General features: G+C 42.3%; 1 protein-coding gene across 1 annotated transcript; it reads right to left on the reverse strand.

The window, feature by feature from the left end:
- Nucleotides 1–47,771: 47,771 nt before the first annotated feature.
- LOC118090177 (chloride channel protein C-like) lies at nucleotides 47,772–119,006 on the reverse strand. The gene is made up of 16 exons (XM_035125563.2): nucleotides 118,311–119,006; nucleotides 115,278–115,407; nucleotides 109,031–109,111; nucleotides 108,454–108,629; nucleotides 107,632–107,724; nucleotides 105,148–105,391; nucleotides 97,474–97,668; nucleotides 95,168–95,265; nucleotides 93,537–93,640; nucleotides 92,619–92,790; nucleotides 89,711–89,882; nucleotides 82,389–82,555; nucleotides 70,743–70,922; nucleotides 51,947–52,043; nucleotides 50,348–50,443; nucleotides 47,772–48,459 (listed from the first exon to the last, which is right to left on the reverse strand). Exons 1-16 carry the CDS (start codon nucleotides 118,562–118,564, stop codon nucleotides 48,229–48,231), a joined length of 2,490 nt encoding a protein of 829 aa, XP_034981454.2. The 5' UTR covers nucleotides 118,565–119,006; the 3' UTR covers nucleotides 47,772–48,228.
- Nucleotides 119,007–121,896: the final 2,890 nt, after the last annotated feature.

The following is a 121,896-nucleotide window of genomic DNA, read 5'->3' on the forward strand; positions in this document are numbered from 1 at the left end:
AGGCTTGGACTAAATAAGAGCTCTGTGGTCAATATATTCCACAAGACAGGGGCTGCCTAGGGTTGCCAGCTATCATGCATAATGGAGGATTGTCCCGTATTTCAATGTAAAATGCTATGTCCTGTATTGCTATCTCTGTGCCAAGTTAGGGATCTCAAAGTGCATGTGTTTGAAATGGTGTGTGAAAGGTCATGCATTTAAGCTCTGGGTAGCCAAGCACAGACAGATTTACAAATTCATGTGTGTTTGTGTGTGTGCCTTACCATTGATGACAGCCAGCAACATATGTTTTTCTTCTTTGTATTGGAAAATTTCAATAAATACTACAGTATTTCTAAAGAGAACGTACTTGGAAATTTAAAATTCTAAGCCCAGAAACTCCCAAAAACTGTAATGAGCTTACAGTCCTTAGACACAAAAAGCTACCTCAGGTTAAACACATGCAATAATCACACACAGCTTTCTTTGCTGCAACAGTATCATTTCGGGGTATTTTTTATTGTTGTTAAACAACAGAAATGTCAGAACATTTTGGTGATCTACTTCCATTACTGCCAGAAGATCCTGGTCTACCTTTTCTCCATCCCTCCCATAAGTGATTCGCCTGACACCAAATGGCAATTTTGCTGCAGTGACAGATTTAAGCTCTTGAGACCTTCTGTACACTTGTCAACAAATCCACTTCTTAGATCGAAAGCGTTTCTCAATAAATGTGCAGGTGTATTAGACTACACATTAATTCAGGAATGAGTTAAGGGGCCCAACAGAAAGATGTGTGTCTCTGTGTGTAATCTTTGCAAGCTTATGTATCTATGTCTCTAAACTCTACAAGCTTGGAAGGAGGGAGTTTCCACTGTAGGCTGACAAGAACAATGTACCATGCAGAACCAAGGTGGCACTGTGTGCTCGTAAGTGGACCCTCCCATTTAAGCCTTTCCTTTCCTAATAAAGGCTCTGAAGTCATGCTATTGTCATCGGAGTTTGGCATGCGCTCAGCCACCGATACCGTGGCAGCAAGAGTGTGCCTGGTGCCAGTCCTTATTGTCACAGCAGCCGTTGCACTGTATGAAGAAGGGCCCTCCAGGATGCAGGACAATACTGGGAAGGAAAAGGAGGGAATCCTCGACCTTGAGGCAGGGCCTGGTGGCAGACTATTGAACCTGGTGTCTCGACAAGCTGCTAGGAGTGAAAAATAAAATAAAATATTGGAAGCTGCAGAGGTTGCAGATGAAAACAAAGGATTCTATCATGTAGGAAATAGAACAAAACACTACAAAATTTGCTTTGTTTTCGGAGATAAAATAAGCACAGAGCATTCCAGGAGGGTCAGGAGAGATCGTCATCCTTCTGAGAAACTGATGAGCACAGGGGAGAAGGGGAAAAGGCATGTGTGCATTTGAGAGTTGATAGCAAATTCTCAAATAAAGAAGGGATTTATTTATTTTTTTAAAAAAAATCCTTACAAGCTCATTTTTCGAGGAGCACATAGTAGGAAGGGAAAATAGCAAGGCATTTCATCCGGAGTGAGAAGCGCTAAAAATCATAGTTGGGGAACCATCATTAATTTCTACTGTATATTGGCATCTGTACATATAAATTAGCATATGCAAATTATATGCATATCTCATGAGAAGAGAATACTCCCTGGAAAAGACCCTGGTATTGGGAAAGATTGAGGGCACAAGGAGAAGGGGACAACAGAGGACGAGATGGTTGGACAGTGTTCTCGAAGCTACCAGGACCCTGGAGTATATTTGCTATAGAATCTGCCAATGAGTTCTTTGAACAACTTTTGTTTCATTTCTCCACTAAGGCATGCACTGTGGACACTTGACTGACCATATTGAGCTCTCAACCTTATTTTGGATTAATCAGAGTTGTTGTGCAACCAGGTGATGTAACTGAGGCCAATGAAAGAGTGTCTGCTGCAGTTGCTTCATACCACAAATAATGCAACTCACTCCTAGATTTTCTTTTGTCTGAGAAGCTTTGTAGATTTTGAAATACATGTGAAGCACCTTTAAATTATGTCACTCAAAAACAGCCATTGAACTCAGATATATAGCACCAATTGTAGCTGTAGTCCAAACTGTCTGGAGGGCATGAAATTGGTGAAGGCTAGCCCACAAAAAGACAACAGCTGTATTAAAAGGAAGAGGCCCTTTCACTAGCCAAATCTAACAGTCAGTGGCTGGGTCTTTCCCCTTGACTACCTAGCTCAGACTAGAAGGGAATGTCAGTTGCTCCAAGACACCAATAAAACTTGTATTTCCTGCTTCAGGTGCAGTACCATTGATTGACTGCTGCAAGATAGACTTGTCCAAGGTCCTGGGTTGGCCATAACTGCCATTTGTTACAGAACTCTGTGCCTATTTATCTGGGCAGTACCCCATCATAGAGAAATACTTGCAATTTTATCTACCCTTAGTCCCATGTGTCCTCAACCAGTCAATCACACCAATGGTCTTGTTTAGCCAACACAAAGCAAAGAACAAAATAGTAGCTACTCTATCCGAAATATGACTGCAAACTTTTACCCACTTACCATGGGTTCATGAATTCAATGGTACTTACTTCTTAGGAGACATATATAGGTTCGTGCTGGGCCAAACAGTGTGAAATGATCACCTCAACCACTGATTCTATCATGAAAGGGCAGCCACTTGTTATTTAATGTATTACTATTGTATATATTATTGCTAGGAGAGGCCCTTGTAGAATTTTATGCCTCAGGCACCAAAGTAACTTGACCAGTCATGAGTTCTACCGTGTTTCTCATATTATAAGACATGTCTTATATTCATTTTTTCCTCAAAAAAACACACTATGGCTTATTTTCAAGGGATGTCTTATTTTTTTCCTCCTCCTCCTGCCGCGGCCGGCATTGCTGCTGCACCTATCACTATGTCTTATTTTCGGGGTATGGCTTATATTCCTTGAATGCTTAAAAATCCTGCTATGGCTTATTTTATGGGTATGTCTTAAAATATGAGAAACAGGGTATGAACCTTCACCTGAGGGTGAGAGATTCGGGGAATGGACACCACTTGCTGCTCTGCCTAAAGCAGGAAGATGTCTTGGACTAGCCCTACTTTAAGCTGAATAAGAGTACAATGACATATACATGTGATCCACATTCAAATAACTTTTGCACTTTGTGTGTGTGGCCCAGATTTTTCTCTCCATGCCTTCGGCAGAAGTTCATTCAACACATACAAAATGGCCTCCTGCTTCCATACTCTCACATCCTGTCCTGTCTCATGGGTGGCAAACTCCATTCTTTTTTTACCTCCTTGGTACTGAAATAAGAACAACTTATTTTCTTGACTACTCATCACATCTTCTGTTAACTTATTCTAGTCATTTTTTGAAAAGGCAATGAGGAGGGGGAATGGATGTGGCATTGGCTTTTCAACTGTGGTTTTCATTTCCATAAACCTTACAGCACAAGAATGCATGAGATATTTACACAAATCTTTCCACAATTCCTGTGGCCTTGAGGAGCATTGCATTTGCATGAGTTCACCACTGCGGCTCATTTGTGCTTTCTCAGCATCATTGCCTGAGACAAGGAGCCACCAGACCCATTCCTAAGAGTTTTCTCCCTCCCTCCCTTTCTCACTAAGCAGATGGCACAAAACACTTTAATGCTCCCAGAAGAAATTGTTCAAAAATTTTATTGGCCACCCTCAAAGAGTTAATTTGATATGTTTTGTTTATTTATCAGATTTCTGTAGCATCTCCAAGGTACACAGGGTGGTACACATGGGGGTTATCCCATTTTATTCTCACAATCTTCATGTGAAGTAAGTGAGACTGAGGGACTGACTGGCTCAAGGTTACCCCATGAGCTTCAGGGCTCTGCAGGGATTCTTAATCCTTGTAGTCATGCCTCCACTGATGTATATGTGGTGTTCTTAGTCCACCGCAGGAAGAACTTAAGAAAGAGTGACTTCCAGGTCAAAGGTCATGTCTACATCAAGCTCAAGATACTGGCAGGGTGTGTGCCTCTTCTTTAACACAACAGGATGAACATAATTCAGATAACATGCAAAGAATGTGTGTGGTTCTCAAAGGTCCATTGCTCTGAAATGCAAAACCTTCATCTTTTCAATTGTTCTCTCTTCTTCTATAAAATCTTATTGCTTTGCCCATTAAGAACCATTCACATTTTCCCAGTTTGCAATGTTGAGCATTTATCAATTTCCAGACTTGTTTAATCTCCAGACAGTGGTGAATTCTTTGTCAGATTTGAAAATCCTTTTCACACAAAGGATTAGTAACTGTTCTGATGAGGAAAGTTTACGTGCCTTTAAGAACTGAACATTCAGGAGTATCATTACTCTAGATGTCATATACTATTATAATATATTAATCATGTCTATAAAGCCGGTAATGTATTATGCGCTGTACCAGCCATGAGGCAGATGAGGTCGCTGCTTCAGGCGACAGGAACCCCCATGGCAGCATGCCCATAGGTGCCCTGCCTGCCCTGCCATGTCCACCAGCTGCCATCGGTGTTTATTTTGTGGCCATTTGGGGGGTGATCTCACATGATTTGGGTGTGATCTTGCCCAAAATTGGTACTGGTGGTGGTGGTGCTTCTCCACCAGTGGAGGATGGAGCAGGGCGCATGGCAGCAGCAGGAGCAGATAAGTTGTGCTAGGAGCAGGGGTGGCAGCAGGGCAAAGTAGCACTCCCCATTTCACTTCAAGCAGTGAAACAGGACACACCATCCCGGCTATACAGAACACAGAAGTGAAACATCCTCTGTCCATAGGGCTAATAACGAACATATAGCTGTATAATAGTGTTCTAAGAATAAAGTTTGCTCTTGTGCAATTCCCCTTCGTTTCCATTGGGGACTTGTGCAGGAGACATTTCTGGTCTGCCAGAACAATATTACATTTCTGAAAGCTTACCAAAATGAGCTGCTAAAATTATCCTGGAAAGTAGCACGGCTATGTCAAATCTGGCCTCAGCTAAATCAACAGCTCAGCTCATTCTATAGATACTTTTGCTAACCTCCTGAAAAAAGTGCATGAATGGTTTCCCGAAAGACTCTTTCACAGCCTTCCTCTTAAAGTGATTGTTGGTATGATCCTTGTGTGTGAGTCACAATTTGGAGACAACATAACAGAAGGGACTAAAACAGAAACTAACATCCAAGTGAAGGAAGATTCCAAAGAGAGTGTTAGTTAACACAGCCCTTGAGGGGAAAAAACAAAAACCCTTCAGCTAATCTGACCTTAACAGATTAGACAACTGGGCCAAAGCAAACAAGATGAATTTTAACAAGGAGAAATGTAAGGTACTACACTTGGGCAAAAAAAATGAAAAACACAAATACAGGATGGGTGACACCTGGCTTGAGAGCAGTACATGTGAAAAGGACCTAGGAGTCTTGGTAGACCACAGACTTGACATGAGTCAGCAGTGCGATGCAGCAGCTAAAAAAGCCAATGCAATTCTGGGCTGCATCAATAGGAGTATAGCATCTAGATCTAGGGAAGTAATAGTACCACTGTATTCTGCTCTGGTCAGACCTCACCTGGAGTACTGTGTCCAGTTCTGGGCACCACAGTTCAAGAAGGATACTGATAAGCTGGAACGTGTCCAGAAGAGGGCAATCAAAATGGTCAAAGGCCTGGAAACGATGCCTTATGAGGAACGGCTTAGGGAGCTGGGTATGTTTAGCCTGGAGAAGAGAAGGTTAAGGGGTGATATTAAGCCATGTTCAAATATATGAAAGGATGCCATATAGAGGAGGGAGAAAGGCTGTTTTCTGCTGCTCCAGAGAAGCGGACACAGAGCAATGGATTAAAACTTCAAGAAAGAAGATTCCACCTAAACATTAGGAAGAACTTCCTGACAGTAAGAGCTGTTCGGCAGTGGAATTTGCTACCAAGGAGTGTGGTGGAGTCTCCTTCTTTGGAGGTCTTTAAGCAGAGGCTTGACAGCCATATGTCAAGAATGCTTTGATGGTGTTTTCTGCTTGGCAGGGGGTTGGACTGGATGGCCCTCGTGGTCTCTTCCAACTCTATGATTCTATGATTCTATGATTCTATTGCTTTTATCCATGTCCCTTTTTTATTTTCACCAGGCTAAGGGCTCATCCACACTTCCTTTGATGCACTGATTTTCCTCAGGAAAACTGCTCTTTAGTGCTCAGTTGGAGCATTCAGGTTTTCTCCAGATTGACATTTGCTCCGATTTAGCACTAAAAGGCAGGTTTTCCCTGTGAAAGGAGTGAGACATGTGGAAAACAGTTGAGATCCATGCCTGGGAAGTGCAGGGCACAGGACAAACAGAAGTGTTGGTGAGCCCTGAATTTTGATACGCCTGCAGTAAAGCGGTCATTGGAATCTTTCACCATGGATGTCAAAAATGATTCAACAGACTTCCACTCCGGTGTCTGCAGCGAGATTGCAGTTTATGCCACTGCACCTTTGCAACAGGTGCAAAAGAAGCAGGGGGGAGTGGGATCAGCATTGACCAAAAAGAAATGGCTGGCTATCTACCATCATGCCTGGTCATTGGCCAAGCTGAATGGGACTGCCAGGAGTTACAACATCTGGAGGGCACCATGTGGCTACCCCTGATCTAAGAGCTACATGACAACTACATTCCCATCTTAGGGTGCATTCTGCAACTTCCCTGCTATACAACCTAGATTAAAGGGCTGGCATGCACTCAGCTCCCAGAATTCCTCAGAAATGAATAGCCTGAACCTTCTTACATTTGCCAGTCACATCCTATGCCAAAACCGACTGCATGTTGGACCAAATTCTATGTGTGGTATTACAAATCCATTCTAAGTGCTGCACCAACAGGTAGATCCCAAAATCCATTCCGTTCTGAATATTTCTATGAACAATTTAGCCCACAAGGCAAGGAGGAGGCATGAAAAGAATAATGTACTGCAACTAGAAACATCAGCATATTATATGTAAAGTGAAGCAAATAAATAACTTTAGCTGCTATAGAAAATAAAAAACAATTCACACATATCTGACACCATATTCATTTGTCTTGTGACCAATTTAAGAAAGCTGTTCTTAAGGGGCCATCTTAAGGGGTGTTTTATTGCAGATATATTTCGCAACACATTTTCTTAAGAAAATAACTAAGTAATAGTGCATTACTGGTAGATTTTTTTTCTGCTTTATTTTTCTGTAGTGATTCCCCAATGCTACCACATCATTGCTGTCCGGTAGGGCTATAGCACAACAAAAAACACAGAACATTGGTGGTATGGAAAGTTACATGATTTCAGCAGGAAGTTACACATTACATACTTTTGAAAAAAAAATGCCCTGAAATTTTTGCAATATTGAAAGCGAAATCACATATGGCTGTCCCCTCATAAGCACAAATAATTATGAATGCGCAATAAAAAGGCCATCTGGAAAGGCCCAGAGTCTGATTTTTAAAAAGAAAAAGACTAGCAACTTTGTCTAAACATACATTTGTTTTTAAATACTTAGTATTTTCTTTATGTGAATGTGTTCAGCAAGGCGCAGTTCATTATAGTTCATCTTGAAAGACTGTAGCGACTGCAAGAAAATGTCAAAATTACAGGCTTATGAGGTACAAAGTGTTGAAATACCATCCTAATGCAACATTTGGTATGACTTGACCTTGCTATTTCAACACCTCTGAGGTCTTTCAAAAAGCACCAGGATTGATTGGAATGAAAGCCAGTACCCTAGTGTACAAGAAGAATGTTGTGGATGATGGATTTCACTGTTTGGCATCATACAGTTGTACTTGACTTTATTGTTAATGTTAGATTAGTATTCTCAAAGGAAAGGTGAAAATATAGGTTGGATGTCAGATGAAGAGACAGAAATCTAAAGAGTCCAGGGGCAGGGTTTCCCCCTTAAATCTGTTCTTAGCATTGATCCCTTGTGATATGCCACAGGGAGAACAACAGGTTGGAAGGTTAATACTGTAGTTTCAATTGGCAATAGCCTGGAAAGAAGCTTAGATCTCCTATCTTAAAATGTAAGCTCCTTCCTACTGCTCATGCATATTGAGGAAAAGGCTACCAAAGAACAGAAGAACAGTCTGCAGGATCAGGCCAATGGCCCATCTAGTTCAGCATCCTGTTCTCATTATGACCAACCAAATGCCTGTGGGAAGCCTGCAAGGTGGACGTGAGTGCAACTCCTTCACTTGGAAGCAACCACTGTCCTCGGCTCCTGACTTTTAAACAGCTTAAGCTTCAACATTGCACATGCCTTTTTAGCAGAATATTTGTTTCTCTCCCAGGAGGCATTGGAAAAATTCCCTCTTTGTCCTGGAAAAAAATGGCTGCTATCCTAAAAGAACTGGGACAAAAGCAACACTGCAGTAGAACAGTCATTGATAAATCTGTTTCTTAGTACATATGATGATATTATTTGGCTCTGGTTAGATCCAATTCATTCTTTTAAAAACAAAAGGCTTTCACAAAGGAAGGTTTTCAGTTGCACTGTGGGGGGACTGATTTATGATTGTCTAGTTTTTGGTGATTGCTCCCCAGATGGCGGAGGGTGTGATCTTTATTGTGATCCCTTCTCCCTCCACTCTTGTTCAGACGTCAGAGGTTTTTATTGCAAATCCCTGCTGGTATTGACCTTCATGTTCCAAGTCTTGTTTCCCACTAAATTCCCCTCCTACGGCTGGCCACAATTTTAGCATCTGACTCTCACCCTCTTCGGCAAGGACATGTGGTGTTATCCATGACTGACATTAATGCCATTGTGTGAGTCATGAGTGCATGTAGCCCCATAATTCCCAAAGAACCAAATTATATGCTTTGCAAACCAGTTAGAGGTATGCCATTAATCATTCATGGGGAGGAATTAGTAATATTAGGGGAAGATCACTGGTTGAGACATAGGGAGTGTGGGGTTTATTGCTTAGCATCAACAGCAGGCCTTTGGCGGTTCTGCTGAAAGAATACCCCACATAACTTTCTTGTCATTTCCCCTCCAAAATTTCCCAACCAGCTTGTTAAGGTTATTTAGAAGCTTCTGGAATAGGTTCCTACCAAATATGGCAAAAGCACTGAAATACATTATTCTAAAATTTTCCACTAAAGTTGCATTCCTCCAATGAGACAAGGCAGATTTTGTAGTTCCTCAAAAGTGTATCATCAGCCTAGATTTCTTTGCTAGCAGTGAATATGTGAGAGATCAGTTCCACCACATGGCCAAATCACCGCCATTTTATCATATTGCTTTCTGAGCCAAAGCTCTTCAGTGGCCTGACACTATAATTTGATGTGCTGAGGTTCCTGAGGCTGGTATGAGGCAAGCAGTGCTGGAGCAATGAGACAATTTATACCTCCAAGGAATGTGATATTGGTGCTGTTGTTATCAATCCATCCTCAAGCATGGTAAACCTGTATTAGGTGATGGTATTTCGGGTACAGTATAGAGACGAGACAGGGATAGAGATATGCTGATGAAGTTCCCTTGTGTCAGAGAAGTGGTTAACCCATTGTTTTTTTAAGGTTGAGGGCCACAATAGTTATTGGCCAGCCCCCCAAATGCTGCATACCGGCAGAAGACATCTCCAAAGTGCTTGTTGCCATCCCATACTCTCTTAACACATACACACAGGATGCACATGCATTCACCACACACACACACACACACACACACACACACACACACACACACACAGACCACATACTCTCACACACTGTAGACAGGTCACATACAAACCATACAAATGGAGCACAGCAATGATGTTGGCAGGAATTTAAAGTGCTGCCCAAGCCAAGCTCTTATTCTTTCTGTTCAAAAAAGCAGAGCTAGAAGCACCACACACATATACATACTAACACTCCCATCAAAGGCTGGCTGTGTTCATTCAGTCTCCTCTTGGCTGAGAGTTTCAAACACTATCCAGTTTCAAACACAATGACAAAACGATACCATCTATCCCAGGCATCCCCAAACTGTGGCCCTCCAGATGTTTTGGCCTACAACTCCCATGATCCCTAGCTAACAGAACCAGTGGTTGGGGAAGATGGGAATTGTAGTCCAAAACATCTGGAGGGCCAAAGTTTGGGGATGTCTGATCTATCCCAACAGATGCCTAGAAGAGTCAAAGCAAAATGAAGGTTTCCTGAGTACTGCAGAAGCACTCATATGGCAGTTTATTCCATTTCCTCCTACCGTGTTTCTCATATTATAAGACACGTCTTATATTTATTTTTTCCTCAAAAAAACACACTATGGCTTATTTTCAAGGGATGTCTTATTTTTTTCCTCCTCCTCCTGCTGCGGCCGGCATTGCTGCTGCGCCTATCACTATGTCTTATTTTCGGGGTATGGCTTATATTCCTCGAATGCTTAAAAATCCTGCTATGGCTTATTTTATGGGGATGCCTTAAAATATGAGAAACAGGGTAAGTCAGGCATCCCCAAACTTCGGCCCTCCAGATGTTTTGGACTACAATTCCCATCATCCCTGACCACTGGTCCTGTTAACTAGGGATCATGGGAGTTGTAGGCCAAAACATCTGGAGGGCTGCAGTTTGGGGATGCCTGCCCTAAGTATTTATTTCCGCATTAAATTTGAGCTTTCACATGATGAGCACGAGCCTGGATAGCTCAGTTGGCTAGAGAGTGGTGCTGATAACACCAAGGTTGCAGGTTTGATCCCCATATGGGACAGCTGCATAGTCCTGCATTGCAGGGGGTTGGACTAGATCAGGCTTCCTCAAACTCAGCCTTCCAGATGTTTTGGCCTACAACTCCCATGATCCCTAGCTAGCAGGACCAGTGGTCAGGGATGATGGGAATTGTAGTCTCAAAACATCTGGAGGGCCAAGTTTGAGGAAGCCTGGACTAGATGATCCTCAAGGTCCCTTCCAATTCTATGAGTAAGTTTAGTGTTCGTTTCTGCGTTATTTGCTTCCATTAAAAAAATCACACAGAAATGAATGCTAAACTTACACTATATTCTGCTATATTTCTGGAAGTAGTTTTTATGTCATGTGAAATCTCAAATGTAATGCAGAAATTAAGTTAGGAAAACATCAGGAAACTATAATAAACTGCTGTGTGAATGCAGCCTGAGAAGGACAGCTGAGAATAAATAACAACATTTCTTTAAAAATCAACTGCTGCCATGAAATTTTGGGTGGATTTTGTGGGGTCCACATGAAACCATTTGAGGGGGCTATAAATCATCTCTGTACCGTCCATTTACAGCAGGTGTGGAGAAGCCCTGGCCCTCCAGATGTTGCTGAATTAAACTCCCATCCAGGGCCGGCTCTACATAGACCCCCGGTGGCGCAGTGCACCACGGGGGGGGGGGCTGGTAAGCTGGGTGCCGGCCTGGCAAGGAGGGCGCCGCGCGGCAAAGCCACGCGGAAACCAATTGCGCCCTGTGAGGGCGGGGTGGGCGGCGGAGCGATCTCCGCCCCTCAGCACCAGGGTGCGTGATCTGCTCAAGACGGCCCTGCTCCCATCACCCTTAGCTATTGACCATGCTTGCTGGAGCCAATAGGAGTTGCATGTGTAGACCTTTTAACCACCCCCAAATAAATTCAGACAAGACTCAAATTTTTGGTTTGGTTTTTGGCAGAATTTAGGCCACAACTTTATTGATTACAATCAAGTGAGTGGTTGCATAGGCTCTGGTTTGACTAGCTCCCTGCACCCTTGCAGGCAGCGCTAACCCAGGGCACACCATAGGTCAGCGTTGGGTGAACACCTGGCAAACTGGAAGGTGGTGTGTGACCAGTGCACCAGCCAGATGCCCCCCTGGACTCTGGCTCAGGGCACAACCCCTCTCAGGGTTGACCTACCAAAGAGTCCCATGATTCCTTTAATGTAATACCCATCACATAGGGATGGCCAGACCGCTCTGCCAACCCTATCACCTGAATCAGAACCTATCCGCAACCTTACAAATTGTGACAATTTGCTATGTGGCAGGGGAAACCCAAATGGCACCAGCCAATCAGCCAAGTGGGGAAAATTCCTGCTGTGCCCCTGTCCCAATGACAGACGACACATGATGGGATAGCAAGGTCATGCATGCAAGCCCTAAATATAGGGAGAGGTGAGCGGGTGTTCCGATGCACTGGCCCAAAAGAGGAAGCCCAGGAACACATGCATGGGCTTAAATAAAGGTCCCTTGATGGACTTTAGCTGGCATCCCATTGGTCTGATTGCTCCCAGCATCGAGGGACCTCCAATAGGGTGTTGTGGCAATCCAAACGTTCCTACCCACAACACAGGTTTGGTTGCCAGGTCGCACTGCAACACATGCCCTCTTGTTAGGAAGGACCCGATTTATAATACAGCAACATAATACAGCAACACCTGATTTACAGTATGGAACCAAAACTTACTCCATTGGATCAGGTTTCCCAACACAGGCTAAAAATCACTTGAAGCAATGGAGAAAAATGCAGTTTCTACCATTTTCTTCATTGAGATTTTTTTAAAAGAGAAAGAAAAGAGAAAAGAAAAAGAAGGAACCAATTCTAAGATTGGCAAGTGCAGTTTAAAATCAGACTGATTCACTATTCTGAACAATAGCAGGTTGAACTCACATTTCAATACTTCTTCATTTCAACATCTGGAAACAGAAATCGCACATAGCTTTTGAAGCTTGTTATGGTGTTTAAGCTGCTACCTTTCTCGTAACTCGGAGGGTCATGCCACTACTGATGCTGGATTTAGAATGTAAAGCTTTTTCTAAATTAAAAAAAGACAGACGAGATAAAAGGTTTCTTTTAACTTTATGGAAGTTTTTGGTTTGAAGTTTCTGGAACTTTATGTGGCTTACTCACAGACATTTTTTGAAGGGAACAGAATCTTTTAGGTGGCATAACAATAATTTATTTATTTTTTAATTTTAAAAGTCTAAAGAGACAAAGAAGACATGCCTATTTTGTGTTTAGAATTAAGATACTTTCAGATTAACTTGCAAAAATTCAACATCAGGTTAGGCTAACATAAAGAGGGATTTGCTTAGATCAAAAAATCAATGATTAAGAAATCCCTCTTTCTATCAGATTAGACCAGTCTCTTATCATTTTTTTCACCCCTTGCCCTTGGAAGCCTTATAAAAAGCTACTGCAGAGGGTGTTTCTAGCACAGGCATAGGCAAACTCGGCCTTCCAGATGTTTTGGGACTACAACTCCCATCCTCCCTAGCTAACAGGACCAGTGGTCAGGGATGATGGGAGTTGTAGTCCCAAAACATCTGGAGGGCCAAGTTTGCCTATGCCTGTTCTGCTCACTTTATTTCCAAACTGTCAGGACACAGACTGCATATAATGCCCAAGAATACTTCGGCTTGGAAGGTTCAATGCAGAAGAGCATCCCTAACAGAGCTGAGGGCAACTGACAGTCAAATTTTATGTTAACAGATATCAAGACCACTGATTCTTCTAGCTCAGTATTATCCACACTGACTGTCAACAGGTCTCCAGCTTCAAGATAGGGGACATTCCCACTCCTACCCGGAGATGCCAGAAGTTGAAACTGGGATCTTATCCATGCAAAACAGAGGCTCTACCACTGGGATATTACCCTTTCATTCTGGGTGCTGAAGCGCAATTTTCATGGGCACCACAGCATGTGGGGAGGGGAGGTTTAACCCTTCCCTCTCCAGCCATGATCCTGATTTTTTTTAATAAAAAAAAAACCTCATTCACCACTGAAATTAGCCTCAGGAAAAAGCTCCTATTGACACTTTTTAAAAAAATGTGAAAAGTTGACTGCATATACACTTATGGAATTGATTAGCGGGTTTCACATGCATGTATGAAGGTTATATTTTAATAATATTTAAACAAACAAACAAAAATCCTCAACATTCAATGTTATTGGTGTCATTTCTGAGAGAACGCCTCATTAAACCTGCCAAATGTTTCCCATTAAAAGCCCCTCCCTTCAGTTATTTTTAAGCTAGCCAAACATTAATTGTCAAGGCAGAATTCTCTGATGCTGGCTTACTAATTCCAAACGCCTTCTTTATATATTGTTCTGCCCCCACCCCAACAAAAAAGGATGTACTGTAGTGAATTTGCTGAAGCTGCTCCATCTTTTCTGCAGGATGAGGTTACTGGGGGTTGGGGGGGATTGATAACTTGTTTAACCGCAGTCCATTTCTTAAAGTTCTAGCATTTCTAACACTTTTGGTATGGGCCTAAAATTTGGCAGGGACTGAAACTGGATTTAGAAGGACCATTCTCTCTGCCGCAGGCTTAGCTTGGATCATAGTTACCACTTTGGCAGCAGTAGCTCCCTGGAAAAGAAATAAATAAGCAACACCTTTCTCACTTGTAGGGGAGAGATTCTTAGAGGCTTGCACACTCTACAGCACTGCCTTGACTGCGCAGACCAGGCCACTTGAGACTTTTTGATATGGTGTGCAGGACAGAGAAGGGGAAGTGGGAATAAACTGGAGTTGTGTTTTGTAAGTTTTTCAGAACAAAAGTAATAAAGCAGTTCTTCATTACCAGCTAGTACCACTTTAACAGTCAAAGAATCCAGAAAACTTCAGTTTGTTAAGGATGTTGGAAACTGTGAAGTTGTACCCTTGAGAAACTACAGTTCCCATGATTATTTGGGAAAGCCCTAACTGTTAATACAGTGGTACCTCTGGATGCGAACAGGATCCATTCCAGAGCCCCGTACGCATCCAGAGCAGTACTCAACCTGAAGCACCGAATCTGTGCATGCTCACCGCGCGATTCGGCACTTCTGCGCATGCACGTGACATCATTCAATGCGTCTACACATGCACAAATCACCGAACCCGGAAGTAACCCGTTCCGTTACTTCCGGGTTCGACACATACGTAACCTGTGTTGTACGCAACCCGCAGCACTCGTATGTAGAGGTATGACTGTGTGGTAGGCATCCCCAAACTGTGGCCCTCCAGATGTTTTGGCCTACAACTCCCATGATCCCTAGCTAGCAGGACCAGTGGTTGGGGAAGATGGGAATTGTAGTCCAAACATCTGGAGGGCCGAAGTTTGGGGATGCCTGCTGTATGGTATAAGGGTACATTAAATGTATGGTTTGGAGTGATGCAGTTGTTTTGAGCTATCAAGAGGAATATTTAGGTTAAACATTAAGAAGAACTCTGTGGATATAAGAACATGTTAGCAACTGAAGAAGCTGTTTATGGAAACTGTGGGGTTTCCTTATATGTGGGTGGTCAGGGTGGGAATGAGAGTAGTCATGCCCCCATCTGAACCTGGAAGTTTAGTTCTCTTGTTCAGTGTACCTAAAGTTAGTGCATAAAGCTAACAGATAAAACCTCATGTGCAGTAAGCAGCTGATACTGCTCTGTTGACAAGGCCCTTCTCCTAGCAGACAGATTTTCTAGAACATCTACATAGTCCTGCACTGTGGAAGCCTCTGACAAGCTAAGCTGGTCTGGTGGTTCAAAATGTTCAGTTGTTCAGGAAACAAAGCAGTGCACCTTCTGTGAGAGAGGGGGAGTTGTCAGTCTATGTGGGGTTAAAAATCTCATATCTGGGATGTTTGAGGACTGGGAAGAAGTCTCATGAGGTGGGGCGGGACAGAGAAAACTGTTGAGATGGTTGAAGAAAAGGGTTCAGAGCAGGCAGTGGGCAGAGCAACAGAAACTATTTTGTGTCATTAAGTTACGGCCATGTCTGAGCAGCAACAATGTCCATAGCAACAATGCACCTGATGGCAAGGTGAAAAGAAATCAAAATCCAGCAACAGACAATAAAAGGAAATGAACAAGCAAATGAAGAAAAAAACACTGCATTGCAAGCTGAGATGAAACAAATAACCAGGTGTAATAGTTATTTCAAGCCCTCTTGAATTAACTGGACATTTTTGCTTATTTTGATGCAACAAGGTCACATCAGGGCATATACAAAAAGAACATGAACAGACACAGAACAGTGGCTCTTGTTAACCAAAACAGAAGCCTTGGCAGTTGTAGGGATGTGAGCACTTTCCTTTGGATCCCTACAGAATAAGACTTATTCCAATCAGTGACCACAGACCACCAGATCCAGCAATCCAAATTCAAAAACACCAGCTATTAAGAAATGGAGACACTGTGTAACTCTATATCATCACCATGAAATACAAATCAAGCAAAGACAGTTCAGTTGAGTGAGTACTTGTGCTGTGCTGTGTAGCTAGCAAGACAAATCCACCATTACAAACTAAACAAGTCAGAAGTTTGTGTCAATATTCTTGTGACTGATGCGTCACCCAGATTTGTATCATTCGCTAAAGCAAAAGAAGAAGAATTGCACCAGAAGTAATCTTTCAGAAATAATTGAAGGTGGTAGACCATGGTAAACTACAGTAATTAGAATTGAAGGAACTATTTGCTAAGGAAGGAGGGGAAAAAAGATGCCCAACACCAACAATAGACAAAGAAAACCACACAATCAACACAAATGACAGCACCAGAGCCGTCTTTCCTATTGGGCTTAGTGGCGCGTTGTGCCAGGGCGCTGGCCTCTCAGGGGTGCCCCAGCAAGTGGGGGAGCTGCGAGGCTTTGCCGGCGGCCTCCCCTTTCCCTGCACGCCTACCAGCTGTGCCCCGTCAACCATATGGCTGGCGGGCTTGCAGCTTGCCTCCCAGGGAAGAGAGCGATCCCTGCAGAGGCTTAGGATGGAAGCTGTGTCCACCACGCCAACTATATGGCTGGTGGCAGCAGCAGCAGCAGCTAGGCATGCACTCGTAGGTGCACAAGCTCTCCTGTCCATCCATTGGCACCCGCAGGAGCCTCTGTGCGCTCACCATGGTGGACAGCATCTACTGGACCCGCTCGCTGGGCATGTCGGCTGAGAGGCTGCCGGACCAGTATGCCGACAGCCGCGTGGGGCGGGTCTGGCAGCTCTACATTGGCGACATGTGGAGCCGCACCGCTGAGTACAAGAACCGCTGGTGTCGCTGCTGTGCGCCCAGTGCTGCAACACGGTGCTCGACATGGCCTGCAGCACCAGGTGAGTCACATGGCAGGATCATGCTGGATCATGACCCAGCTTGAAGGCCTGGGCTCCCTTCTCCCCAGGGGGCAGGGGCGGAGCTTCATGCTCCGCCACCGGGGGTAAAGAGCAGGTACGCTCCCCCCAGGGACATGGTGTGCACTTTGGGGGCGGGGGCGCCGTGCACAGGGGCGTGTGTGCGTTTTGGGGTGGGGCGCGTATTTTGGGGGCAGGGCAGGCAGCCGCGATGGCTCCCCTGGGACCGCGCTGCCTGGGGCACCCCGTCCCCACCGCCCCTATCTTCCTACGCCCTTGCCAGGGAGGTGTGTGTCTCAGGGTGCTCTAATCCAGATCTTTTCTGTGTCTGCTTTTAAATGGTTTTAAGTATTTTCCCTGCTATTTTTAATAGGGTTACTTCTCTCTCTCTCCATATATATACCGTTGTGTGTTCATGTTTTAGTTGTATTAGTTTTAATTCATGGTGGGAGCTTCCTTGGGTTCTGTACTGGGAGAAAAGCAGGATATAAATAAACAAACAAATTAGCAATCCTATCATCATCCAAACGGTTTAATCTGAGAATACAATCATGCTGAGAGTGTGATTCCTCATTTCCGTGCTCAAATAATTCTGTTTCCCAAGGCTGAGCCATCTGAAAAAATCCAGGGTGGTGCTTGAGTGTTGTTAGTGCTTTTTTAAAATAAAAATAAAAATCTAGGAACACACCCTACAGCTATGGCATATATTGTTGTTCGAATCCTATTTCTGTAAAGCATGTGTTCTTTTCAAAGGGAAGCTTTTGGGTTGATTAGCTCTTTTGCGACCTTTGATAACTTTTGGCTTTGTTTTTTGTTCAGCTGCTTGGCTGATGCCAATGCCAAATATGGACTGAGCATTCCAGCTCTCGACTTAAGCAACTTGTTGGGGGTGGGGGTGGAATTAAATAAGTCAGTCAAAGGAGGAGAATGGGGGAGGAATAAAAACACACACCAAACACTCGCCGCACACAATAGCTGGAAAGTGGGAGTGGAGTGGCGTTTTCCTCTGTCAGTGGATCAATGTGTTCTCTAAGCACTTCCATCCTGTCAAGTCCCCTTGCACAGTCTCCACCTGCTAGCTGGCTGGCTCTGGAGGGAGCGTTGACCTGGCCACTCCCTCGTTCTGCTGGCGCCAGCGGCTTGATGGGCCTTGCACTTTGATTATTTGTGTTAACAGCTAATTTAGCACCGTGGACACGTGTGCCAGAGCTGCCTCCACTTCCTCCAGCCTTCCAACAAATGAGACTTTTATGAGATGCCTTTCACAGCTCTCCCGCCTCCTCTGGTTTGATTCCACTCCACCCCCATCCCCGCTCTGCCGCCACTGCCACCCCCACCCTCCCTTCAGTCGCGGCTGTAATCTTTTCTACATCTTGCAGGAAAAGAGCTATTTCTGGCAGCTCTCTCTCTCTTAACACTCACCCCGGTCAAACTGATTTAATGGAGATTTATAGATGTGGGGCTAACACAGCTCTGAGGCACTTTCCCAAAGGGTTGTGCCAACGTTATGTATGGAATGTATTTTTATGTTTGGTGTCGGAGTTACACCGTTGGCTTATTAGTGCAGCATGGTAGGGAGGTTTGTTTAGCTTTCTTTGCACAAGAATGCCAGCAAAGCCTTGTGACACCAGGCCATTCATAGTCTGGCTCATCCTTGCTGCTCAAGGCGAAAGACAAGATGGCACTTGCCCCACCCCTACCCCCACCCCTACCCCCATTCACATACAGAAGGCGGCCAGATTGGCAGTTGAATTTTACCTCAGCACAGACAACAGGGCAGTATTCTCCAGGGCAGCTGAGGCCATGGGCAGGGAACATTAGGCAGGGCAGGCAGGCATTGTGGCCCACACAGTTCTGCCCCTCTTCCAAAAAAAAACCAAACCTCATGGCTACTCCTCATGCCCAGCAAGCTACCTGAGGCCACTGCTTCACTCTATCTCCTGGTTGGGATGGCCCCGCATCCTGGCTGGCAGAATGGCAAAACTGATGCAGAAAAGCAGGCCTAGGTTCACAGAAACTAAGTCTGTTCAGTGCTCTGTGTTAAAACAACACTGGTCATCAGCAATGCAGGTTCTTTGCCTCAAATCTTCCCTTGGCTTGGAACTCCAGATGCAAACTCCACTCCAACAACTGGGGGCAACAGAACAAAGCATCCCATACAGCTAAGCAACTACGGCAACTGTCTCCCATACCTCCACGTCACCCCATTCACTATACATGGTATGTCTTATCTGAACTTGATTCCTCTAAAGCAGGCATAGGCAAACTCGGCCCTCCAGATGTTTTGGGACTACAACTCCCATCATCCCTAGCTAGCAGGACCAGTGGTCAGGGCTGATGGGAATTGTAGTCTCAAAACATCTGGAGGGCCGAGTTTGCCTATGACTGCTCTAAACCTCTTTCCCTCCCCACACCCCAACAGAGGGGATCATTGTGGGGGTATTTATCTCCGCAAGCAAGTAAACCCTCTGTTGGTAAAGGCCAGGCACTTGATTCCAGTCTTTGCTTACCAAACATTGATTTTATTTTACTTTTGCTTTGCAGGATCACAAGCACTTTTGGGGTGGGGTTGAGGTGAAAGCAGTGGCTCTGCAACCTGGTGGCACCCCTCTGCCTTCTTCCCCACAAACACCTATTGTGCAGCCAGGTTCAATTACCGGTAGCTATTGTGTGCCAGCTAATATCTATTGTTTGTTCTACTCTCCCCAGGTACAGGATGCATCCCACATGCTTTTCCATGCAGCCTAGAGGAGGCGGCCCAAGCCATGACCAGCAGCAGTGACCAAGATGTTCCTGGCAGTTCCTGCATGAATTTATTTATTACGGTATATTTAATATATTCCACCACTCCTCCAAGCAGCTCAAGACAGCATATACAGTTCTCCCCCTCCCCATTTTATCCTCACAACAATCCTGTGAGGTAGGTTAGGCTGAGAGATTATGAGTGCCCCGAGGTAGGTCACCCAGTAGGGACTCGAACCCTGTTCTCCCAGGTCCTACACTTTATCTCCAACACCACACTGGCTGTGAATCTACTTGGTCCAGGCCATCTGCTGTACCCTTTCATGCTATAGCAGGTTATTATTTTTTTAAGGTGTTCCTAGGATAGAGCTGGTGGAAGGCTGCTGCTCAGAGTGTGCGTCTGCGGTTGTACTTCCTCTTGGCTGCTTGTAAAAAGAGTATTTTCCTCTCTGGGTGGATCTTGAACCCTTCTTGCTATGTACTATTGTCAGGGACTGGTTGGATGCAGAGGAATGCTGGGAGGAACCAGCTAGGGAACCCCCAAGCAAAAAAGGCTCAAAACCCAGGGATGGGTGGTGGAATGAAAATGAGTGGTCAGAGGGAGAAGACTGGGAGGAGGTGTTGGAAGCGAAAGAGGTAACAGGGTTTAGTGAGCAGGGAGAGTCTGTGGCAGAGAGAAGTCCAGAATCAGAAGCTGAAGCAGGAAATGAGGGAGGTCAAGAGGCAGAGAGGAGTCCACCTGGTAAGGAGGCTTGGGTGTCTCCCCCTCCTGTTGTGATAAGGTCCCCTCCACCCAGGTCTCCCAGAACCAGAAGAGGCATGAAGAAGGAGGAGAAAAGACAAGCATGCAAGTGCAATCTCAGATTGCTTGGGAGAAACCCTGAAGAGGAGGGGACAGCTATAGGGAAGTAGTGACCTTCAGTCTCCACAACTCCTTCATAGGGGCAAGACCTACCAAAGAAGAGTTGCTAGGCTCATTAGGCCTGAGACTCCAGTGAAAATCCTGTTGTTGTTGTTGTTGTTGTTGTTGTTGTTGTTGTTGTTGTTGCTGCTGCTGCTGCTGTTTAATAATGAGTTAACTCCACTTATGTGTGCTTTACTGCTGGCTTGCTCACTCCTGAAAACTGTCTAGAATCCAGAGAGCCAGAGCCTTGTTTGATTTCTGCTGGAATCCAAGGCTGTGGCTGTGGGAGAAGCAAGACCTTCTTGGGGTGTTAATGCTGTGAGCACTTCCATTGTGGGCTCTGATGGATAAGCCATATATCATAAAGACACTTCAGTCTCCACTGTCCCTCATTCTGAGGAAACCAAACCCTGGGTAAGCACATGGAACCCTTGGAATCTCTCACTTCTCAGAGATTGTGGTGGTGTGCAACAGTATTTTCTGGTTGTATGTTGTTCCCCACTCAGCCACCCACCACCATGCTCCTTGGCTGAGGAAGATGCAACAGCTGTTCCACTCTGGGGAGGGTTGTAACATTCAGGACTTTTCTTTTTCGTGGTGATGCATTCAGAATTACACTGTTCTTTACCCTACAGCCTATGGCCTGAAGGGGTTCACCCTCAACATGGATGTAACAATCAGCTGTCAGGCATCAGCTCTGTGTAAGGTCCCTGGCAAGGTTGCTGCATAAGAAAAAGAGAATGAGGAGGATCCAGGAGGATCAGGAGGTGAGGAGAAGGAGCTGCCCCCCCCCCCGGTACCGGTCACCACAAGGCAAAATGTTAGGAATAAAGAAATCGGACTGAGTAAAGCAAGTAGCAAGCAGAAAAACTGCCTAATGCTTAGCTCAGCCCCCTTTGAGTGACTGTTCTGTGATGTGGAAGAGCCTTTGGAAGAAATAAGACACATGGCTGTGGGTAAAATGGGGGAGGAGGAGGAGGAATTAGAAACTGTAATTCAATCTAATATTTGAGCCTTGGCAAGTGCACCTAAGGGATTTCATGAAAAATCCTGAATCTTTTTCATTTTTGAGCAATTAACCAGATCCCCAGTATTGCTGGCTCCAGTGAGCCGCTTAGCTCTCTGTTTTATTACCCATTTCCTTTCCCCTTTTGCCAGCATGAGCTCCCATCCTCTAACTTGAAAAAGAAAAGGACAAATCCCAGGCTGCTAAGGTGCCACAAAGGGGCCACCACAGACAAGTGCCAGGCAAGTGCAGTGCAGAGCTAATGCAGAGCACACGTCAAGGAGGCTCACATTTGGATCCAAATGCTGTTGTGTGGAGCCATTTATGTGTGGCATAATTAAAAACATCCCACAGTAATTTAATAGATCCCACCAAGTACAGACATAAAGTCTAGCTTGCTTTCCCCCCTCCTGCTTTCCCCTTCTGCAGATTTAACTCTTAGAGAAAAAGAGCTGCAGAGAAAATAGAGGAAACTTGAGGTTCTTGCTGGAGATACAGACAACTCTTTTGTTCATGTTCTTTTTATTTCAGGAGAGAAAGAGAGAACAAATGGCTTTCGGAGAACGGGGTGTGTATAAATAGCGATCACATTTAAATTGCTCTTAAGCCCCCCAAGCAACAATGGTAGGAAATGATTCTTCAAGTTTGCACAGTGCATTGTTTGTGGTTACATGGAAAGATTAATGATCTGTGAAGATGCTGGGTTGTTTTTTTAAGCATGTGCTTGCCTAGTCAAAAGAAAATCCGTGCAGTGTGTTTCCTTTTCTGTCTTTCAGCATGCATGGATTGCTGTCCTTATTCATATTTTGTGAGAGTTGCTAGAGCTTACATGTCAAAAGCATATGCTACACTATAACTTTCAAGCACATTCAAACCACATTTTCCCCTTCCCTGGGAAGTGTCGTTTGTTAAGGGATGCTGGGAATTGAAACTCCATGAGGGGTAAACTACAGTGCCCAGGATTCTTGGAGAGGCATCTTTAAATGCACTTTAAAAGTAAAGGGCATATGCAGCCAAAGTCTCCTATTCAAAGCCCAGTTCATTGGGTGAACTTAAACATCTGCTCCCTAGTAGGCAATGTGAAAGAAAGAGACTCAGCCCGCCTTGCATGGTTGTTAAAGATTGCTGGCAACACAGTCTTTGAACACTTATGGAACATACAGTACAATTGGTAAACTTTGTTTAACACTTCATCCTGCCACTGAAGTAGCCCCCATTCATATCAGAAAAGCTACTCCAAGAACAAGAAATTGTCATTATTAATGCTATTATAATTCATTCATTCATTCTAAGGTCCCAGGGCAAGTCACAACATTAAAACACAATATTAAAAACAGTTTATAACAATTTGTATAGGAATCTTGCCCATTAATATGCTTCACTTCTAATGTTATTACAGTCTTAACCATGTGATGTAAAGCCCTGGTTTGTCTAAGGACTGACCACAATATGAGTTTCCCTGACTGAAAAGTGCTGAGTCAAGTCAACAAGAGCAGAAGCAAGAGATATGCCATTTTAAACAAAAATAAAACAACCAAATTTTCGACTGAATAAGAAATCCAGTCTTGGTCCCTTGAGCCTTGTCAGTTGCTTATATTCCATAGACTTTGGGCTCTGAGTTCAATACCCCCTCCTCTCTCACAGACCGGATTACCTGCCAGTTTACGAAATTGCCTTACTGCCTGTTATTGTTTTTTAAGAGTAAATGGTACTCTCCCCCACCAAGATCATGAGCAACCCACAGAGGGAGAGAGCTAAGAAAATAATAGCTAGAGGTTCCCCCGCCCCAATAAATTCACATTTCACTGCCATGGTTATGTGCCAGAACTGAATTTCATTATCTGTCTCTGTGAATGAAATGGAAAATGCTGCTGTGCAGAGATAGGGTCATAACCTCGGACATACAGTTCAGCCCCCTAGTGGCGTTGGCTACTTCTGGGCAACCTGTTTATTGAGCATTGATTTGGATTTGTTCGCAGGGAGGATATACAATGCTGCATCACGTGTTATCTCCACACCTTCCAGAGCATTTCCCCATCTTTTTCCTTATCACAAAAGTCTCCTGTTATAAGAATTCTGTTGTTGTTGTTTAGTCGTTTAGTCGTGTCCGACTCTTCGTGACCCCATGGACCATAGCACGCCAGGCACTCCTGTCTTGCACTGCCTCCCGTAGTTTGGTCAAACTCATGTTCGTAGCTTCGAGAACACTGTCCAACCATCTTGTCCTCTGTCGTCCCCTTCTCCTTGTGCCCTCCATCTTTCCCAACATCAGGGTCTTTTCCAAGGATTCTTCTCTTCTCATGAGGTGGCCAAAGTATTGGAGCCTCAGCTTCACGATCTGTCCTTCCAGGGAGCACTCAGGGCTGATTTCCTTAAGAATGGATAGGTTTGATCTTCTAGCAGTCCATGGGACTCTCAAGAGTCTCCTCCAGAATTCTAAGGTCCCAAATATAAAATAAATGTTCATAAATGTACAAGCCAAACACACACACACACACACACACAAGTATATAAACCACGTGTCTGAATAGTAAAGGAGAGCAATCCTGAAGTCATTTTGACTCTCCCAAACCACGGGTGTCAAACACAAGGCCCGGGGGCCTAATCCGGCCCGCCAGACCTCGTCATGTGGCCCACGTAGCCGCCACCGACAGTAGCCGCTGACAGTAGTTCTGGAGCCTGTGACTGGCCGAGGGTCAAAACTGGGGGCGGGGCTGCAGGCGGAGGCCGGGGCGCTGACGGCCTTGGCCAGGGAATTTCAATTTCGAATGAGGCTGAGGGAGGCGGTGGCACAGCGGCCAGACGGGGAAGTGAGATGCAGGAGGAGGAGGAGGAAGCCCGCCGAGGAGGTAGGAAAGCCCTACAGGCGCCGCCGGCAAAGTTGGTGCCGGGACGGAGCAGCGCTGGATTTTTTTTTTTTTGGCGGGCTTTGCTGTTGTCTCCGAGAGCGAGTGAGGTGGCACTGGGGAGCCGCCACCCGCCACTTCCCTTCCTCTCCTCGGCTGCATCCGGGAGGTGGGCGAGCGAGCGGGCGAAAGGGACGCGGAGTGAGCCTGAGGGGGAAGTAGGCGAAGTGCAACAGCCGCTCTCTTGATGGAGCCGGGTTTCTCTTCCCTCTTCCCCCGTTTTCTCCTCATAGACACTCGGGAGGGTGCCTGGCTTTTGCTCTGCCCCCCACCCTCGAGCCGCCCTTTGGCTTCTCAGTTCCGGCGGAGCTGCTCCCCGGGGGGCGGCCGGGAGGGAGGCGGCGACGATGGCACGGGTTCCTGCTCTTCCCGCTCTGCCGCCTCCTCCTCTCAGCCCCTCGTGATGTAGGGCTCCAGATGGAGTCGCCTCGCGGTTTGAGTAGGTGGGAGGGGGATTTTTTTGGTGGGGGGAGGTTTTCAAGCCTCCTCTGCCTGCAGTCCCAGTAGGGAGAGGCGGCGGCGAAGACGACAACAGCGCGGGTGGGGGGAAGAGCAGCTCTGAGGCGAAGATGCACGTCTGCTGGGGCTGCCGCCGCCTTCCTCCTCGGGAAATCTGCTGCCCTCCCTCAGCGCGAGGGGAAGGGACTCTGGCGCTGAGGAGGGAGGATGCAAAAGCAAAGCAGGGAGTTGGCGCTGCACCGCATGTTCCTGCCCCTCTCCAAAGCATGGGGTGGGTTGCAGCGTGTGGCATCCTGCCTAGCGGGGTTTGGGTGTGCACAGGGCGGGAGAGGGAAGCCCTCTTTCCATCTGCAGGTGGCTTTAATCCCAGCAGTGGCTTTCTCCTTCCTGCCGAAGGTTTAGTTGAGCCCCCCCCCCGGAAGCCGTCGATCCCCACCTTTTGTTCAAATTTCCCTCGTTTACATCCCCTCCCACACACGCGCCACGACGCAGGAATGTGATCCGCGTGGGGGCGGGAATGAGCTTACATTATTACAAAAAACAGTAATAATTGAATGCAGTGACAATAATTTATGATAATAAAGAGTGGACACATAGTCCTACAGACACAACCGGCCCTTTGAGGGTGACCAAACTGCTGATGCGGCCCCCGATGAATTTGAGTTTGACACCCCTGTCCCAAACCATTTTGACTCTCCCAAATTGACCTCAAATATTTATCTGCAAGGAGGGAGGAAATGGGGAAAGCCTTCCCTTTGTCTTTTTGCTTACAAATCCTGCCTTAAGGGCATATTTGTGTATCAATAGGGCGAGCCTGTCACCTGGATTCAGGAACTAAAAGTATTTACCATCACAAAAGAGTGGCCAGGTTGCCCAGGTAAGGCAATCAGAGACCATTAACAGATATCCTGGCCAACAGGATTTCTGTTGTAGACCGCCTGTATTTCTGCTGTAGACCGCCCCTTCTGTGATGTATGTACAATATGATGTTTTGGGGGATGATCTCGAGCTACTGGGTGGGCAATTTCAAAAGTTTATATAAGGGCTTGCACACCATTGTTTGGGGTTCCTCCTGCCTCCTGCGTGTGGTGAGTGAGCACCCTGTTGCAACAATTAATAAAAATCAGGCTTACTAGCTGCTATGCTTCTCAATATTCTCTGGGTGGCCTCTTGTATTTTCTCCCATCAATAGGGAAGCTACTTAAGGACTCTATACGGGCTCTTAGATACCCCATAAGGGAAAAGGAGCAGTTTTTCTTATAACATCTCCTTTTTTAGAGAGAGAGAGAAAGAAGTTTTTGCACAAGAGCTCCCAGACCCCCTCCATACAGCCTTTTTATTGCACATTCATGATTATATGTGTCCATGATGCTATCAAGGCAGTCACACCTGATCCCAATTTCCATACTGTTTGCACATGGAAACATTTTGGGGTGGTCATTTTGCCTCATTTACAACCAACACCCATAACTTCTGGTTAATTCTTGTCCTGCTTTTGTTGTGGTAGCACTAAGGAAGAACTACAGAACCAGCTAAAGCAGAATATATCCACAACAAATGCCTTTTTGTTGTGTTGAGATTCAAGAAGGGCTTGTATCAACTTTCCCCGTGCACCCTGAATTTGCTGGTATGCGATTGAATCTCACAGTCTGTTGTTCACGTAGGGTCTGTCTTGACAATTGGCACAATCTGGCAAACAGTTACAACCAAAGGGCTAGTCTGTGGAGCCAGCAGTGCTGTGTATTAGTTTCTCAGAGTGTGCAGGGCAGCACTGAGTCTCATGCACCTCACTCAGGATTGCATGGAAGAAGTGTCCAGAAGGGACCTTTACTGCAGGTATATGTAAGCAACTATTCACTGATGCAATTAAAGTGCATTTGTCATGAATTTGAAGCAGACTGTTTGTACCTCTTCCCACTTCATAAATGGCTTTCTTGCATCCTCACCAACTCACTAGCGGTTTTGGTAGTTGGAGTGCAGAGCAAATGAATGGTAGGAGGAGACAGGGAGAAAGGAAGGTGCCTAACTCTTCCCCTGCCTGTATTTCCACTAACAAAAAATGCAACACAGCAGGATTTTCCCTTTTCAGGTTCCAATCCATATTTGTAAAGGGAAAACAAATGTATGACATCCAGGATGGGCACTAGCAAGGGGTGATTGGAGGAGTGGTGGTGGGGACGTCACTTCCCTGGTCTAAATTCTTTTCCCCTCCCCTCCCAGCATTTATGCCTTAAAAATAAATAGTGTCAGAACGCTACAACATTGTTACCGTGAAATGAGCAGTTGCCCCAAAGTGAAGTTAGGCTTCTCTTAGTAGCTAGCTGGAATGTGTGTGCTATTTTATAGTACCTAATAGTTCACCTAGTTGTGTTATCATATACAGCCACAAAGGCAGCCACGTATCTGCCTCTATATTTGGTAGGGTATGTGACTGCCTACAAAAAATTACAAGGCATGTAGTCTACAAACTGTGCTTCTGCATGCACTAAAGTGAGATCATATCCCATAGATTTAACTTGGAGGCATTCCTTGATGCATGCATTAGAAATGGACCACACAGATGACATGCTTATTTAATTAGATAGCTCCAACCCTGATTTTACCTTCCTGTGGGTTCACGCAATCAGCATAGTTCATAAAGGGTGTTTAAACAAAGAACAGGGTGTTTCTTACTCTGAAACTCCACTTGCTGCTCTTCAGAACTGCAGCAACAGCAGCAATTATTTCATTTCAATTATTACTTTATTGCTGCTTTTATTGTTTCTTGCACAGAATCTGGAGCGAGAGCACGAGCACAAGCAGAAAAAGCAAGGCCTCCTTCAACTAGTGAAATTGTGGTTTTCTTCCAACTGGAATCCTGATAAAGATCTCTTCCATGTATAAATAAAAGCAGAGCACTTTTTGTACTGCAGTATTTCTGCAATGCTACAGTTTCTCGCCATGTCGTTTTAAAAGGGTGCTTGGCTGCAAACCTTCCCCCAGATGAAAATGATCTGTCTTCCCCAATGAACATACAACACTATGCACCATATAACCCTTTAGAAGTGGCATTAAGGAGAGATGGCACAAAACTGAAGACTACAGAATCAGACAGACAGGTCCTAACAGCATCTTGCCCAACCTCTTCTGGAGTACAGGATTCTCTATACATTCACACCACATACCAAACCTCCTGTTGATTAACCCACATAAGAGGGAACAGTGCACATTTTCACATCCCACAGCTATGTTACATCAGTGAAAAAATTTGATACCAAGCCCAGCACATGGCATCTTCAGCTACGTTAAAACAAACAATTTGCTGGCGGTGAAAGTCTGAGCCCCCTATTTCACATACACACTGAACCATTCCAGATACTTTAAATACTGTTTAGGAAGGTTACTTCTCTGTCCTGAAAGGTATGGTTCACTTTGAACTTATTGTTTCTTTCTCCATCTCTTGGAACAGATGGCATAGTTTTACTTGAGACAAGTTACACTCACATCAAGAGTGCCTGCAATTTACCAAAGCAACATTATTAACAGATAGATTAACTGTAAGTGAGAATCAGTGCAATACAGGTTCAGCTTCCAAGGCAGAGGTGGAGAATGTGTGTTCTCCAGATGTTGTTGAACTCCCAACTACCATCAGTCCCAGACAGTGGGGCCAATGGTCAAGGAGGAAGGGAGGATGGGAGCTGTAATGCAGCAACATCTGGGTGGCCACAGGTTCCCCACCTCCAAGGGCGTAGCCAGGATCAAAACTAGGGGGGGGCAAGCCATGATCATTAAGGGGCGGGGCCACAAAGTGGGAACGTGGGCGGGGCTACAGGGCCAGCTGGCCTGACGACATCGTGGTGGCGGCAGCGGCCACCTTGTGCTTCTGGGGCTGGCAACGGCGGCGGCTACCCTGCTTGGCTGGAGAGGACGGGAGGGTCGGGCAGGCAAGAGGGGGTGACAGGGTGGGCGAGGGCAAGGCAAGGCACGGCCGCAGTCACGACGGCTCCGAGGCGTTGCTGCATATCAGCATAATATTTCAACCATGTTGTGGGTTCAAGCCCCACCTTAGGAAAAAATTCCTGCATTGCAGGGGGTTGGACTAGATGACCCTTGTGGTCCCTTCCGACTACAATTCTATGATTCTATTGATATATTGCCATAGCATATGCATCATTCTGCTTTCTTGAATTGTCCTACTCCTAGGCATAGCAGCCAACTCCTAGAGGCCTAGGTGCCTCCCCCCCCCAATTACTAGTAAATACCGTATGTGAAAGAGTCATCCCCCCCATGTTGATGGGCTTTCTATGTGGGGCTTATCTGCCCCCCCCCCATATTTTATTAAGAATGGAAGAGGGAGGGAAGGAAGGAAGAAATAGAGAGAGGGATAACTCATATTTGTGGGTGCCTCTGGGTGACGCTGTGATGCTGGAACTCTGCAGCAAGAGGACGGGAGGGTCGGGCAGGCGAGAGGGGGTGGCAGGGCGGGTGAGGGCGAGGGAAGGCACGGCCGCAGTCACGACAGCTCCGAGGCGTTGCTGCATATCAGCATAATATTTCAACCATGTTGTGGGTTCAAGCCCCACCTTGGGGGAAAAATCCTGCATTGCAGGGGGTTGGACTAGATGACCCTTGTGATCCCTTCCGACTACAATTCTATGATTCCATTGATATATTACCATAGCATATGCATCATTCTGCTTTCTTGAATTGTCCTACTCCTAGGCATAGCAGCCAAATCCTAGAGGCCTAGGTGCCTCTCCCCCCCCCCCAATTACTGGTAAATACCGTATTTGAAAGAGTCACCCCCCCATTTTGATGGGCTTTCTATGTGGGGCTTATCTGCCCCCCCCCCCAGTATTTTATTAAGGATGGAAGAGGGAGGGAAGGAAGGAATAATAGAGAGAGGGATACCTCATATTTGTGGGTGCCTCTGGGTGATGCTGTGAAGCTGGAACTCTGCAGCAAGAGGATGGGAGGGTCGGGCAGGGGAGAGGGGGTGGCAGGGCAGGCGAGGGCGAGGCAAGACAGGGCCGCAGTCTCGATGGCTCCGAGGCGTTGCTGCATATCAGCATAATATTTCAACCATTTTGTGGGTTCAAGCCCCACATTGGGGAAAAATTCCTGCATTGCAGGGGGTTGGACTAGATGACCCTTGTGGTCCCTTCCGACTACAATTCCATGATTCTATTGATATATTACCATAGCATATGCATGATTCTGCTTTCTTGAATTGTCCTAGGCATAGCAGCCAACTCCTAGAGGCCTAGGTGCCTCCCCCCCCCAAAAGAAATTACTGGTAAATACTGTATTTTAAAGAGTCCTCCCCCCCCATGTTGATGGGCTTTCTATGTGGGGCTTATCTGCCCCCCCCCCAGTATTTTATTGAGGATGGAAGAGGGAGGAAAGGAAGGAAGTAGAGAGAGGGATAACTCACATTTGTGGGTGCCTCTGGGTGACGCTGTGATGCTAGAACTCTGCAGCAAGAGGAAGATACCGGTACACCTGTACAGGAGCCTTGTAAGCAGCTTTCTCTCTGCTTGATTTACAGCAGGCACGTCCAACAGGTAGATTGTGATCTACCAGTAGATCACTGGATGTCTGTGGTAGATCACTGCTAGATCACTGGCACCCCTAAAAAAAGCTCACCCAAATTTTTCCTCCTCCCTAAAAAAAGCTGAACTATGACCTGAAGCCCTAAACAAAAATGGGCCTCCCTCCCTCCTAAAAGAAGCTCAACAAGTTTGACCTAAACCCCCCAAAACAGGGCTCCCCTTCCTTAAAAAAACTCAACAGCTTTGACCTGAACCCCCCAAAAGGGGGTAGATCACTCCCAGTTTTAAACTCTGTGAGTAGATCAGAGTCTCTTGGGAGGTGGCCACCCCTGATTTACAGTATACAGATGCAGGAGGAGGGGCAGACTGGAACACCAATGCTTTTTATAAACATCACTCTGTCTATCAAAGCTACAGCCCCCCCCCCTTCTTATTCACTTCCTTTTAGCCTTGCAGGGCCACCTTAGTCAAATTGAATCCTCTGCACCCTCATTAAATCGCCAATAGAACTGTTAATGCGATCCCTGAATGCCCATTAACAACTCCCACTGAATAACAATAGGGTGAATAGGGTGGACCTTGCCTGAAGGGATATTCTGCTCCATTGTCTTAACTGCTTAAGTACTGGTAGCCACTTTGCTTTATTTATTTGATGTGTTTTTGTTACAGCTGTGTTACCGCCCCCAGCAAGTGGAGAGCTGCTCTTGCTAAAGCAAAGCCCTTTCCACTTCAGTTTTTGGAGGGGCAAAGTATTGGTTATGGTCTGTAAAATACAATAATTTTTTGCTTCTAGGGGGGGGCAGCTGCCCCCTCCTGCCCCCCCTGTCTACACCCATGCCCACCTCGGTGCTAGGATCTAGAAAGTCTCAGGCAGCATGCAGCTCCCATCAAGCCAAACTGAGTTTTTGCCAGAATGAAGACTGCTTCAGAGTTTGCTTTGGTGTAGAATGTTCAGGGTCTTGATGTAAATGAGGCTGAAATCCATGCAAGAGAAAGAAACAAATCTGTAAAATATGACAAGCAAACCTGAGTTTACTAGATAACCATATTCATTTACTTAGTGAGTGTTCGGTATGAAAAAAAGGTTGTTTTAAAGTCAACCATCTGTCTTCAGATTTGAGTCTATTATAATGAGCAATAATCAGGTTAAGCCTTAAAAATAATAATCAGTAAACTCAAGTTGTACTTCAGGGCACTACCGGTAATTACTGCTGCAAAGGGCAACTGATCTTGTTTTACTGCACCTATCAGCATTTGGTTATTATCGTTTGCTGTTCAGTCACAGTGGTGGAGCACTGTGTGGTGGCTAATGCAAAATTGCCTCTCCTTCACCAGGGCAACCCTCTCACAGAAATGGCCCTGCAGCTGATTTCCCCTCAGGGCATGGCCTGCAGTTTCTTTGAATCCTACCGTGTTTCCCCCTTTTTAAGACACCGTCTTACAACTTTTTTTTCTCAAAAACACACAGGGTGTCTTATTTTCGGTGGGGTGTCTTTTTTTTTAATTACCTGATGATGATACGATATAGTTTGCATTTCTGTACATTACATTTCTGTACATTAATTAATGGTGATGATAAGCTATAGTTTGCATTTCTGTACATTACAAAAAGGGAAGAAAAAAAGAAGAAAAACTGGCTTAGGTGGTCCGCCCAGCCTGGCAGGGCGCTCCAAGCGCTTGGCGCTGCGCCGGTTCTGGGCGGTGGGGAGGCAGGTCTCCTCGGCTGGGTCAGGCGGAGACCGCTGGCTCGGGCACTCCACCCGGCCGACAGAGTGCTCCAAGCGCTTGGTCTTGCGGAGCGCTCGACGCGCTCCACGCTGCAGCCGCCGTATCTGGGCGGCAGGGAGTCAGGTCTCCACGGCCGGGCCAGGCGGAGGCCGCTGGCTCAGGTGCTCCGCCCGGCGCGACAGAGCGCTCCAAGCGCTCGGTCCTGCGGAGCGCCCAACGCTGCAGCCGCCGGATCTAGGCGGTGGGGAGGGAGGTCTCAGCTGGCCAGGCGGAGGCCACTGGCTCAGGCGCTCCGCCCGGCCCGACAGAGCGCTCCAAGCGCTCGGTCTTGCAGAGCGCTCAATGCGCTCCATGCTGCAGCCGCCGGATCTGGGCGGTGGGGAGGCAGGTCTCCTTGGTCGGGCCAGGCGGAGGCCGCTGGCTCAGGCGCTCCGCCCAGCCCGACAGAGCGCTCAATGCGCTCCACGCTGCAGCCACCGGATCTGGGCGGTGGGGAGGCAGGTCTCCTCGGCCGGGCCAGGCGGAGGCCGCTGGCTCAGGCGTTCCGCCCGGCCCGACAGAGCGCTCCAAGCGCTCGGTCTTGCAGAGCGCTCGACGTGCTCCATGCTGCAGCCACTGGTTCTGGGAGGCGGGGAGGCAGGTCTCCTCGGTCGGGCCAGGCGGAGGCAAGACCGCTGGCTCGGGTGCTCTGCGCGGTCGTCGCTGCAGCAGCTGGCTCCAGGCACCGAGCCGGCAGGCTTCCTCCTGCTGCTGCTGCAGCCAGCGTTCTGAGTCCCGCTGGCTGGTTGGGGCGCTCGGCGGTCTCTCTCCACATGGCATGGAGGTATGTCTTATTTTCGGGGTATGTCTTATGTTTAGCAAATGTTTAAAAATCCTGCCATGGCTTACTTTATGGCTACGCCTTAAAAAAGGGGAAACACGGTACATCTGTCTCTATAGGTCTTGAGGAGCGTTGTGCATTTTTAGGATACATAGACACTTGTGTTGGCAAGCCCGGCAGGCCTAATGAGCCTATTATTCACACTTTCCCCCATCATCCTATCCCAACAGAGATTAACTGAAATGCTGAGTCATATACACTGTTCATATTTCTTTATTTCAAAACTGCCTGTCCATGGCTGTTTTATTTTATATTGCAATATTAATGTATTTTTTACTCTACTCCTGTGATTTCAAATGAAAGGCAGTATATAAATATTTTACATAAATAATTTGTTCTTAAGGGTCATAGACTATGCAATGCCATTAAATAAATGGCAACTTGTTTTTTATTTAAAAAAAAACAAATACAGTATTTCTTACCCTTTATGTATTTGCAACATTTCTATATCACCCATTAAAAATAAGGCTATCTGGGCAGTTCACAATGTGGCTGGGAGGCCATGATGGTTTAAAACTCACCTCCTCTGCTATCATCCATCAGTAATAGTTTTTAAAAACAAAGAAACACCCAGACAAGAATAGAGAGCCAGTCTTGATGTGCCCCATGCCATGGGGGTCAACATCCTTATGGTGTGAGTTTCCACCCATTCACACTGAAAACTGCCTTAGTCCAAGTCACAGTTGGTTTGCTGAGCTCCATATTTCCTGGAGGGTTTCAGACAGGGGTTTTTGGCCACATCTGCACAATTCAATTGAAGTATCATACTGTATCACTTGAATAGCCGTGGCTTCCCCCTAAGAATCCATAAACAAAGCACTGAAATAATCTACATACGGTAGACATCAAGCTCTGCAAATAATCTACAAGTCTACATCCAATAGCTACAAACTAGGAATTCTAATACAAAACTCTAAAAGTACCCAGCAGGGCCAAATCAAAACCTGGTCAAAGGCAACCAATTAATAGTCATATTTTAAAGGAGGAGAATACTGAGGCTAAGATAAAAGTGATTAGCACAAAGCTGGGTCATGGCAGATAGTTTGCTGGGATTTTATTTTTCAATTATTCTTCCTCACAATCCTATCCAGCAGTCCTAAGGCCTAACCCCTTTAAAAGCCTAGCTATCAGGGTCAGAATGTGGGCAGGTAGGTTGCGGGAGAGGACACAATCATAGCCAAAGCAAGAATAATGTCAAACATGACATTTTCCAAAGTTGGGGCGGGGGAGAAAAATCTGTGGTGATACTCTGCTGTGAGGAGTCTATCAATCTGGCAAACATCATCTTCTTGGTGTACACAGGAGGTCTACAGGTAGACAGGCTGGTTTGTATAAAGGAAATGGAGAAAAGTGGCCAGTCTATAGAAGTTGGTTTAATGCTATCATGGAAATTGCTTTAATAATACCTGCAATGTTTCAGCGAGAAACATATTCATAATCTTCAATGGGCTTGCCAGGTGCCAATGCCAACACTGCAATAATCTCTCTCTTTTCTTGATGAGTCAACAAATTCCACCAAAGTTCTTCTGTGGTGGTTGTTGGCAAAATATTAGCTCGAGACTGAGGGTCAAAATCAAAACCATATGGATGGCTGCTTTAATACTATTATTATGACCAATCATTTATGTGGTGCCCTTAAATGTATGGTGTATGTCTCCAGAGAAGTGTAAGGCACATTCCTCCTACTTCTGGATTGCTGCGTTAGACAAACGCCTGGCAAACAGACAAGCTGCCAAAAGAATAACAGAACAGAGTTCAGAACATCAAAAGAAAGGCATCTTGGTTAGAGACTCAAACTGGGCCACCTGTTTCCATGTGATGTGTGTGATGTGCCTTGTGTTCAGTGTCATGATTTACCCTGAGCCTAAAGGGATAATGTGAAGTAAAATCTATAAAATTTACTAATGCATACTTACTAAGGATCTGTTAATAGCTATACCAGTACACCGGTACATCACCAGCACCCCAAACATGCTGTTGCATCGACATTGGAGGGTCAGTAAGCCAGCACAATTATTAGGATTGTGTGTAAACAGTAGAGTCTCTTTAGGGGGCAGGAAAAAACCCATAATGCTGAAAGAGGGAAGTGCAGAACAGAAGATAAGTAATGGCCTAGTTCACACATAACTCTTGATGATGACTGGATTTCATGAGGTCCATGGTGACAAGTAGGGAAGGGCAGTCCTGGCAGGCTCTGTCAGAAGGAGAGTAGGAATAGGAGGAGATTGGTGAAACTGTTGGCAGGGAGAGTTTGAGTAGTCTGCTAGGAGACATCCATACCCAGCTGCTGCCAGCCATCCCAGCAGAGGAGGAAGAGTCATGTGAGCCAGCCATCACCCCACCTCCTGACAGCAAGGTTTCCCCCACAACCAAGGCAGTGTGTGAACCTGAATCAGACAATGAACCAGCTGAGCAGACCCAGGTTCTGTTTCCAAGGTTGGATGCACCAGTGGGGTCAGGCCCCAACTACCCCCTTGCTTGCCCAGTCACATTGCTTGGGACAAGAACCATGCAAATGACTGTGCCCTACTGCTTCACTTCAAGGAGAGCAAAGGAAGTGTTTCGGGTGTTGAGGCAATGTATTAGCTTGTGCTTAAGCATGCATCTTAAAGCCCTGATTCTGAAATAATGACTATAAAACCTGTATCTTGACCTATGTTTACTATGTCTGAGAGTAGGAGCCATGACAGTTCATGTTAATCATAGTTAAAGATGAGGTATCTGCAAGACAATCACCTAAACCAGGCATCCCCAAACTGCGGCCCTCCAGATGTTTTGGCCTACAACTCCCATGATCCCTAGCTAACAGGACCAGTGGTCAGGGATGATGGGAATTGTAGTCCAAAACCACTGGAGGGCCAAAGTTTGGGGATGCCTGACCTAAACCATAAGGTTGTTTTTTTACTGCACAGAAGAGTTAAAAAACACCAGCAAAAGCAGTTGAGCCTTGACAGCAGGTTGAATGTTTTTGGCCACTTTTCACTCACAAATCTGAAGCTTTGAGTACTGGTTACTCCTATCTTATCCATGGTTAAGGAGGTGGTCCAGGTTTGCACATATCACTAAGGCATGGTTAAAATTAACTACGGTTTATAAACTATATATAAACCTTTGTTAATGAGTAATCTCTAACCACAGTTATGCCGCTGAACTAGATTCACGGTTTAGCATGACATGAAAACCAGGCTGTTGTGTCAAGCACTGCAAGAAGGAAATGGGACATATTATACCACAAACTTATATTGGCAAACACTTGTGCAGCACAAACCTATGCACATTTATCCAGCTTTTTAAACACCATTGTATCCAATGAGACTTACTGTCCAGCAAATGTGTTTAGGATTGCATCCTAAATGTCATGACTTCCCCCAAAGAATCAAAAGAATTGTCATTTGCTGAGAACACAAGAGACACTCTCTAAAAGAATAAACTCATATCCATTTGTAATTGCAAAGACAAATCTAAATATTTGAAATCTATGGTCTAGTACAGGCATCCCCAAATTTCAGCCCTCCAGATGTTTTGGACTACAATTCCCATCTTCCCCGACCACTGGTCCTGTTAGCTAGGGATCATGGGAGTTGTAGGCCAAAACATCTGGAGGGCTGCAGCTTGGGGATCCCTGGTCTAGTAGTTCTTTGCTTTATAGAAACTGAAGGTAAGTTCAGAAACAAAACAAATTTAACACATGTACGAAATGGTAAGTCCCATTGAATTTAACAGGACCTCTGAGTAAACACACTTAGAACTCCCTAATCTGTGTTTATAATATAATCATAGTGTGCTGGGGCACAATAGATAACTTTAATGATATGTTATTCTCATGATCTGAAATTTCTGGTCAGCTTTAAAACATTAAGCACTACAAAGGCTATAAGTGAACTCCAGCACTTCAATTTTAGCAATGATCTAGATAATTTTAATGCACTTTAAAACAGAACTTGTAAAGGTTAAATTAATGCCCAGGTCCATTGAATTAAAACTCCAGAGTAAAAAATCTGCCTTTCATTAAAATGAGAAAGGTCACCTAGAAGTTTCTTTCTTTGCTCTCCAAATCCCTTACATTTTCTTAAAAGAAAAGAAAAGCAACGGGCTTTAAACAAAATGTGAAAGCACAGAGTTCTCAATACTATAGCTGCAAATGCATGTATGTCTTCAGTTCATTCCAGGAGATCACTGCAGGAACACTAGGAAGGAGTCTAACAGGGCCATCTCATATATGCCTGCACCATTGAACACAGTGGGACATACACCCAAGTAAACATGCTTGTCTTGGCTTTTAGAACAAGCAGTAATTGGCAGCTCTGGGACCTAAGCCCTTATCTCAGAAGAAAAGTCAGTGGTATAAAGTTTTGACACATTTTTTCCATAAGCTATTTCCACACTATATATTAAATGCTTAAGTTCATAGGATTTGTTTTAGTTTAATTGTTACCTCACACTCCAGGGGAAATACCAGCAAAGACCCTGAAGGAAATACGGTTTCTTTTTAGAGTAGGACCACATCAAATAGCTTGCAAAATATGGCTGCTTATTAGAAGGACTATAGCACAAACCTCTATACAGTACATCTTGAATGGGTAATATGGTGGAGATGGCTAAGAGATGCTTTGGACTACAACTCAGGCACGTAGCAAGGGAGGGGTGTAGGGGGTGGTCCGCCCCTAGCTCCATACTAGCTCCACTCTGGCGGGGGAGCGCCCCTGCCCGCCCCTCACCTCCTCCGCCCGAGCAGGAAGAAGCAGAGTGCACCAGGCGGCGGCAGCAAACTGCTCCGTAGCATGCTCTGCTTCAGAGCGCGCCAGCCACCTGGACGGACTGCGCATGTGCGGACATGCACAGTCTGTCCTGGCGCGCACGTCATGTGTCACAACGCATGCACGCTGCGGAGCGACGCCCCACCCCCAGGGGGTGCCGCCCCGAGCAGCTAAGCGGCACCATTCGCCACTGCTGCAACTCCCATCTTTGTTCATGCTGGCTGGGGCTGATGGGAGCTGTAGTCCAATAACAAAAGGAAGGCACCTTGTTGGCTATCTCTAAATGCAGCCAAACCAAAAGTTGCCTAGAACCTGGAGTGTGAGCTAAGAGGTAAACTACATACAAATGCATGGAACAAAGCCCAGATGTTTGATTTGCATACCAAAAGTAGCATCAAAAAGCCTATACAGTACTCCTCTGCACTACTGACTGAATCTCTGGGTGGCAACCCTGGACTTAATCTTAAGTGGTGCCCAAGATCTCGTCCAATACTTTGTTCTCACAGTGGCCAACCAGATACCTATGAGGACCCTTCAAGAAAGGATCAAGTACAACAGCAATCTCACCACTTGTGATTCCCAGCAACTGATATTCAGAGGCTGACTGCCTCCCACAGTGCCTCTGACTTAAGTTAGCCATCTGCCTGGCGACAATTGCTTCTTGATTCCTCTTGCTTAAGCCTGGTTATATGCGCAAACAATGTTCACAGTATGTCAGTGAGACACATAAATTAGTAACAGTCTTCTGGAGAATTATGCACTTAAGCAAGGGTTCTGGGTGCCAAATAACATAATTACCTTACCATTTATTTGTCACCTTTAACACACGGAAGAAACCATCAAATAAACAAATAACATTGCATGCATTTTCTCTGTCTAAAATTGATCTGTGCCAGCTATAGCATATGAGATAATGAAATACTTCATGTGCTGCTGGTAAAGTATACGAGCTGCTATGAAAGGGGATCTCATCCTTTTACAACAAAACCCTTGGCACAATTCAAATACATTTCATGATTTGGGTGGAAGTTCATTTTTCCTCACTTAATCAATGTCTCTTGAGGGACATTGCTTTCATTTTCAAGAGATATTGGAAAAGGAATCTCTCTATGCTCTCTTACATTTACCTTTAAACATATGCCACCTTGCCAAATTTAAACTGTTTTAAAGTGTGAGATTGGGAAAGCTATTTCTTACCATTAGTTTCAGTTTGGCTCGAATATTTCTGAATATCAGAAGTATAAATATTAGGCATATGTTGAAGGAAAATGAGAGAAGGTCACAATGACCTTATCTGTGCCAGGGAGATTTCATTGCTGGAAGCAAGTCTTTATGTTATACAGAACACAGCAGCCATTATCTAGCCCAGAATACTATAGACATCCTTGTGCTACAAATGCATAAGAAAGGTAAGCAAAGTCTACTGTTTCTCCCACATACAGTTGTCATTCATTCTCAAGTCCCACCCATAAAATAAGAATAGTCAGAGCCTAAGACCCTGCCAATGACTTGACACCATATTCCTCCTACCATAGGTAGGCTGTGCTTTTTCTCCTTCTCCCATTAGGGAAGGACAGGGAAGAATTTGTGAGGTGTTCATACTCTGATCTGCCTCAGAACTTTCTGCATGTGGCATAAGCAACATTGGAGATATAAAAACATTTACTATGGCCCCATAACTCCACAGTTTTAGTCTGAGAACTGTTAATAGTGATTTCCCATGGGACAACTCAGGAGAAATTAGGAATGCAACAGCCAATAGTTCTCCCTCCAGATGTAGCAAACTATGGCAGCTATGTAGTCAAACTAATTTCCATGACTTTCGCAATCTATTAAACCAAGGCCATCTCTACCATTAGGCAAAGTGAGGCAACAGAGCAGGGAGAAGATGTTAAGAATAGAGTTATACGTGCCACGAAGCTTGTCATATACCCTCTTAGCTGGCCCACTGGCCTCAAATATAGTGGAAGACATTTTCCCAGTGCCAGTATTGATGCAAGATGCAACTGACAGTCCAAGCAGCTTCTGAACATGGAATCATAGCTGCCAAGTTCTCCCTTTTTTTAAGGGAAATTCCCTTATGCTGAATAGGCTTCCTCGCGAGAAAAGGGAAAACTTGGCAGCTATGCATGGAATAGGAGTGAGCGCCTCAAGCAGCAAAAAGCTATGGGCCAACCTTGCTTAGGGCTGTTTCCTTCATTATATTTCCCTAAACGCATTAATAAACAATCTGCACCAGCTGCAATGAAGCATGTCTCTCCCGTATCAGTCCCTACAGCCACAGCAGGCGCTGTAACTCTCCAATGGTTTGATTTCACCCGCAAACAATTACTCCTCCATTGTAGCCCAAGACAGATAGATCCAACATCATTAACAAACATGGATAGAGAAGGAGCCATAAGATGGACGTTTGTGTAGCTACAGAGAATCAGGTGCCTGTCACAAAATGCCTTTAAAATAATATTTTTAAAAAACAAAACAAAACCCATTCTAGGTCTGTACCACTTTACATAATGCATGTCAAGTTTGCATTTCTCAATACTTTACTACATCACAAACTCCACAAACATAAAAGGCCCGTCTAGAACCTTTCTAGATGTGGAGAATATTGAGACATGCACACTCCACCTTCATTCCAAAGTGATAACTGTGCACCACATGCTTTTTTAAATGTTTGAATCGATGTCAGGCATTCATGAAATTTCCTGGAAGGTGGTTAGTTGCATGCATACATATGAGAAATGATCATGACTCTTCACAATGACAGCATCTTCAGGTCCTTGAAAACAAGGGGTTGGGTTCACCTTGTAGAGATTATTTTATTTACTACCAACCACTACTAACTCTGCTTAGTAGCTACTTCCAGCCATGGGAGCAAAGTCTGGATCCAACCCAAGTTCTGAATTTATTTCAGAAACCATATAAAAATTCCTCACAGAATTTTAACAGGGAGAAATGTAAAGTACTACACTTGGGCAAAAAAAATTGAAAGGCACAAATACAGGATGGGTGACACCTGGCTTGAGAGCAGTACATGTGAAAAGGATCTAGGAGTCTTGGTAGACCACAAACTTGACATGAGTCAACAGTGTGATGTAGCAGCTAAAAAAGCCAATGCAATTCTGGGCTGCATCAATGGGAGTATCTAGACCAGGGGTCAGCAAACTTTTTCAGCAGGGGACCGGTCCACTGTCCCTCAGACCTTGTGAGGGGCCGGACTATATTTTGAAAAAAAATATGAATGAATTCCTATGCCCCTCAAATAACCCAGAGATGCATTTTAAATAAAAGGACACATTCTACTCATTTAAAAACATGCTGATTCTCAGACCATCCGCGGGCCGGATTTAGAAGGCGATTGTGCTGCATCCGGCCCCTGGGCCTTAGTTTGGGGACCCCTGATCTAGATCAAGGGAAGTAATAGTACCACTGTATTTTGCTCTGGTCAGACCTCACCTGGAGCACTGTGTCCAGTTCTGGGCACCACAGTTCAAGAAGGATACTGACAAGCTGGAACGTGTCCAGAGGAGGGCAACCAAAATGGTCAAAGGCCTGGAAATGATGCCTTATGAGGAACAGCTTAGGGAGCTGGGCATGTTTAGCCTGGAGAAGAGAAGGTTAAGGGGTGATATGATAGCCATGTTCAAATATATTAAAGGATGCCATTTAGAGGAGGGGGAAAGGTTGTTTTCTCCTGCTCCAGAGAAGCGGATACGGAGCAATGGATTCAAACTACAAGAAAGAAGATTCCACCTAAACATTAGGAAGAACTTCCTGACAGTAAGAGCTGTTCAACAGTGGAATTTGCTGCCAAGGAGTGTGGTGGAGACTCCTTTTTGGAGGTCTTTAAGCAGAGGCTTGACAGCCATCTGTCAGGAATGCCTTGATGGTATTTCCTGCTTGGCAGGGAGTTGGACTGGATGGCCCTTGTGGTCTCTTCCAACTCTATGATTCTATTCACCACCTTCCTAGCTACTAGGGGCAAACCTGATATTCTGAGATGGCAGAGATTTTTTTTTTCTTGCTCAGCCATGGATTTTTAGGGACTATTCCACACTCATTTTCAACTTCAGGATACAGTAACAGTATTTTGAAAATGTATTGTTTTGAGTTAGCTTCAGTGCATGGATAATTATATAAAGAGGCCACAGCATACTCTTATTCAGTCCACCCATCCGATTTAATATTCTTGCACATGTGGCAAACATTCCTTTAATTCATTGTTATGCTATTTATTTTTATTGGGTGCATGGGCTTGAATTGCTGGAGTTCTAAATATTGGCCATGATTCAAGCACTCTGAGGCGAGCGTAAAACAAAATGCTACTCTGTGAACACCAAAATAAACATCTAGAATGATAAACAGAAGTGTAATTTACAAAGTACATGAGGATCACATACTGAATCGAGACATTCAGATAACTGAGTGTTGACTAATGATAGTCGATTATATCCATGAAACCTCAAATCAGCCACTTGATTTGCAATATTGCACTTGCTGGCCTTAGACCTGACATAGGCTGATGCAGAAGCAGCCATGAACCAAATTGCAACAAATGCTCAGCAGATGTGCTACTGGCTTGCAGTTCCAGTTCATTCAGAAAGGTTTCCCCCACCCCCCACCCCGCCAGGAATGGAACGACCAGTTGCTCCTTTAGCCTCTGTCAATAATGTTCTCTTCAGAGAACAGCATTTCAAGGGTTAAGCAAGTGGAGGTTTTCAAAATCATACCCTGGGACGTTCGTTCTACTTGTATCGTCTTTTACCTTGGCACAAAACCACTGAAAATGATCCAAAAACGATAAACATCTACTGAGGTCATTTCTGCAGTACTGTGGTGCTACAGTTCTATTCAAACACGGTGGGCTGTGTGCCTGTGACTCATTCAGTTCATTAAGCAAATCCAGCCGAGATTTGTGAAGATGTTGGAAAGAGTGGCATCTAGTGGTTCCTTCTGGCAGGTGGGTTCCATATAACAAATCAAACATCTTAGTAATGAAAAGGCAACTGAGGAAAAATCTGAGTGCTAATAAAACAGGGACACATTAGGTTCCTTTAAAATGCACACTCTGAATTTGGAAGAAACAAGGTCGAAGCAAGCAGAACATTCTGCTTCCTTCTTTGAGGGGCATTCTTGGTTTGGAATTTAATGCTGCATACCAGAATACCTGTTTATTAATGATATAATCCAGCAGCGTTAATGACAAACAGCAACCTTTTACCATTTTTCCATCAGGTAACTGTCAATCCCATTTATCTTAGCTATAAACTGAGAAAATATTTTCAAAATGTTCCATGGCTAGCAGTTTCTGTGCTAACTTGGGGTGATTCCAAGTGACACATTTATTGAGCATTTATTCTGAGTTCTTCATAGAGAAATTAAACAATGTTGTCTATCCATCTATTTATTTATTTATTTATTTATTTATTTATTTATTTATTTAATGTAGGCCATTGATTCTAACTTGTTTGCAAGGAGGTTAGATGGCGGGTTATCCCACACTTTTTCTGTGCATTTCCCCATCACCTTCATTACTGCAGAAGTCCAATTTTGGGAGGAAGCATATACGTTGCACAATACTTCCCAATCACTTATAATTGTGCAACCTGAATCTCCCAATACGTGACCGAATCCCACCCCCAAATAGACTATAATAAAGTGATTGGTTTCAAATTGTCTGTCTCTTGTTCTTTGCTTGCCTTCTTGCAACATAGTTGCTGGTACCACCTGACCACAGAAAGTTTATACATCATTTTCCATTGCCTCATCATTTCCAGTCTTCTGGTCTTTAAGGTAAGCAGTTCTGCATGTCATAGGTTTTTATTTTCTGGCATTGGTCTACATGCACAATTTAACCTGTAACTTCTGACATTTCCAATAATGCTTCCACACACAAAAAATTAGTTGCCTTATTGCCATAACCATAACAAATGGTAGAAAGACCCTTTACTCCCACATCCTCTCCAACATAATGACTTTACCTCCTGATCAATATGTGTCTTGAATCCCTGGCGACTGGTCCCGCTGGTGTATACAGTCCCAAGGGCACATGCTAGCAAGTAGTCCAGTAGTCCAATAGGTCAGGAAACACATGGTCAGGGAACCTGGAGTTGAGTTCCGAAAAGCACAGACCCATGGAACTTACGACCCCCAAGCTGTGGTCTATCAATATGGAAAGTTAAGCAGACACAGCACCTCAGCTCTGCTTACCCTCTCGCCCCTTGACTCTTAATTGCAGCATCTGGGCTTGGCAAGGCATGTGACCCTCACCTGTTCCAAGGCTACTCCAGCTGAGGAATCACATAGCTCCTACCAGAGCTAACGAGGCCACCAGGCCAGCTAGGGAGCTGAGCTGTGGGCCCTTGCTTGCCTCAGCTCCCTCCACCTCAGAGCCCACCATGTTCGTGGAGATGGGGGCCCCTCTGGCTCTGGTTATGGGTTGTTCTGGCTCTGGTTCCTGACCCCATCCTCTTGTCGTCCTCTGTCACCCCATGAGTACTTTCTATGCCCCCAACCTCTCCTCCTCCATCCCCAGCTTTGCCCTGGTGTGAACCAGTTGCGGCTACATCCCTCACTGAGATCCTCTTCTTCATGATTCAGGATTAGAATCATAGAGTTGGAAGAGACCACAAGGGTCATCCAGTCCAACCCCCTGCCAAGCAGGAAACACCATCAAAGCATTCTTGATTAGTAGAGGTGAAGTGCCATTTATGTACAACACTGAGGGAGATTTATTGTACATGTGCCAACACTTATTTGAATGGCTTTTCTGACCACGTTGCCTTCCATATTATAAGGGTCTATTTTTCTTTCTATATCTTCCTCCCATACTGAGTCTGTTTTCAGATTATCCACAGTTCCCGTGGACTTGCCATCCATAATCATGTATAGCCTACACTTAAGACTAAACATTCCAATTCATAATCAATGTGGTATGTGAAATTTACTAACGATATTCAGGCTCTGCTCACTTTATTCCTAATTATGGGTTGGTGCTAAGGTGTACCACCTAACACACCTGAAGTCAGTATGTCATTTTGTTTTGCATTTGCATGCACACCCTTTTGTTTGGCATCATCTCACATATTTGGATGCCAAAGGCAACAAACCTTACACTAAAGCAATTGACTGTATCATCGTCACAAACCTACTTGCTGACGGAGACTAACTTCGCAGGAATCAGATGTGATGTATCATGTCAGTAATCAATCATCAGATATATTTTTTTAAGTTCTGTTTGATATTTGAACATTGTCTCCTTCCTTGTTCAACTGAACAATACTGATTGTGGAAATGTCTAACAAAAAGAAGCTGCAGGCCTTTAACCAATACATTACATTCTGCATATGTGCACACACAAACATGTACAATTCACAGAGGAGCCTATGAAGGGTTGCAGACCAGGCTGCTGCCAAAAGCATTGAGGCATTCGCTTTTTAGCTCTAGAGCCTGTCTGCCTATTAGAGACGGCACAGCTGAGGATCTTCAGTGACATGTGGCGTCTCTGGCAAACATTTAAGAAAATAAGTTGGCAACCTTATGAAAGGAGCATGAATGAACGGACAGCCACAGTGCTGATCTGCTACAAAGCTCGTTAATAAATCAACGATTCTGAGAAACTGGAAAAATAAACTGCCACCCATAAATGGAAAACAGGACCAAGCCTAGATATTTGGACAGTGCATGTGCCCAAGACCTGCTTCTGCACTTCTCCATAGGCTACACTCCTTTCCCCCATTACTGCCATTTTTCTCCAAGGATTTATGTCTTCAATGCTCCCCTGCCCAAAATGAATTTGAGAATCAGGGTCCTGAAGAAACCATTTACCCCCCATTTTGAAATTCAAGGGTTTTTGTTGTTGTTGTTTTGTTTTGTTTTAAAGTGTAACAAGCGATTTATTTTCTCAGATTTTTCTTGAATTTTGCAACAAATTTCAGGGAAAGATCACAGCGATGGAAGACTTCATCCAGCAATGCTCATTAAAAACCTCATTATTTACCTACTACTAATTCTGTGTCTAGCATGAGATCACTGCCAGACTTGACACTCCTCCTATCTTTTGTCTGAATAATCTGTGCCCATCTACTTCTTGAGGAGTTTTTCCCCTTATTACTTTGCTTGCATAAAATCTAATAAAATTATTCATAGGATGAATCAGGTATTCCAGTAGTGTCATGGCAGAGAAGCTTTTGAATGATCTTCTGTGTTTGTACACTGGGATGTGATCAAACAGCTCTTATTCAGGTTTTTATTTACTAGTAAAATGGAAAAGATTCTAGTCATAAATGTTGCACAACAATGCTACAGGCTGAACCCATTTACCTAGGGAGAAAATTCCACCAACATCAAGGCTGGTACCATCTCAACCCGTCTGGAAAAAAATAGAGAAGTCCAAAATCTGGTGATGTAAATGATTTTGCCTCTGTTTTCTTAAGTTAAAATTTATCTTTCTGTTTGCTATACCATTTTTATTTTGCATAATACATTTCACAGTGCGTTTTCTATAAATTTGATAGAACAAGCAACAAATAGATGTATTTGTGTAGAACTGGCCCCAGACTGGCCCCACCATTTGAGTAAGTGTTCCACCCCAAAATAATCGAACTTATTTTAATAATGTCTATATAGCCATTACAGTCAAACAGATGCTTAAGAGGGCAAATGACAAATTGTAAGAGGGAAAACAGGGGGGGGGGGAATGAAGAAAAACAGCAGTAAGCAGAGAGACAGTTCTATCCAAAGGAATGTGTTCAAAAGCAAGGGAAATCTTTGGTTGGTGTCCAAAAGAATAGTGAAGAGGGTTTCAGAGTTGTAGCACTAGCAGGAAAGTTTCTGTTCTATGATAATGTATTTGCAACCCAATCAGCAGAAGTACTGTCTTAGCATAAAATGCCATCCTCACCAACCTTGCTTATTTTTTTAAAATGCAATATTTTTTTATCATTTATACTAATGAAAAGCCTTTAATAAACTTAGGGTAATGAATATACACATTTCTATCCTGTTCTTCTAGTGTCCATGTACCACTCAGTGGGATCACTCTTTATTTCTCATATGCGAGCGGCATCTTTATTCATTTATTGGTACAAATCAGATACCGGCAGTATAAAACATGAAAAGGAAGGGGAAATGAAAGAACCAGTGAACAGAGTTTTGGATGTACTACAGCCTGTGCCTTTTCAGACGTGGTACTTTTACCCATTGTGAAAGTTCATAATACACATTCATAGAATCTTGATATCATATTCATAGACTCATTGAATATATGAGTCGAATCGCTGAATTGGAAGGGACCACAAGGGTCATCTAGTCCAACCCCCTGTAATGCAGGAGGCCACTCCATGTCTGAGCATACCGGGGGTGGGGGTGGATAGCAGGGCCATCTTTAGCATATGCACCACCGGTGTGCAAAGATCCACCCAGCGCCCCCAAATTTAGTTGTGCAAACTCAAAGTTGTTGGTGTTTTTGGGGGAAGGAAAATCGCTCACCTCTAATAACGATTCAGCAGAAATAACTGCTTTTGTTTCCTGACTCATCAGGATTATTTGACGTTATGGAGTAACAGAGCAACAGAGGGGGGGGATGGGGACTTCCGAGAGGGACCGGTATACAGTAGGTATACAATTGACGCCCCCCAGAATACATTTGGTGCTCCCCAGAATTCGGCGCTGGAGTGCCCTGCACCCCTTGGACCCCCGGGTAAAGACAGCTGAGAGAGAGTTAAAGCTACTCAGTCACCTGGATTGGGAGGCCTGCAGTGGCTAGGGTGGGGAGAAACAGAGAGAGGGAGAGGGGGAGGGGAGGGGGAGGGTGGGAGAGAGAGAGAGAATGGAAGAAACCTGCACTTAAGAACAGGACTACAGTAAAGTTGCATCTTGTAAGGAAGAAATAGCACACTTATTATGATTTTAGGTAGAAATACTTAATTATTAACGATGGTTTATACCATTTAAGACACATCATCCCTATGTGATTTACACAAGATGTTAACATTGCAATATAAAAATTTCCACAAAATAAAGCAATAAAACAGTCAATACATAAATCAATAATAATGATTGCTGTTTGCACCTTATATGCTATTATTATATCCCATCTGAGATTGGAATGAGAAAGAACTGTGTGAGTTGGGAATGAGATCACAATTGTTATGAACGCAAATCTATTTGTCCCTATTTTTTGATTTGGTAACTGGGAGAATTAGGCAAGGCTTATCTATTTGATATGCAGAGGATACACTAATACACACACATCCAAATTCAAAGAAGAACATACATACTTGTTCATTATGAAATTAAACTGAGCATTCCCTGTTCAGATTGCTTCCTAGTCTAAAAGCTCATCATCAGAGTGAAGCTGATTCGACGACTGCTGGAGTCCCAGCTTCTCTTCCAGCTGGAAAGATATCAGATCTTTTCTGGTGATTATCCCAACAACCTGGTTCTGCAAATCAACAACTGTCAGGTGCCGAAGGCCCAGAGACCGAAATATGATGTATGTGCGTTGCAGTGAGAAATGGGCTTGAACCGACACTGCTGATTTGTTTATGTAGGGTTCCTGCAAGATAAAGTAAAGGACACACTAAGAGAAAACAGGGGTAACCTTATCATATCTTAATTCCCAAATGAAAGAAGAGCACAATGCAGTGGTTGTTGTTGTTTTATCTCACTTGTACATTCAAAATATTTCCTTTAAAATAAACATGTTATAATGGTGGTTTCATTTTTCACTAGAATTTCACATTGATACAGGAATATACACAGATCATACAGGGAAGGGCAGTTAAAGCTAAACTCCAGTAGTACGTTCAAGAGTTCTGCATGGCTTTGATAGGCATGTGGCAGTTTGTTAAACCAAATACATTTTATAGTGAGGTTTTGTTACATTGCTCTTAACAACATCCTACAGCATTCCACAGCAGATGCTTGCAGGAAGAAAGAACGAAAGAACAAAAAGGGGAAATAAAATTAATCTATTTCTAAGAAGGCAATTTCTGGCACTCTGAATACAAGGTAATTTGGCTGAAGAACCACTGCAGCCACCAGTTTTGCTACGAGCAAAGCAAAGAGTCACCTCACATAATTTTTCGTACATGGAGATGGGCTCCGTAAAGTGGGGTCAGGGTTTGTCTATAGCTGCCAAGTTATCCCTTTTTTAAGGGAAATTCCCTTATGCTGAATAGGCTTCCTCGTGAGAAAAGGGAAAACTTGGCAGCTATGGGTTTGACACATAAAGCTACGGAGATTATTTCTGGGTAGGAAAAGCTAGACGCACAGCACAAGTGTATTTTGCCACAACCATGCTAGTCAGAAAGCTGATGTGCAGAGAGGTGATCTCATGGTCAAGGAAACATCAGGTATGAAGTGGCCTTGAGGTTAAATCCATTGTTTCTACATTTACTGAATTGTCACAGCAGAAAGTTTAATGCAGATACACAATTCCTAAAACTAAAAACAAACACCCCAAGCCCAGAAACATTCTCACTTGGTGACAATCACTCACATTTTTATAGTTCCCAGGCTAGATTACTGCAAAACACTCTTGCTGGAGTTTCCCTGACAACTGTACAAAAGCTTCAACTCATGTTGATGGTTGCCCCTGATGAATTGCTCCACTGGAAATGTACACAGCACTGCTCAGTGTGATCTACATATTGGTTCTGGATGGTCCTCAAGACACAAACTGGAAAGCCCTCAACCATAAAGCCCCCAACCACTTGGATCCAACATACGTACCATCTGCTACTTCTCTTATATCACAACCACAAGGTTAACCAAAATCACCTTAATGGGGTTGCTGTGTGTGTGCCATAGGTAGGAGACAATGTTTGTACAAAGACATATGGCAGTCCTTAGGCTGTCCCAATGAAATATTGTCATGCACAGACCATACAGTGCTGCTGCTATTCTTCTAGTCACTTTATGAGAGATCCAAACAAAGCTGCCTCTCACTTTAGCTTCCCAACACAGCAGTGAAATATGAAAATATATATGGGAATACGGAGACAGGAAAATAAGTTTTTCATTGTTGTGCTGTTGGAGCGATGGTTTGAGAGCGGAAAAAACTCAAGAGCTTCACCATACATTGTGCCTTTGCAATTCCATAGGAGTCAAACACTGACATTTAAATGATTTGTTCCATTAACACTGGATCTTTGCGCCAATCTGGAACGTGTTTTAATCGCAAACCCCCTTGAAATGGTTGCCTTTGTTGTATTTTCTTGTTGGCTCATCGTATCAACATCTGTTATGTTTATATAATATGAATTAAAACTCAGGAATGCTGTTTGTACTCGGCTACTTTGTTGAGAGTGTAGCGTCCCGAGATTGGCAGTGTTTATGTAAATCAGTGTAGCTGACAGAGCCGTCATAAACAGAAGAGAAAATATAACAAACACATTGTTCGTGGAGGAAATGTTTGTTTTCAGAGCTGGCTCCGCTCTTACCAGATTGATGAAGCGTTGCTGATACTGAGGGTCCGTAGTGTAGCGACCCAACAACATGGTCATCTGTTGCTGATTAGGCGGTTTTTCAACTCTGATCTGCAATAGACAAGATACACCACTATTATTTTGTGCAGTGCAATGCAGCCAGGTTCAATTTCTAGCAAGGAAACCTATTAGCCAGAAAAATTCACTGAAGTTCTTTACCCGATGGGACAAAGGTCCTTGGGGGGAAAAAGACATCTGAATTCAGCAGATCAAGGTGATGGTTTCTGTACATGCTGTAGTGCAAGGTGAGAGCAGTTAGAGCTTCCCACCCCGGGAGGGTAGCCCATCTAGGAGAAGGAAAACTCTGGTCTTACACCTCTGCTGCCTTGTGGATCTTTGGGAGAAGACAAGACTAAGGAGTAAACCCTCTACACAAATATGGAGTGGAGCCCTTAAGATGGAGGATGGCACCTTGTATGCCTCCTTCCAGCAACTCCTGCAGCCAAACTGGTGCTAATTGTATTGCTCTGCTTTCCTTTGGACCACATCAGTGACACCAAGAAGGGGGGGGGTCTTGTTGTATAGGGCGGCAACCCAGGACCTCCATACACATTGGCCAGGCTTGCACCTTAGGGAAGTCAATTTGGGGCTGCTAATGCAGCGGTTTGACTTACAGAAGCATACTCCATTGTCTCTTGAGACAGACAGATGCTAACAAAAACAGGTGGTTTCGGCAGATTGAGATCTGGGAGAGGCAACTCATGGCGGATTGATTTATATTCCACTTTTCTGCAGTGCCCCAACTCAGCATGGATTCACAACAGGTACAAATACAACAATATATTCCATTACAGGTTGATTACAAAACTAGAAATTATCAAAATTACCAAGACCACAAAATAAACTATTTCAATCATCAATAATCATCAGCCCTACAAACTTCTATGTAATCATCTCCCTTGTAGGAACTGGATTTTCCTAGAATTATTGCTTGAAGCACTACTATAGTGCTCCACTACTTTGAAATTGTTACATCTGAACACATGAAAAACAGTCACTCACATTCTTACTAGCCTTTTGCAGCAAAAAAATTCCATTCTGGGAATAGAATAACCAATAAAGCTAGGCTGCTACAAGCAGGAAGCAGGGGGAGGGGGAGGGGAGGGGTTGTATAACATGCATGTAGTTTTTACCAACCACTTGTTTCAAAACTAGAAGTATGATCTCCAGCAGGGCCAGCGTCAGGTTTTGGCAGGGCCCTGGGCAAGATGCCCAGAGTGGGGTCCCTCTCTGAATAGACCCATGTGCTTCACATTCCTGTATCTACAGCCCTTTCATTTGCCCTCTTCCATTAGGCCTAATTCTTAGAGCCACTTAGCATGAGAGGATAAGGGAATTGAAAAGTGCTGTTCCTAGCTCACTTACTGAAAAGGAGCAAGTGAACAGACAGCAATAGGGAGGAGAAACAGCAAAATCTGGGGGGGGCACAGAGAAAATCAGTGGGTCCTTTGCTAGGGGGTAAGCCTCAGTAAATGCCCACCCTGGTCCCCAGATTCAAAAGTGTTCCCTGTTCCGTGTGTGTGTGTGTAAGATAAATAAAAGGGCATTTATTACCTTCTGATAGGAAAGAAGAGGTGTACAAGATTCAGAGTCTTCTGTAGTCTCCTTTTCAAAGACGGCTTCGTTTTCCAATAGCACACAGAGTTCAAGCCTAGTTTCATGAAGAATACATTCATCAGTAGACCAAATGACCACTCCAAAATAGCTATGAGATCAAGATTATTATTTTGACCAGAATTTTTCACCTATGTTGTTCCTCTGGGCATTAGCCTTCATGGCTCAATTCTGTACTCCCAGTGAACATTCAAATAAACATCAGACAGGGGATGAGCTCATACAACTATTAGCAACTAACAGAAGTGTTACACCAGTGCTCCCCAACCTTTTTATCGCCGTGGACCAGTCAACGTTTGGTAATTTTACTGCGGCCCACTGAGGGGGAGGGACGTTCCTTGGGCGGCCCGGTACCAATTGATCCACGGACCGGTACCGGTCCATGGCCCGGGGGTTGATGACCACTGTGTTACACCATAGTCTTCCATACTGCCTGGCCAAAATTCACAGGTAAGAACCAAATCCCTATTATTTTGTGTTCTCTACTTCCCTAAAAGGAGAGGAAGTCCAAAAGTTGTACTACCACTAGGTTTAGTTTCCTTTGGGGCACTGGAGACCTACAGTTTCTTTGGAACATATGACAAACATAAAGTCAGAGGCAGTTGGTTGGCCTACAGTGAATGTGATAGGCTGGATTAGGTGGACTTTCAGTCTGATCTAGCTAAGTTCTTATGCTTACAGCATGTATGTGTGGCGAACTGAACACTGTATATCTGGAACCTGATTCAATTTTCAAATAGCTATTATTATGGGTCTGTTTGAAAGAAATTGCCTCACAGAGAAACAGAATTGGTTTAACAGATATATCAAATGATACCTTGCGGAAGACTTGACATGCAATCCAAACACAAGCTGAACAAGGTTGTATTCAGTTACTCTCTAGTTCATTCAAGTGGAGTTTTAATAGGTAATAGACATTTTGTTAATGTAAACAGCAGGAGCCAATGCAAAATTATTATCTAGTTGTAAATGTGCAAAGAGCATTATGATATTTATACTCGTACAAATCCTGTGAGATAGCCCAGTACAATGTCAGTTTTACATTTGGAATCTTAGCCATTGGCCTCTTCCCATTTGGCCATCTGAGATCTCATTCATACCTACCATTCAATTCTGTTATGAGTTGACTTTTTCTAGACACTGTTAAATGTCATTAAAACTATGAGCCTGAAAAGAGTGACAGCTGTTCACACATTAGACAACTTTTTCAGTATACATGAGCCATTTACAGACATTAGATCCGAGTAGAATGAACATATTCATGTTGGATGGATTAATATTGCTCCCCTCACATTTGAGCAGTCTTTAAACCCAGATCAGGTGTCACTAAAGGCTTCTATGAGGCTGACTGCTCTAACTTATCCCGGACACAAGTCAATACTTCTACCTAACTTGACTTTGTTCCTACACCAGTTGAGGTTCATGTAAAGAGCCAGTAGAGTACAGCTTGCTATGCAATCAAAGCCACTGTAAAAGGTATCATGTAAGTGGAGGCCAGTGTGGGACTAGCAACATCATTCAGGCTACATGCAAAGGAAGCTTTGGAGTTAGGGTGTTTCAAAGGCAGTTTATGGAAATATGGCAAGTGTTCAATATATCTATCAATTCCAGCAGAAAGTCTTTGTGGCACTGTGCAGACTAACAAATCTATTATGGCATAGGCATTCACTGACTCATATCCAGGAAAGCTTATGCCATAATAAATGTGTTAGTCTTTAAGATGCCATGAAGACTTCATTGTTTTTGCTGCCGCAGACTCACACAGTTACCCTTCTGGAAACTATCCATGTTACTTTGTTTTCCTCTTCTGGCAATAAAGGGTTTAGGAATTCCCCAAGCATGAACATGCTTTATCTGGTATTCTTAAATAACAGCTCTGAATTGAACTGAATTGAACTGTGCTCCATACTCTGCTTCATAACATAAGAACATAAGAATCAGGCCAATGGCCTTTCTAGTCCAGCATCCTGTTTTCACGGTGGCTACCCAGATGCCTGTTAGATGGCCACGGCAAACATGACCTGAGCACAGCAACACTCTGCCCACCTGTGATTCCCAGCGACTGGTATTCAGAAGCCTATTGCCTCTGTTAGCAGAGGTACAACATAGCAGTAGCCATGATGTAACAAACCATTGTAGTTACGTATATTGTATGTGTGCCCTGACAAAAGCTGCCCAACTTCAAACATTTTCACACCTGAAGCAAAAGCTCCAAACAGGGCCCCTTGGACCACTGTACAATGCTCATTGTTCAGGATACAGAGAGATGGAGTCTGGGTGCAGGAAAATGACACCTTCCCTGCAGTTTGCTGCCTGAACTGTTACATCATAGTAAGGATGGCTGCTGGAAGCTTATAAAAAGTTGTGCTGTCAGGTGAATTGCATACATATGGTGCCAATTTCTGTGCATCTGCTGCTCCAAAGAGAATTATTTCACCTACTTTATTGAAAGGCAATTAAAGATTAGATATCTGATCACCATAAAAAGCTGTAAGAAACAAAAACAACAATAATGGTGGTTTGCCAAAAATGAAAATCACCCTGTTTTAGTTATGACCTGGAGTTTGTTATTTTCCTAATACAAGCCCATACTAGCTGTGTTTTTAGGAGTAAAACAAATGTCCCATTTAGCACAATGCTAAAGAAAAGGAACATTTGTTTGCCACCCGAATCTAGCTGGTAAGTTTGATCATATTCCAAATTATTCAGCTTTGGCCTGAACTAAACCAGCAGGGAATCACATAGGAGCTAGGCTTTGAGAAATGAAAGAAAAATCCGGATAATGAAAAAGGCACATGGACACGCAATATGTCTATGCTGCAACTACGATGAAGGAAAGTTTTGGAACACCTCTAATGAAAAACAATCCAAGGCTATTAACTTGCCACATTCAAGAGAAAAATGAGCACCCATTATTTCACTTGGACTTGCAGAAGTCATGCTTCAGAAGTATAACAAGATCATTCTTTGATGTTGCACATATCCTTCCTATCACATCATCAAGTCTCTAAAACAGCAGCCCAAGCATGTTTCTTGCACTATATTTTGGGCTTAACAGGAAGTTCTAGAGATCAGACGATGAACTGGCAATTGTTACTCTGCTCTTTATTTATTTAGAAAGGAAGAAACCCCTTTAGGAAAGAACCTCTTTTCAAAGATAGCCTGGCAAAGCCTTAGAGCATTTTTATTTTATGATATTAGCTATGAAACAGGCATCACAAAGACACACATTTAAGATTGCTCATTTGTACCCAAAGCTCCCACATTAGATACTATTCATTCCTGAGCACTATGCTGAAGCTATCAGAATGTACCCCACCCTTGCGCAAAAAAATTCTTTCTCTGTAGATATGGAAAATTCTACACATTAGGGAACTGGCAGACATATTATTATTATTATTATTATCCCTGACAAAATAGTTACAAAATGCACTCAATGTAGATTAAGCACTTGTTGTGGAGGTACATTTTAATAAAATAATAAATAAACAAACAAACAATAGTCCAAGGTGAGATAATCAAGACATCACATTTCATCCTGCATTTTACTGTCTACATTTGACTTTACAGAAATGTGTCTAAGAATATGGGGTATACAGTAGTACCTCTGGTTATGAACTTAATTCGTTCCGGAGGTCTGTTCTTAAGCTGAAACCGTTCTTATCCCAAGGCATGCTTTCGCTAATGGGGCCTCCAGTGTGCAATTTCCGTTTGCATCCTGGGGCAAAGTTCAGAACCAGCAGCAGCCACTTCCGGGTTAGCGGGGCTCGTAACCAAAAGCGTTCATAACCAGAGGTACCACTGTACATCCAATGAATAATGAAATTGAAGGGAGTCAGGCAGATCTTCTTGTGCAGAAGGTTCCACAAGCAGAAAAGTGTTATTTGTATGTACATACAGGCTGTTGCACAATTATTTCACAAGTCGACCTGTTGTGATGGAGTCTTCTGTTGCCCAACATTTATAAATGGACCTCTGTTAGCACAAGAGACACCCATAGACTGAAAGCACCGAATACAATCCTGTGAGTGGCAAAATTATACAACTTGATTATAAATATATTTCCAAGAAGAGTAACTGACTCCGTGCAGCTTCAACTTCCCCCCCCCAAATAATCTTTATTCCTTTTCTAAGAATAAAAAAAAAGATAAATACAAAAGATAAAAAATGACAAAAAGACAAAAACTACAAAAAAGAATAAACAATAAACAATAACTATAACAGCAGTATTTCTTAGTTGGTCTTTAAGGTGCTACTGAAGGAATTTTTTTATTTTGCTTCGACTCAGACCAACACGGCTACCTACCTGTAGCAGTATTTCTTGTTACTTAACATTGTGGACTTCCTCGATTCCCCCCTCACTGGGTCCATTTTCAATCCATCCTTAGCAATTTTCATATTATAATTTGAACCATTTTCTAGCACTTATACATTTTTATCTTCCTCTAATTCATAAACAATTTCCTCATTATCCCTCATATATTACTAATCTATTATCATCCATTATTCTTAATCTATAATATCAAATAGTCATTACCTTTTATTAATTTCTCAATATCCATCTTCAATTTCACCCCTTAACCTAAAACTAATTCCCAGAAATATCCATAATTTTAAACATTACTTCTTCTATCCATATAACCTTTATACATTTACATCTACCGGTAATTCTGCCCCCCCCCCCAATCTCGGAGTCTCCCAGACAGTTCAGCAAGTTCCATAGAGCAATCCAGTTTCGGTCCATCTTAACCAGTCAGAAAATATTATCCATTATTTCTTCTCACCCCACTCCCATTCTGTCACAATCTGACAGCCACTCATCTTTCTTTCCCCCCTACTGCTTCTCTAACTGCTACACGATGCCAACCATCAGAGTTACCACTTTTCAATCCTTTGAGAATTTTTATTCCCATTAAAGTCTGCCCCCAGTATGGGTCCTGCTCTCCATATCTCTCTCTGGGAGAACAATATTCCACACTGGTTCTTCTTCAAAAATCTTTTGTCCCAAGCATGGGTCTTGCTTCTCCCCTCTCACTGTGTGAGCAATGTTCCAAGCTGGATCTTGATAATTTTTTTCAACAATTTGGTCCATCCCTTCCTCTTCTTCTTTAAAATCATTTACAATGTCCAAAACAAATAAATGTTCATTTTTTCTCCTCTGGGCTCTCTGGTTTCTCCATTCTTTTTTCGGTTTCCAAGCATTTCTGGTTTATCTTTTCAATCTGCATTGTATTCTGTTGTACCTCACTTCTGATTTTCCATAACAATTTTAAAAGCTCCTCTTGGAAATCAGAAAAGTCAGGTGTTATTATGTCTACTGGCATCTTGCTCTCAAATTCCATGGGTTACAGCCAAGGTTACAAAACAGGAAATGGCGCAGTTTATATCTCCAAACTTCAGAAGCAGAAATTATATCCGAGCTGGTTGCAAACTAGCATTTTCAGTTCTTCTTCCTACCTTGATAGTCTTATAATCATTTACAGAAAGAGCAATTATCAAACTTCTTGTTCGCAGCCATATATTTTTCTCTCTCTTTGAAACTGACAGTTCATTACCTCAGAGAGGTAAACAAATTCATTACTTTTGTGATGTCATAATGGCGGCTCGCCGATCCCTCCAGGGCCCCGACTCCAGCTTACAATGGGACTTTCCCCAGTTCAAAATAATTTTTTTACAGGGATTTTACTAAATTCAGCCCTTCTCCCCTTAACCCTGTCTCAGGGGGAAGGATTTCAGCCCACAGCTACAACTTTTTCAACCAGAATAAGTTGCAAAGCCAATTGATTTAATTAGTCTAATTCAATGAGATTTACATTTGACTGAGTAGAGAAAGACAATGAGGCAGCCTTCAAACTGAGTTCTCGGACAATGCAATGGCTGCATTAAATTCTTCCTGCTCCACAGAATCACCATCCACAACTCTCAAGGCCCCAGACCACCTAATAAGGGGGCAATTTTCAACTAAAGATACTCCCTTGTCTTCAGTACTCTATAGCTACTGCTGGAGTTACATTATTTACCACTGCATCCAAGGAAGAATAGAAACATGTAGAACTATTACATGGGGGGCAAGTTATATTTATTTTTATTCATCCGATGTCATTCTACTACAGCCTTCCTCCTTTTTGGAAAACAGGGTGGAGTCACATACTAAATCATTCCATTGGGCACAAAACAAAAACACAAAATTACCCTGTTATAAAGAAAATGCAGCATTCTTGCATTCATTTATATATATATTTTTAAAAAAACATCAACAATGATCCTTCCTCTGGGTGGAGTACAAATTAGAAAGGGTGCAAACGAGTCCAAGATTATGACAATGTGGTTAAATGGTAGTCAACAAAAACCATAAAAGGCAGAAATAAATATTTTTACAACTAAGCAACTGGTGTAAACTGGGGTGAAGGAGAGCATACACTCTGACAAAGCCAGTGTAAATTGATAGTAAGACAAGTGAAGAAGGAATCCAAAGAAGCAATTACTGAAGAAATAAAATATAAAAATGCATTTAAATACATCCAAAGCAAAACCTAGCCAGGAGGTATCAGTGAAATTGTTAGATGATAAAGGTAGTAAGTTTTGTCAAATAAACAAATTATTTTGCTCTTTCAAAATAAACTTTAAACCTTTCCTTGTCACTTTTGCTCTTGCCGGGTGATCAGAAATAGAAAGTAGGAAGAGAAAACATGCACCTAAATGTTTAAGAGGATTTTAATTGCTGCGCCTGGTTCTGAGACTGAACAAAATTCCCTGAAGAGGTTCTTGCATCTCTTTTTCCAAGTTGTGGTATTGTGTAAAAAATAATAATGTTTATAATGAACCTAGCTAACTTTCAATTGCAGATGACTCCATCACATACTTGCACTATAGGACAAATATATGATCAGTCTTTCCATACATATTAACATTCCCATCATGACCATATTTGAATCTAGCTGTTAACATCATATACTTACCTCAAAGCCACCCACAGGCTGTAGTTTGGCTACATATGTTTTTCATTTGCCTTTCAGAATTATAATTCACACACTACATCACTCCAGCTCATTCTGAAAGAGCTTTGTACACCTGCACAGCTATCTGTGCAAAAAAAGCAAACCCTTTACTTTTTCAACAATGTGAAATGATGGCATTCTTTGGCATAGACATTTTACGCTATGCTCCAGACAGCTGCCTTAGAGTGATCTAGAAAAAACTGCACAAAGAAAAAAATAACTATATAGAAATTATTCATGTATAGACTAAGAGATTATTTGCATGTAGATACTGCTACAGTATTTAAATTATAATCTTATAACTTCCCAACATTATCATCTTTGTAGACTGCATATGTTCACATTTAGCAAGGTCAGATTACAATATAGGGTTGGAAGCTACACATCGTGTATCACGTCAGACATTTTTCCATTCCCATTTGCTCTGTTTCAAATTCCCTATTGGGCCTTACTACATTTTTAGCAGCAACGAATATCAACGCTACTGTGTTCAGTTATTTACTGCAGTTTTAACAGCACTGTCATAAAGGGCAGCATGTGATACTCAGAGTATACCTAGTGAAATTAATGGGTTTAAGTTAGTTGTTTTTTTAATGGGTCTTCTCTGACTATGCCACCCTCAATAAATAATATAATGATATAATCAGATGCCACCCTCAATAAATAATATATACACTCTGCTTTCAGGCAGTAGTTCGTACCTGCCTCATCTCTCATAGGCTCAGGAAGGAGCAAAGTTCCAAAGGCAAACTGAGGGAAAATGTTCAACATTTTGGTATTGCAACAGTGGTGTTTGGCCTTGATTTTCAGGGCAGTTTGTAACAAATCCATAGTTCTTATTTAAGAAATACAGAGTGCCTAATGTTGTTTATCCCAGTCTCACAAAATTTCTCCCATGGCTCTCATTCATTTGTTTTTATCCTAGACATATCAGGAGAGGTGATACTTCTGAGGACTGGGTTTCTCAAAGAAGGAGCCAGGAGATGGTGGGAAACAACCAGACAACAACAACAACAAAGCAAAAAATGATCATCAGCTAAAAATGATGTGCTGTCCTTGGTGCTAAAGGTCCATGGTCTAAAAGACAGACAGAAGCCTATTCATATATCTGGTAGACATGGATGCCAAACAAGAACACACAGGTTAGACCCATTCCCTGTATACCAACAAACACACCAGCCACAAACACACCGGCCACATTCCTGATGCTGCAGTTTCAGTGACATTCTATGGAGATGAGAATCCTGGAGAGTCGGTGTTCCCACCCTTATGGAATAGCCCTACATATATACATCTGTACCCATACTGGCTCCCTAGCAAATATGCAGCAGAAGTGAGTCATGGCTGAAACACAGCCTCCAAGGGTAAGGACTAGCCCACATGTTCTGACTTACACACAGACACTTCATGCACTTATTCAGGCACCAAACATCCGAGTATGGGAAGATAAATGTGTTCTGAATAAGTCACGAATGGAACAAAATATTCAGTTAAAAAAGTACCCCACTTACTGTATTAAGCACTCTTCCTAGAGAATAATATTGAAACAAATCACAATCAGGATTTGCCTCCACTGTTTCTCACTGATGAAACACATGTGTCCCCAAGCAAATGTTGGCTTAGCAAGTTTTTTATTTCGTTTGCCAAGCAGAGGAAAAAGTATACCTAATAAATATACAATAACACAGACGTAGTCCTTTGGATCAATTATTTATCTCTCAAAGGATATTACTGCATAATGCAGCTTTAAGTTTTCAACTTTGTCATATTTTCTAAACTATGATCTCTTCGATTTACTTTCAGTTATGTGACACTGCACTTTACTGGAGTGAAAGCATGCATTAGCTAAACAATGCAGTTTGGAGTTAGTGTTCCCATGAAAGTGTTTGTCTCATCGGGGGTGTCATTATTGTTACTGAGTACATCTGCTCTGCCATTGCTTTCTAACACAAGAGCCATCTCTTACCAGAGAAACTAACTCAAGACTATGGATGTTTTCGAACAATCTTCCAGATTATAGATTTGAGGAATTTTAACAAGTAACTGCCTCAAGGGCTCCCCCTTCCTCACCACTCCTCTCACATGCAGGGCTTAATTGATGAGTTCCTGTTATAAGCAAACCACAGTCGGCTATCACAGCAAAACTAAGGAAGGATTATACCGTAGCTCAGTAGCAGAAGCATCTGCTTTGAAAGTACGGTAGGTCTCAAGTTAGTGTTGCCATATTTCAAAAAGTGAAACAAAAGTTGGTGAGTTTTTTGGGCAAAGTTGTTGAGCTTTTTGGGCAAAATAGCAAAAGAAAAAAATAATGAATATTTTGGAGCTTTTTAAAAAGTAAAATCACACTCCAAACAGCACTGCTGACATATGTCCAGATTTTTCTGACATTTTCCCAATTTCCTCTTAGACACTGCTTCCAGCAACAGTATTCAAGGTATGTCTAGAAAATTCCAGATGTATGGCAACCCAATCTCAGATGCAATCCCTGGTAGAAATGTAGAAATGTCCTCTCCTGCCCGGAATCCTAGAGAGAGACTGTCAGCCAATGATAGACAATACTGCCCTAGATGGACCAAAGTTCTGATTCAGTATAAGGTGGCATGTTTATGTTCCTAACCAACAAGCTATGGGTTTGAGCAATCTCACTATGCAAATTAATATTAAATATAACTTATTATTCTTTTTGAAAACAGTGTCAAGAAAACTAAGAGGGTACATTGATATTTTTCCCTTACAGAGATGCTTTGCTACTACCTGTGTGGGTACTACCAGCACTTCACACTTTCACTTGCAGTATGAGAATTCATAGGAGAATTCATAGGAGAATTCATAGGAGTTCCGAGATAGCTGCTAGAGAACCATTCACACATTAGTATAATTCTAATGTGGAGTGTGGCAACATTTTCAAGTCATCTAATTACAGTGCCTTATTTCCCGGTGCACCAGAAACAAGCCTCAGTTTGCAAAAAGCTGAGCTTCAAATAACTCTGTTGTCAGAATGAATCCTGAGAAACTGCATCCACCAGTTTGGAAAGGCAGGAATGATGGATGGATGGATGGATGAATGAATGAATAAACTCACAGATTGCTAGCTAGTGGCAATTCATTGCCTAAGGTCATATTTTTTACCAGTAGAGGAAATGCTTAGGATGAACTCCTTCAATTTAAAATAAAAAAAAATCCATGAGCAACCAACACAGGGCACAAACTATGCTGGCTTATTAATGTCAGACTGTCCAAAAATGAGCAAAAAATATCTGCCACCCAAGTGAACTGGCAGAGTTTCCCTCCCCACTTTTATGTTGGCTTACTGTCAGTTTCAGGTTGAATACATTTCTGGTAATGCTCACTCTTTTGCAAAACAGTTTAGCCTGAAGATGACAAATTTCCAACAACCACTGAAATTTCAGTAAGCTCCAAGGATGGGAGGAGAAGGAGCTGCTTCAGTGATGAAATTACACAGAAAAGCAGGTAAACTGCCAGAAGTTTCACTTATTTGCTAAACTGGCAATACAAGTTTTTCACTAGTTTATCTTTACAGGTAAAGTGTTGGACATTTGTACACACACACAATACAGCATTATGGTTTCTGATTAATCACCTTTTTCCGTTTTGCTAAATAGATTGAAAATATTTGCTTTTGATTAAAGGCAGACAAGACAAACAAGCAACAACAGATTTACTGCATTGTCTGGAACAGAAGAAAAGCACTGCTCTCACAGTGACTGTTGCCATGATGATTAACCAGATGCCTGTGGGAAGCATGTAAGCGCTTGTGCTCCCACAGTATGCTGAAGGTAGTACACAGCCATTGTGGCAAGTAGCCTTACCCTCCATTAATTTGTCTAAAGCCTTTTTAAAGTCATCCAAGATGGTAGCCATCACACAAGGATGGGGGAGAAATTCACTTCTATTGGCATTTTAATGCGAAGCTACCCAATTTGTACTTTTCAAACCAACACGCAAACTGAAACACAGCTCCCCTTTGAAATTTGTTGTAGTGTTTCACCTCTAGGGGTCTAGAAAGAGTTAAGTTGCCAGGGAGGTAAACGGCCAATGGGAGCTCTCCAGGCAGAAGCAGGGGTATATAAGGGGAAGCAGGCAGGCAGGAGGGGGAGATAAAAGGAGTTGAGTTGAGGTGGATTTGATGAGAAATAGGGGGTTAGAGAAGCTAGTGAGGTGAGCAGTGGGGCAGAATCTATAAGAGTTAAGAAGAGAAATTTCAGTCAGAGAGAACAGGGGGAGAACTAAGACTGATGGTTAAGCTTAAAGTAAACATAACTGAGAAACCAATAAGAACTGATATGCTTGTAAGATCTGCACAATAAATAAACTTAATTGTTTTGTTCACTGTTCAACTGACTGAGTTCAAATCAATTGTGTACCAGTACACAGATATACTGGTTGGTGGCAGCAAAGGGAAGAAATAGGCGAGGGAGGTATTGGGTCAATAGACCGTCAAATGTCCGGGGACCCTTTACTGGTGTAACTCGCCACATTTGGTTTTTCTCCAAATTTTGCAATGCAGTTCTCCAATCAAATGACATGTACAAAATGCATACATTAGGGGAAAGTTTGCATCACATCAAAAGTCAAATATTAGTTAAAGTAATAATAATAATAATAATAATAATAATAATAATAATAATAATTTATTATTTATACCCCGCCCATCTGGCCGGGTTCCCCCAGCCACTCTGGGCGGCTTCCAAAAAAACAGAAATTCTAAAATACAGAAATCCATCAAACATTAAAAGCTTCCCTAAACAGGGCTGCCTTGAGATGCCTTCTAAAGGTCTGGTAATTGTTCTCTTTGACCTCTAGTGGGAGGGCATTCCACAGGGTGGGTGCCACTACCGAGAAGGCCCTCTGCCTGGTTCCCTGTAACTTGGCTTCTCGTAATGAGGGAACCGCCAGAAGGCCCTCGGAGCTGGACCTCAGTGTCCGGGCAGAACGATGGGGGTGGAGACGCTCCTTCAGGTATACCGGATGTGTTGCATTAGAGGGAATTGCTTGCAAAAATGTGAATATTTGTCAAAACTGCACAGAAGCATATTAATTAGGAGAAATTCACACTCAGACACTAAGACACTGACAAATTCCTGCAAGTGAATTTTATTCATGCACCCCTACCATCACTACAGCTTGCAGTAGTGAATTCTGTTATTTAACTACATGCTGTGTGAAGAAATGCCTCCTTCTGTCTGTCCTGAACCTCCCACTGTTCAGTTGATATGGAAACAGGAGGAAGTGAACTGAAAAAACAAGAAACGGAGAGAAACCAAAACTTGACAGATTTGTCCATCTTTGTGCCTGGTGAGTAACAGGTTCCTGTCTACATTACAAAGACTAAACAACAACTAAACGCAAAGAAAACAGAATAGTTCCTTGGTAATTACTTCTCATACTTTTCACAAATTGATACAAAAGCTTAACAAATGTGCTTATTATAGCAGGAGTCTTTGAACAGCAAAATTCAATGGCCCAAAGACTGAGCCACAATAAAAAAAAAAATACAATATGTGTTGTGAGAGAGCCAAACAAGATGTAAGAAATGCAGGGGCAGTGTGTCTATGGGGGAAATTTGTTCTTATTTTTACTGGAAAACAGTTTCTGTGCTTAAGAAGAGGGATCTGTCAACCCTTTCCTTTCCTGTTTTTTGTCCCCTCAAAATTACTTTCTTCTCCCTTTTCACAACCACAGAGGGAAAGAGAGAGAAGCAGGTTGGGGAGGACAGTTTTGAGCAGACCAATGGCAATCCCTTCCCTCCTGCCATTTAGCCATTTGAACTTGGACCCTCCAGTGCCCATATAATAACAATTCTCTCTCTTTATTTATAAGACACTTACCACAAAAGCCCCTAAGAGACTTACAAAAAAAGGTTAAAAGTCAACAGGCATAACATATAAAGCAATATTTTAATAAAACCATTCCAATAACCCACACACAAATCCAGCAAGGGGAAAACAAAAGCTCCTGCAGCAAGGACATTTCATTCAGTAGCCCATCAACCAGCCATCAAATGCCTGGGAGAAGAGATAGCTTTTAACCTGGCACTGAAATGATGTTCATCATGCTGCTAGGTGGGGCTCACTGGGGAGAGTGTTTCATAGATGGGAAACCACAGCTAAAAAGGCCTTCTCCCTTGTTACCTTCCAAACCTACCTCAGACGGGGGACCTGAAGAAAGGCTTCAGAAGAAGACTGAAGGGTTTGGTTAGGTTCATACAACAAGAGTTGCTGCAAAATATATTGCAAAAGATATTGGGGTCCTAAGCTATATAGGGCTTTAAAGGCTAAAGCCAGCGCTTTGAATTGGGCCCAGAAACTTGCAGGCAGCCTGCACAGCTGTGTCAAGATTAGTGTTATACGATCTGCTCATCTTGAACCTGTCAACAATTAGTTGTGCAGTAGCCAGGAAGATTGTATAGCCAACAGACCACAACTGAACTTCACAAAATCTAAAGTGCTTGTTTTCTCAAGATCTTGGAAGCCTCATAGGTGGGAGATCAGTGGAAACGCATTGGAACAGGTTATAAACTATAAATACTTAGGCATCCAATATAACGCTTCCTGGAAATACCATTGTAAGCTTGCACTTAAACGAGAAGATACTCTATGAAAATGAAATGAAAATAAGGTGGGTGAGAGACACTGGCTCCACAGAGAGAAAAGAGTTACGTCCTAACTACATTATCTTTAGGCCTGGTTAAGATGTAACAACCTCAGTTCAAAAACAGATCCTGGTTTCTTATCTTGATTGCTAAGTACCGGTAGCATGTTACCAGAGAACACAAGATTGTCTCCATTTTGTCCCCATATGACCCCTCTTGCCTGTTAACAGCTATCTGGCAAAAGCTGGCATGCCAGGACAAAGTGTGTTTGCAGCACTAGTCACCACGAACAAGAGAGCTTCCAGTTCCTCTGTGCCTTAGGCTAAGGAGTTCTTGGATGCACAAAAGGCAAAAGTTCCCCAGATTGTAACGCAATTAGGAAAACCCCTTACTACTTACCAAGTGACTATTCACAGCCCAGAGTTCTTCCAAATAGTACCGTACTGAAATGCACTCACCTAGCCTGAAGCATGAGTCTATTCAGTAAAGCACATGCCACCAACCTCCCTTTTTCATCTGGAAATCTTTATTTCTGTTGCTACCTGAGCCGCTGCCAGTTTCTGTCTTTTTAAGGCTATAACTGGTTTTGGCCCCCTGAACTCAGCTTGAATTAAAAAGAGCACTCTTGCAGGCACATATGCAGTATGACGGATTCATGGAACTCCCAGCTTTGGGGCCCATCTCTCACTCCATTGTCCTGCAATCCTTGTTGGTAAACCCTTGCCATGCCACACTAGCTCTTCCTGCTCTTCACCCCAATGTTGAGGACCCTTTGAAGTGTTTTCAGTCAGATCTATTGCAATATGACACATCCTCCCTTCCTTTGATTTCCCCCTCTTTCTAGCTTCCCAGCTTCCACGGCAACCCCCTTTCTTCCCCCTGCTCCCTAAACTGAAGCATCAGACCATGCAGCCACTCACAGCTCACTTCTGCCTAATCTTTCACTCCCCAACTTCTGGGACAAGCCTTCTGTAAATTAGCTTGCCATTCACCTTTTTCTGAAAAAAAAAATCTCTGGCCTTGCCTTCTCAGGTGCCTTAAGCAGGGCCAGCTCTAGGTAGAGCCCCGGTGGCGCGGTGTGCTAGGGTGCCGGGCTGGTAGGCAGGGCACTGTGCGGCGAAGCTGCACGTAAACCATGCTGCGCCCTGCGAGGGCAGGGGCACCGGAGCGATCTCCGCCCCTCAGCGCCAGGGTGCCCGACCTGCTCAACACTGCCCTGGTCTTAAGAACCACAAATGGTGATAATAAACGAATAATAATAGTTGCGAGGAATAATAGTTGTGAGGATACTCTAACCCAAACCTAGGCCAATACCCCTACAATTACACACACTGTGCTACTATATATTGTGGTTAAAAAAGAAATAAAGGTAGTTTTTGAATCAGCTCTATCAGACCTGAGAGAAACCTGTTAGAATATAGCCAGGTATACAGTCCTTAGGCTTCCTGCTTCTCAAACAAACAGTGCCTAGTACTCTTGGGTTCTCATCCCTTACTGATTCACGTGAAGATGTGGCAGACACCTTCACTTTCTATTCCCATTGTTTTGTGATTTAGTGCAGTATTTTACAACTATCAGACACTCTCCCACAACTGGCAAGTGATGGGAAGTTCAAAATGGTATGGGCAAGTTAACAAGGGAAAGAATGAGACAAGCATTTTGGCTTGATCATTTATTAGCATCAGTTCTGGTTTTATTGCAGTAGACAGCTGGGAAATAAATGAGTGGGTTATGTTTATTTAATGTAACATATTCAACCTGGCGGACACCATAGTTTGTGAGCCATGAGCAGGGTAGTTCTGTGGTTTCTCGTATGCTTTTTAATAACAATTAAAAGAAGCAGCAGGACAATGACGGTCTCTTCACACTTTGGGTTGGATCCAGACGTTCATTGAATTTAGGATCCATTGAAGTTAATGGGTCATGGCTTAAGTCCCAGTGGCCTGGTTCACATGACACAGTAAGCCAAACCATGGCTTATCATGGCCACACAAATGCACACACGCAGCTGATTTGCTCCTCCCTGGTGCTTTTTGCTCCTTCGTCACACACTGTGCTAAGCCAAACCAGGGCTTGTGGTTAAACCCTCTCCCTTTGCTAATCATACCTTTGTTACAGGTCATAGTTAGCAAGGACAGAGCTTACATCCAAGTTCAGACAACATGCTAAGCAAACCTTGCCTTAGCTCAGCATTGTGTGTGAGCAAAAAGGACCAGGCAGGAGCAAAGTGATTGCAAGCCTCTCTCCAGGAGCCCACGTATTCATGCAGTCACAATATGCCATATTTTAGTAATTTGTTCTAAACTATTTTAAATATTGTATTTAGGGATGGGGCCACAGATCACTTGATAGATTATCTACTTTGCATGCAGAAAGTATCAGATTCAATCCCCGAAATCCCCAGGAAGGGCTGGGAAGGACTCTTGTGTGGAAACATGCAGAGCTTCTGCCAGTCACTATAGGCAATATTGAGCTAGATGGTTTAATGGTTTGACATTGTATAAGGCAGGTTCTTATGTTGCTACATTGCTGCAACCCACCTTGGGACCATATGCTGCAGGCGAGTAAGAAACAACAACAACAACAACTTGTTAACTGAACCTGGATCCAACCTATTTTGTTTATAGACGAACAGTACAAATGTGACATTTTAAAGTATGAATGTTGCAAATATTCATATAGGCATCATATAGATGCACTTATCAAGAAGACTTGACTAGCTGATTCAATAGGAGAATCTCATTTGCCCTTCACAATATGTGAAACTGCCATGTGTGACAAGGAACATTGGGGGAAATTATCACTAAGATTCAAAATTTGATGAAACTGAAATGAAATACACATTACTTCACCCAAATATGCACATCATGGATTTCACTCTGATAACATGTATAGATTTTAAATCAAGTGACTCATCTTAAGGAACTATTTTTTTATTCTTCTGAAATGCCCAAATGATGTGAGTAAGTGGGTACTCATAGTCCATCATCTTCAGGTTTTCAGGTTTAACTGAGTAAAGAGGTGCCTGCTTACATTCCAACTATTTCTTTTCTTTCTTTCTTGGGAAAAATGCATTAATGGTTGGGGGTAAGCAAGGAAACACTTGTCTAGACAGCAAAAAAGGTAGGGTGTTCTGTTCTAAGTGTGTCCAATTTCTTATGTATGTCTTCCACCCACCCATGGAAGCACACATCTTCTTGTTGTTTGCTCATCAAAACTAAGCCAAAAGTTATAATGTTGGGATATTCCCCCAAGAACAGTTTGTTGTTGCTGCTTTCTTTTTTGATTGAAATACCATGATGGGATGGAGGCTATTTGTATGGTTTGCTTGTCTGTGAAATAATCTATTATAGATATCTGTAAGGGATGAGCGGAACAGCAATGTTTTGCACTGGGCCAAACAACAGGAAACAAGGGCTGCATAATTAACAATAGTTGGGTCAAACATGTGAATCTGACCATTTGCTTAATAACATGGCTTTCATGTTTTATTCTTCTTAAAATTATGTAAAAAATAAAAAAGCTCATTAAAATAGCTTATGGACAGAGTGGTACAACAGGAAAATGCAGTATCTTTGACTAGAAAGTTTTTCAAAGGAAGCTTGATTACACTTACTAACATTTGTATCCTCAGTATTTACCAATAGTTTCCAAACTGGCTTCCACCCAAACAGCAAGAGTGGGACAGCAAATGTTATGGTGGGGATCAGCAATTCCCAATTAGTTTGCAAGCTGCCAAATTGCTAGTTGCTGCAAAGTTACCTCAAAACCACTATCACAGTGGACATGCCACCCTAGCAGTTATATTTAGATGCCATCATTCCCTGGAAATTGTTAGCATATGAGTAGCTATAAGAAGTAGTCATTGGTCTTCCTATAGAGCTGAGTGATGCCCATGACCATTAACACTTGGCCTTTCCCATATCTACTGCTTTCTCATCCTTACCTTCTTTTCTCAACTGTGACTCCTCCACTAGATTGCATGCACCAGATACCCAAGGTCAGTGAAAAGAAAACAAAAACTGGAAATTATTGCCAAGCATTCCTAGGAAGAGCCCAGCTGTGCCAAAACAACCACAACTGTGTACAAACACAGGATGCAATCCTCCATTACAGAGGGCATTTAAGGCGGGTTTCCCAACTTCCTCTCTCTTGTTTCTTGGTCTCTTTTCTGATAAAGCTCATTTGGCCTCCATAACATCCAGAATTTCCCTCTAAACAGGTAACTGCTGCACTAAAAAGGCAGTAGCTTTCATCATAAAACATAGCCTATGTTTAAATTATTTGTGCTTTTGTATGACTACTAAAGATCTCATATGTCCATATTTTCTATTTAAATAATTCATATGCTGCTTTACAGAGTGGCTTGAGTAACTTTTTTTAATAAATGAAAAACCCGGGTTATGTAGAGAAAATCTGCTATTTATAAAGATTCCTGCTTATCTGTAGTTGTGGACAAAGGTGGGGTTGTTGTTTTTAACATTTTGCAAAATTCACAAAAAGGTTCTTTCTGTCTGCAGACTGACAACTCACCAAGAACAAATGTCAGCTTTGATACAAGTTATTGAAGGATTGGAGACAATTGTGTACCATAGCATTACAAACCAAGTTATTGTGAGGCCAGAAAACAAAGCCATGTATATTCTGTTCTCTTGGAGTAGAAGTGCTTGCTGGTTTTATTTCCTGTTTACTGAAGCAAGCCATCACAAGCATGAGAGACTTTGCTGTTCCATCCGAATTCTGACATGTTTTATCTTGAAAGAGGTGAACTTGAGTAAGAGTAAACAAAGGGAAGTTTGCCAATGATATTTTAAATAAATAAAAATTATGATCAATTTGATAACACACATCCTTCTGATTCATTGTTCTTGTAAGCCTCCAAGTGCCTTGAGGTGTGTGCCTGTTTCTAAAGGAATATTGCACAGAGGAACACACAGAGTGGTTTATGCAAACACGCACTGGCAAAAGTAGTTCCAAACTTTAAAGAGAAAACTTGCAGATCGCAAGCCCTCTACTTCATGACATGTTTTCTCATTAATACGGTATGCTAAGGGCTTCATTCTTTGTTCTAAATATTGGCCTTAGGGGGCACTAATCTTCTGGGAAGAATGTAGTGGCTTCTTACCTCGTAATTGTTCCCAGGAACACCTCTGCCTGATCTGGCTTAGATTTGTAAACCACTGGGAATCCGCTATGGCTGGTGTTGGCAAGGAGTTGAGCCAAGAAAGCAATGTTTTCTCTTACATGGAGAACCCTGACGTGAAGCTTCATGACATCTCTGGCAGCAAACAATTCCAGGTTTAACCTGAAAGACATAAAGCAGACAGCCAACAATTTATTTAGTAAACAAGGAACAAGGCACACCGTACCACATGAGTGTTTGATGACTTTATAATGTGCTGGTGAATTACTTCAAGCTGCAAATAAATTGGTTTTATTTTGTGAATATGTTGTTTAAAATGTAATTAGCCAATAAAGTCATTATCAAGCATGACTTTCCTGCCTATGAGTAAGATGCTTGATAAAGCTAACCAGATGTAAGCATTAATTTTCTAAGAGAAGATAAGAGCCATTAATCAGTTTCCATGAGTTTTTCTGCTTTTTAAAAATGTTCTAATTCAAAATGAAATCCCCAGAAAATTATGTTCAGATTACAAAAAGTTCTTGGAGCTAGGAGGAGAATGTAAAGAAGAAATAAAACTTTCACAACAACATAACAGCAGTTAAAATGGTTCTCACCAATTGTTCACCAAGCTTAATAAGCTGCTGTGATCACTAATGACCTCTTGGAGATATATGAAACATTAACAACTGCTCTGGTCATGTTGTACAGATATCAGAGAACATCTGTACCACATCTGTTCTATTTATATTATTTTAAGTGTTGTTTATAAAGCTTGGTTGGCCACCATGAACATTCTGTAGAGGCATGTTGGCACAGTACAAATTTTAAGAGAAAATCCTTTGTCCCTAGAGGATTTTAACACTCTTGCTCCAAAGAGCTCAGGACATTGGACATGCTTCTCCCCTTTAACAACACTGTGTGGTACAGTAGGCAAAGAGATAGTGACTGACCCAATGTCACCCAGTGAGCTTCATGCAGAGTAGGAATTTGGCCCTTGGTGAAAGGCAGTGTTTTATTTCTTGGGCCTACAAATTTTTTGACTACAGATGGGATTACTATACCAAGTAGTAGCCTCTAGTCATAGTTTACTTCTAACAAGTGACAATTGTGGTGATTAGCCTTTATCTGGTTGCACCACTTCAAACTGCAGGTGACAAATCCCATGATCTAATAGTCCTCCATACAAAAAAAGAAAAATCTGTACACATAGAAAACTAAGTATCTGGGGAAATGTTATACTCTTCTTTCTGATATGCCATTTTCCTACATGCAGTGAATATCTGTATGAAGGACCATTCAGCCATCTACCACCTTGAATGGTACCCTCTAGAAACAAAGTTACCACTTCATGCACTGTTTGTTGGAATTAGAGCTGGCTGGCTGATGTTTTTTTGTCCATTCAAGATTGGTCAAGTCTCCAAGGGCCACACTCCAGTGGTGATTGTATTTTTTTTTTAAAATTCATTTTTATTAAAATTTTCAAAATTTAAATACAGAAAAATACAAAAAAGAACGAATCACAACATCTAAAACGACACAAAAAAGAAAGGAAAAAACAAAAAAAACCACTAATCATATTTCAAATTTTCTATCTTATCTATAATGGACCTCCTCGAGATCCCCCTCTATCGGTTCATTGTATATCAAACCTCACAGATTCTAATCCTATTTTCTTTCCCTATATTCATTTTCAATTTCCCTTATATTTTACTATCAAAGTCCGTTTATCACTCTAAATTTCCAAAGCAAAAATTTCTAAATCATTAACCTGCAGCATCCATATTTGCTTAAATTACTCTTCAAATATCAATTTTGCAATATTTTTCATAGTAGATTCGAAATTTCTTCCATTCCTCCTCCATCTTCTCTTCTCCCCGGTTGCGTAGTCTTCCGGTCAGATCAGCAAGCTCCATGTAGTCTATCATCTTCATTTGCCATTCTTCCACTGTAGGCATTTTTGGTGTTTTCCAGTACGTTGCTATTAATATTCTAGCAGCTGTTGTGGCATACAAAAACAAATTCACATCCTTTAAAGGTATTTCTTTTCCTACCATGCCCAGTAGAAAGGATTCTGGTTTTTTAATAAATGTGTTCCTGAACACTCTCTTCAATTCGTTATAAATCTTTTCCCAGAAATCCTTAACTAGTGGGCAGGTCCACCACATGTGGTAGAATGTTCCCTCTGCTTTTTGGCATTTCCAACACTTATTGTCCTGTTTGTGGTAAATCTTAGCAAGTTTCACTGGCGTTAAATACCATCTATACATCATTTTCATCATATTCTCTCTTAACACAGTGCAAGCGGTAAATTTCATATTTTTCCCCCACAATCTTTCCCAGTCTTCCATCATAATATTATGTCCCACATCCTTCGCCCAATCTATCATCACTTTTTTTGTCTGTTCATCTTTCAAATGCCACTGTAGCAATAAATCATACATTCTGGAAAGATTCTTTGTCTTTGGATCTAACATTTCTGTCTCTAGCTTGGATTTCTCTAATCCAAAACCAATCTTCTTATCTATTTTAAACATTTCATTTATCTGGTGGTATTGGAGCCAGTCATCAATGTTACCTTTTAACTGTTCATATGTCTTTAACCTTAACTGGTCTCCTTCCTCCACCAGAATTTCTCTATATTTAGGCCATTTGGTCTCTAAATTTATCCTCTTTCGTGCTTTCGCTTCCAACGGTGAAATCCAAAGAGGTGTTTTCCTCTCTAATAAATCTTTATATTTGTTCCAAACATTCAACAACGATTTTCTAATTACATGGTTCTTAAAGCCTTTGTGACTCTTAACCTTATCATACCATAAATACGCATGCCATCCATACACATTGTTAAACCCTTCCAGGTCTAATATATCTGCATTTTCCAACAAACACCATTCCTTCAGCCAGCAGAAGGCAGCTGCTTCATAGTAGATTCTGAGGTCTGGCATGGAAAAGCCTCCTCTATCCTTACTCTCTGTCAACAACTTATATTTAATTCTAGGCTTTTTCCCTTGCCATATGAACTTTGAAAGTGCCTTCTGCCATTCTTTGAAACATTCCAACTTATCTATAATTGGCAATGATTGGAACAAAAATAACATTTTTGGCAATATATTCATTTTCACCACAGAAATTCGGCCTGATAAGGACAATTTTAAATCAGACCATCTATCCATGTCTCTCTTAATTTCATTCCAAACCTTTACATAGTTATCTTTAAACAAATTTAAATTCTTCGAAGTCAAATTCACCCCTAAGTACTTCACCCTCTTGACAAATGGCAGACCAGTGGCCTCCTCCAACCACTTTTTCTCCTCTACTGTTAAGTTCTTGTCCAATACTTTGGTTTTACTCTTATTTAATTTAAAACCTGCCACGCTTCCATATTCCTGAATCATATTTAGTGCATTAATTGCACTAACTTCTGGATCTTGCAGAGTCAAAACTAGGTCATCCGCAAAGGCTTTTAGCTTATATTGTTTTTTCCCCACTCTCACCCCCTTAATCTCATCCTCCTTTCTTATCATTGATAAAAGCACTTCCAGGGCCGATATAAATAAAAGGGGGGAGAGAGGGCACCCTTGTCTGGTTCCTTTTTCGATTCTAATTTCTTCTGATACCACATTGTTTACAATAATCTTTGCCTTCTGATCACTGTAAATTGCATTTATAGCATTCATATATCCTCTTCCCACCCCCATCCTTTCCAAATTTTTCTTCATAAAATTCCAAGAAATATTGTCAAATGCCTTCTCTGCATCAATAAAAATCAACATCGCCTTAGTATTAATCTTCTCCTGTAGTAGCTCCAGTATATCAATAATATTTCTAATATTATCTTTCATATGTCTGCCAGGCAAAAACCCGGCTTGATCAGCATGGACTTGTTCAACCAAGACCTTCTTCATTCTGGAAGCTAGTACATTTGCAAAAATTTTGTAATCCACATTAAGTAGGGAGATGGGTCGATAATTCTTCAACTGTGTTCTGTCCATTTCTGGTTTAGGTATCAGGGTGATGTAAGCTTCTTTCCAGGAGTCCGGTGTCCTCCCTCCCCTCAGTATTTCATTACATAAATCAGTCAAAGGTTGTATCAGCCATTCTTTTAATGTCTTATAGTATTTGGATGATAGTCCATCCGGACCTGGTGCTTTGTCCAATTGCATTTGATTTATCGCACTTTCCACCTCTTGGGTCGAAATCTGTTGGTTGAGCAGGTTGATTTTATCTTCAGATATCTTCTGCAATCCATTTTTTTCCAAAAACTGTTCTATCATTTCCACATTCTCTTTTTCTCTTTTATATAGCTGTTTAAAATATTTCTGAAAGCATTTTCTAATCTCGGCTGGGTTCTCTATATTCCTCCCGTCTTGTATCAAATTTGTTATTGTGTTCTGTTTCTGTCTCTTTTTCATTTGCCAAGCAAGCAATTTTCCACACTTATTTGCCGATTCAAAAGTCCTCTGCCTCATCCATTTAATTTTCCATTCAATTTCCTGATTAATAAGCGACGCAAACTGAGCCTGCAACACTTTAATTTCTTTCTGAATTTGAACACTTTTAGGCTTGGCTCTCAATTCTTTCTCTTTCTCCTTTAATTGTGCCAAGATCTTTTCCTTTTTCTCATTTTGTTCTTTTTTCCTCCTCGCATTCTGCTGGATCAGAAGACCTCTCATCACTGCCTTGCTGGCGTCCCATACCGTTCTTTTTTCAATTGGTGTATTCAAATTAATCTCAAAATAATCTTTCAATGTTTTTTGCATGTTAGTTACTACTTGATTGTTTCTTAACAAGGTATCATTCATCCTCCATCTAAAAGAACCCAGCTCTGATGTTTTCAAGTCCAATAGAACAGCATTGTGATCTGAACATGTTTTGGGGCATATTTCAGCCTTGTAAATTCTCGGGGTCAGCTCTTTTGTTATCCAGATATAATCCAATCTACTCCAAGATTGATTTGATTGGGAGAAGAAAGTTTGCTCCCTTTCCATTGGATTTTTCAGTCTCCAAGTGTCAATTAAGTCCAATTCCTCAACCATCTGAAAGAAGACTTTTGGTAATCTGCCTTCATTTGTTATTTTATCTTTTTGTGATCTTTCCATCAATGTGGAGACTGTTCCATTCAAATCCCCCAATAAAATCATTTTGTAATCCAAATAGTCCAATAATATGCCATGTAGCTTCTTGTAAAAATCCGCTTTCCCTTCATTTGGTGCATAGATTCCTAATATCATTAGCTTTTCGCCTTGCGTTGTTATTTCTACTGCAATGTAACGTCCCTCCTCATCTTTAAAAAGTCTCTTTGCCTTATATTTTTCTTTGACATAAATTACGACGCCCCTTTTTTCACTTTGTCTGCTGAAATGAAATCGTCTCCCAATTTTTTATTTTTCAATATTCTTCTATGTGCTCTGGTCACATGAGTTTCCTGAAGACAAATTACATCCAGTTTCTGTTTTTCCAAGATGTGAAACAGTTGATGTCTTTTCTTGGGTGCGTTTGCGCCATTTATGTTCCACGATAAAACCTTTAGCCCCATTGTCATTTAATCATGTGCTCCTGGGCCTGCTCCTGCGCCTAGATCCGGCCCTAGCCCGGGTAATGGTTCCACTTCCGGTTCCGGCCTTCCTTCTACAGCTGCGTCCAATTCCCGTCCGTAGTCCTCCAAAAATCTTCTTTTATCTTGAACAGATCTTATCTTAATCTTTTTTTGGTGGTACTGGAAATGAAGACCCTCCGGAAAATCCCAGGAGAAGAAGATCCCTTTTTTATTCAGAGCCGTAGTCAAATCAGTGTAGTTCCTTCTGAGATCCAGCAGGAATTTGGGTACGTCTTTATAAAGTATTATTTGTACTCCCTTCACTTTTAAGGTTTTTTGGTGGTGTAGCTGCAATATCCTATCTCTTTGTTCTTTTGTCTGAAAAGTTACCAGGCAGTCACTTACAAACTTTTTCCCTTTCTTTGATCTCGCTCCAAATCTAAATGCCTTGACAATCTGAGTCGCCAATTCCTCTTCAGACAAATCCCAGGCTCTCTTAAATTCTTGGATTAAAGTTGCCTTCAAATTATCTTGTTCAATTAACGGAAGAGCCCTTATTCTCAAATTGACCTCCCGTTCCCGAAGCTGTAACAGAGCGATTGCAATTTGAGCCTGGTAATTCTGTTTCTCCAAATCCTGCAGCTTCCCTTCTTCCAGTTGTGAAACTTTCTTTTCCACTTCCACTACTCTGGTCTTGACCTGTTGGAATTCCTTATTCAATGTTCCAAGCTCTTCTTTGATTAATTTGAGTTCCTCTGTATTTTTCTTCAACTCCTGTGCGCTATTATCCTGCCCCTCCTTCAAATTTCCCAACATCTGTAAAACTTGCTCCTCAAAAGTGGGGGAGGTCGAACCCTTCCTCCCTTTTCTAGCGGGGAGGCCTGTTGATGGAGTATTGTCAGCGCCAGACATATCTTCCTGCAGCAGCTGCCTCTGCACTAACGTTCAAGGTCGTGCTTATCTCAGTGTCCTTTATTCCCACAGCTGCTTTCCCTGCCGTTTCCCACCAGAGGTAACAAAGAAGTATAGTCTTTGAGGCTATTACGGTATTCTATGTAGCAGATGAGGAGGCACGTCGTTATTTTTTAACCTTTAAAACTTTGCAAGCTTGTATTGTCCAAAGGTAGCCTGGCAGTCAATCAAGCAAGAATAACATTTCAAAGTATCCAGTTTACAGTCTTACTTTAGTTGCTGTTAAGCTGGCCGGCTCCCGCCCCCAGGGATGAAGAGAAGATTTCCCTTTTTTGAAGAAAAAAAAAATCTCAGTCTTTCAGGGAAATCTAAATAACCAAAGTCTATTCCCCCCTCCGTTCCCTGTCTCAGTGGGGGTCTTTTGTTGTAGCGAGAATTAAAGCTGTCAGCTATCGAGTCTTTAACAGCTGCAGCACTCCGTCTCTGTTTCTCTTTGCCGATAGAATGGGGGGAACCCGACCTCTGTTTCAAAAGACTCCCCCCGTGACCAAATCAGTCCCGAATCTTTAATTTTCCCAAGTTGTTACTCACAGGAAACCTTTTCTTTAAATCCTTTTTGGAGTAAATCCGTCGCTCATTCCCTCCAGCACTAGCGGCTTTGCGCTCCGAGGAAGCAGGAAACTTGCGAGGCTCGCGCCTTCCACTCCGTCCGCTCACAGCCCCCCCCAAAATCGGGGGTTCTGGGGGTCAGAGGAGGCACCAGGAGCCTCCGCCAATTAACCACGTCCGCGAGAAGCCCGACTCGCGGCTCTCTTGGGACTCGCGTTGCCGCCGCGATCGTCCCAGACCTCGGAAGCACCAGGGGAGACGCAGAGCGATCTCTCCTGCGGCTGCACGGGATGGCGACGAATCCGGAAGTCCTCCAGTGGTGATTGTAAGGCAGAAAACACACCCTCCCTCTTGCATGTATGCATCATAGTTAGTCACCACTCATGAAGTCCATGACTGCACACTCACCACACATGCAAACCATGATCATACACACACATAACACTTTTCTTTCTCTCTTTCTCTCTCTCTCACACACACAAACACAGACTGTATTCCCCCCCCCCTTACAGTGCTGGGCTGAGAGGGGAGGTTGAAACTCAGCCCTGCGATAAGGGCCATCACACACACACATACACACTAATGGCAAGAACTCTTTCTCCATAAACTTGCAGGGGTGGGAATTACAGCCTCAAAAATGGCTGCTAGGGAGAGAAACTCAATGACCCCTGAGGTAACAGGATCCTTGAAAGGTGAGATATATTCTCTCCCCCACCAACCATTTCAGGGAGTGTACTCTTTCTCCCCAACCCTACCCAAGGCAAGTTAATGGCAAAAAGCAATCTCTCCATTAACTTGCACAAGAGAAGAAAGGCTCTCCTCCCAACCTAGGACTGTGGTGGGGAATAATGGTTTTGTGGGCCTGGTCCAGCCTGCAACCTACAGGTTCACCACCCCTGGATTAGAGTGATGCCTTAGGTTGAAACTTATTGAAACCCATGACAATATTGTTCCTGAAGAACATTTTTCAGTTATAAGCAGACATGCTCGTGGAAATCAGAATTGGGAAACAGGCAGCTCTGCTCATTCACATCTTTCCCTAATGGATGGTTGGCTTTATCTAAGTAAACCTCACTCAGATCATTCGCATCACTTGGTGAGAATGTTTATCTATTGTCTAAATGAAGGGTTTTTTTTTTTCAAAACAACAATGGATTTTAGCTGGGCTTCTTGTAAACCATTGTTTTATTATGATAAGTAACTATTGGACCTTATATAAATACATTTCAAGAGCTTGCTTTTTGGATGGTTTTATTTTCATGATGGTTGTCAGTAACATTTAGGCAGCCAGATTAAGTTTTTAACTCTGAATCGTACAGAACATTCACTAGGTGGCAATCATGGAAGTAGCTTGCCTGTTGATATTAATTAACATTCTTCCTTCATAGGGGAGGCACTCTGGTGCAGATGAGGTCTATGCAAAGGGTGGAGAACTATTTCATAAGTCCTTTCCTGGTTCCCACTGGGAATGTTCTAAATGTCTCCAGGAATGAAAGTGAAAGCTGCATATAGAAATCAATCAAGATATCCAAGAGTTTAATGTAGCTCACTAATGTGTGCCCCCCCAAAAGGAGCCCAATGAGGACTGAGCATGCTCAGTGGGCACATAATGTTGATTAACTATTGGGCAAGAGAAACAAAACTGTGAAGAGGAGAATGGAATAGAGTGGCTAGAATCATGAACAGAAGCACTCCACAGTCCACACTGATTCATTTGGTTGCAGACTCCACTTGCTTATTTTTTAAAAAAATTATACCCAGGAACGTGGCTGCAACTCTGTCACGTGGAAGATTTTAAAAGAAAAAGCAACTATTATTTCATTTTATAGATTTATACCCTCGTCCTTCATAAAACTCCCAGAATGGTTTATAAATCATCACATTGGGGAATTAACTAAGAAGCAGAGAAATCTGATCCTCTGGTGTAAGGATTGTTGTGCTACTAAGCTTCAAATCATAACAATAATAACTTAGCTAGTGTGTTAAAGGTGTTTCACATCATTATCTCAGTAAAGTTTACAAGACCGAGTAAGATGGGCCAGTGTTAGAACTAATAAATAAATTGTGAGTAACAATCCTATTGTTCTCCCAAAGCTGTGCATACAAGACGGGGTTCCCCTGCTTTGCCAGCTGGCCTCTTAATTCATTTCTGAATTAATAAAGAAACCATGTCTACTTTTGAGGAAATAAAATACACTTATGACTGAAGGAAACAAAGGTTATCATGCAAGTTAAATAGTAAGATATAAGTTGTTAAAAAGTATTTAGCCAAAAATGTTTTCCAAAAATACTGAAGGGCCAAGGGAGACTAAGGAAAAGATGGGTCATGATTAGTACCTTGAAAAAAAAAGGATTCCAGATAGCACAGAAAGTCATGCCACAACATCACACCACAATATGGAGAGGTATGCACCAGTATCATGACAGCCATGCCAACACCTTTTCCCTGAAACTTGTGTCTGGTCACAGACTGATTTTCTTATTGGCCTGGTTTGCACATCACACTACACCATAGTTAAAATAAACTATGGTTTAATGTGAACAAAGAGCGTGCTGGTGCACACTGCTGAAATTGCAGGCACTTTGCTCATCCCCAACTCCTGCTACTGCTATACTACCAGGAGACAAACCATGGTCTGTCTTGTTGGGTAAACCCAACCCAGGTTCATGGTTTGTTGCTTTCCCAACAAAGCATGTCCAGAAGCCAAAGTTTGTTCTCGGATTGTGACTTGTAGTTTGTTTGGGGACAAGAAACCATGAGCCTGGGATCAGACAACACAAGCCAGACCATGGCTTTCTCCAGCAGCACAACAGCAGCCGGAATGGGGAAGGAGCCACATGCCCAGGAAAACCAGTATGCTGCTTGCTCATATTAAACCACAGTTTATTTTAACTATGGTTAATGTGATGTGTGAGCCGGGCCTCTCTCTCTTTCTTAGTCACACACATACAAACAAAACCAACCCATTTAATTTCAAGGTGACAGATTCAACATGCAAATTTTCATAGTGATTTCTCTATAAGTTCGTTTCACTCCAGTTAAAAATGTACAAACTCCCACTTCAGAAAATCCAAGTCAGCAATATCAAAAGCTCAACTATGCAATACAATCAACTATTTAATGTAATGCCACTTTCCAACATGCTTTTATTTAAAACAATGTACTACTACTTTATCATAGTCTGAATTCTTGGCTCCCCAAATCAGTTTTATGTGGCATATCATGCAGAAACACAGAGAATTTTGACAAGGCTAACGTTAAGCTAGAACAGAACAAGCACCAGATTCACTCAGCACTTAACTTGTCCCATTAAAAAGTAGGCTGTAAGATATTTTCTTTCTGAAGTGTATAGTGGCTTATAAAAGCAGGAAGAGTTGCCAAGTTATAGAAGTGTTTGAGTACTCTTGCCCTCATTAAAAAGCACTCCCTGGCAACCAGCAGCTCTGAGTGTTCCAGTTAGCTAGCTTTTATAACAAGGAGGAGACAATTTATGGTGGTATGCAGCATAACTAGAAGTCACAGTGCATCCCTCTGTTACACAGCTTAATCATCCAGTATCTAGAACATAACACACTGTATGATCTGACATAACTTTTTACAAGCAAAAGTGAATATCTATGATGTGCTAAAAGAAAAGAAAAAAGAATAGAAAGCTTTGCTCCCATTGTTCATTGGTTTATTAATGGGAAACCTACTCAACTTTTGGGGATTTATGCCCAGCCTTGGCTGAAAATAGGCCACAATGAATATATTACCTCTTTCCCATCACTATATATCAGAAGTTTGTATCAGAAAAGAGACACACACTTAAAATGTCTCTTCTCTAAAAATTAGATTAGTGGGCCAGAAGTATAGCCAGCACTCACTATAATTTAAGCAGTTTCTTGTGATACTAGAACAAAACTCATTTTGCTTCTTGTGTTAGGAGGCAATTGCAGATAGGTCTTCGAACTTAAAAATGGAAAGCGTAATGCTGGTGGTCAACAAAAGAGGTTCAAAGACTGTCTCAAGGCAAATCTAAAAAATGAAGTATAAACACTGACAACTGGGAAACACTGGCCTGCAAGTGCTCCAGTTGGAGAACAGCCTTTACCAAAGGTGTCATGGGCTTTGAAGAGACTCGATCTCAGGACACAAGGGAGAAACGTGCTAAGAGGAAGGCATGCTTGGCAAATCCATACTGTGATCAACTCCCACCTGGAAACTGTGGAAGGACGTGTGGATCCAGAATTGGCCTCCACAGTCACTTACAGACTCTTTGTTAAAACCGTGTTTATGGCAGACAATCTTACTCAGCTATGAGTGATCACCAAAGGGAAGAGAGAAAGAGAAGACATGGAGATAGCTTTGCTATGCATTTTATGTTTTCAAGGGACATGATTCTGCATTTACTATATTTCCCTGTCTTGTACGTTTTTTCTGATGCAGCCAGAAGTTGAACTAGGTTCCTTCCAGGTTTCTGTTTGTCCCTAACTCAGAAGAAATCACACATTATGGCCAAATCAATCTCTAAATCAACAAATTAAAGACATCCAGTCATTTTACACTAACTCATAGAACAGCCACAATAGGAAAATAAGAAAACACTCACCATTTTTTCCTATGGCAAACAAATGGCTCAGCATCTAAGTAGGGAATGGATTTCAGCTTCAGTAAAGAACTGTATAGAGACATGGTAAACCAGTCACCAACCATTTTGGCTAGCATGACTGCCAGCATGATGAGTAGCAAGGACTGTACATCATTTGTGATCTCTACCTAAAGAAGCGGCGAAATGAGAACATGCGTTACTAGAAAAGAAGTGTGTTGTTGATAATTAGAGGTCATCTGTTTAAAGAAACCGGTTAGATGTTTTATTTACAATTACATGGTACAAAAATTCTGTTAAATAAAATACTGTAGGCTTTATGTTCCAAACTAATAAATAACTGCAACATGATGTTACGATTAACAGCCATTTTCAGCACTTTTTGAATAGCATTGTTTAAGAGTTGAGAGTATTGTGGGCCCAATTTTATAGAACTCCCTTTCAGTTGAGGTCAGGCCTGCACTCCATTGCAGCCATTCTAAGACAGGCACTTTCTCAGTATGCCTGATGTGCTCACAGGCTCAAAAGAATAAGAAGAAGAAGAAAAACAGTATCCACTAAAATATGGAGGACCCACTAAAGTATGGATTCTCAAAGTGAGAAGCCGCCAGAAGAAACAAAAGACATTTGCTAACCAGCCCAAGCAGAAACACTGTGCATTTCTCAGATGCGTTTTAGAGCTTTTTTGCTCTAAAACTTTGGGGTCACAGATAAGGATGGACAATTCAGTCAATTCCTGGTCCATGTAACTTTCACTTTTATTCCTTCTCCATCCATTCCCTCCCTTTACCCTTTGTGTTGAACATCACTAAAATGCATTTTAAAATACTTAAAAGTTTTTTACAAGGTAGTCGAAGGGCTGAATTTGATGTTTTAAAGTCTCTCCCCCACCCCTAAACAGGTAAGAATCTGGGTAGCAATGCCAACAAGCAGGATGAAAATGGGGTTGCAGATGTCCCTGGGAGTGATCAGAGAGAAGCTGACATGACAGGTAGGGCTGGTGCCACAATGGGTTGGTGCATCTGGATGTTAACCAGATGGTTGGTGGTTCGAGCCCACCCAGAGATGGCTGTGGGCAGGATTCTTGCATCGCAGGAGGTTGGACTAGATGACCTTTGGAGTGCCTTCCAACTCTAAAATTCTATGATTCTATGCAGTCCCACCCATGGACATTGTAAAGAAAAATAATGACTGCCCTATCTGTATTTAACCTTAGTCAGAACGTCTTGCAAGTCTCCTTTCAAAGGTAATTCTACAACATCCAGCCCATTTATAATAGATGGGTGGTTGCCTCACTACTCTTGCAGTAACCTTGATGTGTGGCAGCTGACATAGCCTTGCTGCCCTTATTAAATAATAGGTGAATTATGTGTGCTCCAGCGCATGAAGTGTGTGAAAGAGAGAGCACTGAACCTGCAAAGAGGAGACTCACACAGGTGATAAGACTGTTATAAAGCAAGTGTAAAGAATCCACTTGAATGTTTCACCTCAGCAGCCACTGAAGATGAAGTCTTAAATTATTAGCTACTGCATGTGTAACTGTCAAGACATATTTCTTCACACTTTGCCATGAGATTAGTCAGCTTCAGCAGCTGTGTGGTTCCCCTCCAAACAAGGCACAATATAGGATGCAACAGAGGGGTGGAATTGTGCTACCCATCATCATGGATGTCACAGCTACTCTCAGGTAGATCTTCATGGACCAATCTAGACATGGTGAGGGAGAGCCATGTACAAAATCACCTGTGTTTCAACACTTAAAGGGAGCTGCAATGGAATGGGCAATTTGGAACAGTACAAAAGCACCATGGGAGAGGCTTAAAGCTTTACCTCTATGCCATTTTCCTGATTGAAATTATTCTCACCAAAGCTATTATTTGTCCCATCAGAAGAAACATGCAAGTACCCATGATATATCTGTACATTTCTCCCTGTGGGTCAAGCAGCAACTTGTAACGAGGGGCAAATTTACTCAGAAAAATAGCAGAGTGAAAGAGTGAACCAACCACCCCAACAGCTAACCTTCTCCCAAATCAGAATGGCGCACAGTTGCTTTTTTATGTTTTTAAATATGGGAGCTCCTATCTGGATCCTACTCATCAAATGTAATTTAACTATGTAACACACGTGTTAAGTTCATTCCTTATAACTACACTTACGTATAAATATAATCTTAACTATTTTATATTGTAGTCTCCTCAGGACAGTGATCTTTCTCTTGGCTGTTATTAAGTCAAGTATAGTGGTGACACCACAAAATAATGATACAGAAACAATATAATTCTGAACAGTTCTCTCTAAATCATAACAGCCGCACTAACTGGGGAAAGAGTTAAATTCTCCAATAAGGTTTGGCTTTTGGGGAAACACTGTATCCTCAAATAGACCTAGATCTCATGAGGGGGGGGGATGGACAAGAGCACACCTGCTGCTCTATAAACTGATAATCTGAAAAGACCCCACCTCAAGAAAACTTGTTACTTGATTTGGGCTGCTCATAATAGGTAAACCTTCCCCTAGCCCTATACTTTGTAGAAATAAAACTTATACTGAAGGGACAGATATAAGAAGTAGGCAAATTGGTGCTAAGATTTTAAAAAAAAAAATGGAAGGAAAGGAAGCAAAAGAAAAACAGGAAAAACAGCTTAACAGCCAGTAAATTTTATCTTTTAATCACGTGCAATGTAAAGTGCACTTAAGGAAAGATTTACTAGTTATGCTTGATTTTGCTATCTTAAGTAATTTAGGTCTTATAGAGGTAACAGGCCATGCTGAAGACAGCTTGCCTTTAGGGTTCCTGCTCCTATCCAGCCAGCACTGCTAATGGATTAAAGAAAAATACCATTAATGGGCAGATTTATAATTCATAAATCAGCAAATTAGTTTCACTTTGCTTACCTCATACATAATTGCATGCTTAGTGAAATGCTTCAGAGGCTTTTGGAAAAAACCAACCTTATTTTAGTCACTGATGGAATTTTTCTGCAAGCCCTACAGTGATGTATGCCCCACATCATTATAACCAGTTGCCCCCCCCTGTCTATTATTATAGTTTTATTACATAACACATACTTATGCATTTCATTAAGAGCATCAACAGGGCATGACACATCAAAGAGAGGAGGGCAGCTGCCCAGGAAATTCAAAAGACACATTTTACATAAAACTACTGATAAAAGCTCTGGCCCTCATTCTTAGTCACACCATGGTTAACTTGTTTCTTGGTTTGGCTTTTGGTATTGAAAATGTAGTCAAAATGGAACCTCATTAGAGTTGGGCCTGCTGATGCAGCAGACTTTTACTGACATTTTTTTTTACTTGAATTCATTGGAGGGGAGAATCTAGTTAAAAACGAAGTCATTAGGTGCAAAAAAACCACAAAAAACACAATTGTAAAGGCAAAGAGGACGGCATTTATATTTACATTCATAAAAAGGCAAGTGGCTTGTGGTAAATGTGAACTTTCCTTAAAACCTAACAGCTGCCTGCCTCACCAAGTTCCCTTTCTCTTCTTGAAAAAGATACTGCATAGTCCAGCTCAGAACTGTCTAACACACTTTACAAAAGTGATTTATACCAAGGATGCACAACTCTAATAATTTACTGAGGTTTTTACATTTTTACTAACTCCAGAGGGCCTGCATCACTATGCTAGCATCTTGTTATCACTGGAGTTTTGGAGATTTTAAAATATATTGTATTGGTTTTTATTCATAACAAACGACAGTACAGCATACACTTGAAGCCTGGAAGACAGACAAGCCCAGATAATTTTGCAGTCCTAAGAACAGAGAAGGTTAGGTTTTTTAATCGATTTTCTGTTAATCTTCACGCCCCACCCCACCCCACACACACATCCCTTGCTCTGTAAATCTCCTCCTTTTCACTCCCAACTCCAGATTGCTCTACGTACTATGGGATAATTTCGTTGTTCCCGCAAGGGGACAATGACAATAAAGGTATCTTATCTTAGTTCATATTTTCACTGTGTTTCCAATGTAGACAAAGTGATGCAGGCATTTCTTCCAACTTCACCTTTAACAGGCCTTAGATGTTCCTACATCGAAGGGATATAGAAAATTGATGTTTGCAATTCTCAAAGGGGTGGAGGGTTTATAAGGAAGTGTTAGAGCTCGGGACCATATAGAATTCATGTTTCATGTTTCCCTCTACTCGACATATGCTTGAAATCTGAGGGCAAACTCGATTAGCTAACATGTTGGTTCTAGCAATGTTACTTAAAATCACAGCATAAAGGTTGGTACTGTGGTACAACCACTGGAAGTCTCTGAACAATGATGTTTAAGGAAAAGGTAGGTCCACTTGCCCATTTTTGCTTGCTCAACAAAACACTTCCACGCTGAAGTTGCTGCCGTCAGTGTATGTCGAGCACAGCCAGAAAAGCGCTTAATGACACTGACAGATGTTTTGGTGGGTTTTGTAACAGATGGAAACCTTTTAGAAATTTATTTTCCTTTCCCAAGAGGAAATGTCAGCAAGGTTGTGATCCAGTGTCATGATACAAAGAAACTGAAGTCATGCTTTAACCATGAGCAACTACTGAGACAGTTCATCCTAGAACATGAGCAATAGCTGTAGCTGCATACATTGGCTGAAGGTATTTGTAGCACTTCCGGTTGTACACAGAACTGTCATTGTGATTCTGCTTCTGTCTATCCTAGTCACTGCTCTAAGACTTTTCCCATCTAGCAAAAAAAGAAAAGAAAAGAAATTGCCCTCCCAATCCTCACTACTGGCTTGTCACTCCCTTTACAAATAAGGCCAGCTGTTACTTTTGGCTGCAACTGTATTTGGCTCCTTAGACGTACAATTATATCTTTCTCCAATTCAGATTTCGTTCCATTTTATCACCCGAAGCCAGTTCTTACCATCTGCATGAGGAGATTACTACTAGTTTCCGGCTGGATGTGCACCTACAGCTGTAAGGTTTGCACTTGAGCCAGCAGTGTTTAAGTTACTGCTGCCTAAAGAACCAGCAGCGTTCTACTTTTATTCCATTTGGGCTTCCCAAAAGAGACAATGTGAATGGTTCATACCAAGATTTAATCAGATGTGGTCTTTGAGCACTTTATTAGCTATAGTACAATTTAAGAGATTGTGAAGAGGATTTCCAACCACTCCTGTTTCTAGGCCATATAAGGGTCATTGCAATAATTTTTGTCATCCAAGATCCTCTGCCTGAGGAGACATTTCAGTGGACAGTAGAGACAGCCTGGCCAATGGACTCCTGGGGCACTTCCAGATGACCTATTTATTGGGCATTCATCCCAATTTGCTTGCAGGGAGATTAAAGAACACTGGCTATTTTATTAACATTCATTCTGATTTGTTGGCGGGCAGGTCAAAAGATGTTGAGTCAATGCAAGTGTTATCCCACACTTTCCAGTACATTTTTCCATCGCTTTTGGGAAGTAGATTTGCTGTGCAAGAACTCCCTATCAACTATAATTGTGCAACCTGAATTTGCCCGTACAGTGGTACCTCGGTTTATGAACACAATTGGTTCCGGAAGTCTGTTCATAAACTGAATCGTTCATAAACTGAAGCGAACTTTCCCATTGAAAGTAATGGAAAGTGGATTAATCTGTTCCAGACGGTCTGCGGAGTACTTAAACTGAAGCGTTCATAAACTGAAGCGAACTTTCCCATTGAAAGTAATGGAAAGTGAATTAATCCGTTCCAGATGGGTCCGCGGCATTCGTAAACCGAAAATTCATAAACCGAGGTGTTCATAAACCGAGGTTCCACTGTATGTGTATGAATCCCATCCCCAAAATCGTCTGGAAGTGCCCTTGATCTCATCATTTTATTTCCTGTCACACTGCATATCGCATGCCATTTGCAATAGCTGAATAATCTGTTTGTAAAGTATGTCTCCATATAGTTGCATCTGCAGATACAAATGTACTTAACTGAAGCTTGTCCCTCAACATAAAATATTTTAGCCAGTCTGTATTGGCATTCTGCTGGTTCTTGAAGTCACAGCTGCTTAAACAAGCATCCCCCTGATTTCCTGGCTTGAATCTTCTGTTTAACTGTTTTAATTGTTGTTGTTTTTTCATTTTTATGCTGTTTTAATGAGCTTGTTTTGTTGTGCATTTTGATTTTGGGTGCTTATTTTAATATTTGGATAGAATTGTTTTATTGTGTACTTTAATTATGTGTCGCTATATTTTTTTTACATTGATTTTATAAAGTGTAAACCAATGAGAAGCCCTTTTGGCCATCAAACAATAGCTAATTTAATTAATTAGTATAATATAGAATATTTAAACAAACAGTCTTAAGCCTCCTATAGAGTTGCATGGGCTTAAGCACAGTTACTGGGTTGAAGTGGACTTTTCTCCATACTGAAATAGGAGCATGTGGAAATGTTACCATCAGACCTAGTACTTTCAGCAAAACAAGAAAGGCAGAGAGCTGGGTATCAACATGGAAAAGGTAAGCAGCCAAGAATGAAGAAGTGGGCAAAAGCCTGTGGGGTCTGGCATTTCTTTTTAAAAATCATTTTACTAACCTGTTCATCACCACCACATAACTCTTTCCAAATGGAAGACTGCATAGAGTGCCAAAGTAAACATTCCAAAATTATTTTGGAACCTATCAAACGCTATCGGAAAAATGTATTCACTTTACAATTCAAGGTCACCACCTTTAAACTATGTTTTTGAATTGTCACATCCAAGTCCTTTTTTCTTCTCAAAAAGGAATATTGCAGAGTAGCCAACATTACTGCAGACCCTTCAGCTTTTTTAAATTTCCTTAATGGTGCCATGATTTCTGCGTACTCTGAGTTACAGCTTTTCTGTGGTAGTTGTACTGTTTCTGACCTTTTTATTATTAAAAGTCCATAATGCTGGGCACAGCTTTCAACACAGAGACTAGAAAACGTTCAAACAGGGATTTGTTGGTTTTGTTTTTCTTTTCAAGATACCACATTTTACTCACACAATCAGGGCTCCACATCACCAGCCCAGGGGAGGCGGGGGGGTCCTACATGCTTAGAATAGGCTTGCCTGTAAAGATGTACAGAGCAACCTTCTCATTCTTCACCTTACTCAGTTGTTGACCATGTGAAAAGGACAAGGAACCTCTGCCCACATGCTCCAAGGATTCTGGCAGGGCACCAGCTTTTCTACCACAGAGCTTGTTGAAGCAGGGCAAACTGCTGCTGACTTTGACTGTGCTCCTCCACACTGCCAGTCTACTACTCAGAGACCAGAATACCAAATATGCTTTTGAGGCATTTGGTAACATCATGGCGGCTGATGGCGAAACAGCGTACAAGTTAGTTTATTGCATACCATTATAACCGTTAGGGAGATGGTCAGCCTTGAAACACCACTGAAGAAAGAAGCAGCTCCAACTGCGGCAAACAACCCTGGATCAATCCATGCACTGCGTTCATCAGTCTGAACCCCCAAAATGGAAACCAGTATCAAGCCAACTATCCTGCCATATAATGCACCTGTGTACCTGCAGAGGAAAAGAAGACAGTAAAGATACTTGTCTGGGCAGATAAATGGTTTTCATTTTCTCTTGGTAACTGTGCTAGCAGAGATCTGGCACTATAGCATGACAACTTGTCTCCGCGTTATAGAAGGGGACTGTCTTGCTGAAAGGGTGGGCCAGCTATGCTCTGATAAATTGGCTTGCTTGCTTGCCAATGATGTTATATAAAATCAAAGGCAAGTAGCACAAGAGAGGGAAGCATGCAGCCTTCAATGAACTAAATTTTAGAAAATTTTGAAAGTTCCCCAACCAAAAAAGAACCCCTGCTTCAGTGGGAGGTGATAGTCTGGTGTTTTCCACTTTTCCTTGTTGAAAGAGCAGGTTCTGTCCATAGGATAGAACATGGGTTGCGGAAGGGCTAACAAGATATCCCAGGGCCTGGGTGGGCGGGTCAGTTTGGATGACATCTGGTATCTGATTGGAGGGAATGGTTGTTGCTGGGGAATTTAGCATGTTGCAATTGCTTGATTGACAGCCCTGGCAATATATATGCATACAGTGGAACCTCGGTTTATGAACACCTCGGTTTATGAATTTTCGGTTTATGAACGTTGCAGACCCATCTGGAACGGATTAATTCATTTTCCATTACTTTCAATGGGAAAGTCCGCTTCAGTTTATGAACGCTTTAGTTTATGAACAGACTTCCGGAACCAATTACACCCATGCTTCAGTTTATGAACGCTTCAGTTTAAGTACTCCGCGGACTGTCTGGAACGGATTAATCCACTTTCCATTACTTTCAATGGGAAAGTTCGCTTCAGTTTATGAACGCTTCAGTTTATGAACAGACTTCCAGAACCAATTGTGTTCATAAACCGAGGTACCACTGTACTGAGCAGTTTGTGCCACCTCTTTGCTTCTCGCATCGAATCTCCCGCCCGCCCTCCGCTAAGTTTAGGCCCTTTGCACTGACCTTGCGGCGCCTGTCATGGGGTCGCCTGTATTCAGGGGCCTGGTAGGAATTTTGCCATCTGGCTGATTGGCTGGTGCCAGGTGGTTTTTGCCTACTACGCTGCAATTAGTCACAACTTGTAAGGTTGCGGTTAGGCATTGGTTCAAATAAAATGGACGAGGGGTATGGATTTTGGCTGGGCCTGACCCTCATTGATTGCTGCTGCCATATAGAAGTATTCCGTTAAAGGAATCCTGGGGCTCCACGTTTGTCTGTTTAACCCCGCTGGGGGTCAGGACCATGCATGAGCCTCGGGGAGCATCTGGGGAGAGGACAAGAAGAAGGGCTTGTGCCCCCTGCCCCGTCCTCTCTCAGGGGGTGCTTACTTACTGGCTCCCCTACTAGGCTAGAGGGAGTCAGATCTGTCCCAGGCGGGGGGACAGATGGCTGGGGAATCAATGCCTAAGCAACCACTCACATTATTATTTGTATTTTAATAAAGTTGTGGCCAAATTTAATGCCAAAAACCTTAAACTAAAATTACGTGTTTGGTGTGAGTTATTGGGGGGATATCTTGGTGCCTCAGCATGCAAACAATAAGTGCCCTCCAACACTGATGTGGAACAGCAGAGCAGCATTCAACACTCTTAGACATCAAATCCTTATTATAATTATTTTAATTGAACTTTAAAGGTGGTATCCAATGCACTCATTCCACGAGTGCAAAAATTTACCCTGGTGAGATGAAACTTCTTCCCCTCCACATGACCCACATACAACTCTTCTCTGAGAAGGAGAGGTTAGAGGAATCTCCAGAGCAGATTTAGAGAGAAGAGTGGTGGAAATTTCACTTTGCAAAGATAAATCCTTGCACTTGCAGAACAAGTGACTTAATGCTACATTGGATACAAGCCTAAAAGTTATCATAATGGTTTGGTAGGAGCTGTGTGTTGCTAATCTCTAGTGATGTCCCAAGCATTAATCAACAGGTGCCTCTGGCATACACGCAACCACATACCCCACAGCATTTGAAACTGAAATATTTATGATTTTTTTTCCCATAACAGGAGTAGCATCTTAAGGAAAGGTCTCTGATTACTGCATGACATATACCAGTAAGTAGAAGCTGCATATTGACTTTTTTAAAAATCACCTGGAAATAAAAGTAAAGTTTTGACAATAGAGTGTCAGATATATCTCACACGAACTCAAAATAATATCTCCAGGCATCCTTTTTATTGCACAGGCACGATTTGTGATCACACTGCTGTCATTCCCACTTTCAGTACTATTTACACCTGCCAAAGTTTTGGGATGGTCACACTGCTTCATTTCCAATCAGTGCACATCCTGTAACTTGTCATTGCTTTACATACTACAGATGTTCTGAGGGTTGGGGGTGTCCTGCTTTTGTTGTACCATAGTGCCACTAGACAACCATAATTATTTTTTCTGCTTCATTATTTCTGCAGTACTTCCCCAATGTTATCACAAAGACCAAAGACAGAAAGGCTTTCTGCAAAGACAGAAAGGCTCTGATAAATCATTAGCTCTGCCTGCTCTTTTCAGCCACTTGTTAAGCATCTTTCTGAAGGCGTATATGAGACATAAATGCAAATCTATTTTGTCCAGAATAAGAGGTGGATGGTATACATGACTATTTTTACCCATCACCATATGTAGTAAATAACTAACCTCTTTAATGTGTGGTGTAAGTGGAATGTACTGAGTGACTTTCACCATATTGTGGATTTCCGTAGAGATGCCTGCATTCTAGAGTAGCATAAAATGAATGCAATACTTACAGCATAGGTATAACCAAACCACTTGCAATGGCAGAGCCTGCTGTCAAGCAGGAAAGCAAGAAGTAGAATACAAGTGCCGTAAAAAGAGAGGCATATCCAAATTCCTCGTGAGTTCCACGTCTGAATAAGTACGTGATTCCTCTCATCCCATTCTCAGCCAAGAGAGCAGCAGCTTTAAATGAGATTGGAAAGGTGGGAAGTGAGAAAAAGAACAAACCAGACAGTTTATCAAACAGGCTTCTGTGTGGAGTTGCATCTGCACAGGTCTCAAAATTACTTTTTTCACAAAACCAATGGCTTAATTGTTCAATCTCAATTGGTAACTGTAAACCACAATTAAGGACATGTAAGTTGTTCAGATCCATCCCTTGCTACCTTCCCTTCCCCTCTCTACTTCCATGCCACCATCTGCTTTTTCCATTGTCTATTATAGATTAGAAGGATGATGTGGAGGAGGCCTGTCTAGCTTTGCTTTTGCTTGTTAAACTCTACACAGCACCAAGGACACTGATGCTGGTGGATAAGCAGATAACATTGTGATTGTGGTTGCTGTTTGTTATGCCACATCCTCCAACTCAAGATTAATTGGGCAGATAGGCAAGACAAGTCCTTTTAGTATTGCTGCCTATCCACCTAACCTATCAGGTCCTGTGAGCAAAGTCTTAAATAGGGCTGAGCTACCAAAGTCTCTAGAAAAGTGTAGAAGAGCATAACACGGTTAAGAAGCATCTGATCTCCTTGAAAGCCTCAGAAACTGTTTCTAGTTTGTTATTCACAGACAACCCCAAGTAACAGTGAAATCAAAGACTTTGGTCAAATTGTGTTCTGGAGAGAAACAGCATAGTTGGAGAAATGCAGTTACATGAATGCTGGTCATTCCTATTTCTAGTTCTACTCCCCACCTACCCTCCCGCATACCTTCATTAAAGGTTTGGTTGGAATATTTTGCTCCATCTGGTCCTGTCTCGATTGTTCCCTGGGGACAGTTATATTCTGAAATGTGCCACGTAGACTGGCTTATACTTGAAAAAATCAAAAATAAAAGAAATAATGTTGGATTCATGAGTAGAATACATACTGTAATAGGGGGTTCAGACATACTACATGTACTGAATAACAAGCAGACTTGGCCAGTCATCACCATCCTTGATAGATATATCTTCCTCCCAGCTCCAAATGCAACAGAGGAGCATGTAAATGCATAGAACACATCTATATGCAAGGAGATTCTCACCCAATCTGTACTCTCCCTTTCATAAAGGGAAAGTACACATGTAGAGCCCCATAACACACCAACTAAATATAAGAAAGGTGTATTTAAGCCCTTGAAAGATCTAATATCAAAGTTCACCATCCAGCAAAGACCAGTTAGGGCTGGGACTAGCCCATGTTGTCCCACAACTCCCCCTCACATGTTCTTTCAACGCGTGTGAGTATCTGAAGTCCTCAATATCTCTCCAAAAATATTCATTATCCTTTGAATAACTCTAGGATTGGTGCTTGTTTGGTTCTTTACAATGATGTGGTAAACTGTTTCACTTCTATATCTTTAAATCTGGAACTAAACTTAGTTTAGGAAGAGGAGTTAGCTTTGTGTTTATATGATGGACATCGTGCATATGTTCTGTACTTAAGCAGTTAGCCTCCATCTCTTTATTCAGAAGACAGCTCTCCTTTTTAAGCCCTTGCGTTGCAATGTGTATAATGGGGAGCCATCCAATCGCAAAAGAGCCTATGCCCACTGATAACTCTAGATGCGAGGTCACTTATCTTTTGGGGCCAGTGGGCACATATGGAATTTTAATAAAGTGCTATGCTAACCAGTGGGGGGGGGTCACACAATGGCTGCTGTAGGGCTGTGGCATAACACAAAATGGCTGCTATAGGGGAGGTGTAGAAGAGGCGAAGATAGTGCAAACAGGAATTGAGCAGGAAAGCCTAACAATATCTCATGCACTGCGATTTGTGAGGAAGCATTTACTGAAACCTTTCATATGTGCCATATAAAGAGGGGCGGACACACTAGTACCCACAGGTTATTGTGTTATTGAAATTTACTTTAGATGCATCATTTGAGAATTACCCAAGTGGATTATTTCTGTGATTTACTTACAACCAAATGTTTCTATAATTCCATGACATCATTTTGAAAGGTTTCTTAAATAGAAACATCAGAATAGGATGGATAGGAAGGTATGGGTGGATGGCATAGCTGCCAAGTTATCCCTTTTTTACAGGGATTTTCCCTTATGCTGAATAGGCTTCCTCGCGAGAAAAGGGAAAACTTGGCAGCTATGGTGGATGGGTGGATGGATGGATGGATGGATGGATGGATGGATGGATGGAATGGATGGATGGATGGATGGAATGGATGGATGGATGGATGGATGGAAACATTTCATTTCCTGGGCTCCCACATTCAAGCAAATTGTTGGTCTAGCACCAGCAACTTATGAAGTTGCACTTAAGCTTCATGAAGGGACCAATTCTGAAACTGAAGAAGCCAGTGGCACTTATAAAAATGCCTGCATTTCTCTTTCACTACTTACTTCTCTGGCTTAATAGATGGTTCAAATTCTGGCAGGTTCTTGACTGGAGTACAGTGAAAGAAATATGGCAAGTAGACCGTAGCAGTAATGGTCAAAACCTGTACGTGTTTTTAAAAATATATAAGAGAGAAATGTTGAATATAAAATAAACACATTTACCCTTATACACACTCACTCAAGTTCACGTTCATATAAGAAAGGTGTATTTAAGTTCTTGAAAGATCTAATATCAAAGTTCACAATCCAGCAATCCATGACTAGAATTCTGGCTTCTTTTGTACTGGTTTTAGGATTAGAAATGTATGTGATTGTCTTCCGTTAGTTACTGGAACATTTCTTCAAGATAGCATTCCTACTTGTTTACCGCTGAATCAAGAAAAAAAATATGTCAGTTTGTCTGCAGTTTGATGTTGGTTCTGATTCAGTGGTAAACAGAAGGTTTTCCCAGGGTAATCAATGGAACAGATGAAAAGCTGCTTGAACCTGTACTTAAAAAGCACAGGACAAGCAGATAACCTCTCAGACCTTTACTTTCTAGGTACAGGACAAGCGGAATTGTGGGCGAGCCCTAATGCTGTGCAGAATCCTCGATTGAGCTAGCCATGATTGTTGTGGTCCTGCCTTGTATTCATTAAGGCAACACACATCCTGGAGGTAGAGACAAGTCAATGAAGGGCAGGGGAGCATGCTATTACTGCTTTTCTTCTGTTGCTAAAGCATGCAGGGACTGAAGCCACATTACTCCAAAGCAAGAGGCAGTTCACTGGACCCACTGCCCACTCTCCCACCTTCCTACAGTAGGCAATAGGTACATATAATAAGTGTTCTATGTTTTAAGGATATTGCACAGGAGAATTAACATGTGTATGATGTCTGTCCACCCTCTCTTGCTGCCTGGCTAGGGCAGGAACTATGAGGAAGTTAAGGAGGGTAGATGAGTATGGTGGGTTTGATCTGTGTGCAAGAACTCTCCCCAAATGCTTCTTTTGAGCCTTGACCCATATTTTTCAGGTGCATCCAAACAATAGACAGTGTTGCTCATTATGCAAGGACTTCCCTATTCTATAAACATTCATTTTGCCAGTAATATTTACCATGTGTGACCTACTGAGTTTTCACATGGTGGTGAGAGCAGTCAGTCAATCAGAGGAGAAATGTGTGAGTGTATAGAAGAACAATTCCTTAATTAGGGGAATGCCTTAATTACAAAAGAAATGATTAAAGTCAGGCCAAGAAGCAAAGATGCTGACCTGGAATCCCATGGACCTATGCTTCAAAGATCCCTGCACTCAGAATCATTATTCATGCATCAACTGCATTTGCCAATCTCCATTCTTAAGTAAAATTCTAATGCAAGCTTTGTTGTTTTGTTTTTAACTTTTTGAACTAATCTTTCCAGGTTATTGTTTTTTGTTTGTTATTATGGTATGTATTGTTGCGTTTTTATATTGTAAACCAGCCTGTGATCTTTAAACAAAGGACAGTATAGAAATTAAATAAATGCTACTACTAATGATAGTAATGTTTCGATAGTTAATTAAGCTTAGTTGTTATAAAAAATACAGTGAAGAAATGATCTTTCATTTATTGCATGGAAGGACCTCTCATTTCATAGCCTAGAGATCAGCAGCTTCTTAGCAGGAAGGTACTCAGAGTTACCTTATTTCTTATCTGTTTTATTTCCATATATGTGGGTCCCTAACCCCAAAGTCTCTATTTAAATTTGTATGCATGTGATAAGATCAAAATATGTCAGAACAGCTGATCATGAATTTATGAATTATGGATATATTCCCATTCAATGTATGATGTAGCAATATCAACAATAACCGTTGTAAATTACAATCCAAATCTGATTGTTAATGACTAGACTTCTGCATAATTCAGAAAGACTGGAAAATATTGGTAGGAGATAGATCAACAACTGGAAAAAGGGCCTCTGAGTATCTGCTGTTATTCTGCCAGTTCTATGTGGCAATTTAGCACCTTCCGTTGTTCTACAGTGGTACCTTGGGTAAGAACTTAATTCGTTCTGGAGGTCCGTTCTTAACCTGAAACTGATCTTAACCTGCGGTACCACTTTAACTAATGGGGCCTCCCGCCGCCACTGCACAATTTCTGTTCTCATTCTGAAGCAAAGTTCTTAACCCAAGGTACTATTTCTGGGTTAGCGGAGCCTGTAATCTGAAGTGTCTGTAACCCGAGGTACCACTGTAGTAACATTTATGTTTTCAGACTTAGGTCTTAATTCTAGCTAGCACAGTTGCAACTTTGGAACACTTGGCAAAACACCATTAATTACTTACAAGAACCAGCACTGATTCTAAGAGCTTAGCTGTTTTTCTGAGGGAAGTTTTTGGAATTGTGTTGAAGAACCACATGCGTAATCTATTAATTCTTATATTCAGAAAAACAAAAAGAGCTCCTAAAAGTCCTCCAAGTACTCCAAGGAAAATGGCTGGAATGAAGGCCAACACACTCATGTCCAGTAAGTTCTTAACCTGCATTGAAGAGAAAAGAAACAAGATGTTCTGTTAATTTTGCCATTTTAGTTGACATACAGCAGCCACTCTGTTAAAAGAGGTGGATACAACAACTCAAAAAAAGAAGAAGAAGCAGAAATTAGATGTAGAAAATGCAGGTTGTACTTGTAATAGCTTATGGATCATAGCCAAGGACCTCATGCCAGATTCTTTATTTTATCTAATGCTCTCTTCTACCTTTAGTTTTGCATAAAACCAGAATAAACTTGGAATAGGCTACTCGATAGGCTGGGCTGCTTTGTCGGATGTGCCAGTTATTATTTAAGAACCAACAGCATGTTTTCCCTTGAAATTATAAGTTGTGCCAGTGCTTCCCAAAGAACTTGTCATGTTGTATATATCCTCGAGGTTTCTCTATCAAGGAAATCTTTTCAGACATTGAGTTGCTTTAATCAATTTTATTCCTGTTGTAGTTATTTAATTTCATAGAATTATAGAATTGTAGAGGTGGACGGGATCCCAAGGATCATCCCCTGCAATGCAGGAATCTCAACTAAAACATTTGTGACAGTTGGCAATCTAACCTCTGCTTAAAAACCTCCAAGGAAGGAGAGTTCACAACCTCTTGAGAGAGAATATTCTGCTGTCAAACAATTCTTACTGTCAGAATTTCCTCCATATGTTTAGTCAGAATCTCCTTTATTATAACTTGAAGCCATTGGTTCGAGTCCTACCCTACAGAGCTTGTCCCATGTGACAGCCTTTGAGATATTTGAAGATGACTATCATATATCCTCTCAGCTTCCTCTTTTCTAGGCTAAACATGCCCAGTTCTTTTAACTGTTCCTCATAAAGCTTGGTTTCCATACCCTTGATCAACTTGGTTGTCCATCTCTGCACACATTCCAGCTTGTCAACATCCCTCTTAAATTGTGGTGCCCAAAATTGGACAGTATTCCAAGGCAGAATAGAGCGGTGCTATTACTTCCCTTGATCTGGACACTGTACTTCTGTTGATGCAGCCTAGAAAAGCATTAGCATTTTTTGCTACTGTATCACAGTCTAGAACTCTTCTTTAATTCCATGGCAAGCTCATTGTTTCCTGATTCCTTTTACTTCCTATATGTCCTATAAGAAGCAGGGGGTCCCCAGGGGCATATTTTTAAATCTCAGAAACTGTTGTGGGCACCACAAAATACCCATTTCATAGAATGGCAATACTCAGAAGCCACCTCCCCTAAAACAGGCAAAACACAAACCCCAAATAAGTACAGTAACAGCTAAAACTACCACGTCTCCAGGGGGTGGGGGCGGCATTTAAAAAATTGAAGAAAGGGAGAATTGGTGGGTGCCAAGGGCAACATGGTGCCCCTATGTACCATGTTGGGGACTCTAGCCTTACAGAGACTGTTGGGTACTTTAGTACAGTAGAAGACTACATTGTTGACCTTCTGAACGTCCTAACAGCAGGTGTACATCTTCTATGAGCCTGTAAAATATTTGCACTGCTCTCCATCAAACACATGCATACCAACAGAAGTGATTTTAAAAAGGATGCAAGTAATCCCATACAATCCTATTTCCCTAAAACAGAAGCACTTGCTCAAGTGCTTATAACTTGTATTTCCCTGCTCAGGATTGGGTTTTGGGGCCAGCATACGCCACAAACAATTTCATCTGGCTTCCAGTGGCTCCAGGAACAGATGTACTGATGGAGTGCTCAGCCAGCATATTCATTGTGCCAGTGAATAAGTAACAGCAGTGGCATATTGGGTGTTGTACCAGATATAGGGAGCTTCCACCATATCCTGTAGCAGGGGTGTGGAACCTCTTTCAGCCTGTGGGCTGCATTCCTTCTGGGCAAGCTTATGTGGTTCATATGTCAACGCTGCGTGGGGCCAGAGGTAGAACGTGGGTGGAGCGGTAATGTACATTTTAACTTTGTCCCCCACCACTGCCCTATAGCAGCTACTTGGCTGGCATACCTCCAGCGAAGAGTCGCCCCTTGATTCTGCTACATGTAGCTTTCTCCGAAAGAAAAAAAGAACCTGCATGATATAAGTGAAGCTGAACCATAAGCTATTACAAGTGAAATCTGCATTATATATAATTTATTTTTCTCTTCTAACATGTTTCTTCTAACACAGTGTGCATAAGATGAGTTCATAAGATGTATATTGGTTCATGGTTCCTGCCTGAGTACATTTCACATTTTTCCTGCTCTTTAAAACTTAAATCCAACCAAGATGAACTGCACTTTGTTCTGAGTAGCAGCAAGTTGTGCTGCTTGGTCCTATGCATGCTTATTCTCAGGTTAAGTGTGAATAGTACTGCAGAATTTATAAATAATAAATTCAGACTTCCATAAAATTCTACCCTTGGAAAATAAAGGGTCCTAAGACTTCTTTACAATGCTATGTTCAGCAAGGTTAAACTGAAGAAAATAAATGTTTTTTTTCTTGAAAGACATAACCCACAAGCTCTCTGCTCAGAGTTTGGTTTCTGCTATAAAACATGAAAGCAGCCAAATTTCCCCGGAGCCCCACACTAAATGAAAGCATTTGATTATCTAGCCTAGCTGGCAAGCAAAAAACAACAACAGTGAAGCTGTGGTAGAAACCACATTGGCAACAGTTCCTCCAGGAGAGTGGGAGTCAAAATCAATTGCTCTTTTGTTAAATATCCTAAATAAGCTTATAAAGGACTATAAACTGTAACTCAAGGCAGAAGTCATTATAATCCCCTGTATTGTTCTGTATGACAATTGTGGCAAAGTGGCTTTTCTTCATGTTGAGTAAAAATTTCCTCAAAGGAAGATGTTCCATAAACCACACCAGGTGCCACTATCAACAAGCACCTGTTTCTGATCACAGATCATCCTGCTTCAGATGATGGAGGTACTCAGAGCAGAAAAAGATGCTCCCTGAAATATATGAGGTTGTGTATACTTTCCTCCTTTTCTACCACCATAGCTGCCAAGTTATCCCTTTTTTAAGGAATTTTCCCTTATGCTGAATAGGCTTCCTCGCGAGAAAAGGGAAAACTTGGCAGCTATGTCTACCACAGGTTTGTGAAGTGGTATACGCACAATATAAGCCACAATCCTGTATCTAGTCTGTTGTTTCCTATAAAATTCTGCATTTTGATGTGTTTTCACCCAAACCAGTTTCAATCCAAACTGGGGGGGGGGGGGCTAGTTGAGTTTTAAATGTGTACACAGCCCCAAAATGAGCTAACGAGGGCTTTAAATACCCTTGAAAAGGTGTTTTCTTGCAAGACCCTTTAAAAGAGAGAGCATGTTCTCTCCCCCACCATATACCACCTGTCTCTTCACCTACACAAGGCAAGTGCAAAAAGAACATTGCTTTCTCTGCAAAGAGTTGCATAAGGGAAATACCCTTGGAAGGAAAAAGCTGCACAGCTTGAAATGTGTCAAACAACTTTCTAAAAATAAAGCAGGTCTTGACTTCAACAGCATCTTTGGACATCTTTCATTCGTTTTTGCCTTTTATTCTTGACCCTTCTGAAATCACCCAAAATCCCAAGGTCTGAGTTTGAGCGGAATTAAACAAAAACCTGCCACATCATTTCTTCTTCTGTAACAGTGGCTCTGATAACCAGGGCCCTGGTGGAGGTTGACCTAATAGCTTATTTTGGAAATGTCTCCCAAGCATCTAGTTAAGTCTGAGCTAAGCTGTTGGTCTGATCGGACACAGTAGAACTGCTTGTGTTTATGTCTGGCAAATCCATGAGTGATCTCTTTTGCTATCAATATTAAGTTAATAGGTATTATAAAGTACCAACATTCTTTTATCGAACTATCTACGAAGGAACAGCAGTTCTTTATAAATGCTATCTGATAAAAATGAATTGTTCACAAATGTGGCATTATTAGGCTAACTTTCCGACAGCAGGTGTTGTAATACAATCCAAAGTTTCAGCTCTCTTTTCATTATACTGTATCTGCCAAGGTCTGTGTCCATAAGTAAGGTGTCTTAGCACAAATCCAGAAGACAGGAGTTTGTGCCAGTTTTATTCTGTCTAGCCAGAGGAGAATTATCTTCTCAGATTAACAGCACTTAAAAGTTACCGTACTTCAGTGGGCAAAACAATGTGTCAAGTATCATCATTATCCTACATATATATGAAAACTGAAGATGCCAAGGACCACAGTTTATTGGTCACTTGCTTACCCCACCACCACCACCACCTGTCCTTGGCCCTAGGATGTAACATTAAAATTACTCGTTTTGAACATACTTTTGTTCTTTGTTATGCCATACTTTTGTTCTTTGTTATGTTTGCTCCAGTATGGAAACCACGTCATTAATGTGCCGAAATATGTATGCAAGTTACTAAAACTAACTTATTTTATTTATTTATTTAATTTCTAAACAGCCCTTTGTATGAGGGTCACAGGTCAGTTCATGGGCGTAGCCAGGATTTTTGTTGGGGGGGGCAAGACTTTGTTGGGGGGGCAGGACTTTTGTTAAGGGGCAAAACCGACGTGATTGGTCAGTTAGTTAAGTATTCCTATTGTTTTACTTGATCTGGGGTGGGGGCAGCTGCCCCTCCTTGACTACGCCCATAGGGCAGTTTACAACCAAAACAGTTTCTGCTTCAAAACTGAGCCTAAACCTCAATTGAAATTGAACTAGAAAATCAGTTTCCACCAAGAGTGCCTGGATCTGGTCTGCGACCACCTGCTCAATAACCTTCCCCAAAGAAGGAAAATTGGCAACTGGTCGGTAATTACTTTGATTTTCCCAATCCAGTGAGGGTTTCTTAAGGAATGGTTTTACTACTGCCTCCTTCAAGCAGGCAGGGACCATTCACTCTCACAAGGAGGCATAAATCACCTCCCTGGCCCAGCTAGTTTTGATCAGCCAAGAGGGTCAAGGGTCCAGAGCACAAGTGGTCACCCTAACCAATTCAAGCACCTTGCCCACATTCTTGAGCCTTAAGAATTGAAACTTATCTAACAACATAGCACTGGACAGTGCTCTGGACACATAATGATGATGTCATTGTAATACTTTTTGCACACACACAAAAATGAGTAGCTAGTCCCTAAATTGCTTAGGAGGACCTTCTTGGACAGGTAAGTGTATTTCCATGAGACTATTTCTTAAGAGTTTTCTCTCCTTCCTACCCACTTTTCCATTACATCCACATTCAATTATATTTGCTAAATTCCCTTATCATACATCTGGTTGAGGATCAAATGAGAAAGAACATGAGTCCACAAAGGAATACTAAAGAACAGCCTGCAAGAAATCATATGAGATAAAGAATTCAAACATGAAATGGAAGACTATCTTGGTACTTCTAGTCAGTTTTTAGGATTGTTTAAAGCACTGCTATAAAACAAGATTGTTCTGCAAAAGGTTTCTCTCACTCAATTCTCTCCGTAAGTCTCCAACCTTGCCAAGTACACCAATATTATGAAGGTACTACTTGTCCCCAACTATGTTTTACCTCAATCTTTGTTTGGATTACTCTCCAGTTTATAAAAACAGTCTCCTGTGTTTTATGGCATATTCACACGAGAAGTATGAAGTGGCATATGCCTTAAATCAGTCGAAACTGTGGTCTTTCCCATATTAAGATCCACATATGGAGCAAGCAAGTTAAGAGAGGGTCAAAGACAGATTGTAGGAACTTCCTTATTTTAAAGAAATCAGTTTCAAAGTGGGGAAATATAGAAGGGAGAAGCAGCCTGGGTTCCCCACACATGATTCCCCCCCCCCAAATTGCCTCGAAGCTGTTTCCTGCTCTGCAGGATTCCAAAGATGAATCTGCTGCTGCCCAGAGTATTCACTAAAAACAGGATGAATGTCACCCTTCTAATATTGTCCTGGTGAAAATGGAGAGGCAGGAGCCATCTGCTAACAATTCAAGACACTGTGTTATAGCCAACTAAGTTTCACTCAGGGTAGACCCATTGAAATTAATGGCCCTAAGTTAGTCATGTTCATTCATTTCAATGGGTCTGCTCTGAGTACAATTAGCATTGGATACCACTCACTGTTCTTAATCTTTAAAGCTCTTTATTGCCTCAGACATGCACACCTAACAGAACCATTTGCCGTATTCCCACCTGATCTGGTGCCCTGTTCAGTGTTCCATTATTGTTTGAGGTCAGGTCCACCTCAGCAAAGATTTGAGCTTTTGGGGGTGATTGTTCAGGGTCATGGAATGGCCTTCCAGAGAAAGTTAACCTAAGCACACTTGTGATCATTTTTAGAAGAATGTTTTTATGTTGTAAACTACCCTATGATCTTCAGATGAAGTGTTGTCTATAAATTTAATTTTAAAAAAAATGTTAAGGACTCTGCAAGGCTTTTTTATTCAGGATGGTGTTTGGGAGCTGAAATCAGTTGAGCTGGGTGTTTATTACTGCTGTTTTAGATGTTCAACTTGTTTGTAATTCTGATTTATGGAATTTTAATTATGATTCTAAAAAATATAAGCAGGGGACCCAGGGACCCAGGTGGCACTGTGGTTAAACCACTGAGCCTAGGGCTTGCTGATCAGAAGGTCGGCGGTTCGAATCCCTGTGACGGGGTGAGCTCCGTTGCTTGGTCCCAGCTCCTGCCAACCTAGCAGTTCGAAAGCACGTCAAAATGCAAGTAGATAAATAGGAACCACTACAGCGGGAAGGTAAACGGCGTTTCCATGTGCTGCTCTGGTTTGCCAGAAGCGGCTTTGTCATGCTGGCCACATGACCTGGAAGCTATACGCCGGCTCCCTCGGCCAATAATGCGAGATGAGCGCGCAACCCCAGAGTCAGTCATGACTGGACCTAATGGTCAGGAGTCCCTTTACCTTTAATTATGATTCTAAAAAAATTTAAACAGAACCTGCTGGATAAGGTCAATGGCCCATCTAGTCCATTGCCCTGTTCTCACAGTGGCCAACTAGATGCCAATGGGAAGCCTGCAAGCAGGACCTGAGGACAAGAGCCCTCTCCCCTCCTGTGGTTACCAGCAACTGGTATTTAAAAGCATTGCTGCCTCTGACTGTAGAGCCAGAGCACAGCCATCATAGCTAGTTGCTATTGATAGCCTTATCCTCCATGAATTTGTCTACTCCACTTTCAGAGCCATCCAAGTTGGGGATCGCTGCTGCCTCCTATGGGAGCAAATTCTTCCATTTAACTATGTGCTGCATGGAGAAGTACTTTCTTTTGCCTGCCTGAATCCTCCAACATTCAATGTCATTGGATGGCAATGAGTTCTAGTGTTATGAGAAGGGAAAGGAAGCTTTTCTTCCATCCACTTTTTCCAGGTCACGCATAAATTTATACACGTCTATCAAGCCACCTCTTATTCACCTTTTCTCTAAACCATAAAAAGCCCCCAATGTGGCAGCTTTTCCTCATAGTATAAGCAACCTTGAACATAGGGTGAAGTGGAATATGAATATTTTAAATAAGCAGGCACAGCGAAATACACATGCGGCCTTGGATTAATTTAGTGTGGATGTAGTACATACCCAAAATAAAATCCTCATCTCTGCTTTGAAAAATCCAACTTGGCCCCTGTAGACAAACCCACAGAGAGAAGAGGAGATGAGATCTGTGGTGAAGGCAGCCGTCATACAGCAGAAGAACGTTTGCCAGGCCAGTTTGATATCCCAGAAAGACGCCACCTCCTCCAGTGTGAATAGAAGTCCACCCACTGGAGCATGGAACACAGAGGCAATCCCTGCTCCAGCACCAGCTGTAACAAAATTCCTCCTGTAACAAAGAGGAGTATGGGATGAGGGGAGAGGAGAAAATAGAGTTTCAGGATAATCCCATTACTTTTGATAAGTAAGATATACCCTTCATCTTTAGTTCACAAAGCAGCATGCATAATTAATTACTTTGCCGTGAGCTTGAAATAAGTGCCAACTTTATATATTTTCTCGGAGCAAAATAAAGTGAAAACGATCCCTGATTTTGAATGGCGCATATGGCACTTCCAGACTGTTGCTATTTTCAGGTGGGATTCAGTCCCGTAACAACAAATTCAAGTCTCACAACTATTTTTGATTAGGAGGGCTTGTGAAACAAATCCAATTCTCCAAAAGCTCAGACTTTTCGTGATGAGGAAAGTGATAGGGAAAGGTACCGGAAGGTGTAGGCTAACACTTGCAATGTCAACTAACCTTCCTGCAAGCAAATCAGACTGAATACCAGTAGCAGCTGGGGGGGGGGGGGTTCTGTTGCTCTCCTGGCTTCCCAACCCACCAGGTTGCTACTGTGTATAGAGGCGGGAAGGGCCCCAATTCAGGGAGCTCAGTGTGGTGCGTACTGGCAGGAGTGTTGGATTGGCTCTGCCACCATGAGCTGCACTATGCCAAGCTCCTCATACCTGCCCCTCTGCTCCTCAGTAACCTGCTGTTGGGAACCCTACACCTACTGCCTCACCAGCAGCTACTGGTGAATGCTCTCTGAGCAGCCAACATTGTCCAATCTCCCTGCAAATGAATCAGGATGAACAGGTCATCTGGAAGTGCCCATAGCAAGCTATGCAACTGCAATCTAGCCAACTCTTGTCAAACTGAATTAACCCAAGTCCTCTCTTACTAGATAGACCTCAAGGGCCAATGTATTTGGTTGTGACCCGTATCAGGTGGATTCAAGCTGCCATGGGGATTTTAATGAACATGCAAAAATACTTCAGAAATCTGTGCCATTGGTCACGGGGCAAATTTCTTCCATAAGTAACAGCTTAACAAACACATCTCTAAGTTATTTTACTAATTGTTGAGGCAAGTTAAAAAGCAAAATGTATCATGTTTATTTGGGCTGTCTGGTTATCCTTGAGCCACAGATAGTTTGTAATGGCTTTTTGTTTGGAGATACAACAAACAGTATGGTCAAAGGCACATGTTTTATTTACATATTTTTATAATCCACTGTTTTAAGGCTATGGAACTTGATCATTGAAAGCTTTCCAAATGCAGGCTTGACATGAACAATAACACTGGTATAATAGATCCTGTTTAAAGTAAGATCTTACAGGGCACCCCATGGATTTGCAAATGCCAGCATTTCACAAATAGAAGATAAAGTGTTTGTGATTCATGTCCATACTGCAAGATCTGGTGATTTATCGCATCCAAGTATCTTGAAAATATGTTATTTTATACAAAAGTAGCATTCTCCATGTCACATTGCATGAAGTCATTTCATGTGAGCAACATCCATTTAAAAATCCCCTGACCATTTTGACCTGAAAGTTCTGTTTTGTTCATGCTCTAAAACTGAGTAAGCCACTATTGAAACGTATGTGAGAAGGCAATTAATAATCAGATGAGCAGCCTTAAACTTCATTTATTCTATGCATTCAACACAGCAGCTTTACCATATTCTATTTGGCAGCCATATGCTTCACAATGCTGGTGCTCAAAGGTGCAACATAACCAGGTTTCACTAATCAAGCTTCACCAGGCAAGACAAACACATGTGGATGTGGATTCCGCTCCACACTCACACCACACAGCATTAAACCCCAATGACCACCTTTTTTCTTACTTCCAGATAAACACATATACATTGCACGGCAAACTGCTGTTTGAAATGCTGTATTTGTTGCTGTGGAGGCATGATTTAGGAGGAAAGCTGTCTGGATTTTTGCATCCAAAACGGACCCTTGTTTCTCCTAAAGAAAGCGTCTACAGTATACAATTCTTCAGCAGTATAGCCCTTAAGAGCTGAGTCCAACATTGCACAAGCAAACTTCTACTTCTGCTCTTTCCTCCTGCAGCCCTCAGGCTCTCCTCAAATCTGTAGAGACTGCCAGATGGCAGAGAAGAATGTAAAGTCCCATTGCACTGTTTGATAGCACTAGATACGCAACTCTATGTTTGCACTGAAGACACCATTACAGTTACATGTTTCTATTGTTACTTTTACATGTTACCTAAATTAAGGCAGCCAATAAGCCTTTTTAGTTAACTATTGCATACTTATTTGATAAGGTCTCTTACTTGTCAGCTGAGTTCCAAAATCTGGTGAAGGAGGGGAGATTCATTCCAAGGATCTTTAGCTTGGACTGGCTCAATCCATATCCTATTATTGCACTGGGGGAAGTATTGTGAAAAATTAATGGTATACACTAAGTATTTAATTTGCTGATTTACAAAGTTTCAAATTAAAGATCCCAAATAACCAGATGGCAGAAGGCATGCAAAATTAGCTGGTTGCAAGTTGCTTTGAGTTGCTGGGCAAGAAAAAGTGACTAATAATTTTAATATAATAGCAATGATAAATTAAATTCATTCTTTATATTATGGATTATACTCATAAGATGTTATCTATGTGTTTTATATATGTGAGTGGGCATGTAACAAAATATTGCAGTAGGAAGTGTGCTTATTCAGGGTGCCAGTCATCTAATGCCTTTTCTCAATACAGTGGTACCTCAGTTTATGAACACAATTGGTTCCGGAAGTCTGTTCATAAACTGAAGCGTTCATAAACCGAAGCGAACTTTCCCATTGAAAGTGGATTAATCTGTTCCAGATGGGTCCGCAGAGTACTCAACCTGAAGCATACCTAACCCGAAGCATGGGTGTAATTGGTTCCAAAAGTCTGTTCATAAACTGAAGCGTTCATAAACTGAAGCGAACTTTCCCATTGAAAGTAATGGAAAGTGAATTAATCCGTTCCAGATGGGTCCGCGGCGTTCATAAACTGAAAATTTGTAAACCGAGGTGTTCGTAAACCGAGGTTCCACTGTATCCTCCATTCCATTCTCCTTGTCCCTATTTTCTTTAAAATCTGTAACTTTTAAAATATTAATTTCTCACCCCAAGTGAATCATGGGACCTTCTGGTCCACAGAAGAGCCCAGATGCCACAGCCAGAACACAAGAGACAAAAGTTCCCCCAAAAGTTCTGATATTAAAAATGTGCTGAATAGAAGCTCCGTTCAGAAAACCTATGACTTCTGGTAATCCACTTGGTGCACCTGCTGGACAAAAGAACTGGAAAAAGGAAAAGGCAATGTTATTGTAGCACACATAGCACAGCTCGAATCAAATGTTATCCAATATCCAGTCATGATTCGTCAGTCGACAGGATTATCAGGTAAGCATGCCTAAATCAGGAGTGGAACAACTTTTTCAGCCTGAGTCAACCTTCCAGGGGCCACATGCTAGGGGTAGGTGGGAGCAGGGGCCAAATTGGACAGAATAATTAATATGAATTTTACCTTCTACAGGAGGCTAGTTTCTAAACATACAAAACACACATACACACACCTTTTCTATCTTCCACATAGGCAAGCAAAAAGCATTACCACGGGACACATTCCACCCAGGCAAACATACTGTATCATATCCTGATATTTTAAAAGCTGAGCAAGAAGCAGGTGTTCAGCACTTACCACAACCAATCCTGAGGATACAATGATCATAGCCAGTCCAATTCCAAGTATGTATACCCAGGTCATATGAAAGTTGCCATCCTGCCAGTTTTACAAAAAAAATAGTTATTGGTATAAAAACTGCATAATATGGTAGGATATTTATTTGCCAAACAAATACATTGTCAATCCACATATTAGAAGAACGTAAGAGTTTTAAGGATCAGACTGATTGCCCATCTTGTCCAGCATTCTGTTTGCACAGTGATGAGTACAGCACCATCTGCCCCCATCAACATCTCCCATTGCTAAAATATATGGACAGGACCCCCCTCCAACACACACATACAATTGTCATATAGCAGATGCCATCAGTTTCAGCTATCAAACCACTTCACTAGCCATTACAGGTCTTGGTAAAAATGTCATTCAAGCAACCAATCCAAGGATGGTATTCAACTAGGTTTTATGTAGAGCAGACCTATTGAAAAGAATGAGCATGTCTAAGTTAGCTCCATTGATTTCAATGGGTCTGCTCTGAGTAACACTTAGCTGAATACCACCCCATATCTTTAAAGAACACATGTTCATTGAAGGAAGTCATCATGTGGATTTATGCTCTCTGTTTTACAATGTTTCCAATTGATCACTTGAATGAAATAGCCATTAAACAGGGAGTATTGTCTGAGCTGAAAATAGCAAGATCCCATGCATGGGTGTAGACAGGGGGGGCAGGAGGGGGCAGCTGCCCCCCCCCCTAGAAGCAAAAAATTATTGTATTTTACAGACCATAACCAATACTTTGCCCCTCCAAAAACTGAAGTGGAAAGGGCTTTGCTTTAGCAAGAGCAGCTCTCCACTTGCTGGGGGCGGGAACACAGCTGTAACAAAAACACATCAAATAAATAAAGCAAAGTGGCTACCAGTACTTAAGCAGTTAAGACAATGGAGCAGAATATCCCTTCAGGCAAGGTCCACCCTATTCACCCTATTGTTATTCAGTGGGAGTTGTTAATGGGCATTCAGGGATCGCATTAACAGTTCTATTGGCGATTTAATGAGGGTGCAGAGGATTCAATTTGACTAAGGTGGCCCTGCAAGGCTAAAAGGAAGTGAATAAGAAGGGGGGGCTGTAGCTTTGATAGACACAGTGATGTTTATAAAAAGCATTGGTGTTCCAGTCTGCCCCTCCTCCTGCATCTGTATACTGTAAATCAGGGGTGGCCACCTCCCAAGAGACTCTGATCTACTCACAGAGTTAAAAACTGGGGGTGATCTACCCCCTTTTGGGGGGTTCAGGTCAAAGCTGTTGAGTTTTTTTTAAAAAATTCCTTCAGTAGCACCTTAAAGACCAACTAAGTTTTTATTTTGGTATGAGCTTTCGTGTGCATGCACACTTCTTCAGATACCTGTATCTGAAGAAGTGTGCATGCACACGAAAGCTCATACCAAAATAAAAACTTAGTTGGTCTTTAAGGTGCTACTGAAGGAATTTTTTTATTTTACTTCGATCCAGACCAACACGGCTACCTACCTGTAACCAGAGTTTTTTTAAGGAAGGGAAGCCCTGTTTTGGGGGGTTTAGGTCAAACTTGTTGAGCTTCTTTTAGGAGGGAGGGAGGCCCATTTTTGTTTAGGGCTTCAGGTCATAGTTCAGCTTTTTTTAGGGAGGAGGAAAAATTTGGGTGAGCTTTTTTTAGGGGTGCCAGTGATCTAGCAGTGATCTACCACAGACATCCAGTGATCTACTGGTAGATCACAATCTACCTGTTGGACGTGCCTGCTGTAAATCAAGCAGAGAGAAAGCTGCTTACAAGGCTCCTGTACAGGTGTACCGGTATCTTCCTCTTGCTGCAGAGTTCTAGCATCACAGCGTCACCCAGAGGCACCCACAAATGTGAGTTATCCCTCTCTCTATTTCTTCCTTCCTTTCCTCCCTCTTCCATCCTCAATAAAATACTGGGGGGGGGCAGATAAGCCCCACATAGAAAGCCCATCAACATGGGGGGGGAGGACTCTTTAAAATACAGTATTTACCAGTAATTTCTTTTGGGGGGGAGGCACCTAGGCCTCTAGGAGTTGGCTGCTATGCCTAGGACAATTCAAGAAAGCAGAATCATGCATATGCTATGGTAATATATCAATAGAATCATGGAATTGTAGTCGGAAGGGACCACAAGGGTCATCTAGTCCAACCCCCTGCAATGCAGGAATTTTTCCCCAATGTGGGGCTTGAACCCACAACATGGTTGAAATATTATGCTGATACGCAGCAACGCCTCGGAGCCATCGAGACTGCGGCCCTGTCTTGCCTCGCCCTCGCCTGCCCTGCCACCCCCTCTCCCCTGCCCGACCCTCCCATCCTCTTGCTGCAGAGTTCCAGCTTCACAGCATCACCCAGAGGCACCCACAAATATGAGGTATCCCTCTCTCTATTATTCCTTCCTTCCCTCCCTCTTCCATCCTTAATAAAATACTGGGGGGGGGGCAGATAAGCCCCACATAGAAAGCCCATCAAAATGGGGGGGTGACTCTTTCAAATACGGTATTTACCAGTAATTGGGGGGGGGGAGGCACCTAGGCCTCTAGGATTTGGCTGCCATGCCTAGGAGTAGGACAATTCAAGAAAGCAGAATGATGCATATGCTATGGTAATATATCAATGGAATCATAGAATTGTAGTCGGAAGGGACCACAAGGGTCATCTAGTCCAACCCCCTGCAATGCAGGATTTTCCCCCCAAGGTGGGGCTTGAACCCACAACATGGTTGAAATATTATGCTGATATGCAGCAACGCCTCGGAGCCGTCGTGACTGCGGCCGTGCCTTGCCTTGCCCTCGCCCACCCTGTCACCCCCTCTTGCCTGCCCGACCCTCCCGTCCTCTCCAGCCAAGCAGGGTAGCCGCCGCCGTTGCCAGCCCCAGAAGCACAAGGTGGCCGCTGCCGCCGCTGCCGCCACCACGATGTCGTCAGGCCAGCTGGCCCTGTAGCCCCGCCCACGTTCCCACTTTGTGGCCCCGCCCCTGAATGATCATGGCTTGCCCCCCCCTAGTTTTGATCCTGGCTACGCCCTTGATCCCATGTCACATATATTAGGGCTGCCATATATCCAGGATTTCCTGGACATTACCAGGATTTCAAAGGCAGAAGTGATGTCCAGGGTGATTTTCCTGGTGGCAGTTTGTCCTGAATCTTCAATTTTCCTCAACAACTTTGGGGGTGTCCGGATCTTTACATCTTGAAATATGGCAACCGTAACATATATTTCATATTAATTAAGTATATTCACATTTATTTTAAAGGATTAAAGACATAAGGCACTTTTAGTGTCACTTGACATAAATACAACTTTATTTTCAAGAAATCTCTCTTCCTGCATGCCTAGCTGAGGTTACCATTCTAATTGTTTGCCTAGGAGAAACTGTGATTTACTGCTGGACATGTATAGGATTGTGTGTGGATTCCTATTTAGAACAAACTTTATTTTAATATTGCTTAAAATGTAATTTGACTATTAATTATTTTAAGATTTTGCACCCTCATCTTTCTCAAGGCAAATGCTCATCAAAATGCTCTTCCTGGATAATACCATAGCTACCCATATATCCCAAAGGCTGTACAAAGGCTGTACAGTTTTCTTAGTGAATACCTTATAGAATTATTATAGAAAGTTATAAAATATGCCTTCCATTCCACCAATTGTGTGACTGTCATCCCATTCCATTTTGAACTGTTTGTCTTTGGGTTAGCCAGAATCATGTTGTCTCCACTGTCTGCCCTTTGCAAGTAAATTGACTCCCACAAATTTGCAAGAAAAAAAAGTCATTTTGTTGAGATTGGATTCTCTTGTGCCTATAAGTCTAAGATGCTGTTTTTGTTTCCCACATTTAAATGGCTCAGCAAGCTACCACAGATTTCCTGTCTTGGCCTCAGGTCAGATTTTTGACGGTAAATTGCAAACATGTGCTTACTCTACAGTTATCCAGGAAGACCAGATACATGCAATTTGGATCAACCTCTTTGCAAATTAAAGGAATGGACAAAATTAATCTTGGAATCTTCTCCTTTGATTACCTGAAGTTTGCTTATATGTGACTTGCAATGTCAAGATTTTGTCAAAGGCCAATTTTGTTGCCTACCTTCTGTTCTTCGGTTGCTCTGAGCCTGATAGCTCAGATAAGACAACTGAGTGTATCAAAGACAGTTGACAACTGGCTATTATGCCCCAGCTGCAACAAAACATGTCTCTCCTACATCGGTCTCTACAGCTACAGCAGAGGCTGCAACCTTCCAACAGCTTGACCTCATCCCCAATGGCGCACTCCTCCATTGTCTCCCAAGGCAGACGGATGCCAACAAGAGCATGTATAACAAAGAGGTGAAGGCACGGGTGTAGTTGGGGGGCAAGGGGAGCAGCTGCCCCCCTAAATCAATACAGTGGTGCCTCGCAAGATGAAATTAATTCGTGCCGCGAGTCACTTCGTCTAGCGATAATTTCATCTTGCGAAGCATGGGTTGCCGGGGGGGGACCGCCGAAAAACTTCGTCTTGCGAAGCGCAGCCATTGAAAACTTCGATTTGCGAGTCACCAAAAACATTGCAAGACACTTTCATCTAGCGAGTTTTTTGTTGCGCGAGGCATTCGTCTTGCGAGGTACCACTGTACAAATCAATACAAATCTGAGGTTCTGCCGCCCGCCCCCCCAACAAAAGCCTCCCTCCCCCCAGCAAAAATCTTGGCTATGCCCATGGAAGAAGATGTATGTTGCAACTGGTGCTATAAGGAGATGACCTCTATGGTTATTCCTTCTTAGATCCTTCCATGCTGTGCTAGATGCAGTCTTAAGTATACAGTAATGGTTAGTCTCCATTTGTTTTCACCTTGATGGTGATGCTGTCTACCTCTGCCACATTAAAATAAGACCAGATGCACCAACTGAACCATGATGTCCTCTCTGCTGGGAACTGTGCTCTTCTTGTCAACAGACTCAACAAGATGCACATTCTGTACAGACTGCTCAAGCAGCCAGCATACCAATTTATTCTGGGCCTCAATCTAAAGAAAATAGAAAATAAGCTGTGTGTGTACCACAGGCCCAGTATTGGGCCTGTCACATCAGCTATAAACACTGAGGGAACCATTATTAAATCCACTGACAATTTCTGTTATTTCAGTTGCCTATCTAGATAAGTATAACAACTGACTTTTAGCAACTGAAGTTTAAGAAAAGCTGTGCATAGACTTCTGTGTTTAAGCCTGTGACATCTTTATATTTAGTTTAAGTAATAAGTTAACTTCTACCTGAAAAAAATGCATCTCCTGACCCAACTTGGTTTCACCAACCTCTTTTTGTAAATAATCTTATCTTATTTGATGGACTCCTGCTTGAGCATCTAAATCGCTAAGCTTTCCCTCACACAAGTTAGCCTGTGATAGATTGTAGAAATTTGATTAATTGGCGTATTGTGCGGACAGTCCACTATATTTACGTAATTGGGGGCAATTAGCAGGGTGAGTCCACTACAGCGAGATTCTAGACTCCAACATTCTTCAAGCCTCCCTTTCACAATGTGTTATTTAATTGTTACAGTTATGTCCAAGCAAGAATAAAAGGTGATCGTGGATTAGACCAAAGGTCTGTTGCATCCAGCAGCCTGTTTCCCACAACCAGATGCCTCTGGGAAACCTAAAAGTAAGACATGTGGGTAGCCAGGGTCGTAGTTCATTGTGGCTTACGAAGGGCTCCCATGCTATGACCAAGTTGAGGTTAGCTTAGCTTCAACAAAAACTGTTCTTCCTAAGTGGGAATGTATGAATCTGTCAATTTCAATTACCTTGGTTCCTTATGTTTCCAATCTTAAATTCTGTTCTCCACATTTTTGCAGCAATTCATAGGGTTTTTTAAAAACCCTACATATATATACATATACATATACATATATACATATATACATATATATATAATAAATACATATAATATAAATATTATAATATATATAATTCATCAGCATTTTAGTGCAAATTTAATACACAATTTGCATTCAATCTTCAGTAATATAATTTTTATTGCAAAGCAGTCTCCCCAATGAAGATTATTTGTATGTTATTTTCAGAAACCTGTGCATTGTTATACACTCTTTACCCAAATATGTCATTCAGTGTCTGTAGAAAGAGAGGTCATCAGGGACAGAGGTGGCATATCTTACTTGGACTTTCTTACTTCCCCCAAAGCAATTTGAATAGAGAGATTATTTTCTGCTGTGTTACCTGAATGTAGTTCTTCACCAGTTCCCATTTCAGTTTGATGAGATAATCAATTATTTGATGGATCAGGAAACCCACTGTTCCTACTATTATTCCAATGATGCCCATCACCAACCATCGATCCCAGTCCATTCTAAAAAAAATAAAAATAAATTAAAAGCAGAATTGGTGTCAGTTGCAGTAATCTCAGAATGTTAATAAGTAGCCTTTTGGTAATGCATCCAAAATGCTAAACAGTTATCATGGAATATCAGTGATTGAGCAGAAGAACTGTCAGTTTCTTCTGAGAATCTCTGGTTGTGATTGAAAGGTGTTCATGTCTTTCCAGCCATGATTTTCTTTAACTAATGACTCAGAAGTGAAGGATTGAGACTTCTTTGTTCCACCCATATGTCTTGTTCTTTCTTCCCCAAAGCCTCTGGTCCATATCCCTAGGCAAGTATTGCCTACATCTCTAACTTGGCCCTTTGAATCGTTCCTGATCCAAATCTTAGGTTCTGCAAAACAAATTGCAAAAAGAGCAAATTGACTTACTTTTCATAATTTAATCCAGACACAACAGTTGAGAATTACAAGCATAAACTTTCAAGATATCGTTTACTGGTAACAAATATGCTCCATTTAGCTCTTCCGATTATCCGCTACAGCTGCCTTAACAGCTAAAATAAGCAGGTGTGATGTCTCTTATGACTGCTCTGATGCAAGAATGTAACAATAGATCCAAGGATCCACTTCCCACTGGAAATTGGGTCTATTTAACACTTCCAAGAATCCCAGACCTAGTTATTCTCTGAAGAAACAGTGTCTGCCGCAAGAGCAAGAAACTCAGTCTGTAATCAGTCCATCCAATGTAGACTGCAACCTTTCCTGGTCACAGTGGACTTTCTTTCTTATAGTAATTATAGATGTGTAACCTGCACTTTTGCAGCAATACTGTGTTTTACCAAGTTTTATGTTTTTATAAACTGCTCCTAAGGAGACATGCTTAGGATGTTCCTGGTGCCTTTTCCCTCCCTGCTGTATTTTGTGGCATTCAGATTGGTACAAATGAAGGTCTTGCCCTATTGTGGATTTGAAAATTGCTGTAACCTGCCAGCACAGTTTCCTGTGTTTTGCACCTCTTCAGAATGTGGCAGTTCCTCATTGGTCCCTAACAGTGCATTTTCCCCCAAACATCTGAGTGCACTCTTCACTGTTCCCAATAGGTGGCACCAAAACACTTTGGTTTAAGTTTATCATTTGATGTAATAATACTTTACAGTCATATGCGCAAAGAGGAAATAATGGAAAAAATGTTTGATCTGTGAAAGCTTGGGGGGGGAGTGGAGTGAGCCAACTGAAGACAGAACCATTTCATAGCCTGCACCTCACTTCAATTATCTTTCTAGGAACAGGTAGAAAGCCCAGATGTTCCTGATGTGCTTTTAATACTTAAGCTACCATGTCCATTTGAAATATATTTGTCCCATTATTTTGTTTCTGGTGGTCATCATGTTGGGGAATAGGAAAAATGCAGGCTTAAATAATTGTACAAGCTGAGGAAACTTAGGGCATGTTTCCCCCCACCCATATTTTGGTACATCTGCATGCCATTGATTTGAACAAGAGAGGTAAGCGTGTGGTCAGATTTTTAAAATGCATTGCTTTGAGTGAATAGCACACTTAATTATAGAAAATGTTTTCTTAATCAGTGCAATTAAGGATTTGGGAGAAGTTAAGCAACATGATATCTTTGCCCAAAGAAACCTCAGTAGCTAAAGCTGATCACTACGAAGTTTGTTAGGGACACAGGTGGCGCTGTGGGTTAAACTACAGAGCCTAGGGCTTGCCAATCAGAAGGTCGGCGGCTGAAATCCCCACGACGGGGTGAGCTCCCATTGTTTGGTCCCAGCTCCTGCCAACCTAGCAGTTCGAAAGCACGCCCAAAAGTACAAGTAGATAAATAGGTGCCGCTACAGCGGGAAGGTAAACGGTGTTTCCATGCGCTACTCTGGTTTTGCCATAAGCGACTTAGTCATGCTGGCCACATGACCTGGAAGCTGTACGCCAGCTCCCTCAGCCAGTAAAGCAAGTTGAGCAAGTTGAGCGCCGCAACCCCAGAGTCGTCCGTGACTGGACCTAATGGTCAGGAGTCCCTTTACCTTTACCTTCCTAAGTTTGTTGCATCAAGCTTGAAGCTAATGAGAAATATTTATTCCAAAGCCATTTCTATTATAAAACTCTCTGCTGGTATTCTCTGACTCTCATAAAGTTTAAATCAAAGCAAGAACAAACATGGGTTTTGTCAGGAAATCCTAATGTAGACAATTGAGCATTAATTATATAACTCACTCTAAGACAGAAGCAGCTGACCCCATGCTAACTGGTATATAGCAGCAGAACCCAGACCCAAAGGTATCATTTCTATATACCCATGGACTTTTTAATAAAGAAAAAATCACAGACTGCACACCTGTACTGCCTTCCTGCTGCACTGTAACTCTGGTGATATCAGTGGTGCCATTTGGAGCAGAAGTCCAGGGCTGAACAGAGGTAGCCCCATTTGTAGAAGGCCTCACCACATTTTAAAGCAATACAACTTACCATTTAACACAAAATGACTAATTACCTGCCTAACTACACTGGATGGTGTGGCAGCAGAACGCACCCCCGAGCCCTCTGTAAACTGGGTTCCTGTTATTTCCATTTGCTTCCCTCCTGGGAAGAAAAGAGGGGTAAGGGGGTTCACAGGTGCTGGCATGCACCCCTGAACTCCAACATACCAACTCCTGCTGATTTCTTAAAACAAGGGTCCCAGCATAGTGGGCATGCCCTCTTCATGCCTGTTCTGCAAAGGCCTATTGAAGTAGGCGGATCCCTTATCTTGGAGTGAGGAAAAGTTGCATAAATCATAAGTTGTGCATCCCCGACTCCAAACTCCCTTACAACTCCCTTTGCTTATTTTCCCTTTCATGTGAATTTCAAATGGGGTTCCAACTCGGGGTTACTAATTCAGTGCTAATTTCCAGTGTGTACAACAAGCAGGTTTTATATTACCTGTAGTTTTGTCCCTGCAGCCACTTCTTGTAAACGCTGCTGTGGGAAGGCAAATAATCCAGACTCTCGTGGACAGATAGGCGTTCCCTTTCTTTCTCTTGGAGGAAGTTCGCCCTTCCTGAGCAGCTTCTGCTGCTGTTGCTGCTGTTGCATCTGGGATCAAGAGACTCAATCAAATCTGGCCGATCTTCGGCTAGCAGCATCTCCTCTTCACCATCATTGGTGCATCTCTTGCAAGAAAGGAGGGTTGGCATTTTGAAAAATCACTGGTGGCAGCAGAAGACCTCAGACCTCTGTCTGCAAATCAATGGTTGACAAATGCACCTGGAGAGGACTTACTGACTGCTGTGCAACAAGGGCTCACTGATTTATGTTGTGGGTTGGGTTGCTTCAGTAGCAGCACCACACAGATCCTGCGTGTTTGTGTCACCCAGAACCTGTCAGAACCAGATTTTTGTTTCATAGGTGACTTTCCCACCAGAAGGGTTGGGCAGGCAGCCAACTGAACACACAGTCTTTCCCAAATAATACAGAGAATGTGAAGTCTTAGGGTTTAAAATCAAGTGGCGATTGCAGAGAGTTTGGTGATCATACTTCCCAATATACTTCCCAATATATATCATACTTCCCAATATATATCAGGCGTGAAACGTTCTGAACACATTGCAGCAATGCTGTATCAGTTGAACTGGTAAGCAGTGTGTTCCCAGGCCCATTTCAAAGCATGGGTCTTGAGCGTTAAAAGTCCTAAATGGCTTACGGCCATGCTATCTGTAACTGCTTATGTCCCAAGTTCAGCATCGAAGGCCCTGGTCAAGTAATCTTCCTTTAAGATTGATTAGACGGGCAGGCACTAGGAAAGGTCTTTTTCAGTAGTGGCACCCCTACTCTGTTGAACTCCCAACAGAGGTATAGTTGACCCTTCTGCTTAGGATTTAAAATGTCTAAAAACTCCACTTCCAAATGCCTTTTATGTGCTTTTATTGGACTGTTAAAAAAATGTTTATGTTGGACCAACTGTATTTTAAAGCAAGGCTAGTCAATGGGGTATCCTCGATATGTGTTTGAACTACAACTCCCATTGTCCTTATCATTAGCCTTACTGGCTGGGCTGATGGGTGCTGTAGTTAAACAACATCAGGAGGGAACCACATTGCTTAGCCTATGTTGCTGCTTAAACCGTTGTGTGTTTTTAATTTTTTAACATTTTTCATATAATGCAATATTGTAATGTTATGTTTACATAATGGCTGGCCACAGTGGCAGACCTTGGGGTCTCAAATTTCAGCAGTGCCCTGTGCAAGGTCAAAATTCAACCAACAAGCAAAGACAAAGGCTGCAAAAGGAACTAATAACAATGATTAGCACCAAGGCAGGCATCTCAGAGCTGGCATCTAATGATACCCATAGCCTGGGCCCACTGCCAATATCTGGAGTTTCCGGGTCTTGTTGTTGCCTGTTTACCTACTCCCCCTAAACATGTGATTGAGTAAGTGAACAGAGCAAAAAGAAAGCATAGTAACAAATTCATGGTTTACAACTTGTCTTCTCTCTGAGATGCACTGTGGATTGGTCTCAAGAGAAGGAGGCAAACAAATACCGGTAGGCAGTGGGAAAAGGTTATAAGAAGGTGGTGTGTGCTCTCAGGTGGGGAGTGGCACAGGGTATTTTATCTAAAGGTTCCCCCAAATCAGTGTCTGAAGCAGGAAGGTGACAAAAGAAAACATTGTTGGGTGCACAGCCCGCCTACCTAACCTTGAAGCTTCAAAGCAATAAGGCCATTATTACTTTGGTTTAATTATAGGACATTATTACTTCATTTTAAGAGATAGGGAACAATGCATAGATAGGTAGTGCTTCATATATATTTTTGGATACGGATAATGGGTGGTATTCAATGTATTCACATTTTTAAATAATCATTTACTATTTTTGATTATTATTATTATTTAGGGGGAAAATATAAACAGCTTCCTAAAAAAAAAGTCCATGCAATGTGCAGATTCTGTTATATATAAAGGATGGTTAAAATGAAGAAATGAATAAAAACAAACATGAAGAAAGCTATCAAAAACAAAGCACAATAAAAAAATTAAAACAAATGTAAGCTAAAGCATGTGTCTGGATAGGCTTACTAGAACAGAAAGGTTTTCGACGGCTGTCTAAAACAGTACAGTAAAGGCACCTGCCTAACATCAAGAGGCAGGGAGTTCCACAGCATAGGTGCTGCCATGCTAATATACACTTGGGGTAGTAGAGAGGAGACAAACCATAGTTGGGGAAACACCTCTGAATCTACTCAATAGATATTTTATCTATGTATTCTCTGAATATATGCTACTAAATATCCCCTGCACCATATCACAGCTCTGTGCTTACTGTAAACTGAAAAACAGTAACAATACTGCATGTTTACATACAGGGCCTTAGATTCAAGTTCCACAGCTTTCCAGCTGCCTGGCTGTTTATACCGTAGGAAAACAATAGAGGGATGATGCAACGGTTCAGACTAAAGAACACAACAGAGATCCAGAGTCTCCGTGGCCATGGTGTGATCTTACAAATACCTTTCAGGCAGCCCTTGAATCATGGGGGAAATGGAAGGGTGTGGCCTTTAACAGCCACTCCCAACCCCTTGACCTTTCTTAGGAGATGTTAAAAAGTTTTGTGCTAATTCTAATCTATTCCATTTACACAAAACGTTCAGAGTACCTGTGTGATGTTGTGCAAAACAGTTTTTCCTTTAGGCATGCTGCCGTGGGAATATGGCCTTCTCAACTATGTTAGGAGGGAGGGGGAGAGATAGAAGCTCTATCTTAATTTCTACTTCAGAATAAAGATGGCAAACCTGAGGATACTTAGCGACACAAACACTGGAGCTTCCATTATAACCAGCACACAAATAAGTGTTTGGCAGCTTTAGCTTTAAAATCATTTACCAGTAAGTACTGGGGTGATATTTAATACAATTAGCTCACAATGAAGAGGTTGCAGAAACTTGGAAGCTGGTAGTGGGACATTACCAAGAATGTCACTTCAACGAACTCTGCATATGCCCTGAAACTAAGCATTTATTTTGGCTTCGTTCTGTGGAAAAGAGTGCAGTACTATTGCAAACAAACAGAGACAGTGGTATAAGGTCAGTCCCGTGAGGGGAAGCTGTAGTGGCTTAATTCAAATCTCAAACAGCCTTTGCACAAGTCATAAAATTAACAGCAAAATTGTTAATTATATGTCCTGAACTTCTGTATCTAATGCAAACAGACACTCATATTTCTTACTATGAACCTAGAAAGAGGCATCCTCCACCAAACATCTTTCCCTGTAACTGGATTAAGTCTCTAAATATGCATTTCCTCTGAAACATTTCTAATCACCTGGCTGTGACATCTGATTGACTGGTTGACAATTCACTACAGTACTTGTATCTTTTAAAAGTCCCTTCTGTCCAGTCCTGCCCTGGTTTTTGCATTGGAGCTTATTTATTTATTTTATTTATATATAAATAACTGGCATTATTTATTTAATGCCAGTTAGGAAGCCTACTCATTCCTATAATTAGGCGCCTCTCAGTTCCCACGTTGTT

Source organism: Zootoca vivipara, chromosome 8, assembly GCF_963506605.1.
Source record: "Zootoca vivipara chromosome 8, rZooViv1.1, whole genome shotgun sequence".
Lineage (NCBI taxonomy): Eukaryota > Metazoa > Chordata > Lepidosauria > Squamata > Lacertidae > Zootoca > Zootoca vivipara.

Excerpts from the sequence above, each read along its gene's own strand:
- LOC118090177 (XM_035125563.2), bottom strand. The coding sequence starts at position 118,564 with ATGCCAACCCTCCTTTCTTGCAAGAGATGCACCAATGATGGTGAAGAG. Across the intron at positions 115,408-118,310 it reads CTGCAGGGACAAAACTACAG|AATGGACTGGGATCGATGGT; the intron begins GTAATATAAAAC and ends TATTTTTTTTAG. Across the intron at positions 108,630-109,030 it reads TATCCTCAGGATTGGTTGTG|TTCTTTTGTCCAGCAGGTGC; the intron begins GTAAGTGCTGAA and ends TCCTTTTTCCAG.